Source organism: Glycine max, chromosome 13 (assembly GCF_000004515.6).
Source record: "Glycine max cultivar Williams 82 chromosome 13, Glycine_max_v4.0, whole genome shotgun sequence".
NCBI lineage: Eukaryota > Viridiplantae > Streptophyta > Magnoliopsida > Fabales > Fabaceae > Glycine > Glycine max.
The window spans coordinates 30,958,348-31,075,388 of record NC_038249.2 but is presented as its reverse complement, the minus strand read 5'-3'; the positions used below and the strand labels follow the sequence as shown (position 1 = coordinate 31,075,388).

The 117,041-nt window shown below is 30.9% G+C and overlaps 9 protein-coding genes across 15 annotated transcripts; 5 read left to right on the top strand and 4 right to left on the bottom strand.

The window, feature by feature from the left end:
* Nucleotides 1–7,627: 7,627 nt before the first annotated feature.
* On the bottom strand, nucleotides 7,628–11,321 carry LOC100791328 (zinc finger CCCH domain-containing protein 30). Its single transcript, XM_014765704.3, has 2 exons — nucleotides 11,025–11,321; nucleotides 7,628–10,493 (listed from the first exon to the last, which is right to left on the bottom strand). Exon 2 carries the CDS (start codon nucleotides 10,396–10,398, stop codon nucleotides 8,293–8,295), a length of 2,106 nt encoding a protein of 701 aa, XP_014621190.1. The 5' UTR covers nucleotides 10,399–10,493; nucleotides 11,025–11,321; the 3' UTR covers nucleotides 7,628–8,292.
* A 16,833-nt stretch (nucleotides 11,322–28,154) lies between these two features.
* LOC100790797 (uncharacterized) lies at nucleotides 28,155–29,870 on the bottom strand. Of its 2 annotated transcripts, none has more exons than XM_003542802.4 (3): nucleotides 29,694–29,870; nucleotides 28,613–28,831; nucleotides 28,155–28,408 (listed from the first exon to the last, which is right to left on the bottom strand). In XM_003542802.4, the coding sequence occupies exons 1-3, from the start codon at nucleotides 29,745–29,747 to the stop codon at nucleotides 28,274–28,276; spliced, it is 408 nt and encodes a 135-aa protein (XP_003542850.1). In that variant the 5' UTR covers nucleotides 29,748–29,870; the 3' UTR covers nucleotides 28,155–28,273. The 2 variants fall into 2 exon arrangements, with proteins under 2 accessions (XP_003542850.1, XP_006594414.1); XM_006594351.3 differs by having other exon boundaries at nucleotides 28,155–28,420; nucleotides 29,694–29,868.
* Nucleotides 29,871–38,349: 8,479 nt separating this feature from the next.
* Nucleotides 38,350–49,420, bottom strand: LOC100790276 (cellulose synthase A catalytic subunit 3 [UDP-forming]). Of its 4 annotated transcripts, none has more exons than XM_006594349.4 (15): nucleotides 49,052–49,420; nucleotides 48,416–48,583; nucleotides 48,090–48,285; nucleotides 43,813–44,048; nucleotides 43,600–43,714; nucleotides 43,304–43,481; nucleotides 42,697–42,963; nucleotides 42,237–42,582; nucleotides 41,979–42,116; nucleotides 41,612–41,737; nucleotides 41,301–41,513; nucleotides 40,931–41,195; nucleotides 40,527–40,729; nucleotides 39,908–40,258; nucleotides 38,350–39,234 (listed from the first exon to the last, which is right to left on the bottom strand). In XM_006594349.4, exons 2-15 carry the CDS (start codon nucleotides 48,437–48,439, stop codon nucleotides 38,650–38,652), a joined length of 3,243 nt encoding a protein of 1,080 aa, XP_006594412.1. In that variant the 5' UTR covers nucleotides 48,440–48,583; nucleotides 49,052–49,420; the 3' UTR covers nucleotides 38,350–38,649. The 4 variants fall into 4 exon arrangements, with proteins under 4 accessions (XP_006594412.1, XP_003542849.1, XP_006594411.1 ...); XM_003542801.4 differs by having other exon boundaries at nucleotides 49,075–49,420; XM_006594348.4 differs by having other exon boundaries at nucleotides 49,177–49,420.
* A 5,549-nt stretch (nucleotides 49,421–54,969) lies between these two features.
* Nucleotides 54,970–61,454, top strand: LOC100796936 (protein FRA10AC1). 3 transcript variants are annotated; one of them, XM_003541562.5, is made up of 11 exons: nucleotides 54,970–55,190; nucleotides 55,292–55,359; nucleotides 56,337–56,418; nucleotides 56,760–56,843; nucleotides 57,498–57,537; nucleotides 58,089–58,134; nucleotides 59,210–59,268; nucleotides 59,766–59,833; nucleotides 60,002–60,085; nucleotides 60,166–60,230; nucleotides 61,055–61,454. In XM_003541562.5, exons 1-11 carry the CDS (start codon nucleotides 55,135–55,137, stop codon nucleotides 61,141–61,143), a joined length of 741 nt encoding a protein of 246 aa, XP_003541610.1. In that variant the 5' UTR covers nucleotides 54,970–55,134; the 3' UTR covers nucleotides 61,144–61,454. The 3 variants fall into 3 exon arrangements, with proteins under 3 accessions (XP_003541610.1, XP_006594409.1, XP_006594410.1); XM_006594346.4 differs by lacking the exon at nucleotides 58,089–58,134 and having other exon boundaries at nucleotides 57,498–57,532; XM_006594347.4 differs by lacking the exon at nucleotides 58,089–58,134 and having other exon boundaries at nucleotides 59,215–59,268.
* A 4,649-nt stretch (nucleotides 61,455–66,103) lies between these two features.
* Nucleotides 66,104–72,454, top strand: NF-YA13 (nuclear transcription factor Y subunit A-13). The gene is made up of 7 exons (NM_001255884.3): nucleotides 66,104–66,237; nucleotides 66,843–67,055; nucleotides 67,793–67,908; nucleotides 68,148–68,216; nucleotides 69,399–69,563; nucleotides 71,504–71,902; nucleotides 72,095–72,454. The coding sequence occupies exons 2-6, from the start codon at nucleotides 66,860–66,862 to the stop codon at nucleotides 71,870–71,872; spliced, it is 915 nt and encodes a 304-aa protein (NP_001242813.2). The 5' UTR covers nucleotides 66,104–66,237; nucleotides 66,843–66,859; the 3' UTR covers nucleotides 71,873–71,902; nucleotides 72,095–72,454.
* A 465-nt stretch (nucleotides 72,455–72,919) lies between these two features.
* Nucleotides 72,920–79,433, bottom strand: LOC100789210 (carotenoid 9,10(9',10')-cleavage dioxygenase 1). The gene is made up of 14 exons (XM_003542799.4): nucleotides 79,085–79,433; nucleotides 78,109–78,179; nucleotides 77,850–77,864; nucleotides 76,913–77,024; nucleotides 76,720–76,819; nucleotides 76,265–76,327; nucleotides 75,911–76,021; nucleotides 75,645–75,829; nucleotides 75,323–75,461; nucleotides 74,709–74,826; nucleotides 74,513–74,614; nucleotides 74,117–74,368; nucleotides 73,501–73,612; nucleotides 72,920–73,140 (listed from the first exon to the last, which is right to left on the bottom strand). Exons 1-14 carry the CDS (start codon nucleotides 79,304–79,306, stop codon nucleotides 73,111–73,113), a joined length of 1,632 nt encoding a protein of 543 aa, XP_003542847.1. The 5' UTR covers nucleotides 79,307–79,433; the 3' UTR covers nucleotides 72,920–73,110.
* Nucleotides 79,434–85,645: 6,212 nt separating this feature from the next.
* On the top strand, nucleotides 85,646–95,922 carry LOC100788674 (structural maintenance of chromosomes protein 2-1). Its single transcript, XM_003542798.5, has 20 exons — nucleotides 85,646–86,134; nucleotides 87,035–87,715; nucleotides 87,850–87,993; nucleotides 88,091–88,381; nucleotides 88,472–88,657; nucleotides 88,737–88,901; nucleotides 88,992–89,051; nucleotides 89,287–89,349; nucleotides 89,790–89,881; nucleotides 90,192–90,288; nucleotides 91,204–91,320; nucleotides 91,482–91,700; nucleotides 92,384–92,524; nucleotides 92,600–92,767; nucleotides 92,844–93,028; nucleotides 93,141–93,234; nucleotides 93,306–93,394; nucleotides 94,116–94,341; nucleotides 95,062–95,136; nucleotides 95,526–95,922. Exons 1-20 carry the CDS (start codon nucleotides 85,817–85,819, stop codon nucleotides 95,643–95,645), a joined length of 3,531 nt encoding a protein of 1,176 aa, XP_003542846.1. The 5' UTR covers nucleotides 85,646–85,816; the 3' UTR covers nucleotides 95,646–95,922.
* A 1,556-nt stretch (nucleotides 95,923–97,478) lies between these two features.
* Nucleotides 97,479–102,559, top strand: LOC100796407 (ankyrin repeat-containing protein BDA1). The gene is made up of 3 exons (XM_003541561.4): nucleotides 97,479–97,605; nucleotides 99,242–99,875; nucleotides 101,722–102,559. Exons 2-3 carry the CDS (start codon nucleotides 99,270–99,272, stop codon nucleotides 102,448–102,450), a joined length of 1,335 nt encoding a protein of 444 aa, XP_003541609.1. The 5' UTR covers nucleotides 97,479–97,605; nucleotides 99,242–99,269; the 3' UTR covers nucleotides 102,451–102,559.
* Nucleotides 102,560–107,699: 5,140 nt separating this feature from the next.
* On the top strand, nucleotides 107,700–114,855 carry LOC100795887 (WD repeat-containing protein 13). The gene is made up of 12 exons (XM_003541560.5): nucleotides 107,700–108,086; nucleotides 108,722–108,837; nucleotides 109,473–109,545; nucleotides 110,709–110,856; nucleotides 110,957–111,094; nucleotides 111,387–111,526; nucleotides 112,471–112,518; nucleotides 113,385–113,495; nucleotides 113,580–113,761; nucleotides 113,840–113,961; nucleotides 114,297–114,373; nucleotides 114,445–114,855. Exons 1-12 carry the CDS (start codon nucleotides 107,823–107,825, stop codon nucleotides 114,568–114,570), a joined length of 1,545 nt encoding a protein of 514 aa, XP_003541608.1. The 5' UTR covers nucleotides 107,700–107,822; the 3' UTR covers nucleotides 114,571–114,855.
* Nucleotides 114,856–117,041: the final 2,186 nt, after the last annotated feature.

Genomic DNA, 117,041 nt, shown 5'->3' with positions numbered 1-117,041 from the left:
AAATACAATTTATATACATAATTAAACTTGTCTTGAACCTTTGAGAGTAATCAACTCAATATTTTAATTTTACAATAATCATCGATCTAATTTAATTATGTAATCTTCATTTTAATATTTTGAGTCATCAAATCAAAACTTTAATATATGATTCAGTGTAATTAAATATTAATGGAGAATTATTAATTTTAAAATTTAATTTTTTATAAATATTTTTTATAAAAGATATTTATGATTGAATGTCTTTTGATTACTATTTTTATTAAATAGACATTGAGAAAACTAGCTAATAAAATAGGAGATAATATAGCTACTCCAAAATAGTTCACTTCTCCATTTTTCTATCTATTTAATAAAATTTACACTATTTCAATAAATTTAAATTAAATTTAATTTTGATAATAAATGTATTGAAAAATTACTACATATTAAATTATATCAAAAATAAATAACATAAAATAATTAACAATTATATGGTATTATATATTAATATTTATCATTTTATACTCTTTTTGAATTTATACTTGAAAATAGACTTAAAAAATAAATGTTTGATCATATTTTTCTCTTACTTCATATTGATTATATGAGTGAGAAATTATATAAGTAAAATTACTCACATCATTATCTATTGTTCTTAATAAAACAAAGTTTTGGTTGGAAAAGTGTCCACTAGATGAAAATTTTTCTCTTTCTTTCTAGCTTTTTTCTCTCTAATTTTTAATATTATAACTTTAATTAATTAAATTCATTTTTTTACTTTAAAATTTATATAACTACTTATTACTTATATCTTATTAATTTATCTATCTATTACTCTTAATAAAAGAATGAAAAATTTATATAATTACTTATTACTTATTAAAATTGATTATAATTTAATTAACTATTTTTTACTTTAAAATTATATATAATTAATTTTACTTACAAATTGTAAAAATTAAAATTAATATTTCATAAATAAAAAATTTATTGATTAATATTTATATTATAAGGTTGAGATTTGTATAAAAAATTAATTTAAATCAAATTTATGCTTTATATAAATTTAACTCTAGGTTTAGAATTAAGTTATTAAATATATTTTTAGTATAAAATAATTTTAAATTATTTTTCACTAATATCATAATTTAAATTAGTTTTAATTTTATGGTAGAAATCAGAAATATAGTTCACATATACCATCTTACTTAAGACTAGTATGAATGATAAAAAAATTTCTTTGAAAAATTCACAAGAGTGCATGACTCAATAATATTATAAATTAAAATAGTTTATTTTTTATGAGAGAGAACACAAATATGAGTGATGGGAAACAATCCTACTCAAAATCATTTTAGACGACAAAACTTTTTTCTTTAAATATTTAATACAATCACATATTAAAGACTCAACAATATTTTAATGTATTTTGAAATCCTATAAAATGATTTTTACTTATAAATTGTATAAAATAATTTTAAATAATTTCATAAATAGATATTTTTCTTGAATAATATTCATATTTTGTGACTCAATTTTTTTACTAAAAAATAATTTACACCTAGTTAGTTAATATAATTATTATAAAATAATATTTGAATCTATTAATAACATCATATACAAAATTTTTATTGATTCATATCTATATAATAATATTAACTTTTTTCATTAATATACAAAATTATATTTAATTAATTTATTAAATATTATTTTGATAAAAAAATAGTTTTAAATTACTTACTAAATAATATTTTAAATTAATTTAATTTTAGTTTTAATTATAGTTTATAAACTATAAATATTATAAATATATTTAATCTTTTTATGAGACTTGATATTTTTTATTGTAATGGGTTGAGTTTATGTGATGAATCATTCCATTTTTATGGCTTTTCAATATAATGGCATCTAAAATTAGTTTTAATTTAAAATTAAACAAAAAAAATCTACAAATATTATTTCAAGATAGTAGTCATTTTTAGTAGAAAGGATGGGGACATTTTAGTCTTTTATTTTATTTTTTTAATTTTGTTTCCTCAATTATAAAAATTGATCCATCATCCTCATGTCTTATTAGATCAATTTATCATATAACATTATATTATTATATCCAAAATATTTTATCATATTTGTCTTTTTATTGTTGCTTGTAATATATTAAATTTGAATTTCATCTATGATTGCTCTTATTTTCCATGATATCATATTTTTTTAATATATAAATTTGTTTCGTATTTGATCATATCCAAAAGTTTTCATCTTATTGTTATATTTTTACTTATCACAAAAAGAATATAGTTTAGACTTTTATAAATAATATACTCACCATATAAATATTGATTCTTTTTAACATTAATGACCTTGATAAATTAAATATACATTATATTATTTATTTATCTAGTCTATAAAACGTGCAAAAACCGTCAAGTCACCTATGTGGAGACATATATTGTGATAGTTTTCATTGTAAATCTTATATTATTTATCCATAATGCCAAATGATAATTAAATGAATTTATTATTTTATATATTAAGAGTCATATGTTAGAATACTTATTTATAAATAATTTTATAGTTAAAAAAATTACCTTAGGCCTCGTAATTTTTATACTCAGCCTGACTAAAACTAAGATAGAAACACAGTCTTCTCATCTTATCCTTCAATCTTATCTCATGAAGTGGATCAGTACGCAATCCAAACAAAATCAACCCTTATTATCCCGACCCTTACCAATGTAGAAACGTTATGCATGTTCTCAATTGATGCAAGTAAAAAGCCAATCAATAGGACAAAGAATAATTGTTCCACTACTACATAACTTTTCAAGAGAGAACGGATACCAAGGATGCTCTTTTTGCCTAACCAAATTGATTTTTTCCCACTCCATTACAATAAACACTAATGCTCCCCTTAATGGAGTTGCCTCATGATTGATTGCTCAAGCTTTGGCAGGGAGCTTTTGTAAAGATCTATTGTCATCTTCAACAAGGACATTTAGGAACACACTGAAATTATATGGTTTGTCTGTCCTACACTTTGCAAGTCATTATGAAATCATTTCCTACGCAGTCTATCATTTGTACCTTTGGTTTGGAGCTCTCATTATAACTTGGACTAAGATGTATTTATTTTTTTATATATAATTTCTTCTTGTTAATCTTTCTGATTTTCATCTGAATAGTATTGAATTAAAAAAACAATCATATATTTGGTATTTTTTTAAAATATAAAATGTTCAATGTTTTTTCTTGGGTTGGTTTTTCTGTTTTAACATCTAATGGGGTTTTCTTCCCTTTCATTCACTAAAAAAAGGTAATACAGTAAAAAATTAATATTAGACTTTTTAAGTACTTTTTTTAGTAAATTTTGTTTTGGTAACTATATTATCAATGTGACGTATCCATTAATTTGTTAATGATTATTAATTTCTACAAAAAAAATTGATTAATCATTTTTAATAAAATCTTTTCTCTCAATTTCGTTCCTTCGTCCACTAGTTCAAATTCAAAATCGTATTTCAGAGATTCAAAGTTGAAACACACTCGTACTAAGGTATGTTGGGTAGTGTTTTTAATAAATTTTGCTTAGAAAGAAAAAGATAGATAACATTATTTGTGACAGGCCTAATCATTCCTGCGCCGCGCTTGCCCTACTACCTCCTATATTCTACATTATGAACCCAATGTTCACACTTCACACTTCACTCTATGCAATAATTTTTAGAGTAATGAAATGCAAGTTTAGCTTACGTTTTAGACTTGCATAGACTTTAGGACATTATCATTTTCCTTTGCCTTTTTCGTTATTGGCCTCGAAAGTCAGAACCACGCGATTTCATTTGATAAAGTTGCAGAGTGCACATGCCACCACCCATTATCAAAAGAAGAAAAAAAAAAATCACGTTACCCCAACGCCAAACCCAAAAGTTCAGATCAGGTGTTGGATACAATTTTTTATTTTTTTTTTACACATTAAACTTGGTCAAGTGTTTTAATTTAAAAAATTGGCGCCATGGATATTTTAAGCCGAAAGAGATGAGAAATTCATTTATTTTTACTGGCCTAAAATTAAAATAAGAAGTGAACGATGCGAATTTAGATTTTAGAGACCCTACAGCTTGGATGAGATTTCAAAATATTGAAGTTATTATAACGATGGGTTGTTGCGACACCAACTTAGTTTAGAAATTGAATTTGTTTATTTTTAAAAATGAGAATATAGATTAAAAAAATAATGCACAATTATGATTATTGGTTAAAAAATAAAAATTATGATTGTTAAAAATAAAAACATGTGTATATGTGTCATAAATTAAGAAATTATTAAAATTTGAACAATTATAAACGTAATTGATACGTAATAAAGAACCCTAAAAACTACCTCATAATAAAAGTATTGAAATCAAGTATCAACCCTGTCAAACACAATAAACAAAGCAATCATCCCTTCAAGCAGAGCTTGGGACCCATGCACTGAAATACTATCCACACTCCCATGCATGTCTATAAAACAAATTTTTAGAAACGAAAGTTTATTGATTTCAAAAATATTATTTATTTTTAGTTTTATAAAATAATATTACATAATAATTTTTTATTCTGTTTTAAAACATTTCTCTAAGTTGAAACAATAATAATTTAACATGAGTAATTTTAAAATACGGCCCAAAAAAGTAATCTTAAAAGAAAGTTGGGTGTCATATCACTCGCCATGAGTTTTGTAAGTTTTTAACAAACAAAAAAAAAAAAAACTGAACAAACTATCATGTACACTTTTTTAAATGTTAATAATCAATTCCATACCTACTTCAAACAAATTATTAAACTCAAATAGTTATAGTCCAAATATTTTCTCCTCTTTAAACTCTTTTCGAATTTGACTGGTGGAAAAAAATATGTAAAAAGAGAGGAAAAAAACATTTATCGTTAATTGAAATTATATTATATTTAGAAAAAAAAATCTTTCAAAATAAATTATATTAAAAAAATCAAATTAATATAAGACTTAATTACAAAATTCGTCCTTCTATTTTATATATTATACTAAATCAGTCCTCCTATTTTTTAATTCACTGTTTGAATCTCATGTATTTCAACCGCTAAATTTTAAATATTGACTAAATTAAAAAATTGACCAATATTTTTTAAAAAATAAGAACTTGAAAAAATGTTTAAGAAAAGACTAAAATAAAATAAGAAACATACCATTTTATCACTACACTCAAGTACTCATTTACATATTTGGTGTAAAATATAATCAATATAAGTTTTATGTAAAAATAGTTTAAAATTCAAATATTATTCTTTTTAATTTATTATATTTTTATAATCTTATATATTATCTTTTAAAATATAATATATAAGATTAAATTTTATTTTCACATAAATTAAAATATGTATACTTATATAAGTTTTATTTTTTATATTATATTTTTATAATCTTATGTATTTTTATCATACTATTCAAAATTTATTTTTTAAATAAATATATAATATAAATTTTATCTTTAATGTATAACTTTTTACATAAATTATAATTTCATAAAATAAAATTTTATTATCTTTTTAATATTTATATATACAATTTAATGATACTATTTTTTTTATCTATATATAAGATATTATTGTTATTTATTATAATAATATTTTATTTATATTTAATTTTATTTAATCATATATAAATTTTTTTAAAGAATTAAATTATATGATAAATATACATAATTAAATAAAATAACAGTGTTTTTTATTTTTTAAAATATTTATGATAATTTATTGACATTATTTTTTTATTTATATTATAATAAATAACATGAATAAAATAATTTTATCACTAAATCATAAACATTATTTAAAAAGATAAATATAATATATAAAATAAAAATTAAATTTATATAAAACCGAATTTAATCTCATATATTATGTTGTAAAAGATAATATATAAGATTATAAAAATATAATAAATTAAAAAAATAAAATTTGAATTTTAAATTATATTTTTCATAAAACTTATATTAATATTATATTTTATGTTAAATACTCAAATAAACACTTAAATATAATGATAAAAAAATATATTTCTTATTTTAAGGACCATGAGTTTAATCATTCCTTAAACAGTTTTTAAGTTCTTTTTTTAAAAAAATATTAATTAACTTTTTAATTTAATTAATATTTAAAATTTAATGATCAACAATTAAAATCAGTCCTAAACACTAAGATAGTATATTTTAAAACATAAGGAACTCAAATAATAATTTAAAAAATAAACTAATTTAATGTAATAGGAAAAATTACGAAACAGATTTTAAATTTAAACTTAACCGTAAATAAATTAACTTTCTCACTTTAACATCTCAGAAATAGTATATCCAAATTCTTCCTGTGTTCGACGCATGAGAAAAGACGATTTTAAACACCCCTCACTCACCCTGTTTCTGTTCTCTTCAAAATTCGAGACCATCACAAATTTACAACATAAAATCTCATCTCATTAAGCAAATCCAGGAAATAATCTCACCAAGTGAATCCAGGAAATATAAGGTGAGTCCGTTAGGAAAGAAGGAAAAAGAAAAAATAAATTGTGAGTTCAACCTCATTTTAACAAACTAAAATTCAGTCGATTTAAAAAAAAGTAAATCCATAAATATTTATAAAAAAGAAACCTGCTGTCTTCTCCATTCAACCTGTCCCGAAATTGAACCAATTAAAATTTATTATCTCATTCGATACTTAAAAGTTAACGAATTTATAACACATTTATCTATAAAAATTATTAAAAAAATAATTTTAAATTATATAAAAATTAATAAATAATTAATATAATTAACCGTGACAACCCCAATTAAAAAAATTAAATAATTCCCAAATTCAAATCCGTACCTCATCAACTCAATTATTTTCGTCATGCCTGCATGTCTACCACAATGGATAGCAAAAATAGCTCTCTAGTGGTTCTTCAGTTACGGTGTTGAACGGATTCGCAGAGACAATTTCGGCACATACGGAACTTAAATTGAAAGGAAAGATATGTAATGTTCAATAACTGCTAAAGAAATTATTTTTATTGAATTATTTGGGTAGTTGGATAAGTTGAATTTCTCAGCAGTATAGACTGAAAAATTACAACCAGTTTAGATTAAGGTTTGCAGATTAAAATTTACAGTCACAGATTTTTGAGGGATAACCAGACATCCAAGCACACCCTTTATAATTTGCTAACCTGCATAAATAAAAAAATACATATATAGTTGTTGATACGGCTCATCAAGTAGGTGCACCCATAAACACCAACTACAGTTGGCGCACGGAAGAATCCCCCCAATAAAAAACCCAACCACCACCTTCATGACACTAGTCCACTCTGCAGTGTTGCCAAGAAGCAACATAATTAACACCATATCCCCAAATCTTGAAATTTTATCATTTAAAGCAACAAAAAAGCCAAAAAAGATATTCCCCCTAACACTAGTTTCACAGTTAAAAAATAAAAAAGATTGCAAGATTTCAGAGCAGGACCACAGAACCATTCCACGCCACCCCATAGCCCTTTAAAACACTTGCAGTGAAGAGTATGCATCAGTGTGCTAGTAGTTACACAGATTATGTGAAAGTAGGTACAGAAAAGAGAGAAGAGGACAATAAAAGAGACAAGAAAAGAAAAACATTACATTTGATTTGAATTAGAAACGAAATGGATATATATAACCAGTACAATTCAAGGTAACACAGCTTAACAGGAAGAACAATGTAAACTTCACTATCTCATTTATCTGCCGTAAATATTCAACAGTGCAGATCATCTCTAATTATTCCCTCAGAAAGAAACAACTTCAACCATAGGCAACAGCAAATCATTGACTTGGCTTAACTTAGTGAACTTCAGAAAAATCTTTCAAAACAAACGCAGGCTAATAATGGTTTTTGTTCCATTATAAACCAAACTAGCTTGCTTGATAGTGAACTCAGAAATCAAGTAAAATAGCAAGGGGAAAAATCCTGAAACGGGGCCGTTTTGGAAGAAAAATAGATAACCTCGACAGGATTTTTCTCCTACTATTGAATTTCAGCCCCAAGAGAGAGAGCTTCTTCAACTCTCTTGAAGCTCTGTAGTAAAATAATGAATGACAATTATTATTTAAAAAAAGAAGAAAAAATAGAATATCCTTCAGGTAACTTCGCAGCCAACCAATCCTCCATTCCTTTTACTACACTTCTTTCCTTGTTGTCTTCCCAAAAAATTTCACCAAAAGAATATGTACCTTACGAAATTAAATACCTATCTCAACAAGATATGTAAAGGGTCAATTTTGACTAGACTACAAGCTGATCCAGCTGCATTTGCTCAAGCCAGGCTCCTAAAACAGAATGGTCAATGGATTCAATTTGGGAATTTGAATTCGGTCCATCAGCAGATGCAGTAGGCATAGGAGATGCAAACTTCTCTTTGATCATCTCAGGTGGGGACTCCTTCACCAGAGATTGGACCCAAGAGAGATCAGGCTCTTCCCCATTGTTCTTGCGCTCAAACGAGGATGATCTTCGCATCTGACGACCAAGGGAGTCTCCATTTACTGACCAATCAGCTTTCCCAATAGGAGAACCCCACTTTGACCAAGGGTTTGCAGGGGAGCCAACAAGTGAGGCAGGACTGTTGGCACCAAGGTCTCTTGAACTAACACTGCGCAGCTGTTGCTGCTGTTTCTCTCGCTGAGCAAATGCAGATAAACGAGCACTCATTGGAGAGATTGGTTCAACACTTCTTGGTGACATCCTTCCAGAAGGAGAGACACCAAAAGAAGCCTGAAAAAGAGGATGCTCAACATTCTTAGGAGACAGCAAATTAGTATTTATAGGTGATAACATACTTTGGAGCTGTTGAAACTGATTGAGAACAGCTGATTTGTGAGTAGGGGAAAACACAGAACCGGCTGCTGGATCAGAATACCGGGGAGACAAAGAAATCTCAGCAGAAAAGAGCTCTTCCAGATTTGATGGAGTTAGGGTCTTGGACCGACCAGATCTACTCACAGAACTGGCACCGGGGCGAGGCTGTATGTAACAGCTCAAGTCATTCAGATGGTGCTGCTGCTGGCCATCAAGATCAGACATCATGTTCAAGTCTTCTGGTGGAATGTCACGAGCACTTAGGGAAGACCTCAATCGACTAGATTGAAGATTGCTTCCTGGTAAATGAAGAGCCGGCACATTTGGCTGAGCCCAAGCAGAAGACAGTGGCATGCCATTTGCAGATGGGGACATTGGCTGCCCAAAGTGGGACGGCGACATGGAAGAGCCCGATGAAGGCGATCCTGGAAAAAGGCTCATGGCAGCAGCCATGTCCATGACATTAGGACCTGAAGCAGATGAACGGGGCGAAGGGGCAGCAGATCCAGTGGACACATACAGCGGACGAAGCTCCTCTGCAGTGTGAGCAAAAAAACACACCCTTCGATTGCAACTGGTGCCATCTTTGCAGAGGCGTGTCCGATACTGAGCCGGGTGCAGCCAGCACTCAAACACCCCATGAGCATATTCACACATGTCTCCACGCCTGCAAGCCCCTTTTCTAAAATCAGGGCACGGCACACAGCTGTAATGGAACTTCCTGGGGTCTCTCCTCCGAGCATTCTCTCCGGGATGAACAAAAGGACACTCAGTCCAATCATGAGAGTATGCCCGGGAACAAGGTCTCACCTTGAACGAAAACATCCGAAACTCATCAGTCGCATATATACTGTTCTTTATATCAGGCAGCGATGGATCAATCGGGTATTCCTTCTTCTCCGACAAAGAGCAAATAGCTGCATCAGTAAACTTTGCAGCCACGGGGGATGGCGGTGAAACCGAAGGAGTGTACGGCATCCCATTCGACGAATGGGCAGGAGAACCCGGACTGGAAGAATTAACAGACACCGGGACAGAGAATTCACCAACAGACACATCAGAAGCATTGTCCGAAAGAAGTTCCTCAAGAACGGCTTTCGCACCTTGCAGCTTGGGAGGAACAGCAATCACATCAATAGGGCGATTCCCATTTGCATCCACGCAATTGACATCGGCCCCGGCCGATAAAAGAAGCTTGACGGCATCAACAGCCTTGGTAGACCCACCAGAAGCAGCACAGTGGAGGGCAGTGGTTTTGTTCGCCCCACACGCGAAATTCACATCTGCCTCGGGGCACAAAAGTACCATCTTCATAACATCAATGCTACCATAAGTGGCAGCAACCATCAAAGGGGTTCTGTGCTCAAGAACAAATTGCTTTGATCCGTTTTGCCGGCCATACCAGAGCCCAACCTCATTGATCGTAGAAGAATCCTTCTCTAAAAGGACCTTGAAGCCTTCAATATCATTGTTAGAAGCAAGTTCCAGTAAACTGGAAAAAGAATCTTCAGTGTTAACAGTTAGCGATTTCATTTCTATATCGTTAGCTGTGACTTTTACACCTAAAGGGAAGACGAAGTTGAAGGAGATTTTGATTTCTCTGGACCACCTCCCATGCCTTCAATTAGCTGGACCACAATATTCATAAAAAATAATAAATCGACAAATTAAAGAAAATGCCTAAATTTAGCATAGAAAAAACACAATCAAACAAAAGTTAACTATGGATTCTAACAACAGATTAAGCAAATACCATGCATGATTGGAAATATTTAACATAAACAATAAAATTAATTAAGAAAATTAATAATTAATAAGAAATCACAAGGAAGCATAACAACCACACTAAAGTATTGTTAACAAACAAGTTGCTGAAAATTATAATATATATATATATATATATATATATATAAATGCATTCCTTTAATCTTAAAAAATGAAACACAACTAGAGCACAGATCTAAGGTAAATCTAGAATCATCTTTAACAGATTAAACATAATAACAAAACAAGTGTAAAAAGAAACTGAAAATAGAAAAAACAATTCAAACTATAAAAATAGAAGGAAAAAAAGTGATTTACTCGATGATCATGTAAATTCATCAGCTAATAAAGAAAAAGGAAAAATTCATGAGCTGAGAGAAAAGAGAGAAAATCACCGATTACAGATGGAGGCAGTGACGATCATGATGTTTAGAAACCAAAAGAATCTGCGACGAATCGGAATGTGAAGTGAGAAGAAGAAAGAAGCGAAGAATCAAAGAATCGGAAGCAACAACGAGATCTGGGACACGGAATAAGCAGAGTTAAGGCTTCACTCTCCATCGATGAAACTGAGGAAACATGGGAGAGAGTTAAGATGAGAGAGAAAGTGCTGTGTGTGACTTTGAGAATAGAGAAAGTAACGTCTAGAGAGAAAGAAATTGAAATGGAAATGAAATGCGGAGAAAAGAAAATTTTAGGGTGAATTTATTTAAAGAACAAATGAAAGTGAAATGAAATGCGAGATGAGAGTGAAATGAAATGGTGCTGAAATGCACGCCAAATGAAAGTCCAAAGGAAGTCTCTGGAGTAGTGGGGTGTCGGGGAACCGGGTGGGTCGGTGGGAGGGAAAGTGGGGAGTGGAAGGGATTGCTAAAGAGAGAGGAGGGGTTGAACCGGTTGACCGGTACGGGTGGATTTATTGGGAGATTGAACCGGAATGGAATGAGGGCTTGAAATCCGCCAATGGGAGAGCGACTCCTGCACCAATGATGGGTAAGTGAGTCAAATTGTGTTAATTTTGTGGAGTCAAATCAAAACAGCACCGGAACAAGAAAATATCTTCATTTTTAACCTCATATTTAAATATTAAAGTTTAATTACTTATTTGTTTGTTATAATTTTATCATGTTTATCTTTTAATTTTTATAGTTTTAAAGTAGTTTTTCTAATTTTTATAATTTATATTTTTAACTTTTTTAATTCCTGTAATTTGAGATTAATTTTTTAGTTATTATACTAATAATATTATCAATTATAATTAACTACAAAAATATTAGAAATAATTTTTAATTAATTTATCACAAAAACATTTGTAATTAAAAATAGTTGATAATTTATAACTAATTATTTTTATATTTTTTATAGTAAGAACTAAAAATTAATTAAAATACAAATTATAAGAATTAAAAATATCACTTTATGAACTAAAAGATAATTAAAACTAAAAAAATCAGTATCAAAATATAAAAATTAAAAGATATAAATCGTAAAATAATAATGACTAAATGAGTAATTTAATCAATATTAAAATTAAAATATTGCAAAATTTTAATATACTTTTCACTAACATTTAATTCATGTTTTATATATTATTTATTAGGATTTAACTTTGATACACTAACAAAGTAAAATAATATTTATGATCAAATATTGATATAAAATTATTTTATATTATTATTACATAGCTCTTTTTCTTTACTTTTTACATGGATAATGAGTTGTTTTATTTTAACAATAATTAATAATATAGAGTTTCAATTGTAAATATGCAATTATAAATATTTAAAACTATAATTTTCCTTCTCCATAATAATTTTATCCAACTTTTCAATTAAGAAAAGTTGTAATGACACGTATCAATAATTGACAGGTGAAATTAAAAATTTGATTGGTAAAATTACAAAAAAAATTAAGTGAAATTTTTAAAAAGATAATAATGGTTAGCTGAAAAAATGAATCATTATTAAGCCTAAATTCTTTAATGAAGCTAAATTTTCTCATTCACACAATTGTTCAATATTAGTTAATCTTAAAAACAATAAAATATGTTTTTGGTTTATATACTTTTAGAAAAATTTGATATTAGTTCATATACTTGCAAATAAGCCATATTGATCCTTAAACATTAAAAACATGTAAATTTAGTTTTCCTCTTAACACGAATGATCCATTTTGGTTCTCAAACTTTAAAAACATGTGAATTTAATTCCTAAAATGATCATTTGTACAAAAGGGGAGAGATTAAATTCATATGTTTTTCAAAGTTTAAACCCACACATTTCAAACAACTCTCCATTCAGAATTTCTAGCAATATTAAAAGTCATAAGTATATTAAATTAACATAATATAATGTAACAGTAAATTTCAAAATAAAATATTATAATTTTAAAAATAAATATTGAAGACAAAGATAATATAATGTAATGTAATATGTTGATTACAATCAACAAAACCTATAATTAGGGGGCCTATTCATATATTTCTTAAGAAATCCTCACTAATGAAAGTTGGGATTGTATCCCATCAAAAGAAAATTTGGTATAGAGCTCATTTATTTGCACGAGTGTTGCCTTCCATGTATACGTGAGAAAAATAAAAATTCATATTCTCAAACAAGTTGATGCATGCAATTTTGTACTTGTTTTTTAGCCTCCAAGGAACGATATAACTATTGTGAAAAGTTAAGATTACTACTTTTATATCACACTAAAGTAAAAAAAAATTACACCAATTTAACTACCATCATAATCTCTATATGCAATGAGTAAATAATACCAAGCTTACCTGCGAAACATCCAAGAGCACTTATCCCTTATTGTCAAGGCAAATATCACAAGAAAGATGATTAAATTATAATTTTATAAATTTGTTAAACTTTTTTTGTAAAACAAAGTTATCATCCGATATAGCTTTGAAAGCAGATAATGTAATTTTCACAAACATATAAGATCAGGCTATGTCAATTATCTTGTAAAAACGTTTTTTCAAAACAAGATCAAATTGAAACCTTAAGTTAGTAAAAATAAGAGACAGAGATATATAAGATACGAAGAATTTCATACTAATTATTCTCTATCATTGAGATTACATTTAGTTCTTGATAACCTATCAAGTTTCACTAACTTTAAGCAAAGTTATAAGTATTATTCATTGTTACTTTTGACTCTTACAACCTAAGCTTATCACTAAGCTTAAACTTCACCTAGTATTTTTGTTCTATCAAATCACTACTAGCTCTAAACATATCTAAAGATTTTATGTTGGTTAGTTTGCTCATTGGCTAATTCTTAATGTCTTAAAGATGATTATACAAATGAAGCACTTGATATTTTCTCTCAAGATACACCTTGAGAGCTTTACAAATTATAACTATTCAAAATTTATAGAGATAAAGTTTGAGAAGAGGGAACTAAAGATTTTGATTTTTTTTTTTGCACATTGATTCGTAACTTCAACTCTTCAAACTTATCATATTTATAGGTAATCTTCAACAAGTGTATGTTGTCTCTAAATGGATAATTTTCCTTCATTGAGATCTTGCGTTTGAAAAATTGTTTGTTGAGGTATTTAATGTTTGCATTAAATGTACGTTTTGTTTTGTCCATGCTAAGAAATTACTCTATTTAGCTTTCTTGAAGCATGTTCAACAAAAAAATCATGTGTTTTTACTCAGAGCATGTCTATCACAGTAGGTGTAGCAAGGAACATCTTTTGAGATGTTTGAACTTATAAATATTGATTGTTCTCTTACTTCTTTGGACTTTGACAAATCCTAGAAAAAAGGTTTCTAACACATTTCCTGTAAAACGAGTATCAAACATAGAGTGTTAAATAAAGTATTAATATTTTATAAGAACTTAACATTTGTCTGCTTTCGTCTGATTTATTGTATAATGTGTCTATTGTATAACGTGTCTGTCTCACTGCAAATTAAAATGATGTTAAACAAATGCAAATTTTGTGTCTATTGTCTTATGACTCAACAATCTTTCAATTTTTTATGATGTTAAACAAATGCAAATTAAAATGATGCAAGATAGCCTAATAAGATAAACATATTAAAATAAGTTAGAAGCAAATACAAATATGTCAAGACAAAGCATATAGATTATAAAACTTTAGGACAAAGTCTAAAGAGCATTTCATTTATTCATAGAAGGTTTTCATATCAAGATGATGTGCTTTGAGTACAATGAATAAAAATAACACGAAAGAAGAAAATGAATAACTCCCCCTAAGATGGATGTCTTATATTGATTTGTTCTCCTCGGATGGTGCATAAGGCCAATGAAACCAATTTCATGTAGTCAAATTAGTATTGGCATAATGGTTAAGTTTGCTTCAACCATTATCAAACTCTTTTTTAATAGTTATAGATTCTATTTCAGCGTTAGCTTAGTTAATGTTACGTAGCACTGATATTAAGTCAAAAGATATTTATGTTTTAAGGACAAATCACGACTCTTAATTATTTTGATTTAATACAGATAAATATAAATGGTAAAAGATGTGTCTGATAAGTTATCAAATCATGGTCTATGTCTTTGTGTCTGTATTTTTAAACGATACATCCATAAGATGATCTAGCATAGCATCTAAGAAGTACATTTAAGATTTTTATTTAATACTTTATGTCTGAGATTCTTTCATAAAGAAAATATTTTTCTAGGATTTGTCAAAGTCCTGTGAAGAATAAATGGAGTTCGCAATTTGGAAGCGTGGATCCTCATTAAAAGGTGCGCTCTTTAGGTGTAGATATGCTCTAATGAAAAAAGTGAATTTTTTGCCGAAGTGCAAGACGTGTTAGCCTATCAACATAGATTTTGCATGAAGAATGAACATACATTTAATGCAAGCATTAAATGATTCAACAAACACAAAAACTTCATACGAATATCAAAATAAAGAATTTAACTGTTGTGAGACAACAAATACTTGAAAATGAAAACTGTAAATAGAAGAAACATTAAAGAAACAAGATACGAACCATCTTGCGCAAAAATATTCTTTCTTGTAAACTTTTTTGTATATTTCTGTATAGATATTAAACTCTTAAAACACCTTATAAACCTTGGGAGAAAAATTAACATGTTGAGTGATATAGCTGGTTTTTAGGTTTGTTTGCATCAGATATGATAAAAATATTTTCAGTTTCTAAAAATACAATTTAATTCTCTTCTTAATTTTATTTGCTCCTATAGTTTGGTCACAATAAATTGATACTAACGTTCAATGTAGTTTCAACTTTTGTAATGTAGCATTAACTTTTGGCTGATGCTAGAAGTAAGTTTTTCTTGTAGTGATCATTGATACCTAAAATATATTCGCTAAAAACTTCGAGCCTATATCTGGATATCATATCCAAAGGATTAGGGACAATTCCAAAATAATCCAATTTTGTAATAAACTAAATAATTTGATTTTAATTAAAGAGATAATTACATCGATTCTCCTTGAGTAGTTCTGCTCTTATTACATCTACTCCTTCATTTTCAAACATTAATTTTATGATAACCCAAATTTGTCCCTCTCATTCAACGTGGATTGATTAGGGTTGGGGTCTCTCTCTCTTACTCGTTTTAGGTTTCCGCCGCAAAACAGCGTCGTTCGACGCGGATTCTCCGAATTCTCCGAGCCCTTCACTTTTCATCAAACAGGTGGCACGCGGCCGCACTTGAAGAACATGTCGATGAGCGTGGAGCAGACGAATAGTAGCGTCGAAGCCAAAGGCAAAGGCTTGTTGGTGGGTTTGTGTTCTAACGCGGAGGTCGGAGGAAGCAGATTCGCCTTCGTTGGAGGCGGCTCCGGCATCGGAAGCAAACTTGCTGATAACTGGCCGACCTCAAGATCTGGCAGACGGTGATGCTCGTGATGTGTCTTTGCTTCATCGACTTCGTCTCCACGGTCGAAAAATCCTACGACTTGATTAGGCTTCTTGTGAAATGATTGGATCTTCTTGTTGATGAAGGAAGTTGCATTTGGCTTTTCCATGAAAATCAATCTCTGCATTCATTTATTATTTTTTTATTCATTTTATTATTATACTTTTTTTGCCTTGTAGTGTGTTTTAGTTCCTTGTTTATGTGAGATTTTTCCTGGAGTGTGTTTCTAATGTACTGTAGTTAATTTAATTTCACTAAGTTATCAATTCAATATTTGGTTGGATAAATTACAGCCTTACCAGAAGAAGGCGAGAACAATATGTTCCCCCCTACAACCTATTTTATTTTTCCTAATGTGTTTAGAGGAGAAGAAAAGGATATTTTAGGAACGAAAAATCATTATATATCATGTCTAATGCACATGAGTCATCTCTGTTAAACTTTTAAATTGATGAAAAATCAGGGGGTTTCTGTAAGCATAACAAATGAAGGGATACTGAGTGGAATAGGTGCAAATCTAAGGAAGATTCATAAGTCAAGAGATTATCAATTAGAAAAGATTAGAATTATGATTTCAACCATCAATGTAATTTTTCAATTGATTTTTTTAATTACTCTACAATTGCTAACCTTCTCTTAAAATAGTTTACATGTTTTGAACAAACGCTATTAATCGTCTTTCCCCTAATCTAATTCATATTTGACTGAATAATGCAAAATTCAATTAAAATAAAGCACAACTACATCATAATCCTATAAAAGGGAAAATTAGTCGGTCATTGACATAGGAAGGTAAATTAACAACCCCAGATAGATGAAAAATAAAAGAGAGTAAGAAGTTTTACAATTTAGAACCCCCAGGGTATTTCCAACCTTCTAAAGCTCCCTCAAAGTCACTCTCTCACTCACACTATTCTTCTTTCAAAACAAAGTAAAAAGATAATTAATTTGGCTCCCCCTCTTCTATTTAAAAAAATGTTCTGATTTATCGACGTGGAATCCAACACGACTATGCTTACATTAGCACGGTTGTGCTAAAGGTGCAAACTTTTTAAAATTTGAATTTGTTTTGTGCTTTAATAGATCAATGCGACTATGCTTTGGGATAACAGACCGTGCTTGGAAAAGTGATGTTGATTCTCTTTTTGTGAAATTTGTAGCATAGTTGTGTTGCTCCTAACACAATTGTGTTGTACTGAGCATGAACGTGCTTTTAGGAAGTGTCCAAATATTTCGTGCACACTTGACATAAAAACATGACTTTGTCAATAAAATATGTATTAATAGGAACAAAATGGGAGCAAAACTCACTTCTTAGCACATGCAAAATATGGTTTATCAATCACTAATTATATCAGTTAACATAAAAATCTTATTTAATTGAAATATCCTTATTTAAAAAAGTAAAAATATAATTATGAATTAATTAAGCATTTAACTTAAATTGTAAAAGAATATTTTAAATAAATAATATTTTTATTTTCCAAATTAACAAATGTTATAAAATCCTCATCAAAGTGATGGATAACAACAAAAATGAATTATCATAATAACCCAAAAAATATTCACATAAATTAATTTCCGAACTTAAATATGAAAAAATATCATGTAAGATGGACTAAAATACAAATAAACTTTATCTAACTTCTTCTCATTTAATAATATCATCTCTAAAATATTTCATTTAGTATTTTATTTTCAACAACCTTTTTTCTTTTCCTATGCCGTTAAACATAAAAGGTATAATTTAAGAAATGAATTAATATTTTAAATGAAATTGGTGTGAATGCGTTTTTTTCCTTATATTTCAGCTAGAAAGAAATACCAATGAAGAAGCATCATATATATATATATATATATATATATATATATATATATATATATATATATATATATATTTATAATCTTTTAAAATTTACTGTTAAATTACTATTGAATTTTATATATAATCAGCATTATTTTTAATAAATGCAGTAAAAAGAATATTTTTAATAAAAAATAGTTTTGTTTTCTTAACTAATGGTCTAATACCATAAAGTCACTATATATCATTTACTAATTGAAAAAGACATAATAGTGGCACAAACTTATAAATCACTCAGTAATAATTTTTTTAATGATTTACGTTATACACATACTTGAGATAATTTGTACAAAAATTTTCTCATTTATAAAAGTAGATAGAAATTAAAATGAATGAAATGCAGCCATAAGGGCATAACCATAAGACTCCAAAAAGGAAAGGAAATGTCCTAGTTGGTGTTAGGCATGGAGGAGCAGGCAGAGAGGTTCCCCAACCTAAACAACCTTAAGATAAATGAAGGCGGGAAATCGATTCTGCGTTGTGGGCTTGGTTAGGTTAATGCTTCATAAATAGACAATACCTAACCTAATATGGTCCCCATCTTTGTTCTCTCATGAAAATGAAACCTACTTTGTATTCAATTTCAATTTCAATGGAAAACGATGGCTTTTCTTTTGGACTCTTTCAAACTTTCTATTTTAGCTCTCCCTAATGGGTACCATTCGAATGTGGCCCCCCTACACCCATTTCTGCTTCTATTCTTATCCTTAAAAGTCATTTTCAGTTTTTCACAACAGATTTTAATAAATAATTATTTAATTTTATTTATAAAAAAAGTTCATAATTTGCACATTAGTTTATGGAAATATTAAAATTTAAATAATTAATTATTTTCACTAAAGTAAGCATCTCACATGCTTATTTCTCATTGATGTATTTAATTTGAAGCATATCATATGATGTTCACTACGTAAAATTGTTTTAAAAAAAAAATCCTTTATCTATGTTTTTTTTAGGCAAATTCATTTTTTTCCCTCAAAAGTTCTATATCCTAATTTCTAATATTTACGAATATTGGTCATGCTAACATTTCTTGTAGATTAATGTGTTCGATCACCTATAAACTAATACAACTAATATTTAAGACCTTTAAGAGCTACATTAATTTTTTACTTTTTTTATGAACTTATATATTTGTTTTTTTAGCTTAATAATATTGTAGTGCTCCATGCTTCATATAAAGTCCAAATTCGACTCTGTTTATAACTTTGCTTCAAGCACTGTACCTAGAGGACAAATATATACTCAAATTTGAAAATTAAGGCACCTTAGTTTTATCTAGTGAAAAATAAAGGCATCCTAGTACAAGGTCCAAGAGATAAACTAAATCAAAAGATTCATGTGGATCTGGATACCATCTCATCAAAATATTTATGTACGAACTATACTTTGTATGGGTCTTAGTTTGGACCCTTCTTGTGCTTTTAAACTTATAATAATAATAATAATAAATATCATCTCATAAATGTCATCATGATCATATATAGAACAAATTTATCATTAAACCAAAAAATTAATCATCCCCATATTTTCAACAAACCAAAAAACATCTACAAGAGCTAAGCATCAAAAAGTGCAAGAAATCTTTCTTATACTTAATATTTATTAATCATTGTTTGATTTCCCATCACAAATACCTGAAATTCATTAGACCTAATCAACAATAATAAATGATTTCTCAAACCCATCAAGAGTAGTATAGAGAATAATAATATCCGTGTCACATCCAATACACCATCAAGAGTAGACAATGTCTACATGGTGAAAAATACCGAAATCCCCACATAAATAGGGAAAAGATTGTGCTCTCACCAAGCAAGGAAGCATTATATTTCAATAATAATAATAATAATAATAATGTCACTATCCATTATTTGTGCATTATTGATCTCAATAATCATCGTACACTTGGCGGGTTCAGGGTGACATCAGAAGGTGTCTCTTGTGGAATATAATATATGATTCAAAACCAACTATGTGGCTAAGGGACGGTGGTGCATGGTGGGTTGCACTTTCGATTGAAAATTCATCTAAACGAATAATATCTGACAATGAAGGTGAACCGTTGATTCAAAAATTTGGCAAAATAAATTTTATTATTAAGTCTCAGATCGAGATTCTAATATCTCACAAAACTCAATAAATGCTTACAAAAATTATTTATCAATTATAACAAAATTTTCACATCCACGACCAAAAATTAGACGTTGGCAAATGGATTACGCAAGTATACATGATGAATCATTGCTACCATACACACTGTTGCAATTGAGGGTGGGACCCATTTATGGGTTTGAAAAATGCCACGTGTGTGGACTTGAAGGACTGAAAATTAAGAATTGTGAGAGCATCTTTAATGGTCTATTTTTCTCTTTCGGTTCTCAACTTTTTTAGCCCTATTATGACAGTACATCAAATATAAGAATTTTAACTATTTTATTTTATTTTAATGATAAAATTATTTAATTTTTTTGAATAGTCTCACGTATAATCTCGCTTTTTATACTTCGTGTTCTAAAAATAATATTTTTTTATAATAGAACAATTTTTACACTAACTTCCAATTCAGCTTACTCAAATGGATTTTTTAGTGTGTATTTGATTTAGAGGAAAAAAACAATCAGAACAAAAATAAAAGTTTTTTTAAATTAAAATAAAGTGTAAAAAATATAAGTTCTACAAAATAAAATACAAAATTTTTTTGATACATTTTTTCTCTCCTTCATGCCAATACACTCATAATTTTTTTAAAGGAAACACAATCTTAAATAAGAACTAGTCTTTACTTCTAAAAATTAAAATTTTTTACAGGTTGGTTATTTTATGAGTAGAGTTGAATGTGCCATTCAGTTCAACTTATTTAAACATTAATGCAATTTTTTTATCAAGAAGAATTGAAAACAATATCATAATATTTAGTTATAACACTCACTTACTTTATTTAAGTAATTTAACTAGATCCTCTTAATATATTTGTCCATAATTAATTTGAATTGATCTTGTCTATATGAAAAAATATACTTCTTCTTAATTTATGCCTGTTCTATATAATTCAGGATTAAATAAATAAATGTGTAATTAACTAAAAAATAAAAATAACTAAAATATATGAAAAACTTCTAAAGAATTGTGATATTTTGTTTTGTTTGTCTTTTATTATTTATTAATAATTGATTAAATTTTATGATATAAAAAATATACAGATAAAGTACCAATCAAATAACTAACAAAAAGTTTTAATTATTTTTATTGACGAAAAGTCTTAATTAGTCAGACACTAAATATATACTAATTAATATAACCTGGCCAAATATTGAAGCACAAAAACCAATATTCAAGTAAATAATTATTTTTTTATACATTAATTAAAAATAATTCATTCAAGCACTACTTAAAAAAATAAAAGTTAGAAATCCAAAGGCCCATTAGCCTAACGCACGAACTAAACCCGTTAAATTCATGAATTAGGCAAACCAAATTTAAAAAGATCCACATTTAAATGGGTCACATATTACATGGTCTGTAACCCGCATAAATTGCGGGTTAAACAATTCATGTTCTTCTTTTGTTTTTTCTATAAAAAAAAAGGAAACAATTCATGTTCTATATACACAAAATTTTACTTATTAAATAAAGTGACACTTACTAATTAGAAAGAATAATATAGGTTAGATTTAAAAGATAAAGTAAAAATAATTCAATCAAAGATAATATTGTTAATGAGAAGTTTTATATTGATATCTCATGTTATATGCAGTTTACATCACACTCAAATCATAAATTAGGACAACTAATTACGAGTGTTTATAGTAAGCAAATTAAACTGGTAAATTTGAAGAACTAATCCAAACTAACTAAATGGACATAATATAGTTTGAATTATCATCGGATCATATTAAGTCAACTTCTATAAATGTTGGTTTGGTTCACCTGATCCGTATAAATCCGTATAACAACTTATATATTAACCTTTTGTTTGCATTAAATTTTTTGGAAAATCTAATCCATTATCACTTGGTTTTGTGCGGTCGAAAATTTCTCGTACCCTCTTCTAGTTAAGAGAATCTCATTTACCATTAAATATATATTGTCTGTGGATCAACATGGTTGGTGGGATACTAAATTTAATGTGAGAAATCTTTGTGAAGGAAAAAAAAAAAAAAGAAATTAAGGTTTGAAGAAGGTGATAACTCCTAAAAAAGGGACAAAAGAAAAAGCTTGTGTTTGACTTTTGAGCAAAAGACTGACTCCTTCCTATGTACCAAAAATAAAGAAGAAACAGAAGCTGTGGCCTGACTCTTACCTATATTTCAACTAAAAACATAAGGATAGCATTCACGCTCAAGACTTTTTTGGTGAGTGCTTAAGGTCAATGCTTAGTTGCTCATACATAATCCTTTGAGTAAATGCAATTGTCTTTAAAAATTATTAAAATAAATTGATTTTAAATGCATTTTTTTTTGTTGAAATGTTATATGTTAAGTGAAAAAAATCAAGATTTAATTCAAGCCTCTAAAACTTAAGTCGAATAAAATCCGATTTATTTTTTAGGACTTTTGAAAGCAACCATAGAATTAGCCCTATGAGACTTGGGACATCCATCCTTGATTAGAACCATAGACAATCCCTTGCAAACTTCCATCTCAAGTTCCCGCTATTCATTTGGACTGAAAATAAAAATAACACATTTTATCTCATCCTACCTTTCATCCAATGAGTTCGAATCTTATAGATCGGATTAATCCAACTCATTTTGTCTCCTCTAAATAACATATCAACAAAAATAACATATATTATTAGAAATTATATTAACAATTAATGTATTGCTTAATACACGTCTTGATATTGATATGATTTAATTATATTTTTAGTTCGTTTGACACTGAAATTGTAAGAAACTAAAAATATAATTGAGTCGTATTTTATTATTGGTATTATGTCATCATTTTCTTAATTACATAGAAATCTCCAACAATTTTAATCGTCATGAGTAAGAATTTCTTGTTAAAATTCGTACATGACAGGATAGAAGAATCAATTGGAAACAAAATTATTGAATTTTTCTTGAGAGTTAGACTTCTATCAATAATTAGTCCAAACCAAGATGGTCTGAACAAAATATATGCTTTGTCTTTTTAAGTAAATTTATTTAGTTTATTCGAATTATTTGAGACTCAAAATAATTTTAGTTAAAAGATGGTTACTTGGCTAAAGATTGAAAAAAAAAAATGTTTCCAAGGGTAGACCTTTACCAGTGCATCTAACCACACTTTTCTCCACCACCACAAAATCATTCCATTCACTCACATACACAAATATTGCCTTTATTTTTAAATATTCAAATAAATAGTTTTCATTTTGGCCATTGGAACATGTCGCTCTAAGCTCACCATGGCAAATCGGGTAATAGCTATAGTTGTTTTATCCTTTGTGGATTCTCGGCTTTAGTCACGGTTTGGCCAAGAAAAAGAAAAGATAATGGATTATATGGATTAGGATCATCTCTAATTTTGAAAAACATCATTTGTTCAACTAAGTAAAGTAAAAATCACAAGACTTTGCTCGACAGCTGTTAAGGGTTTTTCCCCCTTCAACTTAATTATGATAGAACTCTACGTGTAAAGAAAGATGTGTACTTCATTTCTTTTCCCCTTTGCCAACCGAAAAAAAGATAAAAGAAAATACAAGTTGACGATATCATTCACTAAAATTGGGTGCTGGAAATCAAATGATAGTGCACAAGTGATTAATCATCATGTACATGCACAGTGATTATAGGCATAAACATTTGCTTTTGCATAAAAAAACTTATCGAGACACGCCGGTTGATACTTTAATCTTTGGCAATGGTATTTGAGCTAAGCTATATCCACAAATTAGGTTGTAAAAGTCATGTTCCGTAGATTTCTTGGACTGTTCTATTCGTTTTGAAGTCTAATATGTTTAGATTCTCAAAAAAGTTAACATCATTGGAATTCAACTAAGTATTTAGCTTTATATTTACTACACACAATATTTTCTTAAAATAACTTGAGTTATTTAACGTCTGTCTCGACATTAATGTAAAGTAGTGTCAGTCATAGTCGACACTACTTAAATTAACAAAAATTATGATTTTATATATATATATATATATATATATTATTTTGTGACAGTCATGACCGGTGTTACTTACCAATTCAACTTTCAATGACTAAATAGAAAGTGTCTTTCTTATTCCTAAAAAAATAATATGTACGTCAGCGTAGTAGACGCTTCTTCATATGAAAATTTCGGTGCCAAAATCTCTCACCATCTTCTATCCTTTTGCGTCCAAAAAAAAAAAAAACAAAAATATAGGGTGAAAGACAAAAAAAAAGAAGAATCTCAAAATAAATAACCCCATAAGCCATAATGTCTTGAGATACTTATATCCTTGATTTAAAAACTTTTACAGGCCAAGAAGCCCAAGTGCAACTCGGCTGTTGATGAGCAAGGAAAACCAAGCCCACAATTCAGAGCAGCTTCGATCCCTTTTCTAGCTTTATAAGTTTTTTATTTTTATTTTTTGTATTTTTTCAAATAAGGAGCTAACCAAGAGATAAATTAAAATCAAGACAACAGATGGCATATCAAACAAAACACACTTTTTTCTCTTTCTTTTACACCTAAAATCATGTCTAAATTCATTTTAAAAACACATCTTTAATTGCTCTCTACTTTAAAATATTCAAAAGTAATCACGTAATATTTTTCGATTCCATCTTTCTCTTTCATATCCTCGTCCCTTTCTTATTTTCACTCTATGTTCATAAATCAATGGCAATAATCACCATTTTTCACCCATCATGAAAGTCATGAAAAAATCACAAGTTCTTATTTTTTGTGACTCTAGTTCCCCAATATAGTACCCAAAATTTGATCCCCTCAAACTATTTGGTTGTGGCAATCCTCCATGATAATGTGACTTTCTCCCTTTAATCCATCATTGAATGATGAGTTTTGCTCGCACGAACTTCGTTAGGGCATGCTTCTAAATGGCCTTCCTCATTTGCTTGATTACTAGCCTCACTACCTCTGAATAGAAATTTTTTCTGCATCATTTTCTAGAAAACACGCCAACCCATCAATCACCACCAAAGACAGCACTAACACATCCTTATCATCAAACACTACAAGCTTTGCAAAACTTTTCTTGACTATAAAGATTTAATAGTATTTAAATGAAGGGTGTTGATGATTTGGCTGTAAGCTAATCATAAAGCACTAAATAACAAGTGTCTTTTTTTTTTTACTTAATTGTATTTTTTACTCTCAATTTTTTTTTAACGAATTTTATCTTTAATAAATTAATTTGACATATTTTACCTACAATTTTTTAAGAAACTTAGAAATTTTACTTTTTATCATTTATCTATCAATAAGCTTAAAAATCAGGGACAAAATTTGCAAAAGAGTAAAATGTTTAAGGTAAAATTCACTAAAAAATAAAATTGAGTGCAAAATTTGTCAAAAAAATAAAAAATTAAGGGTCAAAAGTGTTTCTAAATCCGCCAAACCACCATGTCCAAAACCCAACATCAACACCAAAAATATAAAACCTTACAACATTAATAGAAACAAAAAAGAGAGAAGAAACACCAAATTATCAACATTTCCATAGCTAGATCACACCTCCTTGTTGACGTCCCACCATTGAACACCATGCGTCATTGACCAATGATTTCCCATTATAGGAGGATGATGGTATTACTGACAACAATAAGGGATTTGCTGACAATTTTGATTAAATGGTAATGAGAGAAAGATGGTTTTTTTTTTACTAAATATTACTTTTTGCCCATTATGAATTTATGATTTAGTGTTGTTTTACCTTAATACATTAAATTTTGAAGGTCTTATTTTAATTCTTTATGTTTATGAAAAGTTTCATTTTAATTTTTTCTTTCATTTTCCGTAACAACATCTGCCTTCCGTCTAAATTATAAAACAATAATTTAATGTAATAGTGACTAAAAACAACCCATTTCTTTGTTTTATTTTAAGAATGAGTAAACATGCATCGCATTCCTTCCTCTCCCAAAATGTGACTTCCTTCTCCTCCCTTCCCAATCATCATCAACGTCACTATCTCCTCCATTCTCCTTCAATCGGATCTAGTTTGGGAAAATATTTATAGTTGAGGTTTACAACAAACGATGACCATTTTTTCTGAGATCGTCAAACTCAATGACACATGACGAAACATCAACAAACACTCGATTCATGAGTAAGTCCAAAGTAAAATTTAAGAAAAATATCTTACTTTAAATGTGATAATGGTATAGCAGGTCTTTTTTGGAACATACATCAATTTCTTGTTAACATTTGAAGTCTCTTTCCTTTATAAAAACTAATTGAATAATTATTTTTGTTGGTAGACTTAAAACTTAAGTGTTAATTGTTTTACCTTTAGGCTGATCTTCCTCGGCCCAAATCCCTTGTGTATCCCTCTTTCTCCATAACCCTCCGACTTCATCTTCAACCTCATCATCACGAGGGAAGCAAAAGCTTTGTTTTGAACAATGGATGCAAGGGATTTTGAATGCTATTGTTGCGGGATATACATCAAATGCTGAATTGTTAAAAGCACTGATGTTCTCTAGAGATGTTATTGCCAGATTCTGTGACTATGGTCAGCATACCATTATTGGGGAAACAAATCCACGCGTATATTCCGTTTATTCTATGGGATCTCATTCGTGCTATTGCAAAAAGATGAGAATCAAACAACCAGAAATTGCTTACTATAATAATTAAATCACCTTAGTCAACCATGTTTTGGCTGCCAGAAAATTAATCTTATTAAATAATGTTAAAAGTTCATGAAAAATTGAAAAAAAAATATACTAAAATGAAAATTTTCAAGAATACAAGTGACCAAAATGAAACCTATAAAATTTAATAATCAAAATAAAGTATAATTAAAATATAATGAGTAAAAATGACATTTAACACGACTAAATCAAAAGATACGTAGAAAAAGAGATACTGAGGAGAAAGACACAGTAACGAAGTTCAATGGCCCAAAATATTGGAGTGCTTCCCATTAGCTCCTCAATCCCCCACCCTAGAAAAGAACTTTTATAATTAATAATTCTACTTTAACTTTTAAAAAAAGTAATCCTATTTAAGGCAGACAAAAAGAGTAATTTCCACTCTACTCAATCTACCACCCTGCTTATAAAAAATTAAAAAAAAAAACTCGATCTCCCACCCTATTTAATCATTCATTTGTCTGCAATCAAATGAATGATTAAAATTGGCCATAACATTTTACATTGATAAAAATTTACAGTGTATATTGATAAAGAAGGCACAGTATATATGCCATTTTAACCTTTAAGGATTACAACTACTTAGTCCCTTTTGTTTAATTTTCTTTAAAATAGTATATAATTAACATATATTAGTAATAAATTATATAATTCCGGAAAATAAAATTTAAAATTCGTACCTTCAGACTAAAGCCGTAAACTTCTATAAAAAATAAAAAAATAATTAAACTATAAAATCACAAAATTTTAAAATTTTAATTGAACAGATACTAATAAACACATTTCCTTAGAAAATAAACAATCATTTTACGTGCAAACTTAATTTCTTTTATGAGATGAAATTACCGGCATAGTATAATAAATTAGTATTATTATTATTAATTTACCGACTCAAGACAACCAGATTGCTTAAGAGTACGAAAAAAAAATCTATATTATCATCACTTTAGTCATGCTATAAACAAGCAAATGGAAACCAGAACTAGAAAAATGAAAACCTATCTTTACTTGAGCATTCCACAAAAGGAACAATAAATGTACGTTAAAATTGTAAACATTAATGACACAGTTGGGGAGCAGCTACAATGGTTATATAATCCATTCATGCTTGTTTATTATTAGTACTATATTTTCCCCTAGCTTTCACACATTGCTTCACAAGCTGTTTAAAACCCTTCTTCGGGCTATTCATTTTCTTCTCTTCCTCTTTCTTCTTTGCTACCAACTCTTCCTCCAGCTGCAAACAAAGCTTTCATACAACACATTATAAAATGCATACACCCCAAATGAAAAAGAAAGATATACAGAAAGAAAAATATAAAAAAAAAGTGGAAAAGAAGTCTAAAAATGAAGAGTAAAAAATTAATTTAGAATAGTCATGCTATCATCACTTCCATGCAAGCCAAGATCAAACAGTCAATAGAGTTCCACGTGGCGATACCTTTAGCATTCGATCCTCCACTTGGTTGAGCCTCTCTATCATCGTTCCTTTGACTTCGGTCTCCATCATCACGAATTCAATCGGACGGCAGTGCTTCTCTAAACTCTTTGGGGAGAAATCAGTGGATGACACGTGTCCATCACTTCCACTTGTTGGAGTAGATGCACACGAGCTCTTTGGAGATGGATTGCACCCTCTGATTACCTCCAATTGCCTCAACTGAAGTATTTTTATTTAAAAAATGAAAATGAAAAGCATATCAAAACTTCTATTTTATTCAAGGACTATGACCCAACATGAAATTAACTTGTGCTATATAATTTCCCTTTTTTTAAGAAAACATGGTGCTTTTCAGTGCACTAAAAAACAATTATGAAGTTGTTGTATAATCCATTAGGAAAAGCCTTGCAATGCTCAATTTCATAATAAAAACAACAACAACTTGTTTCTAATGTACAATGATACAAACCTAGTGCATCGATGTGAATTGTTCGCAAATCTTTGACAAAAGAAGTTTAAGTATCTCGATCTCTTCCGTGGCTAAAGATATTAATTTAGACAAAATTGTGTAACTCTATACTAAAATTTGGTAAACCAAACTTTCACAAAGTAATTTAGTTTGAATCATAAGAATTTTGGAATTGCATAAGCATCTTCTACTCTACACTGTTCATATAATGAGAATAACTGTCTAATTCTATTTTTTCTCTATTTAAAAATATCAATACCTTATGTCTAAATCCACCCTTTTAGTCTTTGTTCCCCCTCTACCTTGCTTGTGAGTTAAGAAGTGACTTTAAAAAACTAACATACTTAAAATTCACTTTCAACTTCTAATATAAAAGAATAACATCACACTACCTAATACTCTATTTTTAAAAAAAATTATTGAACTGAAATCATGTTTACCTCTTTATTCTACATGCATGAATTCCCACTGTATGAGCGAATGTGTGCTTAAAAAATGTTAAGAGTATATTACTTACACAGTTATACTCTTCAAAGAAGAATTGCATAACCATATTAATTATCATGAAGATAAAGCTAAGCAAAATAAATCCACTAAAGATGGTGCACTTACCATATTATCCAAACGGTCAATCCTAGAGAGAATTGGTTCCTCGGTGGCAGCCATTAATTTTCGCCACTTTCCTTTTTATGGAGATATTAATTCCCTTGGAAACTATGAATATATATCTTCACTCACCTTGGTGTAGTTTTCTACAATTTTTCAAGCTTTAACACTTTTTTGGTTTGGGTTTTCATGGTAGCTGATTCATATATATGTGAGAATTATTCCATGGTGCCACGCGTCCTACTGTTACTGTGGGCTGCTAGCTTCCATTCGCATATTTTGCCACGTGTAACAATGACGTGTGATGGTAGTAAAGTAAGGTTTTGATGAGAATGATGATGATCCAGCTTCATTTCAAGGACACGTAACGGAAGCGCATGCAGTGCATGAAATTGCTGCCTGACACGTGTCATTTCACGTGGTGTTACCCAAGCCATGATCCATCGATGTTTCTGGAAGATTGAAGATCATATCTATGCAACAGCTTAATTTGTTTGTTGTGTTCAAGTTTTTCTTAAGAAAAGACAACTCTCTCATTATGTTTCAAAAGTTAATTCTATCCATAACATTATATATAATTTTTTAAAATAAATTACACAAATTCTTTGAAGTTTCTCTTTATTATACTCGATATTTTTTTATTTTTAAACCTACATAAAATCCTATTTTTTAGATTTTTGTTACACCGACCTTCCCTCTTAAATGTAAATTATTACACCAACAAATTTTTTTAGGTGTAAAAAATGTTACATCATTTCTTTCCTAGAAGTCTTAAAATAATGTGATAAAAATAAAGAAATATCAGTATAATAAAATAAATCTCAGGAAATAAGTGTAATTTACTCAAATTTTTTAATTTAAAAGATTTTCCTAATTGACCAATTACATGTCGTGTATAGAATCAACGTAATCTGACTGGAGTACTTTTGTCTAGCTAGTGATCTCTAAGAATATCTTTCATTGGAAACTGAATAGATTTGTCTTAGGATCATAATTGAAAGGTAATAGTTATCAAAAGTGTAGCATATATTTCATAGCAAATTGAATAGATTTGTCTAGCTAGTTGTCTCTAGGAGGCTCTTGGTTTATTGAGATTATATATTTAAATATTCATATAGATAATGTTATTATATGCATATGTTTGTGTCATCACGTACGACATGGGATATAGTGGCCTTTTAGCTAAACAACGAATAAAAGTAGTTCCAAACCTGTTCAGTTCAAATGGGACAAAAAACCCAAAGCCTGCTATGACTTTTTGCACGTAATATAACTTGAACTCTAACCTGTTTGGGGAAATACACCTCATAGTTATTAGTTACTACTATTATCTAATTAATATGTATCTATTAAAATTTATCTTAAGTTTTAGCATGCTTGTTCATGACTCAATCTGGATGGAAGAAAAAGCAAGATGGCAAACTGAAATTCAATTTCAGATGGCCAACACTGCAATATAGTTGTCCAAATGTTAATGTGAATAAACAGCAATTGAGTAGCCCAAATAGGATGGCCCGAATTGACACCTTTTTTTTGCAAACACATCCCAAAATAATGCAGTCTTTATATACGTGAAATGTGAAATATAACTTCGGATCATCTGACCAATAAGAGCAGGGAGTTGTTATTGGTCCCTACCCTCCTTCAAAAATTCCAAAATTATCCTTTCCAAAATGGATAATGGAATTACAACTCTACTGTACTAGAGTGAAAGCAAAAAATAAATGTAGATCGAAAATGAAATTGTGACTCTGATATATTTTTTTTACCCTCATTAATGCGGCAAAATTATAATTTCATTGTGTGTATCAGATTCTTCTGAAAAAATGCACAATGAAATTACAAGGGAAGGTCAATATAACATATACAACGAAAGTATATTTCTTTTACATAATAGATAGTGGAATCACAATTTTATTGTATATTTTTTTCTTAAAAAAATGTAGGATGAGAATCTATAATATACTGTGCAACAAAATTAAATCCAACCTTAGTTGTATATTTTTTTTTTTGGAAAAAAATAGAAAAATATGTAATCAAAACGGAGTTGTGATTTCGTTGTGTAACAAAAAATCTGAAGAAAAAAAAATGATGGTGGATGTTTTAAATTCAAGCTCTAAAGGAAATTCTGATTTTGATGTTCTAATATCTAGATGTAGAACTTTACTTTTGAATTCTCAAAGCTCTGGTGAATTTTATTAGGAGATCAACCAATATTGTTGTTCACACCTTAGTTGGGGCATTAGTATCTTATGCTTGTGTCCAAATCTTTGATCAAATTCCTATTTGTATTTATCAACAAATAATTAATGAAATGAGTTAACCTCCTTTCAATCAAAAAAATATATCTAATTCTTTATTTTTTTAGATTTCAATTTTTAATACATTGTGTTATTTATAACTTTTAGTCCTTCATTAATTTTAAGTCATTTTAAAAGTTTTTGTCAATTTTTAATTTCTCATTTATTTTTATTGCTTAAAATTAATTTTTGTTTCATTAATTTTGAATCTTTTATTTATTTTATATTTGAGACTAATTTTGAATAAAAAATAAACGAAGGATTAAAAATAGAAAAAAACTTTTAGAAGGATTAAAAATTCTGGCATAAAATTAATAAAAAAATAAAAGTTATTAAAATAAAATAAAAAACTAAAAATTATTACATAAAAAAGTTGAGAGACTAAAAACTTTATTATTAACCTGATAAATAATGAGTTATACCTAAAGGGTATTTGTAGCTTATCCTAGGGGCTTGATACTCAGAGGAGCACTACTACAACCTTCTTCTGTTGAGTTTGTTATTTTGGTATTGGCTTGAGAAAGGATTGAATTGGTATTGGGACAACAAGGCAGCAGCATGAGTCAGCAGCATGATGCAAAAGAAATTGCCGAGCAAAGTATTGCATCATATAGGCTTCAACAATGGGCAGTAAAGTTAGATAAAGGTCTTGAATGAATTCGGTAGTGGTTTTACGGACGAAAGGTGTATGGTTCAGAAAATGACACAGAAAGGGATTTTTAGAATCCTCTTCGGTAGCACTAGTGGATTCTTCGGTAGGGCAATAAAATAAATTCAGCAAAATTCCTAACAATCCAAAGTTGCAATAACCAAAAAAGCCACCTGCACCACTTACATTTTGACTGAGGTTCACTATGTTATACTATTATTAGTTATATATAATGGCATATAAATTAAATGTTTGATATTTTAAATTACTTTATTTTATTTTTTTATATCTTACTTTCTATTTAATGTGTTTCTAAAGATAATAATAATAACATTAAAATCGATCCAATCTAAATCACTTTAAGTTAAAATCGGATGAAATTAAAATGTTAAACAAAATCAATTGGATTATGAGCCAATATTTTGCCTCATTAAAAACGTAACATTTTAAATTAAATATATAGATGTTTTGATAGGTATTTAGGAGGGTAGATCGGACCAATTATTACGGATATGAACTAAACTAGCTATGCTAAACTACACTAACAAGTATCTTTTAATTGTCTAACAGAATTGCACTATTGCATAACATTGTATAACTAATTCTGTTATGACCTATCTGAGGTTGCTGGAATGACCTGTGTTCTGTTGCTGAATTGCTATCATATTTTAGTTAAATTTTGTTGTTTTAAATACTAAAAAATTACTTTTATTAAGTAATAAAATTGTAACTTCAGAAAGAAAGTACTTCACAAATCCCACGATAGTAGCAAGCACATCAAAACTAGAATAAGCCAACTCCACTTGCTGGTCATGGACTTGCTCGGTCATTACGTGGTTTAGAAGTTTAGAGAACCCCTAAAGCCTATCTTATAGGGTCTTATAATTAACTTTGTTGGTCGAAATCACCAGATTTTCCAAAATTAGCTCTCACTTCTCCGTAACCAAGTCAATGGGGCCAGAACATTGTATTCGTTTACATTGGCTCAATTCAATCTCTAATTTTTTGTTTTTTCTTATAGCACTGTCACATACTGATATGCATACTGAAAAGGAGACACCTCTTCACTCAACTTTTTTTATTTACAGACTCATGCATTCATCACAAACTTTCTCATTCAGTTGCGATATATTCTCTGCCAACTTCGTGATACTACATTACATATGCTAGACTAAGAGTAGCTGAACATACAATAGAATAGCTATTGGAGAGGTACATTTCTTTCTCATAACTGTGCTCCCTAGTTATCAATGCATCACATTATGGGGTTGTTAGCTAATGACTATAATTAATGAAACCAACTCTAGTACCACTGCAACCAACTCTAGCCTTATGAGTATGGTCATGCACTCCATGAAACAAGAGTCTTGTCCATCACCAAGCCAAAAATCTTCTGTGCCAAATTCAACTCATTGCATAAAACCACCATTTATTATGCATAAAATCAGTAAACATCATATGAAAACAAATGATATGGAGCTGCTTTACTCCATGATAATCTTCATTCTGTAAACAAGGTAAAATGAATAAATGCTGTACTTGTAAGTTTGAAAATCAAAATTAATATATATATAGCATCCTACACAAGCCCCGTGCTTTCTAATACTAGGTAGCTGGTTGGAATAAACAACTTGTGGAGGACATTGGTGACACAAGAGAGTATGGACAGCGTGCTACTCCACAACATGTTGCAGGTCTTCTAGCTACGCGGTAGAGTTTTCGGGCAAAAAATATGGCACATAAAAGGAGAGGAATCAGTCACGCAATCTTTTTTTTTTTAAAAAAAAAGGTTTTCATATAAGGAAACTTAAGAAAGACATATTTTAAAAGAGCATAATAAATAAGAGAAGAAGGGTTACACACTCACAGCTTAATAAATTTTATATAGTCATCCAACCACAATCTAACATGTATAGTAAATTTATTAATTTTTAAAATAATTATTTAAAGTAATTTAAACCCTAATTTGTGATTAGATTAACATGTAAAACAGTTTTACAATATACATTAAACTCAATAAATAATTAAACAACATAAAATAAATGTTCATTTTAAAAATATCAACAACCTTGACTACAAAAAATTATTAGGTGGTTCAGGATTATTATGTCATTTATGGTCCCAACCAATAATCATAAATGATGTATTGGTCCTAAATCACTTAATAATTCTCTTTGATTGCATAGAAATATCATGATGTAGGATATATTGTTCACAACTTCATTTATGGTAAAATCTTCTTGTTGCTGTGATTTTACAAACAGAAATTATCACAAGCTTTATCTGTAAAGTTTTTGAACAGCTATAGTGGAAGGGAGGAAAGAAACATCAAGATTTGGGATCTAAAACAATCGATCTCCTATCAAGCCAAGTGATCTCAAAGTTGAATTCACTACATAAAAAACAAAATCCTACAATTCCAACGAAGCCAAGGTTGTCAAAATCGAGTGTTAACTGGTAGAATTGCACCGAATTGCACCAACTGGGCTCAATAGGAGAAGACATATATAACATAACATGGACATGTAGGGATAGCATTATTTGATCAATCCAAAAGCATGAATGTCGACAAGACAAGACACCAAAATATAAGACAGATGAAGAGATAATAGAAAGGAAAGTATTAGCTAGTTCCGCTAAAACAGCCATTTATTTTTAAGCAAATATTTATATACATAAGTTATTATTATTATTATTGAAGAGTTATTTTAAAACGTAAAAACGAATATGACCCATGCAGGTACCTAACTAGTTGAGATTATATATTCATTAGATAATGTTATCATATGCATATTTTTGTGTCATCACGTATCACATGGGATCTAGTGGCTACAATGAATCCAACTAGTCCATACCTGTTCTGTTCAGATGAGACAAAAAATCCAAAGCCTGCTATGACTTTTTGCACGTGATATTATAACTCAAGTCTAACCTATTTGGGAGTATGGTATATATATATATACACGATATACTACCTCAGTTATTACGACCAATTTCGACAAAATATTTACAAAACTATTAATTATCTAATTAATATTTATAAAATTTATCAAAAGTTCTAGCAAGATTGTTCCTAATTACTCAATCTGTATGGAAGAAAAAGTAAGATGACAAATTGCGAAATTCAATTCAGCTCGCCCTCAAATATATTTGTTCAAGTGAGCTAGCCTTCTCTTTTGGTGAAAGGTATCGGATTGAAGAAGTGCCTTCAGAGACTTTACTCTATCAATCATGATTTAATGGCTTTATCAACCACTTCTCTTTCTGATTGAAATGAAGTCTTTTTTATTTTCAAAAAAAAATAAAAACATGTTATATTACTAGGAAAAAAATCATACGTTTAGTAAAATCACAAGTTTACATAATAAATTTTATAAAAATTAATTTTAATCTAATAATGTATTTTTTAACATATACAAATTGTAAATAAAGATCATAGGTTTAATAAAAAATTATATATATAAAAACTACATTATTAACATAAATCTACTAATTTATTTTTTGACCTTATTATAATTAATTTTGATCTAATAATATATTTTTTACATATATAAATTTTAAATAAAAATTATAGGTTTCATAAAAATTTATATATGCAAACAAATTAATTATTAGATCAAAATTAATTGTCACAAAAATTATTATGTAAATTTACATGTGCGTTAAATATACATTAGAAAATTTAGTGCTATATATAGCAATATTTATCTTTTTATAATATAATTAACCTATTAGCTCAATTGGTTAGAGCGTTATGCTAATAACGTGAAAGTCGCGACCATTAATTTTAAATTAATTCGTAAAACATATTTTTTACAAAATTTTAAAAAAATCGTATAAACCATATGAATTTGCAATTCGTATGAACTTTATGGAAGGGTAATGTTGGAATTGTCCAAAATCTGCTAGGTGCACAAGAAAAATGATGGGTGCACGAAGCAATTGTCCCAACCCAAATACTGCACTTCATTTTTTGCTACCCACACACCTTATTTTCAAATATCCCAAAACTACCCTCCATGGAACCTTCGTCTAAAATTGCCACCACTGTTGCTTCCTTTTCCTCGGTCATCACTACAGTTGCTCCCTTTTCCTCTGAAAGCCTTCAACACCATAGTTGCCTCCATAGGTCACTGTTAGAAGGTGTTCGTTGCTCAGCGTCGAAGAGGTAAGTTCCAAGGTTTTTTTTTTTTGAATTTGGTTATAAATAGAAAAAAAAAATTCACACTTATGGATTGTTTTTTTTCTGGATTACCTATTCTGAAATTATGGGATCGACAATCCCAAATTATGCATAGGGCATTGCTACATACACCTAGTACCAGCAATTTCACAATTTTCTCATTTTGTCTTTTCGTAAAAGGGATACGGATCAATTAATCCGTAAGTCTCATACGGACTTACGGACTAGCTAATCCATAAGTGTTTTTTTTTAAAAAAAAAAATCAAAAATATGTTTTACAAATTAATTTAAAATTAATGGTCCAAGTAGGAAACAAACCTATGACTTTCAGGTTATTAGCACAATCTTCTAACCAACTAAGTTAATAGGTCAATTATATAACAAAATAAATAATGTTGCTATATATAACACTAAATTTTTTAATGTATATTTAATGCGTGTAAATTTAAATAAAAAATTTGTGACAATTAATTTTGATATAACTGATACGAATTATTTAATCTGTATATTTTTATAAAAAAATATTTATTATTAAAATTTAATTTATTAATAAATAAATAAAAACATTTTTGCAAAAAAATAATTAAAAAGCACTTATGGATGAGTCATGCAGATTATATAATTCGTAAAAATAAAAAACACTTAACGATATTTTTAGAATTTTGTTTTAATGCTAGGTGCACAATCTGGTACACCTAGCAAAGCCCCTATGCATAGCATGTATAGTTTTGGATTTTCCATTCTGAAATTATGCATACATAACTTTTGTCTGCGTTTGGCTGTTACAACCTAGTAACCTTCCCAATTGACAACTTCAGTGGATGCTAACACATCAAAATTGATATCACTGTAGAAAGACATAGAATTGGCTTCAAGGCAATTACGCAGATGCATGCTGAACTTCACATGCATTAATCAAAATTGAAAACCAAAAAAGGTGCTAGAAAGCTCCTGCTATATATATGTTAGAAAGTATGTTTTTTCTAATGTGTCTTTTGTCTTTTAAATGAGGACAACTAATATTTTCGTCAAAATATAAAGCATTTTAAAAAAAATACATTACTTGCAATAAAAATAATAATAATAAACTAATATACAAGCATATTTCATTCCTACTTTACCTCAGTACTTCTAGTCATTGTCAATTTGAATGTTATATTAAAAGCAATTCGTATCAAACAACCAAAAAATAATAAAATTTCTTGATATCCAGTTCATTTTTGCTCATTTTTCCCACTGCAGTCAATCTTGGAAAAGTTCATCATGCTATTTAAGGAATGCCTTCTTTTTTAATTAATATATTTTTTTTTACTACGACACAAGTATATTCTACATGAAGCAATCATACTCGAGATAAATAAATTCTCTACAAGCAACAAAAATCTCGAATCAAGTATTTAATGTGACAACATTCTCAAAATTCAAACTCAAAACTAATACACTAAATTGCAAAACCAACCTTATTCCAATTGATTGATTCATAAGCTCGGTGTTTTCAGAATTTAATAGTAGACCAATAAGGTGTAAAAATAAATGCAAAAGTCCTCGGTTTTCTGATCACATGAAACACTCACTGAGATGTATACATACAAAATGTGAGCCTCCGAATTAGCTTATAATACATAGCTACACCACAAAACTGGAGGCACGTTAGTATTAGTATTACAAATAAAACAATGCCACAAAGTTTAGTTCTACTTTGCTTTCTTATGCATCTTCTATAAACTGCACATATAACTTAAAAGACACATGACCAAAATATAACAGCTACAAAACAATAACTATAATTACAACCCAAAACACAATACATTAAACCTGTCTTTTGGTCTTCTAGCAGTTAATGCCACACTCCTCAACATCAGGACCAGTGACCCTTGTGGTGAATGGATCAATTCTAACCCACAAGAGTGAGAAAATGGATGCAAGAAGAATGGACCACACCACCACAATGGTCGGTGTTCTGTTTTGGCGCCCCATGAGACCTTTGAGGAAAGGGTATAGATGGATGATCACCCAAAATGCAAAGAAAAGCTTACCAAAGAGGGGTCCCCAAGATTGGTAGCCACTATTGATGGCATAGGAGATGCCGGCAACCACCCCAATCATGTTTATTATGAGAAGGGTTGTGGGGGGGATGAGAAGGGTGGTCCATTTGAACATGTAGAGCTCGGCAAAGTCTCCATCTTCGTCCGAGGCCTTGGAGGTGACAGTAAAGTTGGTGTCAATTCCAGCAAGCACTTTGAGCAGGCCTTGGAAGACAGCAAAGAGATGCGCCGAGACACCACCAATGACCCAAAACTGTTCGTTCCTCCACCACTCGTCGATTCCAACGCCACTCCACCTCATCTCCAGGATTCCAGTAGCAAAGATGGAAAGGAAGAGGGAGATGAACCATATGCTTGCAAGGTTACTGATCTGCAAGCGTAGTAAAAGTAAGTTGGAATATTGTGTCGCCACAAGACAAACCACATGCTTGGTTATCATGACAAATTGAGAAACAAGGTTTTCTGGGATGTGTTTGAGTGTATTTCACCACTCCACTGAATGATCTATTATATTTATATTCACAAAGTATTACAAAGATAATCAATCTCCAACTACAATTTACAAGAGAGCAATTTAGTTATCAATACTTCCTAAGATGCAATGAACCTAGCTATACAAAGTATAGAAGGAAAGAGGTGCAACACTAAAAAATTCTCTTTATTTTCTAAAAAGCTCCTATTTTTCTAACAGTTATGAAAGTAGTTTCAAGGAGGACCACAAGAGAAATATAATTTTGGATGAAATAACCAAAAGAATGATTAACTGAGTAAAGTGTTAAACCATGCGTTAATGTGCTTAATCATTTGCTTAGTTAATCATCCTAACTTGGAAGTATGTCAACTGGCATATCCTAAATTGTAGTTGGCATTGATTAATCATCCTAAATTGTGATGTATTCTTCCAAGGAAAAAAATCACTTTTAATATTGAAACATCATTTTGATGTACAAATTCATGATTTATTCATCCAATGACACTACCTATCATTTATTATAAATGAAAACTGATTCATGCTTTACGATGTCTATGAAGAAATAACAAACCTGAGGAATAATGAACTTGTTAGTCAGCAAACAGACAGCAGGCAAGATACAATAAATGAGTAGGGGAATGGCAGTGACTGGATAGATTGTGGTGTTCACATATGCAAACCTTTCAAGCCACTTCAACCTTCCACCATAACCATACCAGATGGGACAGTGCCGGCTAAAGAGAATTTCCACGGAACCTAAAGCCCATCGAAGCACTTGGTTTAGACGATCTGAAAGATTGATGGGAGCAGAACCTTTAAACGCTGGGCGCTTAGGCATGCAGTATATAGACCGCCAACCGCGGGCATGCATCTTAAATCCGGTAAGAATATCTTCTGTGACAGAACCATAAATCCATCCTATCTGTGAAACAGGACAAACAGTGAATTATCTTTTCAAGATAATTATATTGTTAAACAACTAACTCAAATCATAAAAGGGTCCATTTGGTGCCTTCATGTAAAACAAGCAATAACAGAAATTTTTGCCTACTTTATAGTTCAATTTGTTGGATCTGTATTCTGTATTGGATTAATTTGATGGCAATAATATGCTCAATTGATAGGATTAGAATGCAACTTGGGAACAAAAATCAAAATCAAGGGACATTAAGCATAAGATGACACCGCACCTCACTTCCCCAATCAGTTTTATCCTCATAACCACAGCTGATAACATGAATAGCCTCCTTAAGAAGAGTTTCTGGAGTAGCAGACTGAGGAACACCACCATTCTCCATAAGCGTAGAGGCAACAAAGACAGCAGACTGACCAAACCTTTTCTCAAGACTCATTTGTGACATAAGTAGTGATTTTTCATCATCAAATCCAGTACCTAAAAACATATGTATGAGAAGTAAAGGTCTAATTAATTGGAAGCAACTAAATTAATTGCTAAGCAAATACCCCCAAAGAGTTGTTTTAAAAGCACGAAAATTGCACATTTGATGAAAAATAATTTGAATGGTTGACCAAGCAATGCAATGAAAACAGAAGGCAGAAGCCAACTTTAAAAAAAAAATAACAATAGACGTGCCTTCTACTCCTTCTTCTATATCCTCTAGATTAAAAATAGGCACAGTTGGGTCAACATGCTTGTTAGATTTTTTCTTGTCTGTTCCTTTCTTGCTAGATTTTGAACTCTTCTTCCGATTTCCACCACAGAGTGATGATAACAACCCAGGCTTTTTGTGCTTGGGTTTAAGAGGAGGTTCATAACCATATAAAGCTGTCCTATTGAAGACACATCCAGTACCCACATAAACAGGACCTTGAATGCCATCCAAACCTCTCAAGTTTATCTGTTCCACAAGACAAAAAAGTATCAAACAGGTTAAATCTCATAAAGGCCACAAGAAACAAAAAACAGTAACAGAAATCAGATGAACATGGCATAAGAAACTTACATCAAAGAAAACTGTATTACGATTGGCATATCGATCATTCCTATCAATACCATCAAACCTCTGTGGAAACTGGACATAGCAAACATGTTTACCAAGGTTTGGATCCATCATAAAGCACATAGCTTCCCTCAAGGCCTTGCTGTTGTTTATGTAGTGATCACAATCAAGATTCAATAAGAAAGGTCCATTGGTAAGGACTGCAGATACTCGAACCTGCAAGTTATATAAATCACAACCAGTAAGAGGGTTATATTTGGGAACATGTGTGGACATAAGTAGCTTTCACATTTTATATTGTTAATGATACTCACAAGTGCATTCATGGCACCAGCTTTCTTATGATGTTGGAACCCTGGACGCTTTTCACGAGAAACATAGACTAAACGTGGAAGTTCATTACCCTCAGTGTCAAGTCCTCCACTTTGGCCCAAGAAAACCTGCAGATATAAAAAATGTAATCTTAGTTAATGACTTGCTTGTGTAATTAGCAACAGAAAGAAATTTACATAAATATATTCCGCAAGGGTAAAATGTAGAAACAATTGGTTACACTCATGATTTCAGTACTCTCAAGTCTTAACATTGTAAGACGTACTCTATAGTCTATAAAGTAAGACAATTTGAGAAATGATTCCAAAGCTAATAAATGACCTACAGTTTGTAAAGAATTCAACCAACCTGAATCATTCCTGGATGGTCTCTGATGTTATTTCCAGGCCACGGGGTACCATCTTGCATCACCCATCCTTCTTCAGGAACTTTCTGTGCCTTTGCAACAAGTCCATTAACACGAACTTTAAACTCCTCATATTCTCTCTGAAACATAAATGGGAAATAATATTAAAAGATGCTCTTATGAAATCCAAAACTCATGCAATTAGCGGAAATGCATGCCTAGCCAGCAGAATAATCCATTTGTAACTCAATCTATATTACCTTCATTGCTCTACGATCCTTGACAAATGATGGATGAACCTTATCTTTCAAGTAGTCAATCTTTTGAGCAAAATACCACTCAGGTGCACGGGGTTCAATGCTATACTTCTTGCTAAAAGGAACCCATTTCCTTGCAAATTCTGATGTCTCAGCAAGTGCTTCAAATGTCAACATAGCAGCACCATCATCTGACACATAGCAGGAGACCTTATCCACTGGATAGTCAACTGCAAGAATAGATAGTACGGTATTGGCAGTCACAAGTGGGGGCTCCTTTAATGGGTCAACAGTACTGACGAAAATGTCAACAGCAGCTAGTTGCGATGGTTCTCCTTCTTGATCATACCTGAAACTCACATGATTTTGATTTCAAAAGAATATCAGATTGAAAAAGAAAAATACATGCCATATGTCATGATTTCCTGGTGCAGAAAAATGGTGAAGTTCAGAAAGGCCCTACCTTAGTGCAAGCCTGTCGAGATATGTTTCACGGTTTACAGGAAGCCACTTGGGGAATTGATCCAATATCCAAGATATGGCAAACCAAATCTCACATATAACTGATACCAACCACAATGGATAGGCATTGGGCACTGGATTCGTTATCCGATAATGCAAGAAAATGCAAAGGATAACCAGCCGCAGCATAATGACCATACGATATGGATTTATCCTAGATGATGGAATAGAAACCTTCCTGGAAAGAGGCTGTCGAGCTTCATCATTCCTGCATAAAAAGAAGACTATGCTCACATACAAGAGACTTACTCAAAAGGTTTTTCTTATTCCACAGAAGAAAACTATAATTAGTATTTTACAACAGTGTTAATTAGCAAACCTTCCCTTGGTATCAGTATGAATCTCATTATATATTATCATATCATATTGTTAACTGGTAGAGCAATACATGACATTAAAAATATGCACTTGATAACAGTAAATATGGTATGATAAAGCATACATGACATTAAAAATATGCACTTGATACTGGTAGAGAATGAGTAAAGAAGCTTACAATACAACTAGAGCAGCAATGATTCTTACAAACAAATAAAGTAAATACTCACAACAAGGAATCATCCACAAGCACATCAGTACTAGCATCAACATCTCCAGCTCCTCTTTCAGAAGCCGCCAGGCCTGTGCTCATTGGAACAACATTCTTTTCTTGCTTCATCTTCCAGCCATCAACTCTTTCTTTCCATGCAACATTACCCAATCCTGGATCCCCGGCCCTGATATTTGCTGCACAAGAATATAACCAAGTACTTCAAATCACAACCGGATAGCTAGATAAAGAAAAGTAGCAAGCAAATATCTCAATAGATGAGAATGTGCATAGTGAGAAGGAGCAGAGAGATACGAGATTGATTAATGTCAGATGAATATGGAATATTATGGACACGCTTTCCGCCACCAACTGCAGGAGATGCCATTGAGAGCCTCTCGGGTGAGGCTGCAGACAACTCTCCAGATACCTGAAATAAAAGATATGTCAAATTTCATCAGAGACTCAGAATTGAAGGCAAAAGTTGGAAAAGACTATGACTATCATGTAGGAAGCTAACTGAATGACCTCTTGTCCACTGGTCAGTAGAGGAATGTGGTTGTGAGAAACATCCTTATCATAATTTGGAGCACCAACCTCCTCTCCTCGTGAGTATGTCAATTGCCAGCTCAACATGCGCTCTGAAATCTTCTGCTTTTGGTTTTGGTTTTGATTTTGATTTTCTGAATCATAATTGAAGTCGCTGGCACCATCAGCAGCAGGAGCACCATCCTCTTCCATGTCTCCAAGAATTGCAGGACTTCCTGGAATCATTTAAATAAGTAGTTTGATCACTATATAGAGTCAGAAAGTAGAAGTTCTTTAAATATTGACCATAGATTGCAGAACAAAACAGAAGGTGTGAAATCATGAAAATTTTTAAGTAGTGTACCGTGCAAGAATAGCATATATCTCGCAACTCTAAAATCCTCATGACTAAAGCAAAAGGAAGGGAAAACAGAATTCTTAACCTAAGCATTTTATGGTTATCTATTGAAGTTTCATTTGCATTATATACAACAACAACAACAACAACAACGCCTTATCCCACTAGGTGGGGTCGGCTACATGGATCAACTTCCGCCATAATGTTCTATCAAGTACCATACTTCTATCCAAACCATTAATTTCGAGATCTTTTTTGATAACCTCTCTTATAGTCTTTTTGGGTCTTCCTCTGTCTCGAATTGTTTGTCTTCTCTCCATCTGGTCTACTCTCCTCACTACAGAGTCTACCGGTCTTCTCTCTACATGCCCAAACCACCTAAGTCTATTTTCCACCATCTTCTCTACAATAGGCGCTACTCCAACCCTCTCTCTAATAGCTTCGTTTCCAATTTTATCCTGTCGAGTCTTACCACACATCCACCGCAACATCCTCATCTCCGCTACACCTACTTTATTCTCATGTTGGCTCTTGACCGCCCAACATTCTGTTCCGTACAAAATCGCCGGTCTTACCGCAGTCCGATAAAACTTTCCCTTTAGCTTGATCGGTACCTTTGCATCACATAACACCCCCGATGCTTTTCTCCATTTCATCCATCCTGCTTGAATGCGATGATTCACATCCCCTTCAATTTCCCCATCATCCTGTATTACAGACCCAAGATATTTAAACCGTGTGACTTGAGGGATAATATGGTCTCCTATTTTCACCTCTGAGTTAGAAACCCTCCTTCTTTTGTTGAACTTACATTCCATATACTCCGATTTGCTTCTGCTTAGGCGAAAGCCATGTGTTTCTAGAGCTCGTCTCCAAGTTTCCAACCTCTCATTCAACTCCTCCCTCGACTCTCCAAGGAGGACTATGTCATCTGCAAAAAACATGCATCTCGGCGCTATCTCTTGGATTTGTTCCGTGAGGACATCCAGAATTAAGGTAAAAAGGTAGGGGCTAAGGGTTGACCCTTGATGTAAACCAATTGTGATGGAAAAATCGTCTGACTCTCCACCCTGTGTCCTAACACTAGTCGATACCCTATCATACATATCTTGGATAGCTCGAATATATGCAACCCTAACCCCTTTCTTCTCTAGAGCTTTCCACAAAATCTCTCTAGGCACTCTATCATACGCTTTCTCCAAGTCAATAAAAATCAAGTGCAAGTCTTGTTGGGCCATGCGATATTGCTCCATCACCCGCCGTAATAAATAAATCGCTTCCATGGTCGACCTTCCCGGCATGAAACCAAATTGATTCTCAGTAACTTGAGTCTCCTTTCTTAATCTCCGTTCGATCACTCTTTCCCATAATTTCATGGTATGACTCATGAGCTTGATTCCCCTATAATTTGCACAATTTTGTATATCCCCCTTGTTCTTATAGATTGGCACTAACGTGCTTCTCCTCCATTCCTCCGGCATGCATTTTGACCTCATAATTTTGTTAAAGAGTTTGGTGAGTCACTCAAGACCTCTATCTCCAAGAGTTTTCCACACTTCAATAGGTATGTTGTCTGGCCCCACCGCCTTACCATTACTCATTCTTTTCAACGCTTCCTTTACTTCCTGTTTCTGAATCCGACGATAGTACTTATAGTTCCGGTCCTCTTCTCTTGTGTCTAGACTGCTAGAGTCATATCCATATTCATCATTAAATAAGTTGTGGAAATACGCCAAACCTTTCCTTGATATCTTTTTCATGCACTAAGACTTTGCCTTCTTCATCCTTAACACACTTTACTTGATCCAAATCTCTAGTCTTCCTCTCTCACCCTTAGCAAGCCTATATATAGATCTTTCTCCGTCCCTGGTTCCTAGAGCTTGGTATAGTCCGTCAAAAGCTTGGGCTCTTGCCTCACTCACCGCCTTTTTGGTTTCATTTCTAGCTATCTTATACTTATCCCAAGTTTCAGAATTTCTACACCTAGACCACTCCTTGAAACACTCCTTTTTTACTCTAACTTTGCTCTGAACATTTTCATTCCACCACCACGATTCTTTACCCCTAGGTCCAAAACCTCTAGATTCACCCAACGTCTCTTTAGCCACTTTAATAATCTCTTGGGACATCTTGTTCCACATATCATTTGCACTTCCTTGTGATTGTCCACACCAACCCTCCCATATCTTTTGTTGGAAGATTCCTTGTTTCTCACCCTTCAAGTGCCACCATTTGATCCTTGGTGCTACCAGAGGACTTCTTCTCTTTGCCCTATCTCTAATTCTTACATCCATAACCAAAACTCTATGTTGGGTAGTCAAGCTCTCTCCCGGGATAACTTTACAGTTCAAGCAATACTTCCTATCAGACTTCCTGATAAGGAAAAAATCTATCTGAGAACATGTCCCTCCACTTTTGTAAGTGATAAGATGTTCCTCTCTTTTCTTAAATCATGTATTGGCTATAGAAAGATCCAAAGCCTCCGAAAACTCCAAGATGGATTTACCCTCCCCATTCATCTCCCCTAGGCCAAAACCCCCATGCACCCCCTCAAAACCTCTAGCCACGCTACCTACATGTCCATTGAGATCCCCTCCTAGGAAAACTTTCTCTCCTTGGGGTATATCCTGAAGTACCCCTTCTAGATCCTCCCAAAATTTTACCTTAAAGTGTTCTGCTAACCCAACCTGAGGTGCGTACCCACTAATAACATTAAAGGTGTCCTGTCCCACTACCAATTTAAGACTATGATACGATCTCCTACTCTTCTTACATCCACGACATCTTTCTTCCACTCCTTGTCCACAATAATCCCTACCTCATTTCTTGATCTGATTTTTCCCGTATACCACAGCTTAAATCCCGAGTTGTCTAATTCTTTCGCTTTTTCACCTGTCCACTTAGTTTCTTGTAGGCACATAAAATTGATCTTCCTCCTCACCATAACATCCACTATTTCCATAGATTTTCCAGTAAGTGTGCCTATATTCCATGTACCAAAGCGAATCCTCCTGTCATGAACTAGCTTCTTTACCCACACCCGTTCACGAAAATGTGGGAACCCTTGCTTACTTTTCACTACATCCGGGCGGCGATGCAGCGGCCCTTGCTCTTTTGACACTGTACTCGAGCCATACAGCGCGTTGCTTCCGGGCAACGACCTAGCATTCACATTATTACGTAATTGATCCATGTCATAGAGATTCGACAAAGTTTAACGTTGGCTATCGAAAGCCTACCACAACCCTCTCCTTTTATCCGGGCTTGGGACCGGCTAAGAATAGCAAAGCTACCCTAGGCAGGATTTTCATTTGCACTATATGTGGGAAAAAAAAAAAAAGAGCCTAGAATAAGTTAACAACCAAGAATCCAGTCCCTTCCAAACCCCACTAACATTTTGCAAAATAGAAAACAACAATGCAAGTCCATTTGATCAGGGAACTACAATCACAAGGATAATTAAATTATTTGGAAAATTTAACAACGCACAAATCATAAATGTAATCTTCAATATACTATACATCCACTCAGCAGATTTGGCTTGAAGAAAATGGTAATACCCCCCAGGGTAGTAAATAGTGACAGTATGAGTGTGGTCAACATGTAACCAAAACTGCCTCACTAGTTCACTCCTAGAGTGTACTAAGGTTACATGCTTTGTTTAGTCTAATCTACAGAGTTTGCCTGTACCCACAGTTATAAGAGTTCAAATTCAGTAGTTTATTGAGTAAATGTTTTGAAGCAAAAGCATATGTCTCTCATTTGGTTCAAAGGAATTTCAAATCACATGCTACCCAATTCATTAACATTCAAATTTTGAATCTTCCATTGCTATAGTCATTTGCAGCTTCCCCAGTTGCACTGTACGAGTGAAAATTAACACAAGACATATAACACAGTCTAGGTTAGTTTCATTTACCCTTGTGCCTCTTGTACCGGGTTTTGCACTGGGGGCAAGACTGATTCCCATCCTTCCTTTCATACTCATAGCAAGGCCTGCAGACAGGGAAAGCACAAACGTCGCACGCAACGAACGGTTCACCATCCACAGTCTTCCCAACACCATCACTACAAATCTGGCACACTTGGGCACCCAATGCTGTCACTGGTTTTGCCTGAATAATGGAAATGGCATAAAAAAAACATCATCAGGCATCAACCAACAACCATTTCACACCCAACAACATCACAAAACATTGGAAGAAATCAAGAAATCAAACAGAAAACTTATTTATATATACTCACCCCAGCTTCCCCTTCCGACTCCATAGGACCCTCTCTACTTAACTCTTCTCAACAAGGGATCAAAAGGTGGTAGTAATAGTAGTAGTAGTAGTTCAAGCCACACTCATCACTTTCAACACTTTCTGATAGCTGAGAAGATCAATTTGGAAGACTCCCTTTATTCTTAATCTGTAGATAATGAAGCTATTATCACAAAAGAAAATAAAAAATTCTAGTTTTTAACAAGCATTCTCAACAGTATGCAAAGTGAAGACAAAAAACATAAACTTGTGATCTCAAATTGAAGCTATAATCATACACACAAAAAGAATAGTTTTTAACAACCATTCTAAGCAGTTTGCAAAGTGGAAACAAGAAAAAGAACTTCTGATCTCAAATTTTGTTACGTAGATGAGAAAAGGCTAAGAGAAAATGAAAAGGGTGACAGATTCTAAATAATGAAGTCTCCTTTGTGTACATGGCTGAGAAAACAAAGCACTTTTCCCATTACCAACAACAATAAAAAAAAAAAAAAGAACAAAGAAAAAGTTCAGTTTCTTTGAGATTCTCGCATGATCAAAACAGTGAACAGATATCCACTATCTACTTCAAAAACAAAGACCATGCGATAAAACTTCATATGCACACAAAAACCACCTCAAAAAACCAATATTTTCTACCAGTTTCCGCTGCAAACAGACAGATCAAAGAGAATCCGAACAACCCCAGATGAATTTTCACGCAATGAAGCCAAATAACACAAACATCTCCAAACTTTATACCTCCCAAATGACAAAACCAAACACCCCACTTCACCAAAATGACAAATAAATAGAGAGAGAGAGAGAGAGAGTCAGATCGATAACTGAATGAGAGAGAAAAGAAAAAGGAGATGAAAACAATGGATAACTGTCTCTCTCCCCCGAGAAAGGTTGAAGTGTTTTGTTTTTGTCAAATTGTATTGTGAGTGATGATAATGATAATATCATAATAATGGCTGTGTGTGTATAGTGTAATAGCTGTAAATGAATTAGAGAGAAAATGAAAGGCTTTTAAGAAGAGGAAAAGCACAACGGCACTACAACTAGTACACTACCACCGACACGTAACCTGAAATCATATACACAAACATTTATCCCAACATCTATTCTCAGAAAATCTTAATATTAGTAAATAAATAACTTTGGTCAAATAAAATATGATATATAGTGGCATGGTATAATAATAAAGTATAGTGTCTCCTAAAAAAATAATAAAGTATAGTGTGCACTGAGCAATAATTATTATAATATAATTTATTAATAATATAATAATGGAACTTTTTTATATGTTTTTTTCCTTTCTAAAAGTCTTGTTGTTCAGAGTCCAGAATCCAGATGGGGAAACTGACAAGGTTTTTTTTTTGTAAGTAAGAAAATGTTAACGTTACGGTTAAAAGATGATAAAGAAAATAGAAAAGGAAAAAAAATATCGATGTATTTACTTTTATTTTATTTGATTAGAAATTAATGGAATTTTTGGTTTTTAACTTTTAAAAGTAAATTTATTTTCTTTTTTCTTTTTAGTTCGCAATTTATTTATTTTCTTTCTCGGAAATAAAAATTTATGCTGTAAATTATGAAAGAAAAATATTTTATATGTAGAAGTTATCATCTAGTAATGAAAAATTATCATATAATAAATTTATTGATTTTATAAAAATAATACTAAAAATCATTTTTTTTTAATTTTTAACTGATTAACCTTGTAAAATGTAGTATTTTGAAATTAAACTCGCTTTAAAAAATTAAAAAAAAATGAACTCGAAGTGAAGTGTTGAAGTTTCCAAAGTGTACTTTAGTTTTTGACTATGTTTTTTGTCTGTCAAGACTCGAGACCGTTAGCTAGGTAACGTTGGTTTTGAAAACGTAAAGAGTTTTCTTTTTTTATATTAAAAAAAAAAAAAGGAAAACTTAAAGAGAACTCTACCAAAAGAAAAATCAATGGACTTGGGCCACTGTTTATAAGTAGAAAACCCTCCTCTTATGTATGTTGTTTTCAGACTTTCACTTTCTTTCTTTCCTTTTAAAATATTTATTTTGCTGGATTAGAGTTCATGCTATTTTTAATTCACTAGGTCACAGATTAAGTGCATGCTTGAATAAGCATTACTAAAATTAATTCTGAATCGAATTCATTTTATAAAATTGATTTTAATTAAAATTAATTTTAAAATGATATAATTTATGTTTAAATATTTTTATTATAAAATAAAGTTAGAAATAATTGATAGTTAGAGTGTAAAAACATTGGTGGCAATTTGGAGAACATCGGCTTTGACAGTAGCAGTGGTGTTGATTGCCGAAACAAAGGGGTGCCGATGATGACATAATTTTTTTATTTGCTGTTAAAAAATAATTTTTATCTTTATATATATATTAAAAGAAGTAGGTGAGGATAGTTTTGAAAAAAAATTTGCAATAATGATATTAAAAAAAGCAATGGGCTTTAATTGATTGAAAAAAAAATGAATCAAACCAAAATTAATTAGTATAAAAACTTCTTTTATTGGAAATTAGGAATTAATGACAATTCCTTAAAAACATCTATAGACAATTAAATTAAATGGAGTTAAAACATGTCATTTCAAATTTAAAAGTTTGAAGTTGTACTTTTTCTTTTTAATGGATATGATTTTCTTTCATATACCTTATAATTATCACTAAAAATATATAATTAATTCATGTAATTCATTATTATTCTACTTTTTTCATTTCATTGATTTTAAATAAATTGCTATACAATGACAAGTGTAATTACTTATATATGTCTCTCGAATATGTAAGTATATTTTTTGTAATGATTTTCTTTTACATACACACACACGCATAAATGTATATTAATAACGTGGGCATAAATTGTATAATGATATTTATTTTATTTTATTTTCTATTTTTTAGTGAAGTGTTATGTTATACTTATTCTTAACTTTGTTTATTATTTAAAATAGTTGTATAAATATATTTCATGAAAAATAATAATTAAAATTTAATTGCAGTTTACATGATAATATTTTAAATAAATTTTAAATGCTATAATATATAATTTGAAATATAGTATTTTAAAAAGGATTTGAATATTATGATTCGTGGAAGGATTTTGTGTGGAGGATAAATGAGATTGTATCAATTTTTTTTCTTCCCGTTCGTATTGAATTGGAAGTAAAATTATTTTCCATTTATTACATGATTAGCTTTAACAAAATAAATTATATTAAATTAGTGTTTAATGATAATAAAATACATAATGAAACTATTTTTAAATTCAATATTATTTATAACTATTAATTGATATTAATATTATATTACTGTTTTAATTGTTGGCAATTAAATTTGGTGGATTCCATTCTTCACATAACTTTGAGCTAAAAGCTAATAGAATAGCCATTTTAGTCTTTTTCATTCAAATTTTGGGGATTTCTGATTTCTCTTTATGTTTCAGACTAACCAAATAAAGGACATAGAATGAGTGAGTGACTTTGTGAAAGTGAAACTATTTTTTAAGAATAAAGGGAGAAGTAGAATAATCCATCAGGATGCAGGTACGTTCATTGGTGTTCCTTTAGTTTTTTTTTTTTTTTTTGGTTTAACAATTTCAATATAGTCTATTTGATGATAATTAGTTAAAGAAAAACAAAACGAAAAAAAGAAAAATGAATCATATGATTCATGTTAGTGATTATCATTGATTTCTCTTTCTATTCTTTTGGTAAGTACTTTCGGATTTTTTGTTCTATTTTATTAGTTTATTTGATATTAACTATTTCATATTTATATATCTGATTCCATAGTTTAAGTGAAAAAAGCAAAAGAAAAATTGTTTTAAAAAAAAGGTAAAAGAGAATTTACCTATATATTTCACGTGTAGGGAGAATAACGGAGTTACAGCCTCGCGATAGGATCCTACAACACTAGATGGTCCAAGACTTGGGAGAAACTCCTAATGGAGTTTATTGGCTTTGCGTAAAGATAACTTAACTATCCATTAGTTTCCTATTGCTTTCTATTATTTCCACTGTAGCAACAAAAAAATCAATACATCATTGTTACTGCTTAGAAAAATAATAACTCATTATAAAATTCAAATATCACAAAATATCTTACAAGATAACATCTACAATATCAATATAATTATACCACGCAACAACTAATTATGTATCCATGTAAAAAAAATGTACCAAAAAAAACTAATAATGTATCTCCTAACTTCGTGTCGTCTTTTACTATTTCCTTTGTTATCTTACCAAGTTTCATCTTTGTGTGTTTTTTATGCTCAAATTTTTCATGTATATTGTTATATTTGTCCTTTTACAACTATTGCAACTACGTAAAATAAATTTTGCATCCATCTCTGTTGATGGATACTTAGTTATATTTAATAAAAAAACAAATTATTCATACTAATTATATTTACTGAATAATTTTCATGTTATAAATAAGAAAATATAGTGAAGCAAGATTGCTGCTGCCTAAGAAATAAATCTCAAAAAAACAAAATTTTCTTGTAGCCAAAATGTGCCTAGTGTAAGAATTGACTAGCTGACAAACCAGTTGGGAGTAAAGATAATAGAAAGTCATGGGAGATATTTGGGTCTCCCTACCATGTGGTGGAAAGATCAAAGTATCAAATTTTCAAGTTTGTTCAATATAGAGTCTCAAAGAAGCTCGAGAGTTGGAAGGAGAAGGTGTTGTCCAAGGCGGCGAGGGAAGTGATGATTAAATTTGTTGTCTAGTCCATTCCAACCTATGTCATGGGTTGTTTTCTACTGCTCAATGCACTATGTAATATGTAATGAGATTGAATGTTTAACTGCACCCTTTTACTAGGGTGAAGCTAAGGAAAGGAAAAAATCGATTGGCTAAGTTGGAAGAAGTTGACTTGAAACAAAAAAGAAGTTGGATTAGGCTTTCGATTTGTGAAGGCATTTAATGAGGTCGTGGTGGCAAAAAAGGGGTGGAGACTCGCTACAAATGAACACTCTCTGCTAGCTAGACCATATACTACACCCAATCCTCATTTTGGGAGGCGCCAAAAGGGTATCGACCGTGTTACTCCTGGTCAAGTATTTGGCAACCAAAATGGATTTTGAAGGAGGGATGCATATGGAGAATTGGAAATGGAAGATCTATATGAATTGACAATGACATATGGATTCCCTCTCTATCTAGATAATTTTTTGGCAGTTAAAAATCGTCAAAAAAATTATTTGCTTAAATGAATAACACAATTAATCACGTGATTTGACCCAAGTGATTAATGTATCAAAGTTAAGATTGAATTATTTGTATATTATTCGAGTTTGATCCTTAACGAAAATAATTTCTGATCATGTTTTACTTACCTTTTGGTTGAACTCCAGATTAGTCAAAGTTATTTTTCTTTAATGAATCAGAGGGTTAAGACAAAAAAATAAATGAAAAACACAATTTCTTTATCATAATTATGGGTTGCTTTCAAATCTTCATCCACAACAAAACAACACCTCAACCCTCTCTCCCTTCACCATCCAATTCCATGGAACAACACTCTTCCTCTCACCAATATCCTTATTTCACTTCCTGGACCCTCACTCAATCGCCCCCTTTTGCATCTACGACTTCGACTTCGACAACTGGATCATCATTGCCGACACCCTTTCCTAACAAAATAATGTTGATTTCCTCTTTCCTCTAACACCACCACCACCACCTCTGCAACCCACTCTACCTCTCTCTGACATTGACTCCATACACCTTTTTTTCAAAGCCCCTAACAAAGTGTACTTCCCTCACCAAAACAGAACCAGATCAAGCCGCGAAATCCCTAATTGTAGGAGACCTCACAACGACATCGTTCGTCGTGACAGTCAATGTCATTGACTTGGTCATAGACAACAAGGGAGTAAAATAAGCCAACAAAGAAAGTGGAGTGGACCAAGTTGAATATTGGGTCAAATTAGTCGAAGGTTTGATCACAAAGTTGACATTAGATCCATATGATGTTCTTATCAGAGTCAATGATCAAGTATTTGATGATCTCAATTCCTAAGTCCAAGGAAGTAGGTCATGCCATTACTATGAAATATGTTTGATTTTGATTTTGGATTTAAGTTTGATTTTGATGTGGAATTGTGATTTTACTTAAATTGTTTTTGATTTTGAATCTGGATTTTATTTTTAACTGAGCCTGCATTAATTGATAGAGGATGGGAGAATCATGATAGGCAAAAGCAATTTCACACGGCTTATGTTATTCATTTCAATAAATCAATTTCTAACACTTTTTAAGCATCAGGAGATGAATGCTATAAGATGACCACCACGTCATCATTTAACATATATATTTTTTTGATTAATATGAATCGAAGACCATATTAAATATTTTATAATATTCATATCTCACACACTTGCAAATAAGTTAGACTTGTTTGATATTTAACATTTCTATTTGATAGTAAGAACTAAAAATATTAATGAGATAAAAATTTATGGACTTTGCTTTAGGACTAAAAGTGACAACTTTAAAAAAATAAAAGTTTAGGAAAAAAAACACTTAACCTGGATCAAACTCATAAAGTCAAACTGCCTCTGCTTGTGTCAAGGGCAAAAGAAGTGGCGAACCCAGTTTGAGCGCTGTTTTTGTTTGTGTTCCCAGTTAAAGGGCAAAACAAAGTATAAGACTTTGCTTTGATTTGCTTCGCCTTGCTTGTTGTTGTGTCAACCATGGCGTCGTTTGGGTCTCTGAAATCCACCATTTTCGAAAAAGAAGAGAGAAAACAGTGAGTACTGAGTTTCTCTCTCTCTCTCTCTCTTCCCTGGTATTTTTCTTCATTTCGATTGGATTTCTGTAACCCTAAAATTAACCTAATTGCAATCGCAGGCAGTATCAGTCGCACATTCGAGGCCTCAATGCATACGACCGTCACAAAAAATTCATCGACGACTACGGTAATGTTTCTCTTACAAAATCCTTAAATCATTTATTATTCACTACCTCTTTTTTAAAAAATAAAATATAAATATAAATTTCCTGTTTCATGATAAATGTCGTTTTGTTTAGGGTTGATGGACAATAAGGAATTGATCAAACTTGTAGCTGCTGGTTTGGTTGGTTCCTTATAATAATAATAATGTCCTATAGCAAATGGATGATGAACAGTTTCCTCCACTGAGATGGAAGGAGGCTACAATCATCCTCACATATAATCAAATATGGATCTAACTTCTCTAAAGTGAGAAATTCACTTCATAGGATAAAGTAGTAATTTCAGTTGTTGATGAGGAACTCAATGGTTGATTAACTATTGATTTTCGCTTTAGATTGATTACTTACTTCACCTCTTGGTCACTTTAGAGGAGTTGAATCCTTCTAATGTACCCCTCTATTAGTAACTGTACCGCTGATTTTTCTTTTGTTACTTGCTAGTTCTGTTTATTCAAAGCAAAAAAAAGAAGTGTTGTAGAGTCTAGACTCTAGAGACAAGTTTGTTTGTATTCTTCTTGTTCTGTCTTCCTCGGGTTAGTAGTCAGAATTTGTTAATGGGTTTGTAACCAGGAGGCTTAATTCGTGTTATCTGCTGGAAGTTTGACGGAGAGATAAGAAACCAGTAAAAGATACCTTGATCTGAATGGCCTATTGGGCAATTAATTTTTTTTTGGCAAACTTTAACAGCATTGTTTGATTGGTGTAACTAACCCCAACTAGTGAAAAAATGGCTTTTGCTGTTGCCGTTGTCATTGTTGCTCTGATGGATGTTATTATCTCATTGTAGTTTACTGATTTTCTTAATGCTCGTAGTTATTTTATCATCTTGGTCCTGCAGGAGAACATTTCAGTTTCCAATGAAATTTCAGTTTTTTTTTGGTTTAACTATATTCTTTTCCTGCCAGAAATTCTTCTAAGATTTTTCTTTTTGTGTCTACAGTTAAATTTTATGGAAAAGAAAGACCTTCAAACCTAAAGTTGCCTATTAAAACAGATCAAGATACACTAAGAGAAGGATACAGGTAAGCTTGTTATCTTACCTTATGTAAGCTAAAACTGGTGAGAGTTTATTTCCTTTTCTTATATTCCTGGAGCTTGTTGCCTTGCCATAATGAAATCAGCCTTTTCCTAGCAATAGCAAATGAGCTTCTATCATTTGCTGCATGTTTAACTCTATTGAAACTATTGTGAATATGAGTAAATTTTTTACCCTAAAGATATTTTTGAAGCTTCTGTTGTGAATATGAATTTCTTTATTATTATTATTGGGAAAAAGGTTTTGCCTTTCTGCCTTATCATCTCTTTTCTCAATTTGTTTATTTCTGTGTCAGAATTTTAATGTTGTTAATCCAAATATTGCAAGATTCATCCGGTCAGAGGAAGATGATATGAATCCATCGTGGGAACAAAGGCTGGTGAAGCGTTATTATGACAAGCTTTTTAAGGAGTATCCTTTGCAAACATGTTCAATTTTTATTCTAATATTATTTATACTGTAGGAGTGATAGTTTCTTTTATTTATTTATGTAATGTAATATTGGCTTTTGGTTAAATTAGTTGGTAAGGGAATGTGAACTATGCACATGTATGAGATTCAGAGATTTCTATATATTAGATTTCGCATTCCATTTACCCAATTTAGTCCCTCTTCCATAAAACATTTTTATCTAAATTAGCTTATATGAAAGGATATAAGACGTTATTATTGACATTGCTTCTGATTCATGCCTATATAAGAATGACATTTGTGGGGTGGAGTCAAACTAACCTACCTGCAAATTTGTCTGATCAACTTGTTGGGACCATTCTACAGAGCACTGCATCCTCTTTTTTTCCAGATGTTTTATCATTTCCTGTCTGATCAACTTGGAACTTTTTACTTGGCACCTCACACACCAGGAGTTTGTGAATCTATATTTGATAAATCTTTGTTAACTTAATTTGTGCATATTAGCATGGAAGCAGTTGCGACCTGGAGTTTGTTGTTGGAAAAATACTATTTATTTGTTTTATCATGGTTTGCAACTTTGCATCAACCAACTAATTTTACTGTTATTGAATTTAGTTGTACTTGTTTGCTTGTACCTTAATTCCTTTCAAGATACTGCCTAGCTGACATGTCACAGTACAAGATTGGTAAGGTAATTATTCATTCATTACTTATAGAATATATTTTTGTGGGATTGCACAATATTGCTATCTTTTATGCTTATTCTTATGACTGAAACCCTATGTTGATCTTTAAGAGATATGGTCAGTATCAATTGAGCCCTTGACAATTTTTTCACATCAGTTTACTTTCTGATAGCCATTCTGTATTTTTCCAGATATAGCAAAGTGTACCGAAGGATTCAATCTGTTGAGGGCTTGAATGATGCAACCCTTTCTCTTTGGACATTCAAAATAATGGTTTAATCTATTTTTATTCTAGTTTTTGGTAAATCACACTGGCGCCTAAGGGCAGGAATTTTTAACCTGTTTCTTTACCTTTCTGCTTAAACAGGGAGACGGGTTGCCACTAGTCACTAATCAGTAGTCATTAAATGTCTAGGATGCATTAATGGTCCTCCTGCTTTAGTCTACCTTAGTTTATTATATCTTGCTGGTGATAGAGGGGTTTTATGAAGTCTAGAAACTCATTTTAAGTATAGTACATAAAATTGTATGCTGATAAATTGCATTTTGTTATTAGATTGGTCTCAGGTGGAGGACAGAGAAGGAAGTCATATCTGGCAAGGGTATTAATTATTCATTCACTGGCTAGTATTTCTTAGTATTGATTCCCTTAGTTCCTTCCCATGTCTCAGTGGGACTATTTCTGAAAACATAATGCTTTCTGGTTTGTGTTCTTTCTGTACACCTTGTATAATTCTTAGGAAAAGTAACTCATCCATTAAAAGTTGATGTCTAATTTATTCAAGTTTAATTGAGTTTCACCTATTTCATACATGCAATAGAATGTTATTTGTTTGATCAACTAATCTTTTGGGTATCCAAATTTCCTTCAACTGATCTTTTAATAGAAATATGTACACCCTTTTAGAAAAAAATTGAAATGTTAAGTAGAACTTGTTGGCTTTGACAGGATGTTCTATTAATGATATTACTTTCTTTTCTGTACTTGTTGGCCTTGTCTCCATATTATTTCTTCTTTAAATTATAGTTTTTTTTTTTATAAAAACACAACTAGGGAAGATCTTGTTTTGAGACATCAAATTTCCCTTAGTTCTTATGCCTGCAACAGACCTTGTATGTCCTAACTAACAAAATGATCTCTTCTGTGTTTGTCCACACCTGATCATCAAGCAAGGGATAGTAGATGGGAATATAATCCAAACAGGTCTGGATAAGGGTAAATAACCATCCACTTTCATGAGATTAAGAACTAAGAAGAAGCTTTAGGATTACCCAAAGCAACTCCAAAGTAAAACAGCCATTTTAGAACCTGACAACTGGCCTCATTCAAGCTAGCCTACCCACTCTCAGCTAAGTGCCTAAGTTTAACTTTTAAATTGGAAAACTTAAGACTGGAAAGAACATTAAAAAAGACATCACTATCCTCTGCTGGAGCTTGTTTGATTTACAAAGAAGTAAGAAACAGAACATCACAAAAAGAGTATACTTTATTTAATTTTTTAAAATAGACTAAGTGCTTAACAAAAAGTGACTCAAGTAAAGGGACAAACAGCGAAGCTCTTAATATTTGTTGCTTACTAAACCAGGGGACAAAATTTGTCCACAACACAAAATGCGAAAAGTAGTTGTTTAGAATCCTGCTCAATTTTGAATTTGATAAGTTATGTAACTTTGCAGGACAGTTCATATGTGGTAACAAGCATTGCAATGAGAAAGATGGGTTAGCAAGCTATGAGGTAAGGATTTTATTATAATTGATAAAAAAATGGCTTTAGATAGTCTAATTGCATCAATTGGTACTTGTAATTGACCCTACGTATTGGGTAAAGGATATGTTGTTATTAGTATTTGTTTTGTCTTCTTTTTGGAATTCACTGTGCTATTTACTAAAAATGTGTATCATTATGACTAGTTTCAGTGCAAGTGTCTTAGTTCAGTGTATCATATTAATATAACAACTAGGAGGAATATTTTTTATCACACTCTCGAATGCACCTTTTATTATTGTTTGCTTTATTATTATATACATTATGTAAATATAAATGTTGAACCTGTTGGTGTACTTGAGACGTGCGTTTTTCAGCATATGCTTATCTTTTCTTTCTCTGCCAACACTATTCATTGTTGATCATTCTATCAGCAGCTTTGTATGTTTGATGGCCAAGGAGATATAATTTGGGGAATATCTCATTAGATGTATCCACTCCTTTATACTATTTGCTTCATTTTACAGGTGAACTTTTATTACTTTGAAGCTGGAGAAAACAAACAAGCCCTAGTTAAATTGGTAACATGTGAGAGGTGAGCCAGTATGTGCCAATGCTGGTTTTTTGATTAATTAAGCCATTGTTTTCTTCCATACTCGATGTTAGTATTTATGCCATTATGGGCTGTGTTACTTTTTTCTCATTGAAGGTTGAAGCAAAATCAAATTTTTGCTTAATTTTTTTCTTGGTTATTTTTAAATAGATGTGCATTCAAACTCAACTACAAGAGGCAGAAAGAAAAGGAGCAGTTAGAAAAAAGACAACAAGAACAGGATAGGCGAAAGAGGTAAGAACATTGCTCCCCCACTCGTATTTTTTTCCACTTATTGACTAGAAGATATGGAGATTGAATCCTTCCATTTTTAGGAATCGTTCAAAGAGTGATGATGATCTAGATGACTTCCATGAAAGCAAAGAGAGAAGGCGGAAAGGTTTGAATTTGCTCTACCTTTCTAAGATAATGGCCAGTTTTGCACCATGGCATGACAACCTCTGTATTTTCAGTTTATCATCATTTGTTTATGTTGCAGAATAGACCTGGTTAATTTTAGCAATTTAACCTTTCTCCCAGAAAAAATGAATAATAAAGAAACATCAGGCCACGGGTGGGGTATCTAATAGTGAGCAAAATGAGATGAATATAATGTAACAGAATGAAGTTAATATTCCGTTGTATGGATATTTTTGCTATGGAGCAGGGAGGAAAAAGTTCCATTTCTATTCCCAAGGGAGGGAGGGTATAAGGTTTCATTCCATTTCATCATATCATTTTAAACAATGGAACATTGGAACCTATTATCATTCTGTTACAGAAAACAAAAAAGTATGGTGGTGATGATATTATCAAATGTATGAGAAAGATTTAGAGAGTTTTCCCCTACTTATCCCAAAGCCCAGTTCCTTCAGAGAATGCAAAGCTCCTCTACCCAGCTTACAGCTGAAAGAGAAGTAATAGAATGCTAAACCTCCTTTCTCCCTTGCCACTACCTTCTTATATTCTCTTTATATGTGAATGAAGAGTGTTTTGAACTGGAACAATGGGTCAAATGTAAACATATATCTTTCTCTCTGATTTGAATGGTAAAGCTGGGGAAATTTGGTTCATCTTTTTTTAAGCACGGTGACACCAGCACACTCTCTGCTTGACTTGCTTCTTAATAGCTCATTCAAATATTTTGATATCCGATGCTTCAGAAATCTTGTCCTTAAATTTAATACTGTCGCAAGCTTAAACTTTCTTGACCCGTATTTACAGGGAAAAGGGCTTTGACTTCAGCCAGTGATCATAAAATTGATGATGATGATGATAACTTGGATGAGTTTCTTGAGGGGATGTTTCCATGACCTTGGCTGTTTGATTGTCATACCTGAAAAGTGCTTCTCAGCACCAAAGCTGGGCAAATAGAAAAGGTTAGGCAGTGGTGGAGACAAGTTTATGATCTGCAGTAGATGCCTAAAATATAGGAACATAATGACCATGAATGCTTTTTGACAAAATTATTCCCTGTTGTACCTTCCAAAATTGTTTCCATTTATGCAGACTATAAATTGTTTAACATGCTAGTTGAGTTTTGTATTCTGTACAGCTCGTATAGTCTTTTCATCTGTCAATAATGAAAATTGCATAGCAGAATGAGCTGCTTGATGACCCTGAACTCATTTTACCACATATTGGACGTAAAATCGCGTGGAATTTTTTATTTTTAGGTGATAAAAAATGCTGTCTAGCTATCACTACCTGGAAATTTGTATCTTATTGGACAAAACTTGGGTTGTTTTTATGTATTTTTGATGAAAAACACATCTAGCAGCTATTTAACAAGTTATATTTTTCATTAATGAATTATTGTAGCTGTTTTTTCAGTGACCCCCCCCCCCCCCCCCCAAAAAAAAATTAAAAAATTATTGTCCATTTCTCTCTCCCGCAATAAAATTTTGTTGTCTCTAAATTAATTACTTTAAATGGTTCATTTTGGTCCTTAAATTTTTAAAGGTTCAATTTTGGAAATTTAAAGGTTCAATTTGGAAATTTAAGGTTGAATTTGATCTTTAAAATTTTAAAAATAAATCAATTTGATTCTTAAATTTTTTAAAATTGAATCATTTAAAATAATGAGGACCAAATTATAAAACTGCACCCAAGTCTTGTTCATTTCCCTCTTCAACAAATCCAGTAGTGATGATGCCTTGGGTAACTGCGAATAAATGTATTACCTTTGCCAAGGTGAAGAGTCCTAATTTAGATAATCTGATATCCCCGGGTCCTATGTGAATAAAGTTTCTTCACCTTGGATTGGGTTAAAAGTACGGAATGTATTTACGCCATTACCATCTTCAAATTATAACTTTCGATTTTATTATTTACATATAGTATTAAGCTGGCTTTTGCCTGTTGGCTTGTTACTGAACGTTATTGTCCCTTACCTCACGTTTTCTAACTTGCAATAGATTCTTAACACACATTTTATTACCTCTTTTCAAACTACATTATGTATTTTAATTACCACCCGTACTAAATCAACCTTAAGAAAAAAGTTGGTGGTTTGGTTTCACGAAAAGAAAGAATATATTATTTAGTGTCTGCCATTTTGTCGCTTATGGGAGTATATATATATTCCTCCACATGTTGCACGTAACAAGAGTTTTAAGGATAAGTACAAATCAAACTATGTTACAAATAACAATGACTCTAATGTTTAAATTTTTAATATATATTGCACTTCATTAATAGTGTAATTTACACTTCACAATGGAGATCTGTGTGATTGATTTCACCAATCTAAAACTCAATTGCCTTATTTCCATGCCGGTAAAATTGAGTGCAATTTTAAATAAATTGGTTTTAAGATATGAAAAGTTGTTTCATTGTAATTTGGATCAATTTTAAATAAAATCGGTAAGTAAAGAATATGCATACATTTGGAAGCATTTGACATATATCTTTCCTACTTCTACCTATCTTCTCCAAGTCCCAACCTTCTTAGTGTCTGTTTGGGTTATCGAATGTAACCCACCTTTTTTCATATTCAAATGTTGTTACTTCTCCATTTTGTGCATTGAAATGCACAAACGAACGTCTGGTGCCTTTCAAATGGCAATCCAAACACGTTCTTACTCATCAATATAGAATAATCTAAAATTGAAGATATATTGTACTTGTTCTGCAAAACGACAGATAATCATCATTTTTCTTGAAATTTTTATATCATAGAGAAACAAAACAATTATTGAAGGGGACATAGTCCTCCACACTAGATTTTAGAAAATTGATAACCAGAAAAATAATAGCAAAATCATATAACAATGGATGTAAAACGTTGATAGTTTACTAACTTAAAACTTATCATGTCATTAAAGAATGATAGAATAAGCATGCATAATTTTTTTTATAAATTATTTATCAATTAATTTGATATCATTAACACAATTGATGTATTTTATATATAAAAATATTGATATGTATTGCTGGAGAGCACAAAGTGAAAACTGAAAAGTGACTCAGCAAAAAGCTAAAGCAGATTGGGCTTCTGCCACGTGTCCTATGTAGCTTACTCAACACCCAGCAGCTAGGTTGAGGCGTGCAACTATGACATGCACGTGTCTTCACCTCTCACATTGCTTCAATGCTTCCGTGCGCTAAACGACAAAAATCTCAATGACGCCGTTCTGCAAACGCCGCTACGCCAACACCAATTAGTTGGCATTACTTTATTTTAATGCAAGTCTTTCTCACTGTTCACGGAACAGATAACTTTTTCATTATTTGTTAACATTTTTTTTATAAAAAATATTACATTATTCATTATTTTAATATTTTTGACATTTTATTTAAGCTTAAAATTATTTAAATATTACTCGATGTATTTATTATTAATTAAATAAAAATTATAACCCTTACTAAAAATTTGACATCATAATACTTGGCATTATTTTTGTTATAAAAAGTAAATAGTATACACATTATTTTTAATTAAAAATAATATATATATATATATAATTTTATTAGAATTATTTTAAAATTATATTAATAATAATAATGTAAATTTTTCATACTAACAATATATATAGAAATTAAACTGTTTAACCACTTTAATTTCAGCAGTAAAAAAATAAACTAAAGTGTTTAAAAATTATACTCACCTATTTAAAAAAATGTAATTTTAAGAATAAATAATATATTCACTTATAGTGTTGTATAAAAAAGTGTAAAGAATTTTCATATTATTATCCAATTACAAAATATTATGTATAATAAATTTATTATTTTAAAATTATATCTAATATAATTTCTCATTTTTTTAGTACTTATAAATTAAACCATTTTTTAACGAGGAAATTAGTATATTTTTTATTAATTAAACTTATTATAGGCACCAGCAATAGGGACAGGTGGCTAGGTCTTCGTGGTGGGGCCCACGAACGTCGTTTATAATTGCACCACGTCGCGGAACATATGCAGGTGTCGTGTCTCAGTTAGGCGTGATTTTATTTCTATATTTTAGTTAATTTTGTTTAATTATTCGTAGCTTTTTTTTATTATCAATTATTGTTATTATTTTATCATCAACAGTAAGCGGAATAACTGTTTTCTAATTCCTTCCCAAAATATAAATTATGTTACGCCTAATAGAATTTTTTATATATATGGAGTTTTTACCAAAAGTTTGTTCGCGTGGCACTGGCAGTCTAATAACTAATTTTCTTTTTACACTATAGACATTTTGTAACGTTGAAAAGAATTTAATTTAATATAATTATGTTAAAAAAAATTCACTTGGGGGTTTCATTGGAAGAGGCACAACGCACAGGGATTTTTCTTTTGTAAATAAATGAATTTATGAAACACTATGTCAAATTCCTCTTGCTCATAACTCTTGTGAATATTATATTTAATGTAAGTCGTTAAAGTGTTTACTGATAATTAATTTTACAATAAATGTTTAAAATTTATTAAATATAATCGATTGTTAGTAAATAAGTATCAAAGTAAAATGTCTGTCAGAAAAAAAAAGTATTAAAGTAAACTGCAGGACATTATTTCGCATTTATATCTAAAGAGAGATAAATATAAAATTTAAACATTTTTTTAAAGGAAATATTTTACATAATCTTATCATATTAAAATATACTATGAAAGGATTCAATTATTCAAAAAGTAGTAGACTTCCAAGAAATGGGTATATGGTTGATGGCTAAATCTATGAATGTGGAATTTTGTTTTGTGATATTTATTTTTGTATTTATATATAAGTAAAAAAGTAATCTTTTATTTTTAATATTTTTTTCATTCATGATAACAACTTCCTATAAAGATATTTAATTTTTTTATTTAAAATTAATAGAGTTAAATAATATCTACTAACTTTCTTATTTAATGTGAAATTTGTTATTTTTATTTATATATAAGTTAAAAAGAAGTACTTACTAGTTTAATTCTACATAAAAAAAAAATTATTTGGGTAATGACAATATGTGAATTTTGACTTTTTTTTATTAACAAGTAAATCCATTATTGGAGAGATTAGAAGCATTGTTTTGACCTAAGAAATTTTTTTTATACAATTATCTAATCCTAATTTATTATATATAATAAATTTATTGATTTTTAAATAATTATTTTAAATAATTTAAATGATAAATTACGATCAAATGATAATGTAAAATTATTTTAAATTATCAGATATTAAACTCTTATTTTTTTAACTATTATAATATTTATTTATCTTAGAATTTATAAAAATAATTTCAAATTAATTAAGGATAAATTTTTTACACTTGTAGAATCAGTTGTTTAAAATTATTTATTAAAATAAATATTTATTTTAATAAAATAAGCAATTTTCTATTTTTATTTTTAATGTATTTATCTAATTTCTTTTTTTTGAAAGAACACTTATTTTAAAATTATTTTTTTAAAATTTAAACAAACTAACCCATAATCCAAATCTATTAAACTCAAATAAAACATGAAATTTTTTAACGTTATTCCTTGTATTCTACATTTAGCTACGTGACATAAAGATGAAGTTAGATAAAATTTTCAACAATGTTTCTCCTAAGGTCACATTCTATAATTGAGAAAAGGGGTTGTAAGTGGCCATTTTTGTCAACACATCATTGTTCTTACATTACACTCAAGTAATTAGGTAAAACAGGTTTCATATTTTATTGCATTTTCTCGTTTTCTTCCAAAAAGGAAACATCAGACAAGGACAACGACCTTTGCGTGAAGTAGAAATAAAATATATTTCTTACATTTTCATTTTCTAAACATTAAAAGAAAACATTTTTTTCATTAATATTCGTAAAAGTTAATTCTTATTCTCATCACTGCATCATGCTCCATTGTCTCTCTTGAGGTTGCAGACTTAGAGAGAGAGAGAGATAATGGGTCTCATTTCAATGCAATTCAGGTTCTGAAAACCAAAGCTTTTCATAGTAAGTCCTTCTGAAGTTCATTGCTTTATTCTCTTGAATCACAGAATCTCTAGTTTTTGTTAAAATTGATTTTAACTTTCTAAAGGGTGTTTCTGTGTGTGCTTGTTTGTTGTCATCTTCCTTTATGATAATTGTTTGTAAGAAATGGGATTTTTGTTTTCAGCATGTGCGTTTAGTTGGGAAGAAAACATGAGAAAAGTAATTTTGATTTTTGAGCTTTCAGTTTTAGTAATGGTCCTAATGGATAAGGATAGTCAATAGTTATTACTTTGTTTTTTTTATACAAAATAGAATTTCATGTTAGCTATAAATAATCAAATTCCCTGCTCAAGAACACAGAAATTGATAAAGCTCTAGTCTTTTTGGGATTTTGAGTGGAGGGTAAGTCTTAAAATTCATTTCATTTTACTTGGACTCATTTTCATAGCACGCAATTTAGTCTGAACTTCATTACCCTTTTCTAGCTTTGCAATGGAATGGAGATAAACGATTGAGATTGATTTGATCCCGAGCATCTTTCCTTTTATTTAAATAATTTTTGGAATTTGATTGTGTTCTTGTGTGTCTGTGATTTTGAATTTTGTTGTATCTTTGTGTGGTTATAGGGAAAAGTTGTGCTAAGATGCCGGGGAAAGCTGACACTGATGATTGGCGAGTAGAGCGGGGTGAGCAGATTCAGTTTCAGTCTTCCATTTACTCTCATCATCAGCCTTGGCGGTGTGGAGTGGGGGAAAATGCCTCTAAATCATCTTCAGCTGATCAGTTAAATGGTTCAATCGTGAATGGTATCACGCGGTCTGAGACCAATGATAAGTCAGGTGTCTGTATTTTGGCTGGCATCTTATTTGACTTTTGCTTTATAATAATGTAATTTTGTTACTTCTCCTTTTGGATACACTTTTTTTTTTCTTTTTCTTAATGCTATCTATTTTGATTAACCAGCATGCTAGTGTTGATTGTTCTATCATCTATTTTGATAGAGAAAAGTGTGATGTTATTGTTACTTGCTCTCTAAAGGTAGTTCAGTAATCCGAGCAAATCAAAGATGTTTGTTAGCCTATTTGGCTTTCAATTCATTAAGCATTCCCCTTTCTTACTTTGTACTTACTGAGGCATTGGGCGATATGCGCTGCTAGCCCTTTGCTTCAGTAAGTGAGCCTGTGTTGACACAATTCAGGTTAATTGCACTATGCCATTAAGAATTTATCCACCCCCCTGAAAATTTAATATGTTTAGTAATGAAATCGTATGATCAATGTATCCGACTTTACTTAGTGGAATAAGGCTTTTGTTGTTGTTGTTGTTAGCAATGACCAATTGACCATCATGCCTTTCAAATTAGGGGTTAATTCTAGTAATTAAGGGAAGAGAAAATTTTATGCATACAAGTAACTTTTTATAGGAAATTTATTGACAATAGATTCCAATTTGTGTTTCCAATAATGACTTCTAATTGGTAGATTAAGAATTCACCTTAAACATAATGTTTGTCTGTATATACAATAGCATTATATAAGAATATAATTTCTACTAATAAGTATCTTGTTGGTCTCAGGTGAAGGTGTTGCCAAAGAATACCAAAACATCAAACATGCCGTGTTGTCAACCCCATTTACCATGGACAAACATCTTGCTCCAAATCCCCAGATGGAACTTGTTGGTCATTCAGTTGTAAGACCTTTAGAATTACCTTTTTCTAAGACAATTTTGGCACAGAGAACTTTTGTATCACACTGCATGAGCCTTTAATTTATAGTTGTGAATTAATAACTCCTTAATCTCTTCTATTTTCTTTTCTTTAATTTTTTTTTGGGGGGAGGGAGGGTTATGGATTGTGCCACTTTGTACTAATAGTATATCTTTGGGGGGTAAAATATTAAGATTATAAGCTTCCTCAATATGTGATGCAGGTTTTAACATCTCCTTATTCAGATGCACAGCATGGTCAAATCTTGACTACTTACGGGCAACAAGTTATGGTATAATATCTGTAATTTTCTGTACGGTTTTTATGAAATTTGCTTCCATTTGAACAAATCTTTTTAATCTGTAGATCAGAAGTGGCCCACCTTTGTGACAATGGAAATATAATATATCTTTTGTTTGGTGTATAGAATAGATACTTTGTGAACCTATATTTGTGCATAATAAGCTTATTTATAGATTAAAACATTATTTATTTTTGAAAGAAAAGGGTTGATATAAAAGTAGTATTTTTGCCCTTGCAGGGACATGTATTATGCTTATTTATTAGTTTGGTAAAATAATTATTATTTTTTGGATATTATTTATGATTGTGTGTCTTTAGCTGTCTGTGCACATCTTTCATGATTGTGTGCCATTAATTAAACATTTTGAACTAGAATTTTGTTCTACAAAGTATTACATTATTCTTTTGTAAATATATAGACCACAAATTAGAAGCACAAGATGATCAAATAGAAGTTATCAAGTATAGTGAGTGTCATATCTGATGTTTATAAATTGAATACACATATACTTTACAAGTTTCTTCTTTTTAAAACTCATTAATTGTTTACTTTAACTGAACATTATTTTTAAAATTGATCTATAATACTTTTCATTATGTCTTTGAGTAATTAAGTATTTCTTTATAAGATTGATTGTTTCAGAGGAGGATGCCAGATTGGCACTTGATGTGACGCAGTATAAGGTTATAAACATATTTTTTGGATGATGCCTCGTCAATACTTGATTAGATGTGGCAATATGAGGTTGCTGGGAGTCTACTTTCATATAGTATGTAGATCTAGATTATGTAAATGAGGATATATGGTGTCACTTTCTTAGTTTGAAGTAATTTGAACATATTTACAAATGTAACAATAAGCTTGGAAATGCAAATGCCTTCGGTTGTAAGTTGTGGTTCTTTCTGTTTTCCATTACATTATGAAGAGCTAGACACTTCACATCCTTGTAACAGTAACCATTGCATGAGTGTCAACTTTATGATGGTAGTAGCACTTCTTTCATGTGGGCTTTCTTTTCTTTATGAACTTCTGTATCTATGTTTAAATTCAACCTTTCTTTCGCTTCAAATTTTCCTCCGAGGCTTTTTATGACTTCTAATATTCTTGTTGAACCAAGTAAATGCAATACTACTTTATTACTAGTCCTAACAGATAATGGTATGATGCTAGATAAACCCTCAATTGTACGGAATGTATCATGCTAGAATGCCTTTGCCACCTGAAATGGAAGAGGAGCCTGTTTATGTCAATGCAAAGCAGTATCATGGTATTTTGAGGCGAAGACAGTCACGTGCTAAGGCTGAGCTTGAAAAGAAAGTAATCAAAAACAGGAAGGTATGATTGATATTCAACTTATTCAGGAAGGGGATTATACAGCTAAGAGGAAGGGATTAAATATCCTGAAAAAGAATTAGAATGAAACAAAAATGAATAGTTAAAATTCATTTAAGGAAGTAGGTTACTGCTAGATTGAGCTTTATGCTGGATAGAAAAAATTACCCTGAATTGGTTCAATAACTTGCTTCGTAGGAGTTTTATGGTGTTTTTTCTAATTTTTTTTGTATTCAATTCTTGTGACTGATAATCTCTTGACCTTCTCAGTTGCATATATAAATTTAGGCAGTTGTATTTAGCTTGTCTTGGATTGCATGTTGAGTTGCCAATGTTTGTTCTATGATTTATTTCTATTCCCATGTTTTCTTTGGTTATTTTTCTTTCTATTAGATCTGGTTCTTGTGGCTATCTGATAGAAAAAAGAATGGAATATCAATTCCATTTCCTGCTTTGCCGCTTCTCTGTTATGCAGCAAGCAGCTGGGTTGAAATCAATGTCTTTTAAACTCTCAAATTTAACATCTCTTCAGTATTGACATATGGACATAATATGCTAATTCTTATGTGGAAATCTTACATTTATAGATTTAAATGCCAAGGTTTTTTTTTGGTATAAAGGATATTAAAAAGGATCAGAAGGGCTAAAAAAGAATGTTTGGTACAAAGTAGTGTTTAAAATTTTGTGTGTTCAGAATAATTTAGGAATTTTCACTATCAGGAAATCATAACAGTCCCAACTCCCAAATGTCGTTTACTTGACTAAAGATTTATTTAGTAGTTGGTGACAAGAACATCTTGGCTAAAAGATTTTAAGCTGTCAGGCAAAGGCACCTGAACAATTATATAACTTTAACAGGGGGTTTCTACTTTTTTTTGTGTGTGTGGTTTTAGGGGGTTTCTACATCTTTGAAGACACTAAAAAAGAAAGAAAAATGTGTGGTGTATGCTTGCAAGCCTATACAACATCTCTGCTCTATTCTTATGAAGTATTGCCTGCCACTTGCAGGCAAACTGCTCTATAGATGATCTTCAAATCCAAATTCATTGTTATTGTTCCAAAATTCCAGGAATTTCTGTCTGGAATGTTTTCAGCCAATACTCTGTGCTGAAGTTAATAGGCAATTTTGTCAAACCCTGAAAAAGAAACTCCCAAGTTACATTTTTTGGCCAAAATTGCTTTGGAAGTAAAATTTTGATTTCTTGACATCAAGTCTTACAAAATTGCTAAAGTTTTACAGTTAAGGAGGCATGTGGTGGATGATTTAATTAAAGACACTTTTGAATGAACAGAGTAGAAAACTGTAAGCAATTTAGTTGAGTGGACTGGTTGTGAGCCTAGTAGCACTGTGGTTTCTCTAAACATGATTATGGTCAGGTAGTGAGGGGAAAATCACGAATTACTGGGATTTGACTCCTTTAAAGTAAGCAAAGGTAAAATAAGTAATCTCAGTAGTTGATGAGAAAATCATTAATTGATATTCTAACACATGTGATTTGTTATAAATGTATATGTAATATCAACCATTGATTTTCTCATCAATGGTTGAGATTACTTACTATACTCTCTAAAGTGAATTGCTCACTTTAGAGGATCCAGAATGATATTTTTTTGAAAATTCACCTCACCATATCTCACTGTTAGAATTATATAATAGCTAGTAGCTACTGTCATTGTGTAATTGTAATGTAATAATTAATAGTTTGCTAGTTACAGCTGTCAGTTAGTTACACCTACAGCTGTCAATTACATATCTGATGTATAAATACCACTGATGTAACTCTATTATCAGATTAATGAATTCATCATTCATTTCCCAATACTCACACTGGTTACTGGTAAGGTGTTTGTGAATGTTTTGTATTCATATAATTTTATCTCTCACTTCTTGCCATTGGTGCAGAATTGATCATTGTCCTAAGTGTTTCATTCATTTCTTACAGCCATACCTCCATGAATCCCGTCACCTTCATGCCATGAGAAGGGCTAGAGGCAATGGTGGTCGCTTTCTCAACAAAAAGAAGCTCGAAAATTACAATTCTGATGCCACTTCAGACATTGGGCAAAATACTGGTGCAAACCCCTCAACAAACTCACCTAACACTCAACATTTGTTCACCAACAATGAGAATCTAGGCTCATCAAATGCGTCACAAGCCACGGTTCAGGACATGCACAGAGTGGAGAGTTTCAATATTGGTTACCATAATGGAAATGGTCTTGCAGAACTGTACCATTCACAAGCAAATGGAAAAAAGGAGGGAAACTGCTTTGGTAAAGAGAGGGACCCTAATAATGGGGCTTTCAAATGACACTTCGCCCAGCCATACAGCAACAGTTAGGTACTAGAAAAAAACTGTATATACATACTATGTTTCAGTTTAAACTTCAATATTTAACTGAGTCGAATGGTGTCATGTGATCCATGTAGTTGAGTTAACCTAGTAGGATAAGGTATTGTTGTTGTTGTTGTGTGTTGTATACCAAGGTTTAGTTGAATTTCTCTCAAGTCTCATGAGGTTCATATGTTGCAGGTGAAGATGAAGGGTTTTTATCTCATCCAACTTGTGATGCTGTATTGAAGGCAATTCATTCTTGGCTTAGTTAAGTGGTGAGACCAGTGACATGGAGTACACTCTGCCTTGTTTGGTCTCTCCCCTTGCATTTGTTTCTCTTTACAAGTCCATATGTAAAAATGGATAACGGAAAGAAAAAGAAAAATCACTTTTGTTTGAGAACTTTTTTAAGTTTGTTTTTAACTGTGTGAAGGTTTCATAAAATTGTGGACTGACTTGTGTGACATATGCTCCACAAAACCTTAAAACTTTCGTCTATTTTGTCCTATATCTCCTTGCACATTATTAATCTAAATTGGTGCATATTTTCTATAGTAATATTTGTATTCTTGATGCTTGTGTATGTGTTTCCATATGAAATTATACGCGAGGCATGTGAATGAAAATAAAATTTTAGTGGAGAAGCTTGGCTTGCTTAATAAAATTTCCAGTGATAATATCTTTGGTTTAAAATTTTTACGTACTGGAAATACAATTGTCAACTTAAAAGAAAAACCGGTATAACCTGGTTAAAACAAAACAAAACAAAACAAAACGGATAGCAAACCAGACAATCTGATTCGATATTTTTTATTATTTAATCAAATCTCTTTTCAATTTTTTCCAAACAGCGTTTAGAAAATAAATGAACTGGATTGATTTTTATTAACCCAAAACAGCGTTTATATTATTTATAAATGAAATTTTATTTTTATTTTTGATATTATACAATTATGAATAATGTGATTTTTTTGTTTAACATTGCTTAATATATGCTGTAAAAAAATTGCTTAATATATTATATTAAAAACAAAAATAATATTTAATCATTATTGATTCAATCACTGTTATTCAACCAATACCTCCATTGACTCAACTACCAATCCGGTTTTAAAAACATTGGTTTAATGAGATACTGGATATATATGGTACAATCGATTATTTGTTGTATACAAAGACTGAGGCAGGACGGTACAGTGAGGCTGCCAAAATTATCACAGTTTACCCTGCTCTTGCAGTTGTTCCTGCCCAAAGAGCAAATAATAATAATAATTAGTAGCATGCTCTTAAACAAAAGTGAAAGACAAATAAGAGGGTAGTATTATTAAGCAACAGGTGGTAGTGTTTTAAAACAGAAGAGAGGTAAGCAATCAATCAGAAACAATTGAATGCTTCCTTTTAATTTTTTTTGAAGTGGTTTTATCTTTCCAGAAATTAGTTCATATCAGATCAAACAAGCACTCAAACTTGAATGGCATTTATTACCAGATAACCCTGAGAAAGTGGTTACTAAATAAACATTGCAACTTTGCAAGTAATGTGGAGGAAAGAAAGAGAGGAAGAAATGCAATGTAGGAATATATAAATGTAGTTGTAACACAAACCTCTGTCACAAAGAAGGCATGGAAACCATATGGAACTCTATGCGGCAATTCGACAACTGCAACAGGATCTGCTGACATTGTTTTTGCATTGATGACATGCACAAATGATTTTCTGCAGTTTTGCAATTTGAATTCAAGTTAGATTTTGTTCTACTAAAAAAGGAGACAAGAAAAAACTAAAAATAAGCCATGATTCCTTAGGAATTACACTAGCCATAACAGCCATACATATGATTACAATTGATGCATATAAAAATAAGGTTTAAATACCCTTTCATCCCTAAAAATATTAAGTTTTCATTTTTAGTCCCTATAATTTTTTTATGATTTTGCAATGTCCAAACCTTCCTCTTTGTCCTTCCAGTCAATCTCCATTACAAAAAACACTTATGTGACTCCATCTAGCATTGCCCCGTGGAAACACCTGATGGAACCGCATAAATGTTTTTGTAGTACAGACAAAAAATTAAAGGTTTGAATATTACAAGGATCATAAAGAAAAAATAATAACTACTAAAAGCTATAATTAGTATATTTGTAGGGACAAAAAAGGTATTTAAACATAAAAATAATTTCACAGAAGTCACTGTTTCAAGTGTGTGGAGGAAAGCAATACCCGGTATTTTCATCGTGTACAAAACAAATCAAGTATCCATCATCTTCTTCAGAATCGGTACCAGGGACACGAGGGACATAAACAGCTTCCGAGCCATACTTCCCTGGTCCCAAGTCATAGAGACCCTGAACATTTCCTCCTACTTCAAGTTTTGTTTTTCCATTATCCGGTTCAGCATGCAAATCAAATTTAATAATGCCAGTAACTTTTGCAATGCTGTCTAATGTGGTTCCGTATACATATCGCTGCTTCCTGATGAAATTTTAGAGTAAATGAGACCATGAAAATTACAGTTATCAAATTGACAGATGATTAATTAAGATAGACTAATTCAAAAGTTGCAGTTGAGTGAGTTGACTTCCCTAAATTTTTTCAACATGGAGAGAATGAGCTTACCTTCCAGTGTAGCTCTCATTCACCCTAGGAAAATCTACAGCAGATGCTGATAGTTTCTTTTGAGAAGCTTCACCCGTTTTCATGTTAAATCTCATTTCATACCTGGAAAGAGTTCAATAACCAGAAATAAATAACAATTATACAGTAAGTTTTTTTTTTTCCTTCTAAATATTACATGTAAGAATGAGTATTTTACAGCTCATTTGAGAAATTTTCAAGCTTTTCCTTGGCAGTCCCACCGACCAAATCCAAATTTGGATTCTGAAGGCGGCATGTGATCAGAACAACTTCATCTTCCTCCTCCCAAGCATTGGCTGGAAAAAAATGTCACACGTAAGGTTACAATGGACAAGTCAGAAATAAAGAATTCAAAGAACAAATTTTGGTTTTGAATTCAAACTTTTAAGTATATTGCAATGGACAAATTTATGCAGTGATTTGCATGTTACCACAAGGATTGTCAAAAACTTTGACATTAATGATATACAGAATACAGACTAAAGACATCCTTCATACGTTGGCTGGAATATACTGGATCTGCTACTCATTTTTATTATTATTATTATTATTTTTGTGAAGGACAAGGACCACATCTAACACACTTCCATAAATAACAGACTAAAAGGAGACAATTTATTTTCGAGGGACTAAAAACAAACATTTCCCCAATCATAGGGACTAAAAACATATATAACTCTTTTTTGTATCATGCACTTCAATCATATGGACAGTTGAATTTTTACAAAAAATATCATTGCAGAATATCAATCAACATATCATATTAAGTAGAAACAAAATAAACAAACACACCATTGTGGAATATGAAGCAGTTGGGTAACTCAAACCATCTAATAAGCTTTTCATCCTTAGCATACCGAGGTAGCACACCAAAACGAGCTTTCTTGGTTGAATCAAATGAGAATATCAGTGTCTTATTCTTCACCATTTCCTGAAAAATAGATTTCGATTGACAATGCCAAATTCATTAATTGCCATCAATTAGTGTGCAAAGTCAATAGAAGCTATATCATCAAACCATCCTTGACACAACCCTCCCCCCATACAAAAAAGAAGCTTCCAACCTGGAATATAAGCTTTTGCCAGAATATAAGAACAGAAACACCTGGAATACCTTTGGCCTAAAAATCAAAGGAAGATCCAAAAATATTGCATAATTCTCTGTGATGGCAAAGTCGTGCATCATGATGGGATCTGATACTGTTATGGGTACAGGATCATGCATATAACCATCCTTTGAAATTACTCTGTATGTGATATATGGTGGTGTATGCGCATAGCCAAATGTAAACATCTCCCCTGCATACAGGATATTTATTCGTTGGTATAACTATTCCATTAAATCAGTCACTTTAATTACTTTTTTTAAGATGGCTTCACCAGTAAATGGGTCAACTTTTGGATGAGCAGTGAAGGAGTGGCCCAATCTCTTGTCATAATCTAGCATGCCAAGTGTCTGCAAATCACCATCTTCAAAAACTTTAATAGCATCTGCAAAATTCAAAATGAAACTATTTCAAACCTACACCAGAAGAGGTAAAACACAACTATAGCTAGCAAGTCACTAACTAGATTGCAGTTACTTTCTCCATGAGAAAAAAAAACCTTGTCACTTAGGATCATAACTCGGTGAGTTTTTTCAACCCCTTTGATCTATACAGTCAATGGCATTTCAGATATAAGCAAGGGTTTTATATCATTCATAAAAGTAAAACAGATAAGAATGATACTTACAGGGTTTATCTGCTTCTGAGAGTGCTAGAAGTTTCCCATGGTGATATACGAGAGCAGTATTAGCTGGTAGAAATTTGAGTATGAGCACAAGTTAGTTTCGGCACTTTCAGTCATATACAAGAGCTTAGTATTCCCAGTCAAAAACCATCAAAAGATTTTGCCAAAACGTGTATTAGCTATCAGCAAGGCAAAGTACCATGTAATGCACTCTCTGGCCATTTGGAAAATAAAATTGAGGGCTACTTTATAAACGGAATGATGAATTAGGCATTGTGTTCTAATATATTTTGTGATGTATCAATAATGAAAGAAGCCTATACATAATGCAAGTATGCAACAGTAGTGGAGTCTTCAAATGGGTCATACATTATGAAACACTATTTGAATCGCACAGAACAAAATTGCAGAATGTACTGGGACCTTAAATTTGAAAACTATTATATAGCACAAATTACCTGTTCCAGTTCCATAAGAAGCATCCAGCACTTTCCATTTAGTTCTCAGCATATGTATGTTAACCATTAAAAGTCCGAATAGACCTTTGAGATCTCCAATCTGAACATGACATATAAGAAGCTACATTTGTCTTGCTAAAACAAAGCATTTCTAAATTCTAAGACTAGTAAAGTTTTCACTTTCTTTTCATACCTTCATAAATTTGGAGCCTCCAAAGTATTCTTCTTGTTTAAGGCGAGAAGTTCTCACAAAACGGGAAACATATGTAGCTTTTCCATCTTTGATGCGCAAGCCATGAATCATTCTGCAATTCAATAGATCAAAATTGGAGAAACAAATACCAGAACTATGATTTTGTGTCGTGTAATTGACTGCCCAAATTTAAGAACATCGGAAACAGTATAATTTTCACTATGATGAACTGCTGAAAGTCAGAACTGAATGTATAATTGGAACTGGTGTTTAACTCACAAAACAAGTGTTCCGAAATCTGTATGGAAGATGCTTTGTTATCTAGAATATTATATTGTTTAGGGTATAATTCCACTTATCATTGTCTAGTTACCTCCCATGAGATGAAAAGATGTTAATACCAACCCAATGAGTACCTTGAATGCAATTGTCACGAACCAACTATCCACAAGCTTTAGTTGTTAAGCAAATATACATGAATGATTTTTAACAATATATCTCTAACAGTAATGAAGCAAGAAAAAAAAAAAAGGCATTTACAGACAGAAAGAAATAAAACGAGGAATGGAAAAAGGAAGGGGAATCCAGAAGAATGTAAATATTTACATCCTAGAGAATCTGGCTGTGCAGACTGGGATCGTAATTAGAAATTAAATTGTAATCACCAATCCAAATTGGCACTACATTAAATTAAAGCTCACATATTTCACAGGTCAATGGCAAAATAAAATGGACAACCAAACTATTCAAAAAAGGGAATCAGCCAAAAATACTAAAGAGATTTTGATTGAAGTTTGATGCTCAACAATATCCCCAAGCAATTCCAAATTCCAATAATAAGATTCAGCAAATATTGCCCGTCTATTGACACAAAAAAATACATCTATAACAAACTTCAAAGAAATATATGTTTGCACATAGGAAGAGAATCACGCACCCATCTCCATCAAACCTACAAAAACAGTCAGGTAAAGCCTGGTAAGCTTCAAAGTCCAGTTGAAGAACACATTTTTTAATAGATATAAACTTAAAAGCATGCATATCAATACCAAACCTTCTTATAAAAAGTAAATATGGGAAAAATAAATTCAATACTGATAAGTAACATGGATAACCAAGAAATGCTATTTCCGCCAAGATTTGTGCAATATCTCATAATAAAGCTTTAAAATATACATAAATAAATAAAACTTTACCAGTGATATCCAGCTACAGGAGCAAACTTCGGATTAGGCCCAACTCTGACAAACTCCCCATTCAAGCAATCCTGCAACACACTTCAAATGTTAGACAATTTTTGAGTGGCATGACCTGATATTGGTTTAGACTCTAGACCTTTAGTGGCAGAGTGTATTACAGGAAAATGTTGAAATCATGTCAGTGAATTGCAATGGTAACATTTTTCAAGGACTAGAAAGCAGAAAACTACAAGGATAAATCGCAAATTTTTCATGGCCAGTTAAGCATAACACGGGCTCCCCATATGAACTCAGGTGTAAAGCAGCATAATACAAGTGAAGATATAATAATCAAAGAACTGCCAGAAATATGGACATAGACTACTTCCACAGTGCTCACAAATGAAAATCTAGAGGCTGTAAGTTTTCTTACAAATCATGACACCACAACAGATAAAAACGAAATACAATTACATGAAGGTCTTAAAAAGCGTCTGCAACCATGATTTCAGCCATAATGTTAAGGTTTTTGGGGTGTCCATGATCACAATTGTGGTTGCATTTGTCTGCAATTTCTCACAATTTCAAGAAACATGGCGAAACTGCAACCGCAATTCAAAACCTTGAATTACCCACATAAATAACCCATATCCTCAAATGGATAACAAGAAGACTTTAATTTCCATAGACTGTCAGATTAAAACTATTACACAAACAACCAAGGTTTTAAAGTCCTAGTTTCGCCGCTTTCCATGATATTGTGGGAAATTGCAGACAAATGCGGCGATAATTGTGGTTGCGTTGAGGTCGCAGACACTCCGAAAACCTTGTTAATTAGCATTACAAAAGACAACAATCTTCCCCTACATGATAATCTATGATTGGATAACAGTAAAACATTGTCAATCAATCTCTACAGTATGAGTACATTTTAATCAAATTGAATAAAGAACAAATTAAAAAAAAACTCACACACAGAGGCAAAAGTACTAACCGGAAGGTACCCTTTGACAGGAAGGTCCTTGGTTGGAGGGGTCTCACTCACGGGAGCAAAATTACCAGTGAGGTAGTGATGGGGCAGTGAAGAATCATACAAGAACTTCACCACCAATTTCTCCAACAAATCAACCACTTTTGAGGTGAAACCATTGCTGGGTTTTGGCTCAACCTTCACTAACCCCCCCTCTCCACTAATCTTCTTTCCATCATCCCCCATGTTTGTCTGAAATGCTCAAACTGTCAAAAAGCTTTGAGCTTTACGCAGTTGGGTGTGGAAAGTGGTGAATTAGTGTGCCACTATTATGATTATTTATTGTTATTACGTGTATTTGATCATTTTGATGTGGCTGATCTTCCAACGGTGCAGTTTTAATAATGGCTTCTTTGGCCCAGCAATTGCCACGTTTTTTTGTCACGATCTGAAAGATTCTGAATTTGTGTGGGGGAGATCCTGATCTTACATTTCTTGGCATTCCTTGGTTTGCTCAAGATCTGTATTTTGTGCTATACCATATCTGTACTAATAAAAATAAATAAATAGTCTCTTCGGTGTCCATGAATAGTTTCTTGTCTTTTTATTTTTTATTTTAAATATAAGAAAATTTTAATTTTTTTTTTAATTTAATGAAACTTTTTTAAAAATATTCTTTAAATAGGAAAATATTTTTTAAATGTTTGATATCATATTTAAATAAAAAAATTTAAGAAAAATTTCAAAGTGTCAATTTCTAAACTAATTTCACACGGAATTCTATATCTCTTTAGTATATGACTTTATGCCCCAGCTTTCCAGAGAATTAGCTGAAATTATTTATTGAATTAGTTGAAAAATATAAAAATTTAGTTTATTGAATTATAAGTATTTAATAGAATTATTTATTGAATTAGTTGATAAATATAAAACTACATAAATGAACATATTTATGTAATGTTTTATATAAATTTTGATTTGATTTTGTTGATAAGAATATATTTTGTAGTATTTATAATTTGTATTAAATTTCATTTTAAACATCTGTAACTTTTTATTTATAAAATATCAAAAAAATAAAAATAAAAACTACATAAACTTACCATTTATCACTGTAAATATCATATATAATAAAAAAGGTAAAAATGAGAAAATTCTATCATGCAATTTTGTACTTTAAATATAAAAGATTAAAAAGAAAATATAATAAATGTTAAATTATAAAAGAAAAATAAATTTAAAAAGTTAGAAGTTAAAATCAAGTTTGAACGAATGCTAATTTAAGGTTATGCTTAGTCAAATTAACTAAAATGTTAACTAATAGCTCAAAGCTAAAGGCAAGTAGCTATAAAACGAGTATATCTACTAAAAAGTAGGTATACAATTTTAAAGTGTTTAGATGTATTGTTGGATAAGCACTTTTGGATATTGTCTTATAATCTCATTTTAAAAATTCAAAAACAAATGATAATTAAAAAAATTAAAAGTAATTAAATAATTAAAATAAATTTTTTTTAACAAATAAGTTTAAACTTACCATTTTGAAAATATAATAAATGCTAAAAAAGGAAAAGTTTGTTACCACTCTTTTCCCATTCCATCAAATTTTGGTATTTACGATTCTGTTCAATTAATATAGGAGGGCAATCAATTTCCATTTTATAACTCAAATAAATGGAGTAGGGTGTAACAAAAGAAATCAGAATATTTGTAAGCAAAAATAAGTAAGAAAATCTTTGATGTCCTGCCGGATACTTTTGTTGTCAAATTTTAGCTCCTAATAAAAATAATTATATACCATGCATCTCTAACCTTTTATGCATAAATACATTGTTAGTCTACGCAATTTAATTTTTTTTTCTTTTTTTTGTAATTTTTGTTAGTTTTAATTCTTACAAAATATATTTGTTTTATTTTTTATTCTTAAAGTGCATTAGATAACATTTTTTTCTTTGTTTAAAATATTTTTTTATTGTTGAAAGTGTTATCTAAAACACTTTAAAAATGAAAAAAACAAAACAAACACATATTATAAGAATTAAATTTTTTTGCAGAAATAAAAATAAAAAATTATAAATACCAAAAATATATTTAAATCTTTTTAATACATACCGTTTTTCTAACATGTGCAACATCGCACACAACAAGAGTAATTACTCCATAGTATCTAATTTAAATTAAAACCTATTTGTAATGATTCAGTCAATTTAGTTACTATCTTTTATTAATTTAAATTATTTGATTCACTTTCAATCAAAATAATAAATCCCTCTCTCATTTATTAAATTGGTTTATTTCCTATCGTATTTTTCTTCCAAATATTATATATATAGAGAGATATTTATTTTGGAGAAAAAAATATTATAAAAAATGATCCAGTTTAATAAATGAGAGAGATTTATTATTTTAATTGAAAGTGAATAAACTATTTTAAATAAGAAAAAGATAGTAATTAAATTGATTAAATAATCTAAATTAGGTAATACTGAGTAATTAATTATTCTTATTGCGTATAATTTTGCACACATTAGAAAAATGGTTATATATAAGATATTATTTTTACGAATCTTTTATATAGGATCGTTAGGATTACTTTACAAGAATTAAATGATTTAGTTACTTTAATTTTTTTAACAGGAATTTAGATACTTTAATTAGTTGTATTAAATTTGTATTATTTTTTCTAGAATTATAAAATTAATGGAATTCATTCTCTTAATTTATCTATACCTAATTAATTAATTTATATTCGGTTATGAACTAAAAATTAATGTATATTCACTTAAGCGTATTTTAAAAAAAAAATCAATACAATAGACAATTTGAAGAGTCTTATAAAAAGAATCAAGACAAACATAAAAAAAAACCCTATAAAAATACTGGAGGTAATTAAGTTTAGTGAAAATTCCTGTATCATATTATTAATTATTAATTGAAATTAATTTGACCTGTGGAGCAGTCAATCAACACTGTGTAGATTGTTTTGGACAACGTCTTATATCTTCTCCAACATTTTCAGTTCATTGACTAATATATATATTTTTTTATAAGCAAAATTGTTTGATAAGAAAAAAAAATCAGTCATCTGAATTTCATCCACTTTGAGATTTAGGAAATCAAATTGTGATTTAAAGCATATATATGTCATTGTTGTAACAAATTAAATGAGGGGCCTTGAATCATGGTGAAGGATTGTGGTGTACCTTAATTCAATTCTAGTACTATTTTGATTCTCTTTCAGTAATAGTTGGTACAAGAAGGTGATTGATAATCCAGTCTTGTTTCAATTGGCAATAGAATCCTCGAAAAACATGATCAATATATTGCTCTTTATCTTGTGTTTGGTGATAGTAGTGCTGACCAAACTGTTCATTTGAAGCTGGAGAGACAGCAAAAGCTCACGAACAAGCCTCCTGTCAAGAGTATATTCAAGTATTCCATAACTTTCTTATATATCATCCATCATTTCATGCTTCTTTTTCTTGAACTTGATCTCACTATATGGTTTAATAATAATTTTATTATATGTTGTGCATATTTTGAATTCTATGTAGACCAAATTTAGAGAGATTATTTGATTGCATTGATATTAACAAACAACCAGAATTCAACCATACTTTTTACTTAAAAACCACAATTAAATGTGGTTAAGTTTTGGTCTTTGATTATATTCCCTCTTAATTCAATATTTTTCTTTATAATTTCGTTTTTTAGATCAAGTTTGATGTGATGGTCAAGAATGACACAGTATTACTTTAATTCTTCAAACATACATTCTTAAGTAAATATAATGACAAATTATGTACTACTGTATGTGACATGTAAGGTTAGGTATGATATGCTATTAACAAAATTTTATATATACGTTTTTCAAGGATCAAGTGACAAAAAATTAAAGGTTAAATATGGACCACTCACATATGAGAATATTTTCCTGATGATGACTTTTCTCATGCATGTTATTTTAGGCTTGTCTCAGTTCAGAATGCAACATGACGATAATCTGGACCTGAACAATATCCAACACAAAGTATTAGAGATCATTCTAATTGTTTAGGTGTTGAATATTATGCATATCAAATGGTTATTCTCTTCTATTTGGAGGGCGCGCTGGTTATAAATTGTGGCAATTAATTCTTTTTTCAATCAAACTTTATTAAGTTCAAAAATAAATAATGTTACTATCGTTATTAATTTATGTTCATATCTTCTCGATATTGTGTGGATATTTATTTAATTGTCAGATATATTCATGGACACAAACTTAACACTCCATCCTTACACACAATTAATAAAAAATTAACTAATAATAAAATATAATTTTATCATTATTTATTAGAATTAATCTAATTCTTTTTAATAAAAAATGATATAATTTATTTCCTTAAATAACAATTTTATCATATGAAGATATATTAACTATTTATATAATAAAAAATGAATTTCTCTTGTTATCTTTTATTTATGTGAAATAAAATACGTAACTAACCAACTAAAAATGAGAAATCTTATAAATATATTTTATATGTATTATTATTATTATTATTATTATTATTATTATTATTATTATAGACCTGTAAACTTTAAAAAAATATGATGATTTTAAACTTGATTTTTAATTAAGCAAACTCTAAAAAATTTCATAATCTAACTTGTTAAAAATTAGCCTAGGAGACAGTAAATAAACCTAAAATAATCATTTTATATGTTTTTCTAAAATATTTATATGTATTTTAAAATGTATATATAAATATAATTTAAAATATATATACATAATAATCTATTTGATATGTTATATATAATATAGTTTACATAATATATTTAAGAAATAAAGAACCAAAAAAAGTTGCTTAGGAGAAATGGATGGGTCACATTGCCACCTAAAAAAGCAAGAGTTTTAGTTTTTAAAAAAAAGTTCAGAAGAGAATGGATAGGTTTTACTTTTAAAAAATTAAATATATTTAAAATGCATATAAATATATTCACAATGATGATATTAAAAATACATATAAATTATATTTATAAAAAATCATTTAGTTAGTTATAAACAAAATGTAGCAAAATTTTATTATGTAAATATTTAATATATCTTCTTAGGATCAAATTATTATTTAAGGAGACAAATTATATCATTTTTCTTATTAAGAAGAATCATATTAATTTTAATAAATGATAAATAATTTTTTATTTTATTTTATTATTTATCAAATTTATATTGGTGGTGTATGCGAGTGAGATGTTAGATTTGTACTCGTCCAAAAATATCTTTATGTTAACACTAGTTTAGCTGACTTCTACCGCTTAACATTTACTACTTTTTAGTTCTTTAATTAGATTTTTTATTATTTTATTATATCACGAATTGTACCAAGTAAGATATCCATTTAAAACATCATATATTTACAAAATTGAAATATATTGTCAATAAAAATAAAAAATTAGTTAGTATTTATTATTCAAATATTTGTATTAAAATTAAAATTTGGAAATGCACTTCTTCTTTTTTTTTTTTTGTTTTTTAATCTGACCATGGTATAAAATTGTTCATGTTAAAAGTAATAATTAATCTTTATCAGATGTCATGAGCATACACAAGACACATAAGATAAATATTTATTTTTAATATAATTTATTTCATACCTAGAGTTTAATCATAATTCAAACCCTGAATCACTTTATTTTGATATTACTTGTGTGATGTGTCAACCGATTGTTAAAATGTAATTCTAAATCATTTTTTACAAAGCAAACCAAAATATTTTAATATTATTTGGGTTGGATAGGTCATCGCCCTTGCAAATAAAATAAAAAATAATAAAGACACAATACAAATAGAAAAAAACCCTATGAAACTTGTGTATCCACCAAAAAGGAGTGGTTTTGTGATTCTGAATTGTTGAGATCATTATATAGATTTATGTTTGAATACATGGATTTTGAGTGCTTTAGCGAGTGAGGTCTCTGACTCACTTGCTTCCATTCCTTTTATAAAGACACTTTAAGAAGATTAGTGAATACCATATGTAGATCAAAGACACATTTATGATCCAATTCCAACCATATTCATCATCGTGGAATTTAAATTCATGAACTTTGTCATTGATGAACATCATAGATGTAAGTGTAACTGAATTTGAATGTCCCCAGCTTTGTTGATTGAACGACTTTGGAATATTGCTGGAAAATAGAAAATCAATTTTTCACGTGGTGATAGTAAACTAATCCAATCAAACTTAGATTGAAAATAATATTTAAATAATTTTTATTACAACTTAATTTTGAATTGGTTCTCAAACAATAAAATTTATCATCAAATTAATTTTTAAAAATTATAACTTAATAATAAAATAATTTCACTAAACTGAATTAAATATATACTTATCACATCTTTTATATATTTAGAGATTAAATAATAATTTATATTCTTTCAAATAATAACACTTTCAAATATAAGATTTATTGTATAATTAAAAAAAGAGAAAAAATCATAGGCTCAATTGGATCGAAAAAATTAAAACTAATAAACTAATCATTAACATTTGTCATAAAAATACTAAAATGAAGGATTATGAGAATTTAGAATGTATTTGATTTCATTTTCATCGTCCAAACCTAACTGAAGACATTTTGAATTTTCCTAAAATTTTCCCGCCTTTGCTTTGAGACTCACCAAGACACAACAAAATCCACAAAACACAAAAATTGTTATCATTCGAATTGAAACAGCATCCAGCCTTTGTTTCCCCCTCTATCGCGATGTACATCAAGGAGATTTGTCTGGAAGGGTTCAAATCCTACGCGACCCGCACCGTGGTTCCGGGCTTCGACCCTTTCTTCAACGCCATCACCGGCTTGAACGGTTCCGGCAAGTCTAACATCCTGGACTCCATCTGCTTCGTCCTCGGAATCACCAACCTGCAGCAGGTCAGGGCTTCCAACCTCCAGGAACTCGTCTACAAGCAGGGCCAGGCTGGCATCACCAAGGCCACCGTCTCCGTCGTCTTCGACAACTCCAACAGCTCCAGAAGCCCTCTCGGATACGAAGGACACTCTGAGATCACAGTAACAAGACAGGTTCACTCGTCTGTTAATTTCTTAGCTTTTGTTTCCAAATTCCAGGTCTTCCATTTTAAGGTTATTTTTTTAGGGATTTTGACTTTTGAATTGAAGAGATAATGGAAGGAAAGAAAATTTTGACTTTTATTTCTAGCAGTTATGTTTCTTTTTTTTTTTTTTTTTTTAGTGTACAATGGGGGCAATGCAGTTTGAACTTACATAGGACCTCAACAAACTACTATAATACCCCACTACTTGGCCCAACTTAGTTTGATAGTTTTTGTAGTTTTGTCTCTAGATTTCAAGTTCAGTTGTGTCTGGTGCTTTTTAATTCTCCATTTGAAGGTTATTTTTAAAATATGTATGATCAATTTTGCAGTTTTTTGTTGTTCAGATACTGTTTTATTGTTTTTGTTTGATAATTAGTGTTATAAATATTTTATTATTTGAAATGAAATAAATCAGGTTTGGTTTTTGATTTTATCTTTCAGCTTTATTTGCATCTGATGCTTCATGTTTTTGGTTTTAGGGTACTTTACCACTAGTCATGGACTAAGTTTCCATTTTTAGTTTTTCTTTTTTCAAGGAAGAATTACTACTGGCAATGTTAAATTTTTTTTACAATGCCTTGAAGTCATAGATTGTTATCCATTAATTAGAACATACTGACAGTCCTAACCCATTATGGTCAGCCTAGTGGTCTGTGTGTGAAGGAGTTGAGCAGTATGCTTGAGGAGTGTAAAAGTTACTTGGATTGATTTACTGTCTCTACCTTTATAAATTTAAAGTGGTTGTTTTTGTTTTAATCATGAGTTGAGTGAGTATTACATTTTAAAATAAAAATTTTGTTATTGATGATTGATTCACTTTGAAAGGTCTCATTTTGTTTATTATGTTATGTATTGGGGTACAATGCAGATTGTGGTAGGGGGGAGGAACAAGTATTTGATCAATGGGAAGCTTGCGCAGCCTAGTCAAGTTCAGAACCTTTTTCATTCAGTGCAGCTAAATGTTAATAATCCACATTTCCTTATTATGCAAGGACGCATCACTAAGGTATTAAATATGAAACCACCAGAGATATTGTCTATGCTTGAGGAAGCTGCAGGGACGAGAATGTATGAGACAAAGAAAGAGGCTGCTCTTAAAACACTTGAGAAGAAGCAGAGTAAGGTTGATGAGATTAACAAGCTTCTTGACCAGGAGATACTGCCTGCTCTGGAGAAGTTAAGGAAAGAAAAGACACAGTACATGCAATGGGCTAATGGCAATGCAGAGTTAGATAGGTTGAGAAGATTTTGTATTGCTTATGAGTATGTTCAAGCGGAGAGGATTAAAGACAATGCTGCTTCTGAGGTGGAAGAAGTGAAAGCCAAGATAGCTGAGATTGATGACATTGCTAAGACAAATCAGGGGGAAATTAAGGAAATGGAGACCAAAATAGCTCAGTTGACTGCTGAAAAGGAAGCAAGCATGGGTGGAGAAATGAAATCTCTGTCAGAGAAGGTAGATGCACTTTCCCAGAATCTTGTGAGGGAAACGTCTGTACTAAATAATAAAGAAGACACTTTGAGGAGTGAAGAAGCCAACAAAGCAAATGTATGTCAATGATGTTCTAGATTCGTTGTTTGCTCAATTTTAAGATTATGTACCAAATCCTTATGCTGCTAATATTTTGAAATATTTCTAGTTTGTGAAGCTGATATTTGGGTTTTGAACCTTTGTGTTTTTAGCTTGTTAAAAATATTGAAGAATTGAAGCATTCTGTAGAAGAGAAGTCCTCTGCTGTTAAAAAGGCTGAAGAGGGGGCAGCAGATCTGAAAAATAAAGTTGATGAGCTCACAAAGAGTCTAGAGGAGCATGATAAAGAATACCAGGTAAAGGCTTAAGTTGTCTGGCTTTGTGATGCCTATCAGTGGGATTTCTGTTAGATTGAGGTGTTTATTTTATCCTGTTGCTCAAAAATTTTGACAGGGTGTTTTAGCTGGCAAGAGCAGTGGTAATGAGGAGAAATGCTTAGAGGATCAACTAAGGGATGCAAAGGTAGCAGTTGGGAGTACTGAAACAGAATTGAAACAGCTGAAAGCCAAAATTAGCCATTGTGAAAAGGAACTGAAGGAGAAAACAAATCAATTAAGGTCAAAACGTGAAGAAGCTAATGCTGTTGAAAATGAGCTCAACACTAGACAAAAAGATGTTGAGAACGTTAGAATGGAGTTGGAGTCTCTTTCTTATAAAGAGGGTGAGATGGAAGATTTACAAAAGGTTTGATTGCTTTCTCTTCTGCTAGTTTCTTTCCAATGTAAAAAGGTTTATAAGTCTTTTAAATAAATTCTCCTGTAAAATAACTTCTAGGAGCGTATGACTGAGATGGACTGTATGCAAAAGTTGAAGGATGAAATACGCAATCTTTCAGCAAACCTGGCAAATGTTGAATTTACATACCGTGATCCTTCTAAGAATTTTGATAGGTCAAAGGTGAAAGGTGTTGTTGCAAAACTCATCAAAGTAAAGGATAGGTCCACAATGACTGCCCTAGAGGTTGGACAGCATGATAACTTGTACCTGAATTTATAAATGAAAGTTCTTATGTTAAGCCCCGGAATATTTCCATTTTCAGGTTACAGCTGCTGGAAAGTTGTATAATGTTGTTGTTGACACAGAAAATACTGGAAAGCAACTACTACAGAATGGCAATCTTAGAAGAAGAGTGACAATTATACCTCTGAACAAGATACAATCCTATAATGTTTCCTCCAGAGTTCAACAAGCTGCTGTTAGATTGGTTGGTCTCTGCAACTTTTTTTTTAATATACTTAATCTACTTATTTTTTGCTATCACTAGCAGCTAATATTTTTGTTACTTTCATTTCAGGTGGGCAAGGGGAATGCTGAAATAGCTCTTTCTTTGGTTGGTTATGAAGAAGAATTGCAGGTGTGCCTTTTTGAATTTCAATTTTTATAATAATGCAATGGTATCTTATGCATGGGTACTGAAAGCATTTTCCATACCAATTGAAAGTTCTAATATTCTTCTCCAGTTTTGATTTGCATTTTATCTTGCTGTCTGTCTGTCTTGATCAGCTCTCTGGAAATTTTGGTTCTCAGATTTTAGGTTTCATTTTACTTTAGACTACACTCTTCTAACTAAATTTTATATTTGTTCCTAGAGTGCAATGGAATATGTATTTGGTTCAACCTTTGTCTGCAAAACTATTGATGCTGCAAAGGAGGTAATGAGTGATGCCCTTTTTTTTTTCTGTTTATTTACATGAAACATTAATTTTATAATGTGGGATAAATCCTCAACTGATATTATGTCATCCACATTTTGTATTTTAGATCTGCATTGTGATTTTCATATGCATTTCTTTACTAATAATTCATAACTTAGGAGCTTGATGGTCTTTTCTATAAGTATTTGGCTATTGTATGCTCAGCTCTTAATGTTTTTTTTAACATACTATAATTTTCTTACTGTACATTTACGTAATGCTAAATAGAAATGCTTTTAAACTCTGGTGCACAATGTCTCTATTTAAGTAGTTGAGTCCTGTTTGTTTTCACTATGTGATACTTCATCTATTTTTTGGTTCTTACAATCATACTTGTCTATTCTAGCACATGATCATCTTGCTCAAATTGTCTTGCATTTTTGTTGGATGTCTAATAGGTGGCATTTAATCGGGAGATTCACACCACAAGTGTCACTCTTGAAGGAGATATATTTCAGCCAAGTGGTCTTCTGACTGGTGGAAGCCGCAAGTATGGTGCTATCTTCTTTTATCATTATTACAATTGTCTCTGGAATGCACATATATCTCCTATTCTCTCTCCAATACACTGATCCGAAAAGCATAGAAGATTTTGAGTTTTTGGCAATTTACAGAATTTATTTGTTTTACCTTAACAGGGTATTGTTCTCTACTAACCAATGCAGTCCCTAGTTATTGGATGTTTGTATCTGATGGCATTTTAAGCAATCATACACACACACACACACACATATATATATTTTTATATATATATATATATATATATTTCTGGATATGTTGTGACTGGTTTGTTGTAACAGGGGAGGTGGTGATCTTTTGGGGCAACTTCATGCTTTGTCTGAGGCTGAGTCAAAACTTTCAGTGCATCAAAGAAGATTGTCAGAGATTGAGGCAAAGGTAGACTCTGAACACCCCTTTTTCCAGAATGATATGGAAATTAGAAAACATTCTGATCCTTCTGGCATTCCACTTCAGGAAAAGCCACCAAATCACTGCTTTTGGGGGCACACTGCCAAAGGACCTTACACCTTTTACTTGTCTCAAAATAACAAATGTATATGATAAATTGCTCTCTTTAAAGATCCGGTTTTCCTCAGAATTTCCTTAATATCCGTGCCAACTAAAAGATTTCATGTTTTGGGGACCTTGGACTACTAAGATAGATCAGCAAGCCAGCACTATTTGGAGAATTGGTGTTGACTTGAAAATAGGTCAATTCAATAATAATCTCCAGTGGAATCTATAGTTGAAATCCTATAGGAAAAGAGTAAATTATCCTATGGAGACTTTTCAATTTAAAGTTTCTCAATCAGGAAAGTTTAAACAAAAATAAAATTCCAAGAAGTAGAAGAAGTTTAAAGATTGAAAGCTTCATTGTTCATATGAAATGGTGGTGTGGTGTGAGAGTATAAAAGATAACGGCAGGGATAAGAGTACATGCTAGTTGGTTTGACAATGTTTTGGTTTAGCATTTGTTAGAAATGGATTAGGCTTAACGCCGAAATTTACCTCATGGAGGGATGGTTGCCAAGGAGTATTTTGACCATATTTCTACACATTTTTTGTCTTAATACATTTTATGAAGGCATACACAAAAATAGTGATGTTATGTATGGACTGAACTGTCATTATGATTTTCTTTTGACTTGGGAGATTTGGTACACATTTATTTTTGCATTGATTACTTTTGATAAACTTGAAGCTTAGTCATTTTTCTATGCCCATTTTTTGTAGATGAGCTCATATTTTTCAACTTTCAACATAATTTTAATCTTATCAATCGGTGTGTTGTCTTTTTATGTTCAAATCCAGATCTCAAAGCTCTTCCCACTTCAGAAAAAATTTATAGATCTCAAAGCACAATTAGAACTGAAGTTGTACGACCTTTCATTGTTTCAGAGCAGAGCTGAGCAAAATGAGCATCATAAGGTTTTGATTCCTTTCTTTTTGTCTAAATTCTATAATTGATTCATGAACAAGCACTGCAATTTTACCTTAGTTCCATTTAACTTGCAGTGTTATTTTTCTCCATGTTATTCATTTTTTTCTGCTCCTTTTTGCCCTAATTCCCATCTTATTTTTCTTTGTAGCTCGGAGAATTAGTGAAGAAGATTGAGCAAGAGCTTAATGAAGCAAAGTCTACAGTCAAGGACAAGCAACTTCTATATGAGGACTGTGTTAAAACTGTTTCATCTCTTGAGAAATCAATCAAAGAACATGACAATAACAGAGAGAGTAGGCTAAAAGGCTTGGAGAAAAAGATAAAGACAATCAAATCTCAAATGCAGTCATCATTAAAAGATCTGAAGGTATGCTTGAAAATTTATTATTTTAAATCATATCATGATTCATTTAACTAATTTATAACAACTGGATAATTGTCATGCAGTTAGTTGTACTTGTAAAACTCTAGTTTGTAAGTATGTGCCAAAATCATGTTGGGATAATAGATTGAATTTTCTGTGATGGCCTATTGGAGATTCCCATTATGGCCCAAGGTGCAATGGAACTTTTGATAGGCCAATATTTGAAGCAATCGTTGAAAGTATCTTTCATTATCGTTATGTCCTCATTCTTTGATTGCTAGAGGATGCAGTTGATTGGCATGCGTGTGTTTTTATAAAATATTTGATAATGCTGCTTGCAATTGTTGAAAGTAGCTAGCACAATTGAATTTTTAGAGCTTTTGTACTTTTTCTTGTCAGTCCTGTTTTCCCATATGTTTGAGACATTTTTGACTGAATAAACTAGCATATTGGGCGCTACTGATATAGATTGTGGAATCAGCTAGAAACTAGAAAGCAAATTCACACTCCCGATCTTAAGTCAAGAGTGGGGAATGCGGTTTACAGGTTGTCGTTGAAGAAAAACACAGGGATACAATTTCAATATTTTTTAGCCCTCAGAATTAATAATAAACTAAAATAAATAGTGTAACCAAGTAAGTAATTAATCACTACATAGTGATAATTGGTTGCTTGCTGATTTGTAGGGACATGATAGTGAAAAGGAGAGATTTGTTATGGAAATGGAAGCTATTATCCAGGAGCAAGCATCTTTGGAGAACCAGTTAGCATCATTGGGAACACTGATCAGTAATCTTGCCTCTGAAGTAGAAGAACAAAGATCCACTGTAAGCATTTGTAAATGTTTTCATTAGATCTCTTTCTGTAGAGCAAGATTGTGTTCTCAACCCTTTGAGGTACAGGTTGCTGCTGCACGGGATAATCTTGATCAAGTTCAGTCACAGCTGAAATCAGTTCGCCTAAAAATGAAGGAATGTGATAAGGAAATCAGTGCTATTATTAAAGACCAGCAAAAGCTTGAACATAAAATTAGTGAGAGTAATCTTGAAAGGAAGAGGATGGAAAATGAGGTAATATTTCAACAGCTCTTGTCTCTATGCTTGGAATTGTGTGCTGAAGAACAATCTCTTCATTCTATTATTCTAGGTAAAACGGATGGAGTTGGAACAGAAAGATTGCTCTGTGAGAGTAGATAAATTAATAGAGAAGCATGCATGGATTGCTTCTGAAAAACAGTTGTTTGGTAGAAGTGGAACTGATTATGATTTTTCTTCCCGTGATCCTACTAAAGCTAGAGAAGAACTTGAGAAGCTTCAGGCTGAACAATCTGGGTGTGTTGCTTTAAAAATCTTACTTTTGTATTATCAATTCATGTGCAACTACAATTAGATATCCTCATTTACTGTGATTACACTTTTGTTTTCGTTGTTTTGCATCCACAAGGCTTGAAAAAAGGGTAAACAAGAAAGTGATGGCAATGTTTGAGAAGGCAGAAGATGAGTACAATGATTTGATGTCCAAAAAATACATAATTGAGGTGATTTTCAATCTATTTCCACATTTTCTAACTTTCTTGTATAAATGCTTAATCTATTTATTTTTTCCTAGAATGACAAGTCTAAAATCAAGAAGGTGATTGAAGAGCTAGATGAGAAGAAGAAGGAGACACTTAATGTTACCTGGATCAAAGTGAATAAGTGAGTTATTTAATTATTTTTATTTTAATGTAATTTGATCCACTCAATTTATGCTTGTTGGATATGAAACCATTTGTAAGCCTTCGTGTATAATTACTTTCTGCTTTTTGATTGTTAAGTTTGTTAACATGGTATCAGAGCCTTTGTGATCAAACAGTCAAGAGGTTGATTCTTGCCTCATAATCCATCTATGTTAAAGTTGAGTTTCAGTATATAGAATTTTTTGGAAAGTGGTGTTTTCATTCCTCTCAATGAAAAATAGGATTACAGGGCAGAGAATAAAGAAAGGAACACAAATTTGGGAGCCAATAAAAAGAAATTCCTATCACTTTTAAAAGAAAAAATCTAATCTATTGAAACAAAAGTGAGATTTTATACATAAGTGATCCCTTTAATACATGCAAATATATAATTACAGCTTGCCCAAAATATTATACCCTAAATCCCTAATAAAAACAGAATCAATCAATCTATTATGGCTGATTACTGTTTTCCAAATCAGTGTAAGTTATGGTTTGCCTTGTGCCTTGTCCATGCTTTTAGTTGGAAGGATTCATGGGTAAAGAGGCGTGTTGGTCTATTAGATATAACATCAATCATGAACCTTCACTTACGCTTTTGGAAGAATTAGTTCCTAACAGTGTGATTTACTGACTACCCTATTATTTTATAATTTCATTTGATAATGGTTGAGTATCATGTTCTTATTGTGTTCATCCAGTGACTTTGGATCCATCTTTTCTACGCTACTACCGGGAACAATGGCCAAGTTAGAACCTCCAGAAGGATGCAGCTTCCTTGATGGTCTTGAGGTTCGTGTTGCATTTGGAAGTGTGTGGAAGCAGTCATTGTCTGAATTAAGTGGAGGTCAGCGATCACTGCTTGCACTTTCTCTGATTCTGGCACTGCTGCTGTTCAAACCTGCTCCACTTTACATCCTTGATGAGGTATGCTTTACATTAGTTTCTTTGTAATTTTTTTAGAATCCTAGTTATCTTATTGTGACAGTAATTAAAAGAGTCTGCATTGAATTCGTGACAGTGAAATACTGAAATCATCTAAGTTCGCCTCTAAAATATATACACATGTGGGATCCTGTAAAAAACCTTATGATCTGAGTTGTAGATGCATCATGCATGACACTTAACCTAGCCCCAAAAATAGTAGGGCTATACAGAATCAGTTGAGAGTATCTAAGAGTAGCAGATAGAAGAAAATTGTTCTTGAAAGGTTCATGTACATTTAAATATATTTAAGAGTGACACATTTTCATCTTTAAGGGGAGACATAGCTGGAAAATCGATGGAATTTGAACATCATTAAAGGAAGGAAGTGTAGTTCACCCTATTCCTTATCATTGCATAATGCTGATGAGTGATGACAATTAAAGGAGTGTATCTGTGTATGCTTATGCAGAATAGTAGTTTTTTCTTTTCTTCCCTGAGATAATAAGTCCTGAGTAGAATATGTAAAAATGAAAACTAGTGAAACTGGATGATGGACTGGTTTGTAATACAGATTTAGTTACCTTCTATTTTAAGGATTGATAGGTTGTTAGACATAGTTGATAAATTTATGCTTGTTTGATAGGATTGATGGATTGAGCATTCTCGATAAATTAATAGGCATTGTGGTTGGGTCAAATGTTAATTGTTTCATTCTTGCAGGTTGATGCAGCTCTTGATTTGAGCCACACACAAAACATAGGGAGAATGATAAAGGCTCACTTTCCGCACTCTCAGGTAGAGGATAATTGTTCATGTTGTCGTGTGATTTCTTGCAATCTTGTCTTTCCAATTCTAAAAAATTAATAGCCACAAACCTCTTATTGTAGGTTATAAAAAAATATTAAAAGATTAACAGAAACGTCTTTTTGTCCTTTTGGCATGTTTGGCACTTGGATTTTTGGTTGTTACCTTGTTCTGGTTTTCTTTTTGGTTTGTCAATATACATGATAATTGATTGACAATAAAGAAGCATTATAATGTCTTTTAATCCATGTAGTTGAAACTACCAAGTGGGGAAAAAACTTGTTTGGCGTATACTTCTCTTTGAGTTTATTTTCAAAATTCCTGCTAGCGACAGTTCAGCACCCAATAAGTTGAATAACCTCATTTCTTTTGATTTGCAGTTTATTGTGGTTTCCTTGAAGGAAGGCATGTTCAATAATGCAAATGTTCTTTTCCGGACAAAATTTGTGGATGGTGTTTCAACTGTTCAGCGAACTGTTGCAGCTAAACAAAGCAAATGATGTGTTTGCTTCACCGATCTGTTACAAGTCTTGCACTTGTGTTCATCTTCAGGGAACCTAGAAATGTAGGTAATGCCTGTAATTTAAAAGCTTTTATGTAATTTGAACATCAGTGTAAAGGTCCATATGTGATAGTGTTGTTTCTATAAAGTAATTTAGAAGTTACAATAACGAGGATGGGGGTAACATGGTTGTGTTTGAATATGAATGCTCTGGTTTTGTATAAGAAAAGTATATAAGAATGAGGAATGAGAGTAAAATAGAGGAACATGCAAAACAATCGACCTTGGGCCAAATTTTCAACATGACGTCATTATTTTGTTTGATTTGTTGGGAATAATGTCAAGCCAGAAAAAAAAAGGTTTTATATTTTTAGGGTCTTGCGTTTTTTATCATTGAAAAAGAAATTAACATATGAAATAAAGGGTATAATAGGAAATTAGTTAACAATTTACATTTTCATAACAATTAGAAATTTTTTTGATGTTTTTTAAAAATATAATTGAACAACAATATAGAAAATTTATTTATTTATAATATTTTCATGTATTCTTTTTATAATGAAAATATGTTTTCGTTAATTAAATTAATTTTATATAATAGTTTTTTTTACAAATATATTCTTGTACCTTATTGAGTAAGGAATGCCCCCATACAACACAAAGTCATGATCCACGGTGAAACAAGTCAAACGAGGGTTCGGTAGCTTTTACCCTTTCTCCGAGTAGATTGAATAGACAAGATGGATAGTGGACGATCGTACTCTCAATCTGTTTGTTGTGTGTAAAATGGATTGAGTTATGGAAAAAGTGATTTTTATAATTAAATAAATGACAAAAATATATTTTTAGTTATGTATATATATGCAACTAAAATATATTATTAGTTTCTATAAAAACTTTGAAGTTCATTTTGTCTCTTTAAAATTTTGTTTTATTTTTTTCTTATTATTATAATATTTTAGTGTAATTTATACACTATTTATATTTTAATAATTTTGGCTTATTAAGATTTTTTTTATATTATTGTATATTAATTTTTTATGATTAAAATTAAAATAAATATCGTGTATAACACGGATAAAAAGTAAAAGCTACTGCTCCCTCTGTTGCTTTTATCGGTTCACGTGTCGTTTTATGGTTATTACGGAAAAATCAATAAAACAAAATAAATTTTCTTGATTTTAATGAAGAGTTTTATAATCAGTGTTTTTAATCATTGGTTAAGGAATGTAACAAATTATTATATAAATAATAAAAGTATGTAAAAAAGATTATGAGAGCTTAATAAAAATATTTTCAAGTTCCTTTGCCTTAGGTATTAATTAACATTTACCTTTAATAAAATAATCATAAAATTTCCTTTCGTTATTTCTTTTTTTCTTCACACTATAATTAAATGCATGCGTGAAATACTTAAATATTACTTCAATCTCAAATATAAGAAAAAAAATACATTTTTTCCAAATATAAAAATATTTCAACCAACTTTATTCATTTATTTAATTAAAATTTTAGTTTCAACTATTCATTTTTATTCTTGATGTAAAATTTTAATAAAAGATAAGTTGAAGAAAAATTAATTTTTAATTAAGATCGATACGTGATTAATTAACTTTCTTAGTAACATGAATTTTTTTTTTCAATATTTGAGATCAGAGAATATTAGAAAACAAAGAATATAGTTGATAAAAAATAATTAATGTGATGTTAAATAAAAAAAACAAACAAATTTTCCAAAAAGCAAACACTTAAGTCAGCATTATTAATTATCCTAGACTTTTTGAACATCCTATATTGAGCGAAATGAATACCTATTAAGTTGAAATTCAGAGGCAAGTTCGAGTTCTGAAGGGAAAATCTACCTTCTTTCACTCGTAAAATTTTGAGATATTCAAAGACATCAAGTTGCTGCATTCTGTAATCACAACCACCTGGAACGCCATTATTCAGTTCAATTGGTATTTCCATTTTTTCCTCTTTGCTTTTGCAATGATAATTGGTTTGTTACCGGAGACTTTAATCTTTTGCTTATTTTTATTTCATTTATCTAATTTTGCATTTCATAATTGTTCGATACCCAATATAGCTTCGAAAACAGCGAGTAATATGGTGCATGAGTTAAACTTTATATTTCATTCTTACAAATAAAAAAATTATTTAAATAAAATTTAATCTAAATCCTTAAAGATAGAAATAGTATTTTTTTTTACATTATTTTTTAACTAAAATTTGTTTCAATCCTTGATCTTTTAAAATGTTTTTTTCAACGACCGTAATTAGGATTTTTTTTCTTTCTTTGTGGAACCCGAGGTATTCTATATTCCTACAAGTTCAGATCCTTTGGGTGGAGATTATTCCTTGGTGAGCTTAAATGCATTAGAGATTCTCGACCCTTTTTAAGAATATAGTCTGCAGCGATCAAACTCTATTTTTTCTTCATAAATTTAGTGTATGAAAGTTAGGTTCAACAGTCTCTTAATTAATCCTTCATCTTTTAAAATATTTATTTTGATATTTTAACTAAAATTTGAATTAAAGTTGTCTTTTGAAACAATCATCATTTATTATTTTAGGACATAATTTTGATTTTATTAATTATTAGATTTACCTACATGAAACACAATTAATGTTTGAACAAAGATGAGACATAAATATGATAAAAATTACGTGAAAAAGAAGTTTTATATTCTACCAAAAAAGAACATGATATTAAATTTTTTAGTTTTCTAATTGTTCGTAAGAGTTCCTTTTAATGTGATTTTTACTGTCATTATGGCCTTTAATTTAAACAGTAGTTTATGGCCTTTTATTTAAATATCAGTTAGATTCTTAGAGGTGAATTTATGAGAACAAATTTCATTTTTGAATTAATCAAAATTAAACACTTGCTGTCATTTTGAAACTGGAAATTAAATCACAGCTTGTAAGTAATAGTTGGATTAACATGATTGATGAATTAAATTTTCAAGAATTTTTTTATAAGTTTTAGAAGCTAAAGTGACATCGTAATAAACTTCAAGGGACCAAAATAACCTTTAACTCATTGAATTAAAGGTTGAGGCGGTGTTTTACCTGTGTTTGTGGTGATGCATTGACCAAAAAATTGAATTGGAAAGTGGAATTAGGTGTGTTTTATCAACTTATGTCAGAGAGACGGGATTTTCTGAGGAACTGAATTCGTCAAATTGGTGACTCACAATGGAACTTTTTTGTTTGTTCATAGTGTTGTTTTTCAGTTGCTAAGTTTGAATCTCTTGCTGCATAATCTCAATTTTTTTCCATTGTTAATCTGTAGTGTAGTTAATGTATCTCACTGATGATTCTGTTTTTGTTGGCTGCTGTGTTGCCCGTGGTAATTTTGATAATTTGATCGACCTTGGATTGAATTCATTGTGAAATGCTGATTGTATTTTACACTTGTAGTTTTGTAAATGTTCATTTTCTCAAATCTGTTACAGCAGCCCTAGCTATGGCTTAAGTAGGCTTGTCCTATGTTGATTGCATAGCTATTTATATGTCAATTTTCTGTAACATATGGATGTGTTTTTTGCTCCTGATTTTTGAAAGCATACTTTGAATTTATTTCTTTTACAGTTAGAAGTAAAAAGTTCAAGTTCTCAAAATGAGTTATGCTGATCAAGAAAATGGTTCACTGAGTGCTCTTTATGAGGTTTCATTGAGAGGTAATGTATCTGAGTTAGACACTCTAATAGGGAGAGACCCTCTTATCCTACACAAGCTTTCATTAACAACCTTCACTGAAACTCCCTTACACATATCAGCTTTACTTGGCCACCTTGATTTCACAAAGTCTCTTCTCAGACACAAACCTCAACTTGCCCTTGAGTTGGACCATTCCAAACGCACCCCTCTTCATCTAGCTTCAGCACAAGGCCATGTAGAGATTGTCCATGTGTTGTTGCAAACATATCATGAACATGCTTGTTTGATGAGTGATCAAGATGGAAGAATTCCTATTCACTATGCAGCTATGAGAGGACGAACAGAAATAGCAAGACAACTGATTATGGCAAAGCCTGAGTCATTGATGGTGCTTGATGGATCAGGAAAAACTGTGTTGCACCTATGTGTTGAGCACAATCACTTGGAGACCTTGAAAACATTGGTGCAAGTGCGAGATCTTAGTGGTAATGATTTTCTAAACAAAACAGACTTGCATCATGGGAATACCATTTTGCACTTTGCTGTTACCTTGAAGCAAGTTGAGGTACTTTACTCTTTTTTTTTTTCCATTTATATGAATTAAATGCAAAATAGATTTTCGGTTTTTACTCATGTGACTGATGTGAGGTGAAACCACATTTTTAAGATAACTTTTGATAACGTAAATAACAAAAATTATTGTGAACACCACCTCACTCACTGCCACTGGCACACCTATAACTTGATTCCAATTTCCAAATCAATTGTTATTACTTAAACTGTTCTTAATTAGCACTGTTAGGAAGCAAAGACAACATATTATTACTGCTGTTCCTATAACAATCTACCATTAATGCTATAGAATAAACTACAAAAAAGATAAAAACAAGACTCATATTTTCCATTCGAGGCTCAACACAAAACCAACTCCATATTAAATAATAAATCTAATGAATGACAACCTTGCATGTTATTATCTAGTATTTTAGGGAATTAAAATAAAACTAATTAACATTTAAAGATAAATACAATAATATTTTAATTTATAAAATTCCTTTTTTTGGGGTCAACCTATGAAATTCTTAAACCATGCACGTGATTTTTCTTCTCTCGGGCTTCCTTTGTCCAGCCCATCCTAACAGCACCAAAGGATTCTCTTGACCAATAATAGTGGAACTCATAAATTAACTAACAATGAAAAATTTGCAAACATTATGTCACACTAAAGAAGGCTAGCTAATCAGACAAAATGGAAAGGGAGAAACATTTGTAGAGTGATAATAAGCATTTGCAAAGTATTTTTTTTCTTTGGTTTGGTGTGAAAATATTGATCGAATAAAGAATTTAAGAGAAAAATTAGAAACTTCATTACTCATGATCTTTATTATGGAGAGAAATTGATTGAAAATTATAAAATTGTGTAAACTCATTTCTTAAATTTTAATTAATAATAAAATATGCATTAAAAAAAGTGTGTTACTAACACATTAAACGTATTATATTCCTGCATACTTATTCGTTTTAGATGATGCATTGTTTTGTATTTTGAAATTAAGGTCTCTCTATCGTTAATGTGTACTCTAGAAAGGAATCGTGTTGTAGTATTTGTTCCATGCATAAGAATAATTATGACAAATTGACAATAGTCAATGATTGTGTGCTTGGGTTCATATATGGTCGAATAAAGAATAAGTTACTAAACTTAAAATATTAGTAATAAATTTTACTCTCCTCTTCTAAGAGATGCTAATATTACATTATCCTTCCCTTTATATACTTTCCCCTCCCTTGCTACCGGTATTAAAGAACCCTCTTATCTTATGTAAGAATATATACTAAACTACATTTCTATACCTTTAGAGGTGCGAGAGTATTACACTGTCCTCTCCTTTTATGTTGGAAATACACAATTTAGTGTATTTAACTTAACACTACTAACGAATATTCATCATAATATTTTAATTAAAATATATGGGAAAATATTTTTAATTTACCAAATTATCATTCACTCATTTGATAAAATATGTTGTTTTTCAAATATATAACTAAATTTAAAAGAATTTATCAAATTAATAATTAAAAAAATTATGAGATGAATTATAGATGTACATATATATTATATAAAAGTTCCAGTTTTATGAGTTAACTTTGAATCCTTTGGTGTTAAGATATATTTCAGTAATAATCACATCCTTTAAAATATTTTTATCACAATATATGTATAGAAGTATTTAGCAATTAATATGTGATTTTTCATTTTGAAAATACTACTTATGAATAATGTTAGGTTCAATATGAAGATCAGATAAAAACATTTTGCTAGTTTAAATTTTGCTATTAATTATTTGAATAAATATTAAATTATTATTATTTATTTTATTTAATAAACCATAATGTATGTTATGTTTTAGACTATAAGGTACTTGCTTTCGATACCCAAAATAAGAGAAGAAGCAAGCATTGAGAATAAGATGGGTTGTACTGCTTTGGACATGTTAGTGGATGCTGTCATAATGAACAATGGAATGAACCAAACACATTCACTACCATCACTTAATCCAAATGAAAAGTATTGGACAAAGAATTTCAAACTGGGTAAAAGGTTCTTACAACATCAGGGTGAAAGGCTGGAAGAAATGAGAGGGATGCTTAGTGTGGTAGCTACAATGATCTCAGCCATGACCTTTAATGCTGTAATGAACCCTCCAGGTGGTGTTATACAAGCAAATGGTTCAGACTTACGTAGTTGGAAAAACATGTTAAGTAATAATGTGAAGGATGCTATGGAATTACATCCTGGGAGAGCAGTATTCTTAACTACTCAAGAATCTGACTTTGAAAGTTTTGTAATGTTCAACTCCATCTCTCTGGCTGCATCACTTAGTATTACTCTCTTACTTGTGAGTGGAGTCCCCTTAAAGAATGAAGTCACCATGGGGATCTTATCAATAGGCACGTGTGTCACTCTCACATTTCTTATGCTTTCCTATTTTTTCGGAGGGTTCATGTTGGGTTTCAAGTCAGCTAATCACGTATTTCATTTTTGGATTTATCTTTGGCTTGGACTTCTTGGGCTAATTGTTGTCTTCAGCATGATCCGCGTAATTTCTTGGCTAGTAAAAGTTATCAAACATGGATAAAGGGTTTACAACTAAATCTGGGTTGTGCACACAAGTTGAATTAGGCTATTTTATGTATGCAATACTTTTTGAGAATTCTATGTTGGTTATGTACGATGGTTGATTTTGATTGGACTATGTAATTGTTTGTTTGGTGGGCAAGGGCTGGATACATGCAAAAGTATTCACTATAACTTTTTATAGCACACGTTTAATTGGTTGATATAATAAAAATAGAAAAGATAAAAATAAAATAAAAATATTTAAATTAAAATAATGTAAAAAGTTTCTGATTCACATCAGATTAATTATATTTTTTTCTTTATTTTTTGTCTTCCTCCCTCTATTAAACACAAGTTTATTAGATTGAAAGACTCTCTTATCATGAAAACGTTATAAAAAAATTGGAGTATTTAAAGCTTTTAACAAATATTTGAGTAAACCACCACCTTCTTAGTGATTAAAAACAATTTTCTAGACAGTTTGCAGAAAAAATCTTTTTTTAATATTATATATGGTTAATATTCTAAGTGCAAAATAAAGATTTTGTGACTTTTGTAATTATATTTTGAAAAAAAAAATATTATACATGATTTCAATTAGTTCGATGACATCAAGGGTATTTTGGTAATTTTCAAACAAAAAAAATCATATTTAGATAGTGCTCGATAACCTGAACACAAACACAAAAGTACGTGTCATATAATTCTTGAATTCTCTTTAGATTTTTAAATATAAATCATTCAGAAACTTGAACACACCCATAGGTGTTTAAAAAATTGCTCGTGTCCACATTTCAGAATTGTTATCAGTTTCTCAACCGGAAAAATCTCTCAATTTAACAATACCAATATTTTGTCTTTCTCACGTTACAATTTCAAATAGTGTTTTAAGTTTTATGAGTGAATGTGTGATCTAATGAGTGTGTCTGTCCCCAAATCAAGGAAAACCATCGAACCCATGTGAGTTTGCTTCCAGAAAAGTGTCTCCGTTGTGCATTCAAAAAAATTGATTCAAATCTGAATTCCCAATGTGGCTTTCATTTGTATTTGTCTCAGTAGTACCCGCGACCATGACTTCTTGTGCATGACTCTAACAAATTCTCTCACGAAGCTAAGAAATTTTTTCAGAACATGACTCTAACCTCCTCTTTGGTTCATAGTGAAAGGCACAACCGCACAAGAAAGGGGAAAAGAAAAGAAAACTAATTCCACACTTTGTCACCGTGTGTTGCTTCAATAGTGGATAAGTAGTCTTCTTTCGTCGGAGAAACTTATTGAGAGAGATGATGAGGGGGGTGTATTTTATAGGGTATTATAGGGAGAAAAAAATCTAAAGGGAAACGTACCAGCAATGAAGGGGTAGTGTAAATAGTATTAGCTTTCATCCAATGAACCTAATAATCCAAACAAAACCAAAAAATTAGTTCAGATTGGTTCGATTATTGGTTACTTTCATTTTGATCAAATCCTAACCAAAACAATTACAATTGGTTCGGATATCAGGTTTATCTTTTTTCAACTTGAACTAACCCAACTTAATCAAATTAATCATTTTTAATTTTTAAATTAATATATTTCAAACTTAGAGATTAAATTTTGTGCGCCTGTGTTAATCAATTTTAATCTCTAGAAAAAAATTAGTTGTGTACGTGTGTATTATTCATTGTTGAAGCTTTAGGAAAGTTGGCTTAGAGCAGCGAGAAATCGAGAACTCTAACAGCAATAATTAACAATCTCATTCTGATGTATTAGCTGAATATTGAGAACACTCAGAGTAAGAACATCATCTTCATCTTGCTTTTAGTTATGTTTTTGAGGTCGAGAACACTGACAACATCTTAATTTTGACGAGTTATGCTGGCTAATGTCGAGAACATTGAGAACAACAACTTCATTTCGTCACCACCGTAAAAATTAAAATTCAACAATAATTGATCCAAATGAGAAGGGTTGGAGCAAGTTTTTCATATCTACGTAGACGTTTTTACAACTTAAAGGTGAATTATATTGAGAGAAATAAGAGGATACCTAAGTTTGATGGCTACAATGATTTCAACCTTGTTTTTAACATGGAAATGAACCCTAAGGTGATGGTGGTGTGATTCTCTTTTGCATCATTTTATAATCTCATTTGCATTTTTAATTAGTTGATAATCCAATCACTTATATTGAACCATTTTCCTAAGCCGTTGGATTATGCCAAATGAGACAAATAAAAAGAAAATGAACCCAACAATTTAAAACGTGAATGTGAGTTGCTAATAGTATGGATCAACGTGGGAATGACTCGAGAAAGAAGGAAAACGAAAATCTCCAAATAGAAAATGCACTTATTGTAATAGAAAATCATCACACATGATGGCTTCGGCCTCCGAACCTGCAAAAACATTTTTAGCATAAGATCTCTCTCCAAATCACCTATTGAAAATGGTCTAAGGTGACATCTCGACGGAAACAAAAAAATATCGAGAGATGTCATCTTAGTTGGAATCTCTTTTTATTTTCGTGACAAAAATAACTCTTCACATAAATATTTTTTTTACACTACTTTTGTCATTTAGCCATCAATATAAAGAATGATAATTGAATATTATTAGAATTATCACTAATTTAATTTTTTAATAAACTAGTGTCACTAATAATAAATAACTATAATTCATAATAAAAGAATACTTTCAACTAAAGTAATTAGTTAATTGCTATGAAAATACCTCATTTATATTTTTCAATTTTGTATAAATAATAATTAAAAGAGTAGTAATCTGTTATAAAAAGATTAAAAGGGTTTTCAAAAAATTATCTTCACTAAATTAGAATATTAATTCCAAAGAAATTATAATTTTCTAAATTTCATGTTATATTTAAAGATGTTACAATATAAACATATTTATGTCTTCAAAAAACAAATATAAACATACTTATCTACCAACAAAAGTTTGATAGGTGGTGACCGAACTTGTTCTTGACAATATGATCAAAGTTATATATATATAATCATAGTTTATATCTCATAAAATTATTTGACTTTTGCTATCTAAGTACACCTCTAAAGTTTTTCCTCTTAATTTTTCTATCATTAATGCTCTATATACTTAAAATATTTTAATATCATTATTCTGGAAAGTATTTCACATAACACAAAAGTGTAAAAATCATTTTGGAAGGTATTTTGAGGAATACAAAACAATAGGTTCAAGAAAGTACTTTCTAAAATACTATTTAAATTTGTGTATTCTAGAAAGTATTTTCTGGAAGTTAAATCTAAACATTCGTGAAATTTAATAAAAAAAAGATAAGCATGTAATCCACCTCTTAAACCTCTAACTAAATTACATAACACGTGTAAATCATGTAAATCATGTATGAAGATTTGAAACTTGTAAACAATTTTCCTAGTTTGTGTCAAGAAAAAAAGTTATCGTATTAGTAAAATCAAGAAAGTGAGGAAAAAAGAAAGATTGAAGCAAGATATCATATTGGAGTAACAAATGGAGTGAAAAAAGATGAACAATTCTAATGAAAGAAAGATGAAGTGTTCCGTTGCCATGAAAGGAGTGCATTGTTGGGGGGAGGGATAAGTGTGTGACTGTGTGAGAGAAAGAATATGGTTTAAAATAAGAAGGTTATTTAAGTCTTTTGAATTTAAAGAAGAAGAATGGGAATGCACTTTGAAAAAAGTGGCGTGAATATAATATTATTTGTGCATCAAAGTCACAAGCACTTTGGGCTAAATTGAGCCCAATATCAATACCCAAACAATATGCCCCTTTTATCTACAAACATCTCGAGGAAAAGTCAGCCAGACAGTCACACCATCCAAGGTTCGTGGACTTCACAAAATTGTACTGACAAAGTCTTTTTTTCCCTATTTTATTAAATAAAAAAATAAAGAAAACTAGATTATGGATCCGTCTTATGTACGGTTTTTTCTTTCTTTTTTTAATTTCCTTAATAATAGTTACTTAAATATTTATTAAGACAAAGTATTATTTTTAAAAGAAGATTAATACAACAGAATATTAATCTAGAATATTTATTAAAACAGAATATTATATTAATAATTAAATAAATATAAGTCAAATAATGTATTTTTATTTGTAATATTAATTATTCAAAGTTTATTATTTAAGATAATAGTTAGCTTTATATTATTCATATTGTTGTGCTTGAGTTTATAGTAGTTAAAAGATAAATAAGTTTGAAGAAAAATAGAAACTAATAATGAATACCACCTCTATTATTATGTGTAAATATATAGGCGAGAAGTTATGAACATTACGGGTTGCACAAAGAGAAAGATATGGTAAGAACAAAAATAAAGAAAATAACATAAGTAATGAATGATATGGTAAAAAAATAGCATAAAAATTGTATGAGATAGAATTAAAACCAAGGCAAATGCTAATCTTGGGATATTCAATATTGGTTAAGAAAGCTTCTCTTCAGATTTGTAAACTTAAGTTATTTATGATTTTTTTATATTCTCCTAGGCACAAATAAAAAATAGTATAACATACCTCTCTCACATTATTGTGTGGTTTGGAAACAAATTAAAAGAAAACTATGATCACATAATATCTTCATAAATCACATTTAAAAAAAATATTCAAAAGACTATATATAAATGAGACTATATAAATAATAATAAATTAAAGGAATTAATTAATATTATCTATACCGATAAGATTTATTTATTTTTTATAATTTATCACATAATTTATTTTTATAAACATGAAAATGTACTGTTTAAAAGAATTAATATTTATACCAATAAAATATATATACTATCTATCACATAAAGACTTTTTGGCTTTTATATTTATAATTATTTTTGATATATTAGTTGGATTTAAATTCATTATTATTTTCATTGAGCTTTGTTATCCAATTTTATTTGTTTATATAGAATTTTTTGACTTTAATAACAATATTATCAGAATTAAATTTATAATTGCATTAAAAATTAATCACATTTAATTATTTTTTATTATTTCTTATTAATAAATAAGTTTTATATTATAGATATTTAAATTGATTATAATTTTTTTGTTAATAATATAAGAAATTAATAAAATAATATAATCTTTGTATAATTCAAAAATATTATCTCTTTAAATTTAATCATGCATCGTCCGGATCTTATCTAGTTATTACTATTTACTTGAGCTGAAAAAAAAAACTATTTACTAGTATATAAAGATAATTGGCATTTTCAGTTTTTCCCCCCAATATTTAATTATTATTTATATTTATTTCCCCCAATTTTTCCATTTAATTTCTCTCTCTTCCTATTTGTTCTTTCGGATCGCACGCATTAACCTTAACCGTTGCAAAGTTCGCCGGGGAATCGGGCTTGGCCACCGCTCTCCGATGAACACTCCATAGGACACCATGGATGAGCAAAAAAGCGCCGCCGTCAACGACGGCGAACCAGAACCGCAGCAAAACCACCACCAACAAAACCACACCGACAACAACAATAACAAGAGCAACGACACCGAAAACAACAACAACGACAACGAGAAGAGTACATCAGATCCCGAACTGTTCTGTTGTTTGCTTCAGCCAGCCACCACCGACGGAGATCCCGAGTACATCGGCATTCGCCGCCTCCTCCTTCATCGGAAGGCCGAGGCCGGCGTTCTCCGCCGCAGAGTATGCTCCGTGTAGAATTTCTAATTTAATAATCTTTCTAATCACCGTGTCGATCTCGTTACTTTTTCGTGCATTTTTGTCCTCTTAGTTCGTTTCTTTTCCAGATCAATCGTGATAGATTTGCATTGTTCCCGGTGATAACGTTCTTTTTTTTTTTTTTTTTTTTTTAATTTTTCTTCCAATGTTGTCACCTTTGGCTGTGTATTGTTACATTTTGACTTTTGGATTATAAGCTTGTTGACTCGCGCGTTCTTAGTTCTTACAATGCTCGTAGCTAAATTCTGTTCTTAACTGTGCTCATAGTTTTGATTATATGGCTCTTTTTCATATCAATCGTCACAAACTATATTTAATTAAGTTGAGTGCTGAATTATTATTATTGGAACAGTGTTTAGATAATGTTCCATAGTGCTTTTCGTCCTAATTGGAGTTTTATCTCGGTAATCTATGTTAACCTTTAATGCCAACCACCTTTATTACATGGATCGCCAAGGTGAAACTTTAATTCTGACTGGAGAACAATACCAAAAATACATAAGGATTTTTGCTCTTATTATTATTATTTGTGATAGTGTTGTCTCCTGTGGCTGTGTGGTTGTTACATTTTGACTTATGGACCTGTGACTGTGTTGAAGGATTGGAGATGCAATGGCAAAACTTATGTGGCGTATCGGAATTACATAAGTAGGCCTAGGAACTGGGAAAGGGATAGTTTGCGCACCCCGAGTCTCCAGAGTACTCCGGGAAACAGGTTGCTGAATTTTTTGCTTGAAGTGATGAGCACTGATATGCTTAATTTTGCATCACATGATTTCTTAATGGTCCACCAAAGGGGATGAAACAAAGAATTAAAGATGCCCATGATTGGACGTGGGGCTTCAAAGTGATCTGGATGTGTTGTTGGACAATAATTAAACTTTGATCTGTAGGAAAAATGGAAAATTTTGAACAACAGATGTTGATATTCATTCAAAATGCACTATTTTTCTTCACATATGTAGGAAAGTTATGACCATTTGTCTTTTAACATATTTACAAGATGATTATGATTTATCAATAGCTGGTGTAATTTTTTTCACTTTTCTTTTTTCTGGTATGCTGTAGGTTAGTTTAGGAAGATATCGTATTTTCTAACATTTGTACTTTGTTTCTTCTTATATCAAAATGATCTTAATTTCTATACATTTTTTTCCCTATCAATTTCCTTCATTTCTTATTTTAATGTGAATTTCATGTACTTCTTTGTGGTTAATTCTTCGATTTCAGTTTCTGTTTGTAATTATAACCACATCTATGTCAATGCAGCTTTCTCATTCAGGGTACTAGTTTAAATTTATGTTTCCATACAATTCTGACATCAGGATAATTTACTGGTTGATGCATCAGTGGCCGATGGTTTCCATCTCCAACTCCTCACGGGACCCGTTGGTCTGAGGTGGACAGCTTGAGTTGTGGGCGGGTAAGTTGTGCATTGTAGCTTTTGTTGTAATATACTTATATTGCACATACCTCTTGCAGTATTTGACTTGTAACAATTGGGATAGAGAAATGCCATATTAATTAAAATTATTAACAGATAGACATATTCTATTTAATGGGGTTTATACTTTTTAATAAAATGTGTTTTTGGTCCCTATACTTTTGGTCAAATTTGGTTTTCTTCCCTATACTTTCAAATTGATGAAATTAGTCCTTCAACTTTAGAAAATACATGAATTGAGTCCCTCCTGCAAATTTGTGGCAGTTAAAACGGCTACTAAATGTTAAGTTGAAACATGAAGAAGAACTAAATTCATATATTTTTAAAGTTGGAGGACGAAATTTACCATTTTGAAAGTATAGGGACCAAAACCAAGCTTAAACGAAATTATAGAAACTAAACATTTTTCCCTTAATTTAAGTACATAGATGCTATCACAGTGTACCGTAATAATTGATAACTGATTGGATGACTAGCCATTCATTTGAACTGGTAGTAACCTAGGCTCTAGGCTGTATGTGCTTTGGCTGGGTGCAAGCATGTTGTTGTCAAGGAAGGCTTATTTAGTTATTTTTCCTTTTATGAAGAAAATGTTTGTAGAAGAGCGAAACAAAGCATTCAGAAACTAAATTAGATACATTGGGAAAAATGCTAGATAATTTTGGGTTAAACTTAAAGCTGTTAGAATTGCCCGTAGATGATGCAATTAATTCTTCACTAACAATTGGCTCTGAACTAACCCTATATTTGCTGGGTAGATTTGGCTATCACTTTCTTGATATTAGTAAGTTTTGCTCATTGCTTTTCTCGCTGAAATTACAATTGTACAAGTTGCTGTCAGTCAGTAAATACACCTATCTTTCCTGGATTGGGGGAAATTTACATGGAACTTCTTTATTTGATTAGATGTTACATAAAGATTACACTAATGAAATAGAATGACCATACCTTTAACAAGACAGTTACAAGTATACTTAGTGTGTTTATACTGTGAAGGGATGTGGGTTATGCCATGATAATTTGGAGCTTTATTTAATTGTTTTAAAATTGAAGGTGGCTTGAACAATTTAGCTCATATGCCTTTGATCATTTACCTTTTTTTTGTATCATTTGTCAAAATTGTGTTTTCATTTACATTGTAGGATCTGCAAAATGCAAATCCAGTATATAATCATAGAACAAGTTTTGGCTCAAGTATAAGTGATTCTGATCGTCCTAGACATCATGGGGTTGAGGCTGCCTATTCTTTTGTTGGAATGCATTGCATCTTTGATCAGTGCAAAGCTTCTGGTAGAGTCCAATCCAGATTTTTCTTTCCATTACCCTAGTACTAGTCTCTGTTTTTACTTTGTTTGTGTGGTGGAATAATCCTGAAAATCTTTATGTGTAGTTACTGTGTTGAAGTTTGGGCACATGAGTTCTGATCTACTTGCTTATGGGGCATCAGATGGAACCTTGACTGTGTGCAGTGTATCTGAGAATCCTTCAGTCATCAAACAATTAAATGGGCATTCCAAAGATGTAACAGGTTGGATAGACTGTCTTTGTTCTATATTTAATCCTGCATGACATGTATGGTCAAGTGCACTAAGGCAATATCATCTAATGTATTACTTTTTTAACGGGGGATTATGGATCAATGAATCTTGATCTATATATTTCCAATTGGAGATCAGATTAGCCAGATTTCAGAAAGAAATGGTCAGTCATTGACCAAATATTCTTTCTGAATTTGTTACTTATTCATGTTTTAACAAGATTTCCTAAATTCTAATGCTCCCTAATTTATTGAATGACTTCATATGCTGGTTTATTTTCAGATTTTGACTTTACATCAAACAATCAGTACATTGCATCGTCTTCATTGGATAAAACTGTGAGAGTATGGGAGATAGGGAAAGGTATTTGCATACGGGTGATATATGGAGTCTCTTCACAATTGTGTATCCGTTTTCACCCTGTAAGTATAAATGGGGTGTGTGTGTGTGTGTGCGCTTATGTATAAGGGTTTGTGTATAAAGAATGCTAGCCTTCCCACCTCTTCAGAGGATAGCATTGCCTTCTTTCATAGTTGGACAAAATACCCTTGTCTTAGATTTGAAAACTCATGATATTCTGGTCATGTTTTTGTTAATTTCATCTTATAATTTTTAATTAGAATGAAAAGTAACATTTTCTGCCCTTTATCTCTTGCTTTGTGTGCATTTCAATTTACTAGATTCTCACTGTTCTGCATATCTTTTTCCAAAAGTTCTAATAGTCATTCTTTACACTAAGAGAAGTGATAAAGTTGACTTTCCTAGACTGAAGAGAGCTAGATTTTTTAAGGGTAGAATCTAATCTCTCTCATAGTTTGCAGAAGGACAGAGACATTCATTGTAGTCTTGAACTTGGATTTACTTGTAATTCTTTTTTATTCTCTCTCTTATGTCTTTTTTAGTTAGTTGAACTTGTATTTCAAAAAGAGAAAATGATGAGGTGAACTAGTACATTTGTCTATGACCCATGTTAAAGAATTTAAGACTTACTCTACACGCATTGGGTTTATTTTTGGTTGCTTGTGTTTGGTTGCTGGGAATTTAGTATGTAGAATTTTTTCTGTCTTTGTCACATCTAGTGAAAGTGAAATATTCTTCTCTAAGAGAGGATGAGCATGGGAGGAGGGGAGTTTGTCTGTTAGAAAAGATTGAGGAAAATGACAACAATTTGCATCATATATCTTTCTTCATCTCATCTCATGACTCATCTAATGAAACTTAAATATTCTTTTGCAATTTGTTTGATTTTTCCAAAGATATGGCTTCCTATATGTGGGTTTTGATATCTTATTTGGGTAAATAAATTTATTCTTTTGCTTTCATCCTTTGTTGTTACTGAAGACTATCTTTTCTGTATTTGGTGCAGGTAAATAACAACTTCCTTTCAGTTGGCAATGCAAACAAAGAAATCAATGTAAATATGTTAATTGTTTTCATTTTGGTAGGAAGTAACATGTTCGTTTGACAGCTAAGCTGAAGACTCTCTATTAGAATGTATTGATCTTAGTCATTTCCATTCTTGCTTGGTAAACCTGAAATGTCTTTAATGTGGCTTCACTCAGACCTTAAATGTCATTGAAGCTGCATCGTGTTCTTTGTTTGTAAAGTATGGAGAACAGTTTATTTTTTGTGGTTTGGTGCTATGGTTATGCTCAGAAGTTTTTGAGAGAATGGAGTAAAATGAATAGAGAATCAAAGAGAGTTACCTTCCTGTGTTTGAATATTAATGAGGGAAGAAATGGGAAGGTTTTCTGGTTTATAAGTGGCGTATTGTAAAATTTAAATATAATATTTTTAAAATAAGTGTAAATGGCTAGTCTTTAAAATAAGAGTAGTCCCTCATTATCCCTCAGTTAGGAGGGAACAAAAAGACTGTTTGAATGGGAATGGGGGGAATGGCTCTACACACTTTCCCTTCCACAAAATTTCAAATTCCTAAGTAAGGATAATTATTCCCTTCCCATCATTTCTTTTCCACTCCCCACTTTCAAACAGACTCGTAGATCATATGATTGGGTCAATTGATAGGAAGAATGTTTGTTTGTTCAGACACTGAAACAAGAGGAAGGCAACGACAGTCAGTTGAATTCATTCAACAAATCAACATGTATTTGAATTAATGATTTGATAAATATTCCCACTATTAACTATTTGTTGCTTAGTTACTATCTCTACACCTTTTCCCTATAAAATCCTATGCTATTATGTTTTGCCATTTTTTACTTACATTACCTGTTATGGTAATTTATTATTTTTCTCAAAATTATATGATGGTACCAGGTGTTCAATTTTAGCACTGGAAGGGTAATTAATAAATCAATATTTGACAGTGAAGTTACCTCTATGGACCATGATCATACTGGAAATCTTTTATTTTGTGGAGATGCACAGGTGAGCTGCTCTATATATACACTTGTATATCCTAATTGTTATTTGTTAATCTCATTTTCTTTAGGTACTGGATTGTATGTGCAGGGATGTATTTACTCAGTAAATATGAACTCCCACACAGGTGTACTATCTCGCTCTCATCGTTACCGAAGTAGCAGCAGACACAAATCTCCTGTCACAACTGTGCAGTATCGGAGTTTCTCTCTTCTGGCTCGAGGACCTGTGTTGTTGACATGTACTCAGGATGGAAACCTGTCTTTCTTCAGGTTCCAAAATTAATTTGCCATCGCTTGTCTTTTTGAACTCTTATTTTTTCTTTCGAGAACTAATGTTGGTTATTATAGTGTGGCTTTGGAGATAAAAGGTTATTTAACTCTTCGATGCTCACTCAAATTAGCTCCACGTATACACAAAATTCAAGCTTCTTTCTGTCCTCTTCTTTCCCTTGAAAAAGGAGAATTCATAGGTATGTTGATATCATTCTTGCATTCTTTTTTTTCCCCCTTCGGTCTCTTTAAGGACTTTTAAAGAATAATTCTTCTCTGATTAAATCAAACCCAAACTCCCAACTGTGTCAAACTGGAAAATAATTCACATGCAGTCATAACTCTAGGATTATGTACTCACTGTATTTGTCAATGAAAAGTATTTATCAATACATAATGCTTACGCTAAGACTTGAAAGACCATGAAGGCTCCGATATGCTTCAAAGTGCAAACTAAGTTTTCTGAAATATCTTTGACTGAAGCAGCATTACAGTTGCTGTCTCTCTTTACACTATCATTTTTTGTCATGTGAAGTTGCTGGAAGTGAGGACTCAAATGTCTATTTCTATGATTTAACGAAGCCAAAGAATACATGTGTGAACAAGCTACAGGTTAGTTTTACTTCCATGGAAGGTATTAATGTTATAATAAAGCTCAAAATGAATTAGTTTTTGTTATGCAGGGTCACCGGTTTCCTGTGATGGATATTGCCTGGAACCATGGAGAAAATTTATTGGCTTCATCTGATTTTTACGGCGTAGTAATTGTGTGGAAGAGAGAAAGATCACATCAAAAGAGATATACATAACAGTAGAAGTTTAAAGCGATGTTTTCCTTTTTCTTTCGCTTTTACCATTCTCCTTTTGTATTTTTTTGTGCTATATATATGTTTTTATTTTTTTTGCTGCAATATATTTTGTACCCATGAAGTGAGAATCAATTAATCAATCATCCACAGCCTCATATGAAACGTAGGAAATTATATTAAAAAGTTTACTGTTTTGTGAGGAAGAAAATGTATTATCAGATATGAATAGGGATTTTGTATACGAATTATGAGGAATATATTTTGTTTTGACATTGTTCTATGTAATTTTATATAATCAACGAATAAGGATTTTTGTCTGAATTAACATTTATTGGTTGCATTTACGAAGTAGTCGTGCTTATTGTTCATGAACTATTTTGTTTAACATACAAAATACAATCAAAGAATATATCATTTATTTTTTCTGAATTAGCATTAATCAGTTGTATTTTCGAATAATGCTAATTGTTCACGAACTCGGTTATCATCTAGAAACGGAATTTCCAATTTGTTTCTCAGAAGTAGCACACGAAGTAATGGTTCGATCAATGTGAGTCCACATAAACTTGCATGGTTATATGGGGATCCCAATTTATGTTCATAATTTCAGCCTTTTTATAAAGCAGTCAATTATGCTACCCATCTAAAAAATTAGAAAAGATATTCCAACATCAGCAAAGAAAAAGTTAGATTATAATGGATCGGTCAAAAAAGAAAGAATTTATTAGGTTCATAAATAAGACACTTTTCGAAATCCTACCAAGGACACAGATCCAAAAGGGAAGTGTCGGAGAATCTACATTATAAGACTATTTTTATATTTGATAGAAAGAAATGGAATGGAATGAAATGATACATCAATTCACCAAAAAAATGGTACATTATTTGGTTCGTTTGAGTTAAGAAAAAATTATACATTATTTGGTTCGTTTGAGTTAAGAAATGGAACGTAATGAAATGATACATCAATTCACCAAAAAACATATTTCCTAAGTTGTTCAAACTAACTAACTAGCTAGGACCTCCATTCGACCTGCACTACCAGACTATCATATCACCTTTGACATCATTGTATCCACCTCCAACAATTTAAACCAGTTAACTCTGACATCTGTTTACTTTCATGCTTTGCTTATATTTTCTGAGGCAAAACATTCTTAACATCACAACCACACACAAAGGACTTGAACAATTTTCTTAATTAGCTGATGCAATGGATAAACATTACTAACAGGATTGCTGCAATACTAACAAGTTCAGAAAATTCAATATACCCATGTGTTTCTGTCTGCATGTGCAGTTTTTTCTTTCAACAGTGATTTCAAAAAGCCTTAAGACTAACAAATGAATGGGATAACACAAGTCTTACAAAACTGAAGTACACTAAAATTAGTTCAAGAAAATTAAAAAACTATTCAACCTATGAAAAAATATCACTGTCAATTTCCATACAGTTCAAATTGTGCAGCATGTGTGATATTCCAATGAACCAATTGAACCAATCAGCATCAATAACATAACATGCATTTTGCCACACACACACATGGGCGGATGCAGGTAATATGCTGTGGAGGCAATTGCCCCACCAGATTTTTTTTATTTGTTAACGTGTATATAAAAAAAATTTGCCCCCATAAAAATTATATATTTTTCCCATAGAATTTTTTAAAACAAAGTCCAAACAAATATAAGACATTTAATACAAAAAATACATGCCTAAACTCAAACCATTTAACCAAATTCTCATTATTGTTACCGTAACACAAAAAAAATATCACATGCTACATAGAACACACCGTTTCATGAAATATTCCAATAATAATAATAATAATAATAATATTTATTTTAAAAAAATTAAGAAAATAGAAAATACATATATATAATTTAAATAAGACAAAATAGAATATTTGTTTTATCTTCTATTTTTTTAAACATATTAGTTTATCATATATTTATATATAAGATAAATAAAATAAGATATTATATTTATTTTACATTTACATATAAGATAAATAAGACAATATATTAGATTTATTTTATATTTATATATAAGATAAATAAGATAAGATACAATTAATAGTAGATAATTAAAATTGATAAAAATTAGTATAAATAGAAATTAGAAGAATCAAGGGACATCAACTAGAGAGACATAAAAATAAAGAAGAAAGTGAAATAAAAACCGTTGAAAAAACAAAAATTCAAAGGAAGAGGATGTCTTGTGACGATAAAATACATTGTAAAAACATCAAAATTTTCTTGTGTGAAACTTGTGGGACTTAAAAGTCAATTTGAATGAATCAATTTTTTTTGTGTGAAACTTGTGGGACTTAAAAGCATAGAAGATGAATGATCAAATGATTGTTTGGTTATATACATAGAGAGATATTTTTGATAATATTAACAATGAAAAAAATCATAGAATATATTTAAAATAAGAAAATGTGTAAAAGACAATTATAATTTATAGA

Bases quoted from the DNA above. Each gene is read 5' to 3' on its own strand.
- LOC100795887 (XM_003541560.5), top strand. From the start codon at position 107,823: ATGGATGAGCAAAAAAGCGCCGCCGTCAACGACGGCGAACCAGAACCG. The intron at 111,527-112,470 runs GTAAGTATAAAT...TATTTGGTGCAG, and splicing joins TGTGTATCCGTTTTCACCCT to GTAAATAACAACTTCCTTTC. The intron at 113,762-113,839 runs GTTCCAAAATTA...TGGTTATTATAG, and splicing joins GGAAACCTGTCTTTCTTCAG to TGTGGCTTTGGAGATAAAAG.
- LOC100796936 (XM_003541562.5), top strand. From the start codon at position 55,135: ATGGCGTCGTTTGGGTCTCTGAAATCCACCATTTTCGAAAAAGAAGAG. The intron at 55,191-55,291 runs GTGAGTACTGAG...TTGCAATCGCAG, and splicing joins GAAAAAGAAGAGAGAAAACA to GCAGTATCAGTCGCACATTC. The intron at 55,360-56,336 runs GTAATGTTTCTC...TTGTGTCTACAG, and splicing joins AAAATTCATCGACGACTACG to TTAAATTTTATGGAAAAGAA.
- LOC100796407 (XM_003541561.4), top strand. From the start codon at position 99,270: ATGAGTTATGCTGATCAAGAAAATGGTTCACTGAGTGCTCTTTATGAG. The intron at 99,876-101,721 runs GTACTTTACTCT...GTTATGTTTTAG, and splicing joins TTACCTTGAAGCAAGTTGAG to ACTATAAGGTACTTGCTTTC.
- LOC100791328 (XM_014765704.3), bottom strand. From the start codon at position 10,398: ATGAAATCGCTAACTGTTAACACTGAAGATTCTTTTTCCAGTTTACTG.
- LOC100790276 (XM_006594349.4), bottom strand. From the start codon at position 48,439: ATGGAGTCGGAAGGGGAAGCTGGG. The intron at 43,482-43,599 runs GTATCTCTCTGC...ATTCTTGTGCAG, and splicing joins ATCTGACATTAATCAATCTC to CAAATATCAGGGCCGGGGAT. The intron at 42,583-42,696 runs GTAGGGCCTTTC...TGTGAGTTTCAG, and splicing joins CTCGACAGGCTTGCACTAAG to GTATGATCAAGAAGGAGAAC.
- LOC100790797 (XM_006594351.3), bottom strand. From the start codon at position 29,747: ATGGCTGCCACCGAGGAACCAATTCTCTCTAGGATTGACCGTTTGGAT. The intron at 28,832-29,693 runs GTAAGTGCACCA...AAAATACTTCAG, and splicing joins TTGACCGTTTGGATAATATG to TTGAGGCAATTGGAGGTAAT. The intron at 28,421-28,612 runs GTATCGCCACGT...GTTGTATGAAAG, and splicing joins TGGAGGATCGAATGCTAAAG to CTTTGTTTGCAGCTGGAGGA.
- NF-YA13 (NM_001255884.3), top strand. From the start codon at position 66,860: ATGCCGGGGAAAGCTGACACTGATGATTGGCGAGTAGAGCGGGGTGAG. The intron at 67,909-68,147 runs GTAAGACCTTTA...TATGTGATGCAG, and splicing joins AACTTGTTGGTCATTCAGTT to GTTTTAACATCTCCTTATTC. The intron at 68,217-69,398 runs GTATAATATCTG...GTATGATGCTAG, and splicing joins CTTACGGGCAACAAGTTATG to ATAAACCCTCAATTGTACGG.
- LOC100788674 (XM_003542798.5), top strand. From the start codon at position 85,817: ATGTACATCAAGGAGATTTGTCTGGAAGGGTTCAAATCCTACGCGACC. The intron at 88,382-88,471 runs GTTTGATTGCTT...AATAACTTCTAG, and splicing joins AGATGGAAGATTTACAAAAG to GAGCGTATGACTGAGATGGA. The intron at 93,029-93,140 runs GTGTGTTGCTTT...TGCATCCACAAG, and splicing joins CTTCAGGCTGAACAATCTGG to GCTTGAAAAAAGGGTAAACA.
- LOC100789210 (XM_003542799.4), bottom strand. From the start codon at position 79,306: ATGGGGGATGATGGAAAGAAGATTAGTGGAGAGGGGGGGTTAGTGAAG. The intron at 78,180-79,084 runs GTTAGTACTTTT...AGTGTGTTGCAG, and splicing joins CTGTCAAAGGGTACCTTCCG to GATTGCTTGAATGGGGAGTT. The intron at 76,328-76,719 runs GTAATTTGTGCT...AATTTCTACCAG, and splicing joins TTCTTATGGAACTGGAACAG to CTAATACTGCTCTCGTATAT.